The sequence below is a fragment of the Sarcophilus harrisii genome, chromosome 1, assembly GCF_902635505.1.
Source record: "Sarcophilus harrisii chromosome 1, mSarHar1.11, whole genome shotgun sequence".
In the NCBI taxonomy this organism is placed as follows: domain Eukaryota; kingdom Metazoa; phylum Chordata; class Mammalia; order Dasyuromorphia; family Dasyuridae; genus Sarcophilus; species Sarcophilus harrisii.
The window spans coordinates 601,395,319-601,539,497 of record NC_045426.1 but is presented as its reverse complement, the minus strand read 5'-3'; the positions used below and the strand labels follow the sequence as shown (position 1 = coordinate 601,539,497).

The window sequence follows — 144,179 nt, the reverse complement described above, 5'->3', positions numbered from 1 at the left end:
AAATTTCTTTATGCCCTTTAGCCCTAAATAATATGATGAAAGTTCTAAATTCTATGATAAAAATTACATGTGAAAATAGAATGTAAAGTTCAATATAAATGTCAGCTCCTACTATCATAATCATTCATCTCGATGATATAGCTCACATTTCTTTAATTTTTCCATAAAAATGTCCATAAAAATTTTTCCTTGATGCTAAATAGATATATAGATATGCTATATCTATAGATTTTTCCAAATCAACTAATCATATCAAAAGAAAAATAATTTGTCATAATAAATTCTTTAAAAAATCATATTAGTCCTCAGTGATCACAGCCTTTTTTTATTGAAGCACTTTATTTTCAAAACATATGCAAGGATAACTTTTCAGCATTGACCCTTGCAAAACCTTATGTTCTAATTTTTCTCCCCTTCTCCTCATTCCCTCCCCTATATGGCAAGTAATCAAATATATACTAAACATGGTAAAAATATATGTAAATCCAATATAGGTATACATATTTATACAATTATCTAGCTGCACAAGAAAAATCAGATCAAAAAAGTGGAAAAAAGAGAAAGGAAATGAAATTCAAGCAAACAACAAAAGAAGTGAAAATGCTATGTTATGATCCACACTCAGTTCTCACAGTCCTCTCTCTGGGTGTAGATGGTTCCCATCATCACAAGATAATTGGAACGGGCCTGAATCATCTCCATATCCATTAGAATTGACTATCATTTAATCTTGTTGCCATGTACAATGGTCACCTGGTTGTGCTCATTTCACTTACCATCCCCTCCCCCACTTCAGGCTTCTCTGAAATCACCTTGCTGATCATTTCTTATGGAACAATAATATTGCATAATATTCTTATACCATAACTTATTCAGTCATTCTCTGACTGAGGGTATCCACTCAGTTTCCAGTTTCTTCCTACTACAAAAAGGTCTACCACAAACATTTTTGCTCATATGGGTCCTTTTCCCTCCTTTAAGACCTCTTTAGGATATAAGCCCAGTAGAAACACTTCTGGATCAAAGAGTATACACAGTTTGATAACCCTTTGATCATAGTTCCAAATTGTTCTCTAGAATGATTGGATCAGTTCACAATACCACCAACAATGTATTAGTGTTCCAGTTTTCCCACATCCCCTCCAAATTTGTCATTATCTTTTCCTGTCATCTTAGCCAATGGGTGAGGTGTATAGTGGTACCTCAGAGTTGCCTTAATTTGCATTTTTCTGATCAATAGTGATTTAGAGCACATTTCATATGACTAGAAATAATTTCAATTTCTTCATCTGAAAATTATCTGTTTATATACTTTGACCATTTATCAATTGGAGAATGGCTTGAATTAAATTTGAGTCAATTCTCTATATATTTTAGAAATAAGGCCTTTATTAGAATCCTTGAATGTAAAAATTTTCCCCGATTTATTGCTTCTCTTCCAATCTTGCTTGCATTAGTTTTGTTTGTACAAAAACTTTTTGTTAATATAATCAAAATTATCTATTTTGTGTTCCATAATGAGCAAATTCCTTCCTTCTCTACAGATCTGAGAGGGAAACTATTCTATGTTCTTGTAATTTGGTTATGACATCACTCTTTGTGTCTAAATCATGAACCTGTTTTGACCTTATCTTGGTATATGGTGTTAGCTATGGGTTAATGCCCATACTAGTTTCCATTTTTCCCAACAGTTTTTGTCAAATAGTGATTTTTTATCCCAAAATCTAGGTTCTTTGGTTTGTCAAACACTAGATTATTATAGTCATTGACTATTTTGTCCTGTGAACCTAACCCGTTCCATTGATTGACTACTCTATTTCTTAGCCACTACCAAATGGTGTTGATGACTGCTGCTTTATAATAGTTTTAGAGCTAGTACAGCAAAGCCACCTTCATTGACATTTTTTTTTCATCAATTCCCTTGAAATCCTTGACCTTTTGTTTTTCCAGATGAACTTTGTTATTATTTTCTCTAGATTTATAAAATAATTTTCTTGGAGTTTTGTAGTTTTCTTGTTGTGTTTTCTGGAGGTCTTAGGATCAGCTTTTGTTTCAATAGATTAATCACCATGACAATATCCAGGGACTAAGAACAGCCTTGGTCTTAGTGGGGAAGTGCAGGAGGCCAGCCACCAAGGTAGTGTGAAATGAAGTGAATAAATTTACCGAGAGCTTGAGCTCCTGCCTTCAGTCCTCTTGTCTTCTCTGGCTCTAACTCTGGCTGAGTTGTCCCAGCTTTATATGCTCTATTTTAATTACATCATAGGTGTGAAGCTTGTAGAACTATATTAAGTACTAAGTACATGTACTGAACTAGAGAACTATTAATCACCATGCTAAACTAGATAACCATTGTCTTATCAATTCCACTGACTTAACATCTTGTAAGAATCCTTGTTTCAAATACAAGAGTTCTGGCTCATAACAGAGTTTGATTGATATGGCACTTGAATAAGTAGATTAATTTAGTTGGTATTGCCATTTTTATTATATTCGCTTGTCCTGCCCATGAGCACTTGATATTTTTCCTATTGATTAGATATTACTTAATTTGTGTGAAAAGTATTTTGTAGCTGTGTTCATAGAGTTGCTGACTTTGCCTTGGCAGGTAGATTCCCAAACATATTATTATTATCTACAATTATTTTAAATGAAATTTTTCTTTGTATCTCTTGCTGCTGGACTTTGTTGATAATATATACAAATGCAGATGATTTATGTGGATTTATTTTGTATCCTGAAACTTTACTAAAATTGTGACTTGTTTCTAGTAGTTTTTTAGTTGATTCTCTAGAGTTCTCTATGAATACCATCATATCTTCTGCAAAGAGTGATAATTTGGTTTCCTCATTACCTATTTTAATTCCTTTCATATTCTTTTCTTCTCTTATTGTCAAAGCCAACATTTCTAACACAATATTGAAAAGAAATGCTAATAGTGGCAACCTTGTTTCACTCCTGATCTTATTGGGAATGGTTCCAGTTTGTATCCATTACATATGATGCTTGCTGATGATTTTAAATAGATACTAATGATCATTTTAAGGAAAACTTCATTTATTCCCATACTCTCTAGTGTTTTTAATAGGAATGGATGTTGGATTTTATAAATTTTTTTTCTGCATCTATTGAGATAATCATATGATTTTTGTTAGTTTGGTTATTGATATAGTCAATTATGCTAATAGTTTTCCTAATATTGAATGAGTCCTGCATTCCTGATATAAATCCTACTTGGTCTTTTAGTATATTATCCTGGGGATGATGTTCTATAATCTTTTTGCTAATATTTTATTTAAGATTTTGCATCAATACTCATTAGGGAAATTGGTCTATAATTTTGTTTCTCTGTTTTCATCCTACCTGGTTTTGGGTATCAGCATCATATCTGTGTCATAAAATAAATTTGGTAGGACTCCTTTTCCCCCCATTTTTTCAAATAGTTTGCAAAACCTTGGAATTAATTGTTCTTTAAATAGTTGGTAGAATTCACATGTTAATCCAAGTAGTCCTGGAGATTTTTTTCTTAGGGAGTTGATTAATAGCTTATTTTATTTGTTTTTTTCTAAAATGGGACTATTTAAATAATTTATTTCCTTCTCGTTAATCTGGGCAACCCATATTTTTGTATGTATTCCTCTACCTCTACATTTCACTTAGGAAATCGTGAGTTCTGTATTTGAAGATCAATTTTTTTATTCAGCTCTGGTCTTTTCATCAGAAATAAATGAAATTCACGTGTTTCATTGAATATCCATCTTTTCCTCTGAAAGCTGATGCTCAATGTTGCTGCATAATTGATTCTTGACTGCAGTCTAAGTTCCTTTGCCTTTCAGAATATCAGATTTCATGCCCTTTGATCCTTTAAAGTAGAAGTGATTAGATTCTGGCTAATCCTTATTGTGGATCCTCAATATTTGAATTGTTTCTGCCTGCTTGTAATATTTTTTCCTTGATCTGATAAATCTAAAATTTAGCTACAGTATTCCTTGGGATTTTCATTGTGGTGTCTTTTTCAAGAAGTGTTTGGTGAATTATTTCAACAGCTACTTTACTTTCTGGTTGTAGAACATCAGGGCATTTTCCTTAATGATTTTCTGAAAGATTATGTCTAAGCTCTTTTTTTCATCATGTTTTCAGAAAGTCCAATAATTTAGATTGTCTCCCCCGATATATTTTTCTAGTCAATTGTTTTTCTAATGAGATATTTTACATGTTCTATTTTTTCATTTTTTTTGGTTTTGTTTGATTGATTCTTCATGTTTCATTGAATCATTCATTTCAATTTGTTCAGTTCTAATTTTTAGTGAATTATTTTCTTCAGTTATATTTTTAGCTCCTTTTGTATTTTGCTGATTTAATTTTTAAATGAGTGGTTTTGTTCAATGAATTTTCTTCCATTTCACAATTTCTTTATTTCTAGGAGTTGTTTTCTTTTCCCATTTTGTCAAATCTATTTTGTAAGTAGTTATTTACTTTGTCCATTTCATTAAATCTATTTTTAAGGAGTTTTCTTCAGATAATTTCTGTGTTTCATTTTCCAAATCTGTTGCAAAGTTCACATTTTCTTTCCCTATTTTTTCTTCTAACTCTCTTTAAGAGCCTTGAGATGGGGACCATTTCACATCACCCCTTGGATCTTCACCTGGAGATAATCTGCTTGTAGTGTTTTCAGGGTTTGATATCTGTTCTCTTTCTCCATAAAAACTTTCTATGATCAGAGTTGGGTTTGTTTGGTTTTTTTTAAGTTATTTGTTTTAAAAGGTTGAGGTCTGCTTTTAGGGCAAAAGGGAGATTGTCCCAGCTTCTTCTATAGGTAACAAAGGCTGCACTGTGTCAGTGCTGACTAACTTCTGTTACTGGGTGGGCATGGCCAGGTCCTGAGATGTTTGAGATTCAGAGGCTCACTATTTGAATTTTGTATTTGTGTTGGATGTCTTACTGCTAATATCCTGATCTACTGGCTTGCAACCAGGACCGAGTAGCCAGCACTGCTGTAGATTCCTTCCAGTAAATTCCCTGGTGTGCAGAACTCACACCACCTTGGGTCTCTGCATTCCTGTGGTGCCTGCACTCAGCTGCCTATGTTCAACCTGCCTCCCTCCATGCTCGATTGACAGACCTTTTCTGAAGATCTTTCAAATTATTTTCTGCTGGAAATTTATTACACTCCAAATATTTGTGGGTTCTGTCACAGCAAAACCAGTTCAGAGGCTTGATTTGCTGTTAATTTGAGGGATATTGGGGAGAATTCAGAAAAAAAAAAGATATGTCTCCTCATCACCATCATGTTTCTTCCCTCTATCTCTACCTGTGTTAAACAATATTATTTGTTGAATGATCTGTTCTAGAATTCCATTTAAGATGGATATTAGCTTTATTGTCCAAAGTTTGTGAAATTCAATTTTTTCCCTGTTTAAAGAGAAAAAGGAAACATTCTTTCCTTATCAGTCCCAGAGCAGTGTACCTATTAAAGCATATAGAGCTTTAAAATTATTTTCTCATTTTATATTCACATATATACATACATACACATACACAATCACCTGCATTTTTTCAAATGAATCAACTAAATCTGAAAAAGATTCAATTACTTACTCAGTATCTCACAGCTAGTAAATATCTAAGATAGTATTTGAACTCATGTCTACTCCTGTTTCTATCGTGTTATGTAAATGTCTCTATTCTTTGCTAAAGTATGCCAACCTTTCAAAATCATAAAACTCCATACAGATATGATTATTGCCAATAGGGTTTCCTTTTCTTTTTACTCCTGGTTTCTTTGTTCTCTTCCCTTTCCTCTGTCCACATAGGATATCATGTTCTTACCTTGGATTCTATACCCAAAGAAATGTAAATTTTGATCATCAAAATCCTTGAAAGATATCTTAGATAATGGCTACATTTCTTTCTGAAGGACCATTCCTTAAATGCAAATCTGTCTGGCTCTCATTGATTGGCCAACAGTAGGTCTCAGGCCAAGACCCACTTGGCCATTGTTTGGACCCTGATTATCTCAGAATGAAAGGAAATAGCAATTGATTCTGGCCAGAACCCTTAGAGTCTTCCCCTCTCCTATTGATGCTTTTTTTGACTAAGTAAAAGAAGCCATTCTCTCCCTTTTTTCTTACCTGGTCTTAATTATTGATCGGTGTTACCCTAATTTATTTCTGGCCACTGGACTCAGATGACTCCATAGAAGAAAGAGGAGGTGGTGGTTTTGCATAGCCCATCCTCACTTAACTCCAATTCACTTATATTTTATGGCATCACTTCCCTGATGTGAAAGTAGGCCTCTTCAAGAGTGAAGGACAAGCCACAAGGACAAAAATTTATAGGTCCTTTATTGGCTATGATACTGACCAGCTAGCTCATCCTTGGATATCTTTGAGTTTTTCTTGGAAATTTGTGATGATTTCCAATAAAACATTTGTAAGCAATTAGTACAAATGTAAACAAGTGTCACAAATTTTCCAACTGTGAGTTTGCCACTTAATTGGCATTGTAGATAGAAAATAGTCTTCCAGTCAGGAGGATTTGAATTTTTCACTTCTGCCTCAGGAACTTATTAGCTGTGTGACTATTATTGTTGTTTAGTTGTTTTCAGACATTTTCAACTTTTTGTGACCCCATTTTAGGGCTTTTCTTAGCAAAGATACAAAAGTGGTTTGCCATTTCCCTTTCCAGCTCATTTTATAGATGAGAAAACTGAGGCAAACAGGGTTAAGTAATTTGTCAGAGTCACATAGCAAGTAAATCTTTGAGGTTGGATTTGAACTAAGTCTTTTTCACCCTAAATTGCCTCAGTTTTCTTATTTGTCAAATACAGATAATAATAGTACCTGCATGCTATTATTATTATTAAGATTAAATGGGATTATATTTGTAAAATGTTTTGCATATCTTAAAGCAACATATAAATGCTAGATGATAGTGTTATTGTTTCCTTTTTCTTTCTTTTCTTTTTTTTTTTAATGAGACCTGTAATTTCATTAGTAGAGGGAACTGCTAGTAAATAGTCATCTTACAATATAGATCAATAACTACTTTGCAGTTTATAATCCTAGAGAATTGCTTAGGGGATTGATAAATTACAGATCTTGCTTACATCCACTACGTGTCAGAAGTCAAACTTGAATCCAAGTCTTTACCTACTATTCTAGCTCTCTATTCAAGTAATTCATAATATCTTTCAATTCTTTCTTCTATAAACTAAAAAATATGGTTGTGATTGTGGTTGTTATTTGTTTCTTTTTTGGAAATCACTTACCCAACTTTCTTATGTAAAACTCTAATTCCTGGAAAACAAAAAAATCAAATAGGAGCTGATCTAAACTCCATGGAGCTGCCCACAGGCAAATGAATAAGCAGACCAATTTTCCTTTCTCATTAGAGTTGCTTGGTGTATTTGAAAAGTGCCTTCCTCAAGATGAGCCAGTTATTATAAACTCATTGTTACCTTTTGGAGGGAGAGAAGACATAATACTTGCTTTGTTTCATCAATTTTATTTTATTTTTTCTGAGCAAGTGTCTTTTAAAAACATATACAGTAAGGCATCTTCCTTGTGGGCAAGTTGACCTCTCTAATTACAAAGTTCTATGATGGTAACTTAATGCTGGACCAACTGCCTAGCACCCTACATACAAATTAAACTATATAGATAATGAATTTCCCCTGAAGACACTTTGAACTAGGCAAAAGAGTGATTTTAAAGAAGGTTTTGCGCTGACTTGTTACCTTCAGGAGCTGCTTTTAACATCTTCTCCCAGCTGTTAAAAGCTTCTGATTTCTCCTCTCCCTCTTGTCCCCTTTAACTTGAATAAGCTCATTACCACACTTTTACATAAGAGATCAAAAGATGGTTCTTTCATCTTACACAAATTTTTTAAACAATCATAAGCATTTCAAAGGTTAATTTTCTAGTTACAGGAGTTGTTACTCTTATTAATGAAGATTAATGAATGTCCATAAAAGTGCTCAACACAATGAGATGACGAATTAGCCATCATCATGATGCCCTAAGTATATTTTGTCTATGGAAGACTTTCACCAATAATTCAACTCAATTGGACAAATATTTAACAAATACTTAAAACATGCAAGGCACTTACTACATGTTAAATGATTGCTGGAATAAATTACAGTTTTAGAAATTGCAAAGTTGTGTCTAGAATGGTCTCTGAGAACCAAAAGAAAAATGAAGCCCTGTTAAAAACTTCATTGTACATTTGAAAGGTTCTAGATTTTGGAATGGTAGATTTCCTCCCTATTTTCATCCAAATGCTTCCTATTTCACTGACCTAAATGCAATGCCAGCACAGTGATCAGGAGAGCCTATTTAAAAGCAGGCATGTACCACTTTCAGGGCAAGCCCAACAAACTGCATCCTTTTATTAGCATTTCCCTTTTCTTTATATCCCTTTCCCTCCTGTTGTATTTATAGAAGAACTTTAGAAAGTCTCATCTCTCCTTCCTTCACTTCTTTCTCAGAAAGGGATCCTAAGTGAGGCTATTGATTAACAGCCACAGGTTATTCTTTTCACACTTCCATGTTTATGGGAAGTAGAGTCTACTTAATAGTTAAAGGCCCTGAATCTAACTTATTTTCACCTGCTTAGAAGTAATGAATATATGGATGTATGAAAATATCTTCTTTATGAAAACATAACCCTTTTGGCTTGTACCTAATCATCTGATCAAAGGGAGTAAGTAACCTGGTAAACTAATGAGTAGTCAGAAATCCAACTGAATTTAATTCATTATATCTTTTTCTTTCAGACAGGGGACAAATTAGTGAGGCTGAAAAAAAGTCAGTATATGTTTCACTTTATTTTCAAGGATGCTAAAAATGTGACTAAATAGTAAAGTCTTAGGCTGGAAGAGCTTGTCTATGACACCAGTTAGCCTCTTTGAGGCTGTTTCCTTTTTTTTTTTTCTAAATTGAGGATAATAATACCTCATTCACAGGATTGTTATGAATCTCTGTTAAGAGATTCAAATGAGATAATATATAGAAAATGTTCTGTGTTCTATAAAGTGTTTTATGTGTGAATTATCATTATTGTTATTATATAACTTAGTAAATATAGTCTTTTCAAATTTGAGAGGTAGAATAGTTCAGGAGAAAAGCACTAGATCTGATGTCAGAGGAGCTAGATTCAAATGCCAGCTTTTCTGATTATTTCTTCTATGACACTGTATAAGTAACTTGAAATCTATGTGATTTGTTTCCCTCATTTATTAAAAAGAGGGGGTTAGGTTACATGACTTTTAAGGCCCAGTTTCCAATCTACAATTTCCAATCTACAATCTACAATTGACTCTACAATTAGAGTCAAGTAGATGGACCAGTGCTGATAATGTTGGATTTGGAGTCAATATTTCTGTTTGCATTCTGCCTCAGAAATTTTAGCTGTGTGACTTTGAGAAGTCACTTAAACTCAATTTCCTCAACTGTAAAATGGAATAATAGTTAACACCTACTTGTAATGAACAGTACATACTTATAGCTGATTTATTATTATATATATGCTAATTAAGTACTGTGGAAATACTAATTAGATTTACAATGCTCAATTGGAGGCAATTGAACTTTATAAATTAAATATGAAAATAGTGTAAACAACATTTTCTTTAAGTCAATATAAGTTTGTTTCTCTGCACAGGCAGAGGTCACATATCTTACCTCTAGATGATGGTCTGGCAAATCTGTCTCTAACTTTGCTCTCAAGTGAATTCAGGCTGCTTGAGTGTCAAGTATGGACAACCCAGGAGTAGTGGGACCTCCAGTGAATTTCTTATATTCTAATATCACTGTTCCTAAGTTTGCCATACAATTTGATAGGGAATTCATTACATAAATGACTGATAAAGTTCTTTAAAATATATTTTCATTGGCAGTCTGTCCTATGCAAAGTTCTTCATGTTTGTCAGTTGTTTAAGAACACACACATGTTATTTACTATATCTTAACACACAAGTGCTTAGCTTATTATTAGAAAACAACTTGTAGAAAAACAGCTCAAAATAGCTAAATTACAGAGAAGGGCTTAAAACAAAATTGAATCAGTTGTCAAACTGATTGAATTGTCAAACATTTCTATTATGATAGAAATAAAGCTTATTTTCAGTACATCATCTCATGGAGGTGCTGTGAGGATCAAATTAGATAAGAAATGATAAAAAACTTTGCAAACATTCAAAGCACTATATAAATGCTAGCTGTTATTATTATTGTGATCTTATGAACTTCCAAGTGCTGTATTGATTTACTATAGAATATTTACCAGATCATATACCTATGACCTCGGAATTCTAATCCTATTGATCAGATATTTAGTAGTCATCTCTTATAGTCAAAGGGCTACTAACGATACAAAAATAACTTACTTAATCTAGCATCCAGGATTTCAGATAGTTGTATTACTAGCCAGTAAGATAAGTCATAACCTAGTCATCATATCTGTCTGTTTTCTGCATGATCCTTTTTCAAATTTGCCATGGGGAGTCCAACATACTAAAAACATTTTTTAACTTTGACATTGCATGGACACCAGCAGAGCATATAGGTGCTATATTGGTTATCACTCACTCATTATGTGATAACATGCTCTTTTTTTGGTTATACATTTTGTGGTTAACATTTTTTCAGTCACTTCTATATATTTCCTGTTTTTAATGCCATATATTATATATTTCTTCATTGCCCCTTGGATGATACTTAACTTCAAGTCTCTGAAGACTGTCAAGGTCTTTGACATGCAGCTATATATCAGGGGAAGAATATTGATTAAAATGCTCACATTCATTTCAGAGCAAGCCTCTTTGAAAGAATTTTGATGGTGCCAATCTAACCTTTCAGACTTATTTCAAATTACTTCCTCTCATCTACTTTACATCAGGGGTTTTTAACTTGTGAATTTATTTGTGAAGTTCTTTTTTAAATTATACACACACACACACACACACACACACATATATATATATATGCAATATATTTAATATAAAATGTATAAATAAAATATTGGTATATGTATGTATTCATGATTCAATATCAATGTAATTGGTTTTCTTTGTAGTCATGTTTTTTTTAAATGTCTTTTAAAAAACATTATTCTGAAGAGTCTATAGGCTTTGCCAGACTGCCAAAGTATTCCTTGGCACATATAAAAAGATGATAATACTTGCTCTGTATTCTAGCCAAAATGATCTACTTGACAGTCTTTGTGTATATTCCATTTCTTCTCTTTGCATCTTTTTATGGACTATAAGCTTACTGTGGGGATTGAATGCTTTTCTTCTTTATCTCTGTCTTTTGAATTCCTTGAGTTCCCTGCAAGTCTCTATCCAAATGTTGCTTCCTACATGATATGCCTTTCCTAGTTTCCCCAGGTGTGAACATGTTTGTGTTAGAAATATGAAACTTTGCTATTCTGGGAAGCTTGAGGATGGAAGTTGGAGTCAGTAAAGACATATTACAATTTTCTCAAAGTGAGCTGGCCCTCTATCCTTTTCCCTTTCAACACTGAGGCTTCCATGTACCTTTTATATTTATAGATATATATATAGTTAATAAATACTTATTATATAGGATAAATTCATATCAATACCCTCTTCATGAGCATTTGTGGTCTAGCTTATTGTTCTTTTGTATCATCTGTTCAAGATGCAGATAAAGACACTGATGGTGATATAGATATAGATGTAGTACCAGAGACACACCCAAAAAATCTTATTGATTCTTTAAGTTTTAAATATTAAGGGTAAATAAGTCTTTTGGGAGGTCCCAACACAAACACACACATGTATACTAAGAAGAGTTTTATGGTTTCTTCCCATTATATAATCTAGTCTGGGCAGTAGTTTTTTAAGTAGATGGTAAATTCTCTTCATAAATATATTTTCAGTGTAATTGGTAAATCTATAATGTAGGGTGACCCTTCATTTGTGTTAATAAGGTCTTCCACCTTACTTTTAAGTTATCCTTTAATCTGCTGCTTGATCCTCTACTGGATTTTATCATCCCTAAATTTATAATAGGTAATCCAGTGAATGTAGAATATACATTCTAATTAATAAAATTTCAGCATCACCCATAATCATCTAAACTTAATCCTACTTTTCCCCAGATTATCCAATATTATTTATTTGATAAATTTGATAAAAATTTTATTTCAAAAAAATTGTCACAGTTTCTCTGTATTAAATTTCCTTAATCTCTTTATGTTAATTGCATCAAGGCACAAACTACTTTAGTGCCTTCTAGATGAGATCTGTAAACATTCAAAGGAATTTGGCCTCTTCAACCACAAAGAAAAAAAAAACTGTATGAATAATGTTAATTGCCCATATTTTAACTTGCATATGAATAGATATGCCATAAGAACTTTTCCAACAATATGAATATCTGGATTAGACAATACAGATGGCCAGTAAACTATGTCCAGTGTTGAAAAGGAGAGAAGGCTAACTTACTTTGAGAAAATAACAATTTCTGTTTACTGACCCTCTAAACTTCTCAGAATAGCAAAATCCCATGTTTTCAACATAAACATTTTAGTGCTTTCGCTATATTATAAAAAGCATTGGGGCACTAATTGCCTTAAAAGATATAAAGATACGTATCACACTATGTTTAAATAAAAAGATCCATTAAGGGTGAAAACAGGCTTCAACATATAGATAATTAGGAATTTTGAAGAATAGGAATAAAGGATGATAGTGAGGAATTGGATAAAAGAGAGAGAAAGTGGATTGATCACATAATGAGAGGAAGGATTTCAGGTGGAGATGGCCACAATGCCCCATTAATATGCTTACAACTTCAGGGGAAAATATATGAAGTCTCTCGACTATCGAGTGGATCCCCTGTTTCTTATGAAACACTTTTGGGAAAATATAGATGGAAGTTGCATGAGATGGGGAAATCAAAGATAGGTTGTGGTATCCATCATTGGGGTTACATGATAATTTAAATGGTTAAATACTTAAGTATTTGAACCTCTCTCTTAATCTTACTCTCTCTCTTAATCTCTCTCTGTCTCTGTCTGTCTCTCTCTCTCTCTTTTTCCACAATATATGCATGTAAAGTGCATACAATCATATATTTATACATACATACATAATCATACATATGTAAGTGCATATAGATACACATATACATATACAATATTCAACATAGGGGGTTAGAGTAATATTTCTGGAAAATTTTGATATTAAAAGAATCCTGTGATAAGAAAGGGAAAGAGGGAACCTGCCATTTCTATCCTCCCTTTTGGCTCTGTGATTGAATTGTTCCCTAATGAAAAGCATCTGCATCAGGGTGAATCCCAGGCCGTACTTGAAGCTTACAACTGCCACCAGCACCAGCAAGGCCTATTGACCTGGTGCAGCTTTCCCAGGGGAGGATGAGTCAAACTGCAACACAGATGCTCTACCCAGTACTAACTACAAGAAATGGGGAAGCAGGATCCTCTCTTGGACTGTGGAAAGCCAGCAAAAGTGTGGGCTTGGAGAATGGTAATCATCATCTCATTTACCCACAGACTTAACCATCTTCCCATTTTATCAATTTCCTTATCATGAACTTGAAAGGTTAATTTAACATTTTCTGAGGTGGATTCACAAATATGTTTTAGAAATGTTTTCCTGCTATTTGTGGATATAAATTTGCCACATTGTCCCTCTCATTTTTTTCTCTACTATGCATAGTCCAAAATGCTAACATGAAAGTGAAAATGAGGTTACAGGAATGCTTGAACTTATGGAAGTTAAATGCATGAATGTTAAGGATTGATTGTACACACACACACACACACACACACACACACACATACACACACACACATGCAAATTCAGATTATACAAATACTGAGTATGTAGTACTCAAATACTCAAATACTACTATATACTATATGTGTTAAGGACCATGCCTAAGTGAAGGGGCAGGTCAGTTCTCCAAAACTCTCCACAACTGTGAATCATAACATTTGAAGGCGTTGCAAAGCAGTCTTTGCAGATAGTCCTTGTGGATTAGGAATGAAATAAATTGGATGCAAGAGGGAAGAGGAGAGAGGTCAGAGACCACAACTGCCTCTCAGTGGAGAGGCCAGAGAATGCAACTACCTCTCAGTCTCTTTGTATCATCATCCACACACATGAAGAGATCCATTCTACAGGTCTGAGTTAGACCTCCAGCAGCCACTAGCTGGTGGCTCTCAAATCACAACATATATGTATATGTACACATATTAGAGTATATGTGTATATGTATGTGCACTTTATTCTGCTATTGGCTTTGAAGTTTCATTATGTGTATTTTGATTTTTTTATGTCTGTTTTCCTTTGTTTTACAAAAAGAATTTTGCTCATTCATCTCCAGCATCCTAATTTATACATTCTATACATTTTATTGGGTTGTGCCTTTCCTTTTTATTTGTCATCACATAGAAATATTTATCAACAATTCAGCTTCGTGGACTAATTTCAATTATTTGAGGTAGTGTCAGTGACCGGAAAAGTTTCAACACCAAGATTGTCACTTGTTTTCAAGACATGAAATATCTTAGTTTATTGTGACTAATCAAAAAATAAAAACAAAACCAAACCACTTAGGTATTTCCTTATACAATTGGCCCTCTTCCACTTTATGTTCTTGTCTCAGTTGAATTGCCTTCCCTATTGGGCTTACAAGGAGGCAAAAATAATGATTGGAAATATATAGAAAACACACTTTGAAATTACATCAAATCCAGATTCCATGGCCAAATAGAAGACTTAATTGGGAAAAGAAACACATTTTTATCTTTATTTCACAGTTTATGAAGGCAGAATATAGAACTACATTTTAAAAATCCCTTTATCCTAAAAAATTGTGTTGCTATATATAACTTATTTTGGGTGATTTGATTAAACTATTAATAGATTTCTGATCAGTTAATAACTAATCGTCAGTTAAATAATATGTTAATTAGGCAGAATTTTCAAATAGGTAAATATAGGCTTGATAAAAGGGGAAAAATGCTAATAATTATCATTATCCAAAAGTAGAATGGGTTATAAAAAGTCAGGGAGCTTGCCCTCATTACAAGTCTTTGAGTAGAGACTGAACAATAATTTTGAAGAAAGGTTTTAGAGGGAATGTGTTTTCAAGTAAATTAAAATAATTCTAGATGGCCTCTGAGGTCATTTCTAACTCCAAAATTATATGATTTTGGGATGTGGTAACCATTTTCTCAATCTGGTCAAAGTAATGTTGTTTAGTCATTTAGTTATATCTGACTTTTTATGTCCCCTGGCTCTTCTATCCTCCACTATTTCTCAATGTCTATGCAAGTTCATGTTTGTTTTTCTGTGATATTATATATCCATCTAACTCTCTGCAATCTTTTTTTTTATCTTTTTGTCTTCCATATTTGCCAACATCAGGATCTTTTCCAACAAGTGCCATCTTCTCATCCTGTGGCCAAAGTATTTAACTTCAGCTGCAATAGTTGACTTTTCAGCAAATAGCATGAATTGATTTAAATATCAAATAATTTGATCTCCTTGCTGTCCAAGGAACTTTCAAAAGTTTTCTCCAGCATCACAGATTTAAAGTGTCAATCTGTGGTACTCAACTTTCTTTATAGTCCAACTCTCACATACAGACCTTTATTAGCAAAGTGATAACTATGCTTTTTAGTATGTTGTCCAGATTTATCATAACTTTCCTTCAAAGGAGCATAATTTATTTTTAAAATTTCATGACAGTACTACTGTCTATTGTAAATTTTGAGTCCAAGAATATAAAATCTGTTATTGCTTCTATTTTGTCTTCCTCTGTTTGCCAAAAAGTGATAGGGCCATTTGTCAAGTTTTAGTTTTTTTATGCAAAGCTTTAAGTCATATCTCACACTCTTCTCTTTCATTCTCAAGAACCTTCTTAATTCCTCTTCATTTTCTGCCATCAGATTGTTATTATCTGCATGTTTGAAAGTATTAATATTTCTCCGGGAAACTTTCATTCCAGGTTTTGATTCATATATATATATATATATATATATATATATATATATATATTCTTCATATAATTGAAATAAATAATATGAAAATATGCAGCCTTTTTAAAACTTCTTTCAATATTAAAACAATCAGTTTTTCCATGTTTAGTTCTAGCTGTTGCTTTGTGCCCCTTATATAAATTTCTCAGGAGACAAATAAAATGATCTGGTACTTTGATGAATTGCCCCATTTTATTGTGATCCATATCATTAAAGACTTCAGTGTAGTCAATGAAGCAGAAGTGAATGCTTTTCTGCACTCCTTTATTTTCTCCATAATCCACAAGATGTTGGCAATTTGGTTTCTAGTTCCTTTGCCTTGTCAAAAATCAACCTGCATTCTGGTAATTCTCAGTTTATATATTACTGAAGCCCAGACCATTGTGATTATCAGTGATGTTATAAGATCTTTCTTGTCTAATTGTTTTGTGTATTCTTGTCTTCTCTTAATCTCTTCACTCCTGTTAATTTCCTAATTTTTTTTGTTTTATATCATACTTATTTTTGTATGAAAATTTTCCTTGATATATCTGATTTTATTGAAGCAATCTCTTTGTCTTTCCTATTTTAATATTATCTTCTATTTCTTTTCCTTACACATAAAAGAAGAGCTTATCTTTTTTTGCTATTCTTTAGAGTTCTACATTCAGTTGGGTATGTCTTTCCCTTTCTCCTTTTCTTTTGTTTTCCTTCTTTTCCCAGCTATTTGTAAAGCCTTATCAGAGAAACATTTTGCTTTCTTACTCTTCTTTTTCTTTAGAATTTTTCTTTTGACTGTCTCCTGTACAATACTGGGAATTGTATAGAATTTTATAGAATAACTGAAGAACTATGGACAGAGATTCCCAGTATTGTAAATCTGTGTCCATAGTTCTTCAGTTATTCTATACAATCTGTTCAATTTGTTTATGATCACATTTTATATTCATAAGAGATATTATTTAGGTCATACTTATATAGTTTTTCTATACCTTCTGATAATTTTCTCTTCTTTCTGATTGTTTCCCCTGCTTTCTTTATGTCTGAATTTTTCAACAATTAGCTTCGTCTTGTTTTAACTGACTCTAAAAATGTTCTTTATTTTTGCCTGCAAAGTATATAATCATTCTGATTTCTGTTTTGATCGCTGATGTTGTCCATATGTAGAGTCATCTTTTGAGTTATTGAAAAAGAGAAAATAATCGGAGAGTAGGGAAAACTGTATATATTTATGCGAAAACATATGTAAACAAGATCAAGTAAATGTGAAATACAAGGCATCAGTAATCCCTTGTTTTAGTTATAGTACTGATCATCTTTTCAAGTCATACTTTTTTTTGTTGACTTCCCCTAATGTTCTTCTCCAGAATTCTTGAGTACTTTGTTTTTAATGTGCTACAAAATGTTGGCTTGATATCATGGGTCTATCCATCATCCTTTTGATTATTTCCACTTTCACTTCTTCCTAGCTTGTAGTGTTTCATGACTTATAGATATGTAATATCATGAGAAGAATATTGGTATCAAAAAGATATGCTTATTTCAGGAAAAGTTTGAAATCATTAAAAATACTTAGAAATTTCTGAAAGGAAATATAGCTTATTCTCCTATTCATATTGAAATTTGAGTCTAGTTCACTGTTCATTTTCAGCATCTGATCAAGATGTAGAGACATGGTTATGTTTTTAGATAAATTTATATCTACATTTATATCTATAGTTATATTTATATCTCTGTTTTTGGTGAACTCCATCTTTTGTTTAATTGTGGATCATAGTTTGGTCTATAAACACTCTGAGGATTGCTTTTACTCTCTAATATGTCATTTCTTTCTTCCTTGCTTTTATTTCTCCTCCTCCTCCTCCTCCTCCTTCTTCTTCTTCTTCTTCTTTTCTCCCTCTTTCCCTCCCTACCCCTCTGTCCCTCTCTCCCTCTTCATCCCTCCCTTCCTCTCTCTCCTCTTCCTCTCTCTCTCTCTCTCTCTCTCTCTCTCTCTCTCTCTCTCTCTCTCTTTGTCTCTCTTATTGTTGCCTTTAAATAAAAAAAAACAATAATTAAGCATCTGTTATGCACCAAAAAGTATATGAAGTTCTGGGGACAGAAAGTCAACATTTTTTGAAACAATGTGTGTCTTCAAAAGAGTTTACATTTTATTGGGGAAGAAAAAATATGTATATGCATAATATATGAAAAAATTTGGTGGGAGAGAGAGGAAGGCACTAGTCTTGGAGGGTAACCTAATAATGCTTCCTAAATATAGAAACATTTGTATTAAGCTTTGAAAGAAATCAAGAATTATAAGAGTTGATACAGAGGAAGGAGTGCATTACAGGCATTCAGGATAACCAGTACAAAATGAAGATGGGTTATCATGTCCCTGTAGAACATAGAAAAAGTTCTTTTGCCTAGACCATAGAATAAGAAGTACAATGTATAATGTTGATAAAGGTAGGTGAGAACCATGATATTAAGAGGTTTAAATTCTTACAAGAAGCTTTTATACTTGATTCTAGACAAGATCTGGAACCATTAGAATTTGTTGAAGGACATATGATGGATTCTGGAGCTCTTGCCACTGATGAAAAGCTTTTCTATTCTTTAAGGAAAATATCATGTGCAATATCCCTAATCACTTGATTAGAAAATGTTCTCTCCCTCCTCCGAACATCTATGGGGCTTGTTTTCTACCCCACTTGTATCAAATTCAAAGAGAAATGGGGCCATTAATCCATATGTGAGAATCCCTCCAGGCTGTTCTCATTATAAACATCACATTTGATCCACACAATAATCCTCTAAGTTAGCTGCTATAGTTGATAAAATGGAGGCATACAGAGGTTAAATGTCTCATCCAGGATCACACAGGAAACTGAAGCCAAACTGAACCCAGGTATTTCTGACCCCAAACCTAGCCCATTATCAATTGTGCCACCTAGTTGCCTAATTCACCTATGAGTAATCTTGAATAAATCACTTCTTTGAATGCCTCATTTTCTACTTCTGTTATATGAGTGGTTTGGATGAGATGAGGTTTAACAGCTCTTCTAGCTCTAAAAATTATTGATTTATTTTATATTCATTACAATCTTGGGATATGAAAACATCATTCTTTAATCAATATTGTGTTTCTCCCATTAGTAAATCAGTAAAACCAGCTCCTTTTATTGGTCACATATGGTAAGCAATGAGAATCCTTTCTTTTACATTAGATCCTTTATATTAGAAATCTATTCCAACTGTCTAGTTTTAAATATCAATTCAAGTAATTCAAATTGTCTACACCAAAGATCTGATGTTACAATGAACTTTAAAGGATAAATATTCTTTTAGGAATATATTTTTCATGTACTTAGATCTTGTAGGCTACATTTTTATGACATCAGTTGAGTTTAATTTTCAGTGGCATTTTCAAAAGTAGAAAATCTTTTGCTATTCTAGCTATCAGTAAACAAATATGGCACCAGAAGGCCTTCATGAACATCTTTTTATTTCTACAAAGCTATTCCAGGCAAAATATCATCCTATAAATGAATACAGAATACAACTATCTGAGTTCATAAGAACCAAAACAAGAATAACAAAAATCCAAAAAAATAAAAAAATAAAAAGACTAACAATGAACCACAATACTCCTTCCTGTTTAACTGATAATGAGCTTTTAACTAGTAATAGGGTATCCACTTGTGAGACTGACCAGCAATGCCCAGCAGTCAGAGACCTATTGCATTCTTTACCTTTACACAATAAAGATATATTCTAAAATCACAGCTATGTTCTAATAATGAACATAGTAATTACTAGTATTTTGTTGGCGCTTTGTTCTATAATGCTCTTTACAAATATTTCATTTTATCCTCAAAACAATTCTAGAAGATATTTGCTTTGATTATTCCTATTTTCTAGGTGAGAAAATTGGACAGACAAAAGTTAAATGATTTAAAGGCTGTAGAGGGGATTCTTTTAATGATTCTGCCAACAAATTACACAAGGAAAAATAATTTTCAGTTTATGAATATGACAATAACATTTTAGATTTTTCTATTGTGACTATTTATAATAAGTAAATCCCACTTCAATCCATCTCCATAGGTCCTATTAATGACTGATGCTTTTGCAAATATGAAAGGATAAGTTCAATTGACAATAGAATTAACAACATATAGCTAAACATTTTATTTTTCTTGCCTGTCTAACTTAGGCCAGCTAGATACTACAGTAGATATAATTTCAGGCCTGGATTGATGAATTCAAACAGGGCCTCAGACACTTACTAACCATGTCATCCTGGGTAAGTCATTTAACCCTATTCATTTCTGTTTTTTCATCTGTAAAAATGAACTGGAGAAGCAAGAAAACCCCTAATGCAGTCATAATCAAATATGACTGAAAAGACTGAACAGAAAATCTAAATGGAGGTGATCAAGGTAAACTTTGAGATGGGATCCCTTAATAATTCAGCAGGATCATAGTGCTTGCTCATGGATTTGTTAAATGATAAATGAATGGATGAATGAAAAAAAATTTGTTAAATACTTAATATCTACCAAACCTTGTATTAAAATAGAGCAAAGATACAATAATAAGCAAGCAAAGTAGCCCTTGCTTTCAAGAAGCCTTCATACTAATGCAATAGAATAGCACATAAAGAACAATTAGAATGGAAGGTAGGATCATGGTACCCTAATAGTATACTTAGTAGATAGCAGAGAAAGGATATAGATTCCTGTTTCCTGGCAAGATAAGGCAAAATATGATATACAGAAGCCAGGTATAAGGGGAGAATCTATATTCTAGTGTAAGCAGGCCAAGACAGATGAACAGAGGTCAGGTGGCAAAGTTATCCTGAAAGTGGTAAAGAAGTCTCGTTTTAGGCTAGATGAAATGAAAATTCACCTATAACGATTCAGAGTTCCAAGAACAGTCTGGATATCTCTCATATCCAGTCCCTCTTCCCACTCCAATAGCAACTTTTCAAGTATAGGTCTGATCAAATCTCAACTATAATCATATAGTTTCCTAATTATTCTCTTTTCCTTTACTCTTTACCATCTCTCAATTCATTTTCCACATAGCTGTCAAATTGGCATTCCTAATGTACATGTCTGATAGTATTATTCACCAAATCTCCAGGTCTGTCTAAAATCTTTTACAATGTAGTTCCAACCTGGCTTTCTTGATTGATTTCACATTAGTCTCCTTCAAGTACTCTTTCAGCTTAATCATTATCCTCTTTTTTTTGTGATATCTACCTTTTGCCCTTGTGTCTTTGCATATTTTCTGTTTCCTTTACCTCTATTGTTCTCTTTCCTCACTCCACATAACTTTTCAAGATTCAAATTAAGTGACCCCTTCAATATGAGCTCTTTTTCCCTTTCCAAAAAGTTTTTTGGAATTTCCATCAATAAATTTGCTTTTTCTTTATATCCTGCATTTTGTTTTTAATTCATTCATGTTATATATCCCCATATAATGTCCTTGAGGGCATGGACAATTTCGGTTTGTCTTTATAATCTCCTTGCCTAATAAGGGATATGACTGTAAAGTAATGAGTCTTTATTGAATGAATGAATGAATAAATAAATTCATAAGTTTTTTTTATTAAAAGTCCCATCCTACAAAAGTAAAAAGTTCACAGGCTTTGCCAATCAACTGCTCGATTAGCAAAGCAATGATCAACCCCAAACTCCAAAAACAGATGTGGGGGGGAGGGATGTGGAGGAACCAGAGATAGTAATCCATGTACCTATAGTAAACGAAATGTTTTAGTAGAAAGAGCATAGCTCTAAGGTAAATGGATTTGGGTCTGAATATCAACTATGGCAACACATTTGTGACCTTGGGCAAGCCAATTAACTTTCCTAAATTTCAGATTCTTCCACCATAAAATAAGGAAATTAGAATAACTGATCTTTCAGATCCTCTTCAGCTCTTGAGCCATGATCTCTCTACCAATTAAAATTTAATTCAAAGACCAAAATGGAGAAACAGGGGCCAGAAAAAACAATACAGAATAAACATAAACAACAATTAAAATTAAATAAATTTGTAAGTTAAATAATTCAAAATAATAATCACTCATTAAATAATTGCTCTATTTTTGCAGATTAATTAATCAAAACTTTTGAATAAGAATGATATTTTTAATAATTCAAAAGTTTATTAACAAATCATCAAATTATTTTTTAAAATTGAGCAATCAACTTCTAATTAAACAAATAACTTGAAGGTAATTAAACTGTGTTTCAAGGATTAGTTAAATTAATTGAAAGTTAAATTTAATTAATTAAAGATATTATAACTACCCTTTTATCTCAATGAGTGTGATGCAATTTATTTATTTGTAGCTATAAATATGCACTCCTAGGGAAGTGGAGGAATATAGAAATGGGGAGAATAGAATTCTAAGACCATTTCTCCCTTACTAGAAGCAGTCAGCAGCTACTTGTTCTATTGGTAGTGTTTTTTTATTAAGTAGATGTTGAAAGCATAATCAATTCACTCATTTTGATAAAATTGACTTAGTGCTAATCTATTGCCTAGATGCTATGGGATCTGCTCTCTCCCAAACAGTTTCCAATTTGGCTATATTCAGTAAATTAGAAGATAGAAGTGTCAGGATTTAATCCACATCTTTTGAATTGTAGCCTAAGGCTCTTTGGGGGTTATATTCTTCTGCAATTGATATGTACCTACAAAACTGATATGGATTTTTGGACAAGATTTTTGGAGGAATAGGTATTTATGTGAATTACCCTATGCTATAGTCCTTTTTGTTCCTTAACATATTCTTTCTCCTGCTTCCATCAAAGCTTTCCTATGGATGATGAATAACCATTCATTGTGATATATTATGAAGAACACTGGTTGGAATAAGAGGACCTGAGTTTAAATTCAGTCTTTGCCACATATTACCTACAAAATCTTGGAGAAGTTTCTTAATCTCTCTTGTTCTTTATTTCCTTACCCACAAAATGAGGAGGCTCTACTAGATAGTTTCTGAAGTCCTTTCCAACTCTAGATCAATAATGTTGTGAACTCTTATTCTCCAGATTCTTGTTCTGATAACTTCAGTTTGATCTATGAGAACTAAGATTCTCTGCAAATGAGAGAAAGCCAACTTCCAAGAGACACAAAACAATATAAAATCAGCTACATCATCAAAAATATCAGTACTTGAGATTGTTTTTCCATTTTTGTAGATGAGTATTTTGTCATAAGCATGGCACCAATTGGAAAGGACTATTCATAGGCAGCATTTTAAATCATTTGGGTCCTGTACTATATCAAATGTTGTTGATATCTTTGGTAACTTGTGATTTGGTAAATAACATTAGTCTTGGATAGTAAGCAACTGGTGTCTTAGTACATTTGATAATTCATAGGATCACAGAATTTTAGATTGAGAGCTGGAAGTAACCTCAGAAGACTCCACTTTCACTCCTCAATTTTATAGAGAAGGTACTTGAAAATCAGAAATATTAAGTGAACAAATGTTCATGGTCACAGGTTGTAAGTGATACAGAGAGGATTTGAAGTAAGTCATCCAAATCTTCCACTCTTTTCTTCCACTATATCTCATGTTGTTTAGTAACATTACTATAAAGGAAAATATTGTTCATAATAGATAATGGTTGATGCAAAATTTATATTTTAATGGAAATACCTCTCTAGCAATTTTGCATCATCTGTTGTGGCCAAATAATTATATATTAATAACAACTTTAAAAAAATAATAACTCTTGACAGTGCAAAAAGCAACCTCAATCTGGCAATCCAATGTCATGGTATGATCTTTTGTGCTAAGATGTCTCAGCAATAGTTTCTTTTCATGAAAGAAAGAAAAAAATGGTAATAAAGCAGTGGCATCAGGGGCACTATGGATGACAAACATCTTACAGTATATAGGTAGAATATTAGAAATGTTAATAAAACAGACAACACAGAAAGAATGAGAATTTCAATTTAATTTCTTTCTTTCTTCAGTTGTTGTAATTATCTAACGAACTAAAAGGATATAATATCCTTTCGTGAATTTAAGCTACAAATTCATTCTTTGTTGATCCCATCATTCAGATAGTATCAAAGTAAGAGCTGACAGTGAGATCAAGATATACAGGTCTGAAGCATTAGGAAATTTTTGAGGCTACATAAATAAATGCATTGCCTGTAAATGTTGATTGTTTGTGCATCTACCCATGGATAATAAATTATGATGATCTATTTATTATATTAGAAAAGCTATTAATTTTTTGCATCAAAAGACTATAGACAATGGATATGAGTGCTTCTTAGATGTGTGTCATCCCCACAAAATGTTAACCCCATTAATAGGATTGACTATAAAGATAGTTGACATAGACAACTAAATAAATATAACGGATTTACTAGGTAAGTAAGCTCCCTGTTTTTTTCCTTTAGTTCAGAGTTTATTTGTTTTACTTTCAGTGAATTCATGTAATCATAATAGTCAGATGGAATAGTCAAGTTGTTCTTTAGAAGTACCAGACTTTTAATTAAACTAATAACTATATAAAGAAATTAGGTATTTTCATGATATTAAATGTCTTTGGCACTGATCCCCAATGATGTGAATCAGTTTTCTTCTAAAAGTTTTTTGTGTCATCTCTTTGTGACAATAGTTATAGCTCTTGCTCTCTCTCTCATAAACTTGTGTCAATAGACATTCATCACTCTCCCCTTGATTTTTTGAAAATTAAATTTTAAGAAAAAAACTCTTCTATGTGGTTATAGATATAGACAGCTTCTAGGAGATTCTGCATCATTCCATGGCTCGATGAAATTAGCATAATTCTATCCACAAAGAAGAGCATCTGGAGAATCTTACTATCCATGGTGAATTCCTCTTCAATTTGGATTCTGATTTGGATTTCCTCTATGGCAATGAGGAAAACATCTGGTGAGCATATGTCTTCTTGATTTATGCCTCACTTGATATTTATTATCAAACAAGGTTATCTCTGTTGTAATATCTTTTAAAGATTCATGAATAACTGCAGTATGCATAGAGGACATCTGCTTGGAAAAAGCCTTTAAGGTGGCATTGTGTTCTGTTATATAAAAGAAATAATCAATAAGTAACAAGCAGGGTCAATCTTGAATTTTCTATATCTTTTAGTAAATTTTGTGATATTAAATATGTAGTTGACTATGTAATATTACTTATGAAAGCCTGTCTTTGTCCTATTAAGGCCTTTATTGAGAATATACTTTAAGTGTGAGTAATTTCCATAAAACTGTTATGTAGATGTAAAAGAAGTAATATAGATTTATATTTTTTCTTCTCTTTGTAGAACTTCCATTTTTATCTTTAAATGTCATTGTTGATTTTGCTTAATTATGCCTCTTGCTAAATTTTCTTCATATTAGTTTTAGCTTCAACTACTTATCTTTATTTTATGAAGTGATATTGCTCATAATCATAAAAAAATTATCTATTATATAGCAGGTAATTAATGCAGCAAATGCTTCATTAATTTATTACTAGGGTTGTTCACGAGTAGGATTAAAGGCTAATATTCTAAACCAGAATAATCTTTATTTGATATTTCTCTCCATTTTTCAAGTAATCCAGGTGTAGCTGACCAAATTGCTTTTTTAGGATCATAATGTCAGTTTGTTTAAATAGATTAAATTTACAAATGAAAATATTATAATTGATTCCTATATTCCTTCTTCTATTACATATTTACATCAATAGCTTATTTGAAAAATTAAAAATTGTCTTTTTAATTGTGCATCATGTCTTTTTTTATTTTATTTCTGCTAGTATTATGCTAGTGTTGGTCTTTGTTTTAATAAGTCAGTGGTATGATTGTATGGACAGCTGATTTTTGAATGACTACCACATTAATAATGAGTCATTTCCTGTTTTTAAAAACATATCACATTCTGTATAATATATATCAGATTGCTTACTGTCTAAGGGAGGGATATGATGTGTAGAAAATAATTTGGTACTCAAAATTTATTTTAAAAAAAGAATGTTACGTATGAAATTGCCTGCTATCTAAGGGAGGGGATGGAGGGAAGGAAGGGAAAAGTTGGAACAGAAGTGTTGGCAAGGGTCAATGTTGAAAAATTACCCATGCATATGATCTGTCAATAAAAAGCTATAATGGAAAAAAAAACAATGTTAAACTTGTTTTTACATGTAATTGTGAAAAATAAATATTTTTTTAAAATATTACATTTCATTATTCATTCTCTCATTGTCCAGTGGCAACCAATTCATTTCTGAAAAGGAGTATTCTTGACATATAAGTTTAAAGTTTTTGTGTAGGTTAATTAGTTTTTTCAATTCAATTCAACAACTATTTATTATCTGCTTCTTGCAAAGTATTGTCTTAAGTCACTGAAGATACAAAGGCAAAATGAAAAGCAGTTCCTGCCCTCAAAGAGTTTACAATCTACTCAAAGATTATGGCATGTATATATGAACTATTACATGCAAGATAGTTTGAGGAAGGAGAGAACAGTAAAAAGTAAAGGGATCAGGAAACATTTCCAATGAAAAATGAGAGCTTAGTTTTGAAGGCAGCAAATTTTCTATGAAGCACAGGTTAAGAAAAAGCATACTGAAAGCATGGAAATATGCAAAACATGGCACAGAGATAGTAATATCATATCTGAGGAAAAGTAACTAGATCAGACTGATTTGATTGTAGAGGAATGATTTACAATATTCTGGAAAGTTAGCCTTTCCATTTAATGGAATGGCTTTAAATGCCAAGTTGAGTCATTTTAACAATCACTTTTTAAGCATTTACTATGTGCCAGACACTGTACTGAATGTTTTGGAAAAATAAATAAATAAAAAGAAAAGCAATCTTCCTCTCCAAAATAAAAATAAATTCAAGACCAAAACACAAAAGCCAAAACAAAATAAACATACACACATACACACACACACACACACACACACACACACACACAAACAGTTCCTGCTCTCAGGGATTTCATAATCTAATGGGAAGAAACAACATGCAAATAACTGTGTACTAACAAAATATATCAGGATAAGTTAAGAAATTTCTATTTTATCCTAGAGGCAATAGGAAACTTTTATATGTTTTTGAGCAAGTGGTATGGTACCCTGAAATAAAGAAAAATATATTCAGTTGTTCCATTATACTTCTATACTCAGGAAGATGTCTTTCTGACTTCAGGCCCAAAACTGTACTTACTGCTAATAATATTATCATACAGGAAATATTTTAATGAATAGATAAAATGATTTGTAATTTATTTATCATGGCACATGCTACTATGCTATTTATCCTGGTACATACATAATAATTCCAACCTTAAAAGTATAAAAGCTGTCCTAAAATTCTAGAAAAACAATTTGTTTTTCTATAAAGTTATAAATTCCCCTTGCAATTCTCTTATATTTATTTGTCATTTTTATATTGGAAAATGTAAACTTCATTCAGTCTTTCTAAAATTTATTACAAATCTAAATAGAATAATATCAAATGCTTAAGATTAATTAGAAATTTATCAAATGTTATCAAGAATTTATTTTTTTTTAAATGAAAGGTTCATATCAGATAAAATTTGGTAACCAAAAGTGAGTTTGTTAAATAAAATGTAATTGATATGTTCACTACTTTCTATGTTCTAAATGAAAATATGAGCTATTTTACATTCATAAAAATTCAGTATTATAGTCTTGTGTTGGAGAAATGGAAACATATCATGATTTTGCTTAATCTTTGACCATCAGACCACCAAGTATTTTCTGAATAATTTTATTCTCCTCTTATTATTATTTTAACTAATAGGCAAGTCAAATAATTTGCTTCTCAAAACTTTTGTTAATTAGTGCAAGTATTATTAACTACAGAAACTGAAACTTTGTTGAAAGTTAACAGATTATCAAAGTGTACTCAACCTAGAGGCACAGCTCAGATTCTAATACAGGTCTTCTTATTTTTAAAAGTTCAATGAATGGTTGTTCTATCTTCTGAACCTTTCTCTGCAAAGGAATACAACTACCCATTTACAGAATCTAGCTATATAAACACAAATAGTATTATATATTTATATTTTTACTTTAGTTTTTTCTCAATTGTGTATACAAAATTTTTTAAACATTTAAAAAAGTTGTGAATTCCAAATTCACTTTCCCTCTCTTTCTTCCCTATCCTTAAAAAGACAAACAATTTTATATTGATTATATATGTGAAATGTCAAATATTTCCATATTAGTTGTGTTGTAAAAGACAACAGATCAAAATAACAAGATATATATGTATATATATATATATATATATACATATATATATATATATATATATATATATATGCTTCAATCTTCAGACTCCTTAAGTTCTTTCTCTGGAGATGGATAGCATTTTTTATTCTAAATCATCAGAATAGTTTTATATCATTGTATTGTTGAGAATAGCAACTCATTTACAACTTGCTTATCAAAGAATATCACTATTACTATCTAAGATGTTCTCTTCATTTCAGTTTGCATCAGTTCATATAAGTCTTCCCAGGTTTTTCTGAAGTATCCTGTTCATCATTTGTTATAGGACAGTAGTATTCCATCATAATCATATACCACAACTTGTTCAGGCATTTTCCAATTAAAGAGCATCCCCTCAATTTCCAATTCTTTGCCACCACAAAAAAAGAGCTGTTGCTAATATTTTTATATTTATAGGAATTTCTCATTTTTCTTTGATTTCTTTGGCATAAAAGAGGTTCTAGTAGAGGTGTTGTTGAGTCAAAAAGTACACATAGTCCTTGGATATAATTCCACAACTCCAACAAGACCAGAAGCATTAAACATGCCCTACCCAACATGTGGACAGCAAATCCCAAGTACTTATTATTCATGGTCCCCATTTCTATTTCCATTTGAGATCACTAGACTTGGCCTCTGGGGTCCTTTTATAATATGAATAGCTATGATAATCCTTGGCATTTTGTATACGAGGAAGAAAGGAATAAGCATTTATTAATTGTCTATTATATGTCAGACATTGTGCTAAGTGATTTTTAAATATTTCATTTCATCTTCACAACAACTCTGAAAGGAATGTGCTTACTTTTATCCCCATTTTATAGTTGAGAAAACCAAGAAAAATAGAGGTTAAGTGACTTACTAAGTGACAGCTAGTGTCTTAGGTAGGATTTAAATTCAAGTTCTCTGGACACTGCACCTTGTGTTCTATCTTCTATAGTACCCAGTACCCTCTATAAAATGAAATAATGTTTATGAAGCACTTTAAAATCCTTAAATAGCTACATAATCATCAGGTAGGATTATCATTATCATTCTATGGTGTACTGATTCCGTTGGCCCACAGAGATTATGCAATATATGAATCAAGACCTCTCAAGCGACTTATTGTGAATAGCATTTATTAAGAACTGACATTTATATTGGGCTACAGTATTTGAAACATACTTTATATTTACTACCTAATTTTAGTCTTACAAAAATTTTCAGAAGCTTGTATGTCATGTATTTTCCAGATGGGAAAATTGAGGCTCAGAACTGATATTGTTGGAGGTAGAATTAACAAGGAACTGTTCTGAATTCAGGGTTAGAAAAAGATATAATGGGAAGGAAATGTTGTGTAAAGCCAAGAAGAATAAAAGGTTCAAATCCCTGGGTTCAAATCCCAATTCTGGGAGAGATTTAGATTCATACATACTATGTGATTTTTGAGCCAATAATATCCTTAATATCCCTCAGTCACTTAATATCCCTCAGTTTCCCTATATATAAAAATGAGAAGGTAGTATTGAATGGTTGCTAGGCCATTCCAAATCTCATTACTGAGGAAGAAAAGAGAATAAGCAGTTAAATATCATCTACGTGCCAGAGACAATGCTAAGGCTTTTATATATTATTTCATTTGATTTTTACAAAACTTTGTGAAGTATGTTTGCGATGTATTTTAGACAAAACCTCAATTATCACCATGGCCCAGGGAAAACATTGCTATTGGTAATATATTTTATAGAGGAAGACAAATGATTAAAAAATTTTCAACTTATATGAATAGAGATACCCTAATTTCAAATCTTGTCTTGATCCATTATAAATATCCTCTTGGGTGGAAATTTAGTCCATTTATGGAATTGACACTAGTCACAAAGTTCTATTAGAGGGTTTCTCTTGGCTTCCAAGGACAGTTTTTATTATGAAACTTTATCTAACCCACTGCCAAATAGCAGTATGTACAGTTATTATGCATAGTGCTGAGAAGTATGCTTTTAATAATTTTGCAAATTCATCACATCTCCTAATCTTAGGAGAAATGAGGTCTATAAGGGATCCTACTATGGCCTGTGGTTGGTTCGCATCTATTTTCAGAAATGTAGTATTCTTTTTCAGGGCTCCAGGTCCTCTTTGTTTTATGACAGAAAAAAAGTCATCCTCAGGGGGAAAAAAAGGTATTATCCCCATCATTAGGACTCAAAACAGTCATCTTAAGGACTGGTATATTAAAGTTCCAGGATAGAAACCAGACTCCATTGCTAGTATGATACAGCAAATTTACCTCATTAGTAATTTCTCAGTTTTACATCATAGGAATGTTACTATGGGCTGTAAGGAGCTTTTGAGCTCATCTCAGCAGTATGTAAGTTCCTGAGGGTAGAGATTATTTCATTCTTTCTGTTTCTGTTCCTGCATCTAGCCAAGTTAAAATACATAGCAATAATTTAATAACTATTTGTTGTTTGCTTGCTTCATTCTTTAATCAGGCTTTAATCTCACTTAAGCCCCCTCCCCTTTTTTCTTTTTAAATACAGACGTGGAAATTGATTTCTTGAAAAATTAAATGACTTGCCCAAAGTCACACAGCTAGTAAACAGATGAGACAGAATTGAAGTGTGTATCTTCTCACTTAGAGCATAGAATTCTTTCTTCATCAGAAACTTGGATGGCCATAAGATTCAAATGTGTTATCCCTGAGACATAAAAGCACTAACATCAAACTGCTATACCTACTGATAGTACACAGGATGATCTCTCACATACATGGTCTCTATTCACAAGGAGTATAAACTAGTCACTAATAAAACTTGAAAATTACATTTACTTCTGCAGGTTACCACAAGTCCTCCCCTGTCCTTTTTTTCATATTGGAAGTGGCTTTCTGGCTTATAAATCCAGTGTTTATTATAATGATCTTTTCTTGATTGGATTCTTGATTTTGTTGGTGCAGATGACTTCTGGTGAGGAATCCTCTCACCGGTGAAGATAAGAATTCTTTTTGCAACTCATGATCTTAAAGAGTTGTTTGATAATAAATACCAAGGGGTTAAATGATTTTCTTAGGATTTGTTCCCAGATTTCCCTGGCTTAAAAAGAGTTATATGGACTTTGTGTAATTTAATGTAGCTTCCCAAGTTAGATTCTAGAAACACATAGGATTTCTGTCCATGAAGTATCGACAACAGACTGTTCCCAAGTAGAGTGTAGAGTGTTTACTAAAATAAAAAGAGAGAGAGAGAGAGAGATGGCTAATTCATGATTAATTCCATACAAAGGCTTCTTTGATTATTTAACTAGAAACACTGTTCAAATTGTTTTCATCTGCTTCAGAGTAGCACTATAAACCAGAATCACCTTAGAAGATAAACAAGACAGCTTTGTTGTCTAGCTGAAGACTTTGTACTTTTATTTCAACCTTTTTACCCACTAATTGAAAAGGTTACTCTTAGAACTCTGTTATTTAATTTCTGTTGGTCACAGAAGAAAAAAAAATCTTATATTGCAATGTAATTAAGAACAGACACATTGAACAAAATCCTCAATCAACAGATATGTCTTAAAAGTTGCTTCTCTCTCATCATCCTCCCACCCCAAACCTATCACTTGAGTATAGGATTTGGAGTCAGATTTCCTTGTCTGCTGACCTTGGATAAGTCTCTCTAGATCTCATTGTACTTATTGATAAATCAAGTAAAGTATCCAGATTTTTATTTTCCCATAGAGCTTTAAAGGCTTATAATTCAACTGTAAGCACAAGAACAGTAGTATAGTGTGTCAAGATAGTGCAATGAGGTGAACAAGACTGATTGGTAAATTACCTTGAAGTCAGTAAAAATAGGTAAAATTCTATCTCTAATTCTACTTCTTAGACTCTATGTAAAAACACTTAAGCTCACTCTTATTTATAGCTAGGTAGCCATATCCTTTGGTGGAGAGAGTTCTCACATTGGGAGATGTGAGATATTTCCTTTAAATAATTTCATGATATAGTTTTAAGAACTTTGGAGTTGTCATAAGACCATCTGGGTTTGAATCCAGATTCTGTCTATAGCTGTCGTTTTACCTCTTTAGAGTTTTAATTTTTTATTTGTAAGATAAGGACAATAATATTTAGATGGGATACCTCATAGGATGATTCAAAGAAAATGATGTATAAACATTGAAGTGTTGATATAATTATGAAAGTATTGTGAAAGAATAAATAGGTTAAATAAAATTTGTGATATCTTTCTCTGGTTAGATAGAAAGATTACCTATTTGCCTCTGGGATGGAATTTCCTTTTCAACTTGCATCTTTTGAAATTGAATACCTGCTTGCCCCTTCAGTGCTAAGTAATAAGATTCCTCTTTTCCTTATTTGCACCTCATTTTAGGTAGGGGGTAGTGAGGAAGAAATGATTCAGAAAGATCAAACCAGATGCCTAAATATCTTGCAGAAGCAATTGCATTAAGCTGATTCTGTTTTGCCCCAAGGGGCAGAACTAAGAGCAATAGTTGCATATTGCAAAAGATCAAATTTAGGTGGGATGTAAGGGGGAAAAACCTTCTTAACAATTGAAACTATCCAAACTTGGATTAAAGAGCCTTGGGAAGTACAGTTCTTCACTACAGTTCTTTAAGCAGAGTCTGGGAATCTTGGTGTATCTTTTTCATATGTTAGTTTGGACTAAATGGATACTGAGATCCCTTCCAATTCTATTCTATTGTGATACTACATGAGTTAGGTTTCTTCAGAGGCCTTGTATTTCCCAAGCAAATCACAAACACTGGAGGAGTTCATTTTATTTGGATTCAGTTTCAGGTCTAAATTGCTTTAGTGTTTTCTTCCAAACCCATTGCCTCATGTAGAGGTCAGTGGGTATCCATGGTTTAATACTGTTGCAGAGTTCAGGCTTAAACTTCAGTTCATCAACCCCAGTATGATTTTATGGGCATCCCTACTGCCATGTGGTACACAAAGAACTGAAGTCCTGGTAATATGTTCTCAACAGTGTTGAAGAGGAAAAAATAAAACAAACCAACCAACAAATAGAAATTAAAACAACAACAACAAGAAGAGAAAGTAGCTGAAGCTAATTTGAGGATTTAATCATTTTGTAGTCAACCTCTGGGTAAATCATTTCAACTATATGACAGGTTTCTGAAGCACTGTAAAACTAAGTTGAGGATATCCTGATAGCAATAAATGCCATGGTTAGACCAGTTTGAGGTCCCTAGGACTGCTGCTTACAATTAAAAAATTAAACCCAAGCAACCTCTTTTCCAAAAGTAGCCATTTTGTGTGAACAAGTGTTCTAGAGTTCATTTTACAATTCCCTTAGAAGATGTAACATCCTTAATCCAACCTGTGACAACACTGGAAGATTTATTCTGACAAAGGGAAGAATAATATAATGGGTGGGAGTGCCAGTGAAAGCCAATTATCATCATCTTGGCTTGACAGGGCATGAACAAGTTACATAGGACTCACCCTCTTCTAAGATAGATATTTATGTGGTTCTGATTTGGAATGTTCTGAGTTGGATCTTTTAAAAAACAAATTCAGATGTGCTGACTGTTTTATAAGCCCTCCAAATGGGTCAACCTGAATCATCCTTCAATGATGGTTCCATTATGAAATGAATCAATTGCTTCCTGGAACCAGACCAATGTAAAGAACCACCCTAAAGTCTGATACACTCTGACCATGCATTTCTGTTTGAACCAGGGAAGCTCAGGAAGAGAATTAATAATGATAATGGGCTCTGTTAAAGCACCTTCAATTAAGGATATAGAAATGCATTAGAAACATTAATTAAACCACATACCACCCTATATAGCACATAAACATCATTTTTGTCTACTTCCAAGATATTATAGGGATGTCAACCAATTTTAAAGGAGTCTTTAAAAGAGTCAACAAAAGAGTCTTGTTTTATAAGATTCATTTCTGAACACATTTCTGGACTATTCTGTTAAAAATATGTGGCAGACCTTTTTGTAGTGGCTAGAAACTGGAAACTGAGTGGATGCCCATCAATTGGAGAATGGCTGAATAAATTGTGATATATGAATATTATGGAATATTATTGTTCTGTAAGAAATGACCAACAGGATGATTTCAGAAAGGACTGGAGAGACTTACACGAACTGATGCTGAGTGAAATGAGCAGGACCAGGAGATCATTATATACTTCAACAACAATACTATATGATGACCAGTTCTGATGGACCTGGCCATCCTCAGCAATGAGATCAACCAAATCATTTCCAATGGAGCAGTAATGAACTGAACCAGCTACGCCCAGAGAAAGAACTCTGGGTGATGACTAAAAACCATTACATTGAATTCCCAATCCCTATATTTATGCCCACCTGCATTTTTGATTTCCTTCACAAGCTAATTATACAATATTTCAGAGTCTGATTCTTTTTGTACAGCAAAATAACGGTTTGGTCATGTATACTTACTGTGTATCTAATTTATATTTTAATATATTTAATATCTACTGGTCATCCTGCCATCTGGGGGAGAGGTGGAGGCTAAGAGGTGAAAAATTGGAACAAGAGGTTTGGCAATTGTTAATGCTGTAAAGTTACCCATACATATAACCTGTAAATAAAAGGCTATTAAATAAATTTTATATATATATATATATAATATGTGGCAGAAAGAGTCATGGTTACATACTCTCCCCAAAGTGTCTCATCCTGAATTCTGGTTCCCTAGGGTAAAACTTTACGTAAAACTTATGTTGGTAAGGCATTCTTTCAAAGTTCACTTCATTAATACCACACTTTGTTACCCAACCCATGGTTCAATGAAGAAAATGCTATATGGAATTAACTTTTGATTCAAATGCTGGCCCTGACACTTCTACATTTGTAAACTTGGGAAAATTACTTTCTCTCTCTGGGCAACAGTTTTCTTATCAGAACAGGGAAAAGGTTTGACTAGCTGATCTTATTGTCACAAGAGAGAAAGTAATTTGCCCAAGTTTACAAATGTAGAAGTGTTAGGGCCAGCATTTGAACCAAAAGTTAATTCCATATAGCATTTTCTCTTCCTTTCCTAAAAACACAAGGCTTTCATAATATTTTCACTCTGTAGAGAAGGACCTATATTCATTTACTAATTATTTTGAATGAACTTCATGTTGTATTGCCATAGCATGACACTGCACATCTATAGAGATAGAAAGTTCCATTAATTGCTGGATGCAGTTTTTCTTGGTTATATCAAGGATACATGCTCCACTTTAGTAGAGTAGAAATGACATTGTATTTGGAGTCAGGTAAAAACTACATTAAAATCCACATATATCACTTAGTAGTTATGTGGCCATGAGCAAGACACTTGAATTTTTTTTTTCATTTCAGATTCCTTTCTTGCAAAATAGAAATAACAGTGTTTGTAGTCATTTCTATTGTGGTATTGTTGTCAGTATGAAAAAAAATGATGGATTAAAGCAATTTGTAAGACAAAAAGCACTATATAGATGTCAACCTTTGTTATTATTGTTGTTACTGATTAACTAGAATCTTGAGTATAATAATATTTCTCATATATTTTTTTAAAAATATGTACTTCCTTCTTAAAGGAAGCTATTATAAAATGTGTAGATTTGTATAATTCTATTTAAAAAGGAATGGACTAAACAGAAATGAAACTGGAGCTTTTTTCCTTGGGTGTTGAGAACAAAGTGGGTCTTTCTAATTGTAATGTAATTCTACTTGCAATGTATGTTTTTGCTCTCTCCCCTTATCTCACAATCTTCTATTAGTTTTATAGTATAGCACCTCATATTGATTTCTAATTTTCACTCAGCTTTAGGCTTGTTTTCTGAGATTTTATTCATCTCCTCAAACTTCCTTCCATTACAGCCACACTCCACTTTCACATGCAACTTCTGTTCTTACTCTCTGAAAAAAAAATGAATAGTCTAAGGTCATCAAAACTTTTTGAGGTCTCAGGATACACTTATATTCTTTATGGGAAAGGCTACCCTAGTGTGATGGTACCCAAAATAATAAACTGTCTATAGCAACCATTTTTTTCCAACTTAGACTAGCTATTTAATTCTGGAGTTAGATGATGTGGAAACACTTTTTAATGAATTCTTTGTTGAAGGAAGCTTTTCCTGGGTTTTTTTTTTTGTTTGTTTGTTTGTTTTATTTTTTGTTTTTGTTTTTGTTTGATTTTTTTTTTTTTACACCATTCCAGGCCTTATTGAAAAAAGGAGGATGGCTGCCATCTCAATGTACCAGTATGATTTTGAAAGGTATATAATTTCATCAGTTTAAGATGGAAAAAGTAGGAGTTGGATAATGTATATGTCACATCTGGTTTTCTTATTAAAATGTACTGCCCACTCTCAGAGCTCTTATGAGCCTATATAACTGAAATTATGTGTTTTGATTGCTTTTGGGTTTCATATATTAGTATGTTGGCTGGCTCTTTGGATTTCTTTTTGCTTTAATTTCATTCAATCAGCTTTGTGTTTTTGTCTTCCAAGGGATCTCAAATTTTCAATATTGGAAATTATTATTTTTCTGGAAATGAAGGAATATGGCAGGTTTCAAACTGCCAAATATATAGCTAGTTATGTTTTCTCCATACATGAAAATTTCCATCACCCACATGTGACCTGATTCATATATGGATTTACTTTCAAACAACAAAGACCCCCTTTTTCTTTCTCTTTCAGTAACACTTTTGAAAGTCTTGTAACTTCTCAAGTAAGAAATTAATTCTTAAGGAACACGGTATTTATTATGGGTTTCTGATTAAAGGGGAACCTAGGAATGGATTTTAAAACCAAAAATTCATTTTTTACTTAATATATAATTTACAATCAGCTTGTTTCTTACAACATGCTCTCTGGAGTCCTGAGAAGAAAGAATATCTATCCAGTGAATTTATAGACTCATTTGATAGAGATCAGTTATATTGGGATATATAAAAATCTTCAATTTATCCTTTAGGCTTCCCAAATTTCTCTACCTGTGTTTATTTATAAAATTTCTATAGAGAAAAGTTATTAAAAGAGATGAAAGTATATTAGATGAGAAAGGGGAGATAGAGATAGACTTTCCCTCCTCTCATAGAACTCGGTATTTCAAGGAATCTGTGATCTCATAAAAGTACAGACTGTAACTCATCCACATCAATTTCTGTACAATTCTTAACCATGCCTTCCCTATGTATTCTAAAATATTTATAGCAATTTTCTTTGTGGTGGCAAAGAACTGGAAGCTGCAGGAATTCTTGTCAACTGGGGAATGACTGAATAAGTTTTGATATATGATTGTTATGAAATATCACTGTGCTATAAGAAATGCTATAAGAAATATAAGAAATAAACTCAATGATGTCAGGGGAAAAAAATCATGGATAGACTTGCATAAAATAAAGAGGAGTGAAATGAGCAGAACCAAGAGAATAATGTATATAGTAGTAGCGATATTGTTTTAAGAGCAACTGTGAGCAACTAAATCATTTTGACTATTATAAATACCCAAATTAATTACAAAAGACCTATTAAGGCATTATCTACATCCAGAAAAAGAATTGATAAACAGAAGAACATACAGAATTATTTTATATACACAACCACACACACACACACACACACACACACACACAGATATTTATATCTAATGAAAGCCATCTGTAGGCTGGGACAAGAAATTAAAGGAGGAAAAAAAAAGATATTTATATGATAATAATAAATAATTAATTGGAAAGTGCTTAGAGGTAATTAGAATGGTGAAAAGAACTGTGGTCATAACAAGTGAAAATTTGGTGAAAGACCTAGGTGAAATAATCTTGGAGAAGATTAAGGGGCTAAATGATAACTATGTTCAAATATTTGAAAAGCTATTGTATTAAGCAAGCATTAAATTTGTTCTATTTGTCCTCTGAAGAAAGTTATAAATTGGTAAAAGTTTCAAAGAGGTCAATTTGGATTTAATATCAAGAAAAAAACACTTCCCAAAAGAGTTTTCCGTAAAGTACAATAGAATGCCTTCACAGTTTACATGTTCTTTCTTGGGTAGACAAACTTTTTTTCAATTACATTATAGTAATAAATAATTTGAAATATGGCCATTGAGCTCCCTTCCAACTCAATTTCTATAATTCTGAATATAATTTATGTTAGAAATGACATACTAATACAATTAATTCTTAAATTTAGAAATTTCTGCTTTCTTTGAGGATGAGAATTGTTTTGTTTTTGTCTTTGTATTCCCAATATCTCCACTGGGTCTGATACATAGTAGGTATTTGAAGTTTGCTGATTAATTGATGAATTGTTCATTTATCCATTTCCTTTACCACAGAACCCTTATTTAGGTCTTTAACTGATCATGCAATGTCATAATATATAATATGGCTATGTGTTTCTTAAGCTTCAGTTACCTTAAATATGATATAATTTTAAATGTTATATTAATTTTATTTATCATTTATAAATGTTTTCATAGATTTTTATAAGTGATAATGGTAATAATAATAATGACATTTTCATATTTTCTGTGAATATATGATTAAAATTTATTATTATTTCATATTAGAGTTTCTGTGGAAATATCCAATAAGAATGGATATTTTTCAATTTTCTTTATTAAATGATAATAATTACAAGATCTATAAGGGCATGGAGTCCCTCATATATATTTTATATCTTTCCCAACTCCTAACACAATGTTTTGAACATGATAGGCACTTAATTGGAACATGCCCAAAGAATGAATGAATGATTGGTTTTTAAAGAATCATTTCAACTAGAGAAATGAGGTAGCAGAATGACTTGCTTATTGGCCTCTGTTTAAAAGTAGATAGGAATGACTTTAGAACTTTTGGAAAAGAAGTGTTGAGAGAAAATGTTTTCATCCCACAAAACTCTGTTCTTAATTGTAGAAAAATTCCTTATTTCTGCTACTGGAAAGGAAAAATTAAATAAGAAGGAAATCATGCAATCATGGAGTTACTCATAGAAAGGACTTTAAAGATATTTGGTCTAATCTTCTCATTGTCCAGAAAAAGAAACAAACTCCTGGAGAGAGAAAATCACTTTATTTGGTCCCATAGGTAATAAATAATGTAATTAGGATGTGAAGAAAAGTCCTCTCATTTTAAATTCCTAGAATATTAGACAAAGCTTCATGTAAGAATATTCAACTTTCTCATTTTTATTAAACTTTTAATCCAATTTTCTTGAGAAAAAAAATGTAAAAAGGAAAAAAAAAAACAAAATCTTACCCTAATTTTACTTTATGCTAGGTAGGTGGATCATATTATGACAATCTCTTCCTGCTTGACCATAATAATATTTTCCATGTTAAAGATAAAAAAGTCACTGAGCTTTATCTGACTCTATAACCACACTGTCCATGAGGTTTTCTAGGTGAAGATACCAGAGTGGCTTATCACTTCCTTCTCCAATGGATTAAGGCAAACAGAAGTTAAATGCCTTGCCCAGCATCACACAGTTAGTAAGTGTCTAAAACAAAAAAAAAAATAATAATTTCTTTAGATAGAGTAGAAGAAGATAAAGGAAAAAGTATACTTAAAAATGGTCTAATTTTAGGAGCACTACTATGCATCTATTATCTATTGATCTACTGAAATATTATCTCTATCCATTTATCTATTTACATTTGTAGTATAAAAGGGAGCCCTCTATAAAGAATTTATGAGAGACTATCAGTAAGAGTCACACAGGTTAAGAAGGCAAAAATAAGCTCCTATATGCTCCACTGAAGAAGAAGAGCATACCTATATCAATACAAAAGGAAATCTATGAAAATATCTAAGTATATGTATGTATAAATATGTATGTGGCGGGTGTTTGTTCTTAGTTCACAAAAGGAAATTATTTCTTCTAGAAGTGAATATAATCACCATCTATATAAGCACTTGCAAATCTATCTATAGGTTACTCATTACAAAATAATAGCAGCAACAAAAATAACAACCCAACCTGGAATTTTCCCTTCAGTTATTAAATAACTTGCCTTTTATATTTTTCCAAAGGTTATTTATTTTTTGTTTGCTTGTTTTATCTTTTAATATAATAGTTTTTATTTTTTCAAAATATATACAAATATAACTTTCAACATTCAGCCTTGCAAAACCTTGTGTTCCAAATTTTCTCTCCCTTCCTTCCCACCATCCCTTCCCCTAGTAATAATCCAATATAGGTTAAACATGTGCGATTCTTCTACATATAGTTCCACAATTATCATGCTGCACAAGAAAAATCAGATCAAAAAGGGGAAAAATGAGAAAGAAAACAAAAACCAACAAACAAAAGCGAAAAAGTAAAAATATGATCCACATTCAGTTTCCACAGCCCTCTTTTTGGATGCAGATAACTCTCTCCTTCACAAGTCTGTTGAGATTGGCCTGAATCACCTTATTGAAAAGATCCATGTCCATCAGAATTGATAGTTGTTGCTGTGTATAGTGATCTCTTGGTTCTACTCACTTCACTTAGCATCAGTTCCTGCATCTCTCTCCAGGCCTCCCTGAAATCATCCTGCTAATTATTTCTTATAGAACAATAATATTCCATAACATTCATCTACCATAATTTTTTCAGCTATTCTCCAACTGATGGGCATCCATGCAGTTTCCAATTCCTTGCCACTACAAAAAAGGTATCTAACAAATATTTTTGCAAAATTTGGGTCCTTTTCCAGGTGTCATTTCTTGAAATATTTCATATTTATCCTGTCCTGAAATTTTAGTAAGTCATTTACTTGAGGTGGTCTATAGCAAATATTAACCATTCCTCAGGGGAATGAATTATAAGACTGGAAAAAAATATTGTAAAACTTGTTTATATTATGAGGATTTTTATAGACAATAATATCCAGAGCTTGGATAAATTAATCTGGTAAGGTATTTTTTTAAAAATACTTATTTATTTTATGCTATAAATATTAAAAATTTATCTTCTCTATTTCTATTTCTATCAATTCCTGAATTCAAGAAGTTTTTAATAAAAAAAAAAAGAAATTTAATGTATCCCAATCCTGCCTGTGTTTGAATAGCCCTCTCAGGGCCCATATATTTATATTGGAATGCTATTTTCCCATTTCCTTCATAGAACTTGTTTCAAAATTTTAGTTTGGAACATTCTAGATGAATCCATTTGCAATTTCTTATTTTTAATGTGGTTTCAATGAGTGACATTTGTTCAATGCAGGGTAGTATAAAATACATTTGTGTCACTCAGCCACAGGTGTCTAACACTGTATTTTCTCATTTCCTACGGTTGAGAAAGGTTTTCACTACTTTTACAATCACTTGGTATGTCAGTAACACCTTTGGCACAGATGACAACTTCCTTTAAGACTCAGAGATGGATTTTTTTCCTCATTCTGCACTGAATTATGATTCTGTTTGAGTGCCCTGTCATTCAGGAACTTAGCTCCACAGACCTACTCTGATGACTGACTCTCATAACAAAATAGTTATTATGATGGGGAACTGTGTAATATCAATATTGATAGGTTGGAAATTAAAGCAACCTTAAATCTCATTGACGTGGCAATTACATGTAACATAGAAAAGTCATAAGAAAAGATCTAGCACGATATGATTCATTAGTAAAGACCACAGATATTTTCTGTAAGTTAGCCCTATACATGGACAGACAACCTTAGTTGTCTGAAAAGAGAGGGTGAGCAAGTAATTCCTATCGACAAGTCAAAGTACTTATATCACAGTTTTCTTGGTGTTACTTATATATTCAATTATTTTTGAGTGAATATTTATTGAGCATACATAGTGTACTTCTAGAATTCCACTGAACTTTACTTCTATCTATTATTGATAGCCATTTAATTTCAGACTGATTTTTTTCAACTTTTATTCATTCTTTAAAAAAAAATCAGAATTCACTATCTACTGAATGTTTCCTTGAAACAAAAAAAAAAAATTAAGCAAAACCCACATAGCAAAATGATTCTTTCTAACAATATGTGGGACATTCTGCACTTGTAATTTCTTATGCTTTACAAAGCACATACTTTTAAGGTGATCAAAGATGAAAAAAAAGTGTGAGTATAATAAAATAATGAAAACACGGCTTTCTCTCTGGTAGCAAATAACTGGAAATACAATAGGTGCCCATAGATTAGGGAGTAGCTGATCATATTGTTCCATAGAAATGTAATAGGAAATTATTTTTATGTAAAAATAATGCATATGTGGCATTTGGAAAAACATGGAAAGACCTATGTGAATATGTCTCATTTTTACCAAACACTTATTTACTAGAAGAAAAAACCTCCAAAAATATAGGCTGTTGATAGTATGGTATTTATACTTCATTGTGGTATTTATAACTTTTTATCAGTTTCATATAATATGCCTTACAGAATACACAAATCTTCTTATTCATTTTGCATCCAGTAATTACATGATCATCATCTTATAGCATATCAAAGATCACTTGTGTTTGGGTGCCACAGTTTGAACGTTCATAGGAGGGCAGCCAGGAAGGTGAATGCTTTGAGTTCAAGTAATATTAGGGTTAGTTGAAAGAATTTGGGGTATTTGGCCTACAGAAAAGAATATTGCCTTTGGGAATAGAAAGAAAAAAAGGTATAATAGCTATCTTAAAGAATTTGAAAGACTGTCTTGTGGAAGAAAGATTGGAATGTTGGCCCACAAAATCAGAACTAAGAATAATAGCTAACCATTTTAAACATTTACATAGCACTTCCCATATATCAAGTACTATATTAAATGTTTTACAGTGATCTTATTTGAGCTTCATAACAACCCTGGGAGACAGATACTGTTATCCTCATTTTAGAGAGGAGGAAACTAAGAAACACAGAAGTTAAGTGATTGGCCCAGAGTCACATAGCTAGTAAGTGTTTGAAGCTGTATTTGAATTCGGATCTCCTTGATTCTAGAACAGTAGCAGATATATATTTACATATAATGTAAACCAAAATATCCTATTAATGAGAGCTGTGTCAGAATAGCATGGGCTTCCTCAAGAAGTTGTGAGTTAATGCTCATTGGAGTTCTTTTTTGTCATATTCAGTTTTATTGATAGGTTCTGTTTTTATATTGTATAAATATACAGATTACTCTCACTTCATGAGAGGTCTCTTGTAATAAAGCAAGATATTTAAGTAAAACTAATATTATAGTGACCTTTGTAATATTATATACAATAGTTCATATCTATAATACTCCTATACCTTTCTATTTAAAAATTAATAGAGAAATCTATTTCTATTAATTTATATGTAAATTAATTGATTACATTTGTATATACTTATTTTTCCATCCCACTTTTTACCTCATTAAAAAAGGGAAAAAAAAGAAATTCTTGTAAAAACATTTATGGTGAAGCAAAACAAATTTTGTCTGTGAACAAAAATGAAAATGTCTTATTCTATACCTCAAATCCGTCACCTCTCTGTAACAGGTAATATGCTTCATCATTGCTTATCTGGAATGATGAATCATCATTGTATTGATTGAAGTTTTTACAGCTTTTTAAGTTGTTTGAAAGTCTTCACACAACGGTTGGTTGTTCCATTTGAAGATAAGATATAATGGAGATTTCTTCTAGTTATGTGTTGGTATGAGCCAGCATAGCCTCTCATATTGCCATTTGGAATCCATATATATGAGCTAATAAGCACAATTTTTAGTAACACATATGCATTCATTTTTAAACATATTTCCTTCTGAATCATATTAGGAGAGAAAATCAGAACAAAAGGGAAAAAACACAAGATTGAAAAAAAACAGAAGAAAATGAAAAAAAGTGAATATAGCAAGTGTTGATTTACATTTGGTTTCTATAGTTTTTTTCTCTGGATGTGGATGGAGTTTTCCATCTAGAGTTTATTGGAATCACCTTGGATCTCTCAGCCACTAAGAAGAACTAACTCTGTCATAGTTGATCATCACACAATATTGTTGGTACTATATATAATGTTTTATAAGTTCTGCTTATTAATAAATGCAATTTTTAAAAATTCTTAATTTGTTTACACAATCCAACTTTTACTTCATATAGAATGGTCATTTTATTGTCACAAATAAAAATGGGAAGTACAGTCATGGACTGGGTGGATTGCATCAAATATTTTTAATACATTCTTCACTGTTTGAACATGTCCAGAGATTCTTATTCCCTTATTTTTCATAAATCTTAATAATAATCACCTGGAAAAGATTCTTAACTTTCATAGCTAAAAACAATCATACAACAAATCAGGAAGTATCTATTGTAAAACATTTGAGATAGCAGTATGTCTGGGAACCGGTGGTACCATCCAATCAAACTATTTCCAGTTATATTTGAATTCTATTGCCTGCAGTTGAATTGAGTGAGGGATAAACTATTATTCTATGTTGATGAGGCAGGCAGAGAGCAGATGAAAAATTTTCTACTCCTTCATGGTTCATCGAAGTGAAAAATAGGTCTTCTGAACCCATCTCTAATTTCAAATATAAAGTCAGAGAGGAAAAAAAAACAACCTTTAATTAAGATATTTAAAGCAAAATAAAATATTTAAGTATTTGTAGCGATTAGAATAATTCTCAACAAATAAGAAAATTCAAAAAATTTTGTAGTACAGTGACTTCATGAGCCTGTGAATATCAAGAAATCATCATTTGAAGTAAAACGTCAATCTCTGCTCCAGCTTGGCCAGTATTTGATGCTATCAATAAATATTGACATTCATCATGACTAAAATCTTTATCTGCTTATTAGGCAAAGTTTGGGTGATTATTGCAAATAATAAGATGATATTTTCTGACCCACATCTATGTTATTGTGAAATATATATTATTTGATATTTTTAAAATGCTCAAATAGTGTTCATATACATACATACATAATATACATATGTTTATATATACACAGAGTGTTCATTACAAAATTGTTTTAAACTATTATATCTATTAATTCTGAAAACTACCTTTGTATATGTATGTGTGTGTGTATATATATATATATATATATATATATATATATATAAGTTTATGTGAAGGCATAGGTATATTCATCCTATATGTGTATACACCCATATGTTTACATACACATATTTTCTCTGTATATATTTATATGCATTCATATGCTTGTGTACATGTATATACATATGTATATATGTACACACATCAATGCTCTTAATTATTGTACCATATCTCTTACCATCCTAGTTCCTTTCCTCCGAAAGTGAACAATTTATTCCTAAGTAATCCATTAATTACAAGGTTGAATTGGGCTATAGAGGCCATGACATAAAGCAAACTCAAAGCTGCTATTTCTACTTCTTGTCTACTACCTTTGATCTTTAGGGAATGATTCTAATTTTGTGAAACTCAAGACTAAGGAGCTTCTGCTTATCAGTGACAACAAAAAATCCCTTTATTGTTTGTGAAGCTGGAAGAGCTAATGACTTCAAGTATATTTAAAGGCAGTGAAAATCCCCTTAGCCTTTCTAGCTACAACTTATGAGCTTCATGAATCTGTGAGCATATGGCCTTTAATGCACAATGTCCTGCCTAGTAAACCTGAACTTAGATTGGGAGTGTGTGTGTGTGTGTGTGTGTGTGTGTGCATGTGCATGTATGTTCCTTCCTGATTTTAGGCAAAATATTAACTATTTTTCTATTACATGTAAGAGATTGATTGGGCTTTAACCTCATCAATCTTTCAAAAAAGGGAGGTTAATCTTTTTTTCTTTTTCATACATTAATTCCATTCTAGTACCCTGGGGGCAAGCTTAAAGATTAGGTTATGTCCTATGTCTGTGGTTTTCCCCAAAGGGGCCATAGACACTTACTTATGTACGAGAAAAATGGACTTTCCCTATTTTCCACCACAACTTACATGCATCTGTGAGCACATGGCATCTGCTATAAAATGTCCTGCCTAAGCAAGTCTGACTTTGTAAATTTAGAGGTTCGTGATGATATGGTGACAAAGGAGGAATTTCTAGCAACTATTCCAGTATTGTAGAAAAAAATGATCACTGACAGAACAATTAACCCAAGCTTGGACATTTGATCAGTAGACACATGGCAGAATTTGCTGGAGACTGAGGTGAAATATAAAATACTTTATTATTAGTCCTGCACATATTTCATTTTCTGAGTAAGTATGAAATTCCCAGCAGATTATAACAGTAATTATAAATGAAGTTGTTATTTTAAATCATGCTATAAGTCTTATGTTTAGGTGATATTAGGGTCATAGTACTAGTGTATGAGTTGCATTTGAATTCAGGTCTTTCTAATTCCAAGCCCAACACTCAGTCTATTGTATCACCAAATTTCTCTCAACATTTCTCAGTATCTTACAAATGACTCATATTGTATACTGAATATGTTTCTATGTCTCCTTTTGGAGAAATCTCAGACTTGGGACATAAACTAATCTGTAATTAAGTTTTTCCCCAGGGGATCAGAGTGATAGTTTAAGGAACTAATGTGTCGAGGAAAAAAAAAAAACTTGCCCCTCTAATTAGAGGCTCCTGCAGGACTAAACTCAATTCAAACTGCATGGCTGGAGTGAGAAGTGAAGGGCCCCTTAATGGAGAAAGAATTAATGCAGTGCTCCACCTTTGTGAACCCAAGCATGGTTCCTTGAGATTAGACTTAAAAGCTGTAAATTATTACAACAGCTAATGCCTTAGCACTAGTTGGTATATCCATCCTCCAACTAGAGAAGTGCTCTCTAAATTGGAGTGGCAAGTTAAGATTTGGTGGTCCAATTATTCAAATACTAAGTGGAGCCCTGAAAAGGTGTGTGTGTGTGTGTGTGTGTGTGTGTGTGTGCATACACATACATTTGTGCACATATATATGTGTAGAGTGGGGATAGAGGAATCGGCTGACAACATGAAATCAGTAGGTAAATAGGGAGAGTGAAGAATCTGTAGGAAGAGGTGGCTGAATGATGAAGAAAACTCCCTCTTTCATCATTTTGCTCAAGGCCATCCCTGACCTTGAACATTGATAACGGTGAAAAATAGTATTCACATAAAGTCTTTGGTTGTGGTTTGACAGGGTCTTTAGAAAAGTCCCTTCTGGCTCTGAAGTTTTTGATCCTATGATCCGCTAAGTCTTTGTGGTACCAAGGGGGTACTGAGAGTAATTCCAATTGCTTAGGTTTTTTGGTTTTGGGGTTTTTTTTCCCCTAAAGGAAGAACTTCCTCCTTTCAGAAATGAAGAAAATAAAGCCACTAGGAACATTCTATTTTCTAAAGCTACTAGGAACACCCTAGCTCCTTTTTAAACTTGGTGGCTCTTAAGAAGCTGAAAACTCCTTATATTGATGTATCATACTGACCCTTCAGAATAACTTTAATCTCACCTACATGATTGGAGAAAATTGTTTTAGTGATCATATTTAATAATAACCATCCTTTATAGACAGGAGTCTAAAATCTTAGAAGCAATAAAAATCTCTTGCCACATGTTTATCCTACCACAAAAGGCTACCAAAAGAGAAGAATATCTATATCTAGCTATATATATATATATATATATATATATATATATATACATATCTTCATATTCATGTTAATATCTATATCATCTATACCTATCTGTCTATATCTTTTTAACTACATTTCTATCTATAGCTACAGCTATATTCATACCTGTGTATGTAATATATACTTTATATAAATATTTTTACTATATATACTATCTATATAAATTGTAATTTAAATATATTTATCCATGTATGCCTATATGTGTATATGTATCTTAAAATATAAAATACAATGTTAATGTAGATGCTAATATAATATTAGTATATTATTAATACTAGTGTTATAAATATGTTCATATCATATGCTATTATAAGATTAGTATATTATAAATATTAAGATATGTAATGTATGAGCAACTAAATGATAATGCATAGAGTTTTGGGTCTAGAATAAGGAAGATTCCAGTTCAAATCCAGCTTCAGAAATTTACTAATAGTGTGACCCTAGGCAAGTCTTTTAATCCTGTTTGCCCGTTTCTTTTTCTGTAAAATGAATTAGAAAATGAAATGTAACCACTCCGATATCTTTATCAAGAAAATCCAAACTGGGGTCATGAAAAATTGGACACAACTAAAATGGCTGAACAATAACAAATACATAATATATAATTTTAGTATATTATTGTAATATTATCTATTGCTAGTGTAATTTATAATATAGTGTACAATATGTTATATATATATATTACCTTTCTATATAGTATTATAATAAATAGCATTATATGATATATATAATATACACACATATTACACATGCTACTCATGTCTGTATATGTATGTGATCCACACACACACATATATATATATATTTCTGTTCTTCTAGGAAACCCAGTCATGTAACCTATTCTAATGGGAAAAAAAAAAAAACAATTTCTTACCTGTATTTTAGTTACCAAATGAATCTGCATTCATGCATGAATTACTGGGAAACCCTGAGAAATGATGGACCATTGTTTGGATGCTTTTTGAGTAGTATCCATCAGAGATACTTCCTTGTGGTTAGGCCACAGAAACTTTGTGGTTTTATAAATGTTTTGATGAGACATCCCTGAATCATTACTTCAGTAGATATTTTTTCCTGACTAATTGCTCAGATGAATCACTAATCCCAGTGGAGATTTTAATTCTATTGGGATCAGAATAATATTATATAAAGATGTCTATCGTTATGATAAGAGGCAACCTGGTACTGTAAAAGGCTTTGGTTTTAGGGGCAGAGGAAATGGGTTCAAATCCCAGGTCCTATACTTATTGCCAATACAATCTGCTTTGATCTCTGAACACCTGTTTCCTTATCTTTAAATTGAGATGGAGGTGATCTTTAAAGTCCTTTTCAATTCTAAGCTCACTCCATACCACTTTGTCTGCATCCTAATCTCTTTGCTCTTTCACCAAAACTCTTGGGCTCTGTCCTGGGATATTAGTTTTGTTAGGTGGACTTCAGCTTTCCAGGCAAGAAATAAGCCTCTAAGCCAATTACATTCCATCTCCAGACCATACCACCAAACAACGTTCCTCTTTCCAACAAAACTCTAATTCTTTATGTTATCTTTTCCCTTTAGACTGTAAGTTTTTTGAGGGCATGGATAGCTTGAAGAATGAGGATTGCCTTTCTAATGGTAAAGCTAATAAATTCCCTTCAGTACTAATTAGTTAACATAAATAATCAGCTAGACTTAATTAGCTTTTAGAAAGAAATATCTTCTCAGATAGTTTGGTAAAAGTGGTAAGTACAATACATCACCCAAAACTCTGACACACTCTCCAAGCAATACATTCAGAATCCATGGGAAACTTCACTCAAACTTAGAAAACACATGTGACAAAGGATTAACTCATAGATCTTAGAAATTCTTTTGCTGGAGTTGAATGTCTTTCATTAGTTCAGCTTTTCTCCTGGAATCTTTGAAGAGCTTTGAATCTCTTCCCTCATATTCCTTCTTCCCTCAACCAGCCATCACAGACTTAGAACAACCAAGGGGTTCAATTATTTTTTTATGAATCCATATTATTGAGAAACACCATAGTCTCCAGAGAACTAGAACCATGCTCTACCTATTAGATGATGGAAAGTTTGCCAATGAATACTGGGAGGTCATTTTTTTTGGTTCATCATTTTGTTCATTCTTGAAGAAGACCAATAACATTAGGAGGATGGTATCTTAACTTGCAAGTAAATTATGTTTAAGTGATGCAGGTTGTCCAAAGTCATCTATATAGGGTCACAGATAGTGGGGAATGCTGAGCGAGGTATAAGACCCTTTATTCTACAAAAGGAAAGCTGCTGACATAATTGGTTTGGCTCCCCATTCCAACTAGGGATGTCTTGACTTCCTAAGAAGTCAGGGGATGTGACAACTTGTGTTGTAATTAAAGCAGGGTTATACTAAAGTGGCAAGGAGACATCTGCACATAATAGCAAGTTGTTTATGTGGTCCCACATGTGCAATATATAGTTAGCACATAAACAATGTGCTATAGTTATATATGTATATCAGGGTATATAAGACTGAGAAAATTTTGAATAAATGGATTCCTGTTTGACCATCTTCATAAGTTCTGCCCTTTCACTTCTTACCCATGATCAAGATTTGGGCTGGTACCAAAATCCTCCAGTGAACAGGTCTAGAAAGTCATCAGTCTCACTCTCTCCTCCATAGTCATCAGAGTCCAGTGATAACACATACATTAGGATGACTGGGGATGGCCTTTGATGCAGTTGAAGACCTTGGACTTTTTAAACTAAGGTTTTTCTCCAGTCTCAGTTTGTCTGAGGTAACACCCATTCAGTGATTTAGTAAGCAAAGAGGCAAAAGATGGGACAAAGAAGCTATATCGTATTACACAAGGAATGGCATAATTGACATCATTTAGGAAACCTATGTTGTGAGAACAATGGAAAATAGATGGCCACCCTTCGTGATACATCATTATCCACTAAAGGGAAAAATTTCTATATGGGAAAGCCTTCAAAACCTAGGAAAGAAAATATTAAAGAACTAGGGGAAAACATAGCTAAGTAACATAGAGAATGAGAAAATTTGAATACTTTGGGTTCTGCAAAAAAGGAGAGAATATGTATGTGATATTCCATCCTTTGTCTTGATGTCTTGGCACTATCTGTTAACCATAACTAAAATGACCTCCCTCACTATTTCACTTCTTAGTATGTTTCTCAAAACTCAAGTCTTATATTTTACACAGTCTCTTCCTAATTCTCCAAAGTGCTAATAACTTGTTCAAAATTGTTGTTCAGTTTTCAATCATCTCCAACTCTTCATAACCCCACGGACCAAATGTCTATGGCTTTCTCTTGGCAACGATTGGTTTCTTGGCAAAGAATTGTTTTCTATTTCTTTTCCAGTTTTATGCAGACAGAGGTTAAGTGATTTGCCCATAGTTACCCATCTAGTAAGTGTGTGAAGTTAGATTTAAACTCTGGTCTTTCTGACCTTCAGCCCTGTGTTCTATCCATTATACCACAAAGCTTCTTCAAAATTACCTTGTATTTGTTTGTAAACACATTCATATAGACATATATGTGCTTGTGTACTTGCATATATTTGTATATAAAATACACATACATAGTTTAATATATCTCCTTGAGGGCAGGGATTTTCACATTTTTATTTTTAAATATTATTTTTAAAAATATTATCATTGCCTAGAAATGCATTTGGCACACAACCAACATTTAAAAATTTTTATTGATTGTGTTAATCATACTAATTAGGTCAAAAACACCCCAAAGTATAAGATATGTCCAGGGTATTGTTCTAGATCTTATTATTCTAATAACATTAATTCATGAATCAGTAAAAAATGGTAGTTTGGACTGAGAACAAGGACAGAGAAGCAGGATAAATGAGAGAATGTCAAGAATGAAGAAAGGATTAAAATGAAAAAGGTAAGAAAGTGAGAAAAAGGAAGATATATAGGAAACATTTTTTTTCTATTCCTATCTACAATATAGAATGAAAAAGAGAAGTAATTAAATAGGGATAGAGGGCAAGGAGAAAAAAAATATTCACAATAGATTCTCCAGATGTGTTGGTTTACTTTAGGGAGGGAAAGAGATTTTTTGAAACCTAAAAATTCACATTATCATATATAGCTTTTTAAATGAATGTGTGTATGCATATGTATATTTTCCCCCTTCCTGGGACAAGTACTGGGCCTTTTTTTATCTCAGATTTCATCAGTCTAGCAAGAGAGGGAGCTTCAGTAGATCTTGGGATGAGCAATCATCAGATATCACTCACCAGAGAGGAAGTAGTGATACTAATGATTAGACAGAAAGCATTCTTTCCCCTGGGGAATTGGGGGGTGGGAGTGGAATGGGGTAGGTCTTGGGTTATTAGAAATGCTGTTTTTCATTGAGATGAAAAGTTGAGATCTTAATCTCTTAGAACTCTAAAAGTTCTCTGATTTCTTAGTTAGACACTATATATTAGCCTTTAACTGAAATTCTGATTGGGTAAATACCAGCCTAAGGACATTACCCTGTGCAAGTTGAGTAGAATCTCAAGTTCCTCTGAGTTCCATTATCTACTTTGATAGATCCAAGGGAAGACATAGTAGCAAAAAGTAAAAAAAAAATTTTTTTAAATGAGAGAAAAAGTTGTGTGTGTGTGTGTGTGTGTGTGTGTGTGTGTGTGTACTATCTCTAGCACATAGAACAGTGAGCACTTTGTAAATACTCATTGAAATATTTAGCAAAATAGTCTCTTTCCTATGTTTGTTGTTTTATACATGTTAAGGGAGATAATTCCCAAGGAGAAGGGGAAGGCTTTATCTCTATAAGAATGACTTCTTTTATACATTTCTAAAGCTGCATCCAGAGAAACATGCTATTCACTACCTCAGTTAAACTCCATCCATTCCTATTGAGATATAACAGAGTTCCATGTCTGCATTTTCAGGACTGATGAAGTGTGTATAGTTTGTGCATCATCTTTTGCTCCCAAGTACTTGATAAATTCTTTCCCAATTTTCTAATAACCTCCAATAGAGAAGAGGGAAGGGGAATACCCTCAATTTTTCCCTCTGACTAACTTACATAATGACAGAAGTAGATTTCCTGAACTCTCATCAAATGTTTGTACATATCTTTTTAAAAACTCAGGAGGGGAAATAAAGAGATAACATCTGTCCTTTATCAGCTCTTACATTCCCGAAATCCAAGCTCTAGGTCCCTGCACTGTTAGGTCTGGACATGTCATATTTGTTCTTGTTTGTGTAGGAAAGTTACAAAAGAGGACTAATAATCAGACATTTCACATTCTACCTTACTCAGGATTTTTTAATGTTTTCAGCTCGCATACTTGATGAATGAGGAATCTAGAGAGAGTGGGCAGCTGGTCAGGGATCTTGGAGGTTGACATGTCACAAAACAGACACTCTTCTCTTTCTACCTTGTTCTTTTTGCAATTAATTACCAAATCCTATGGATTCTACATTCTTCTTAGCCACCTAAACTATAATATAGTCTCTATTTGGTGCCCTTAGATTCCTTACTCAGACAATTCTTCAATGGTTGTCAAAATAATCTTCCTAATGTACTGCTCTAATTACATCACCTCTCTAATTTAAAAAAATACACATTGAGTCCCCCATTTATCGTCTCAATTGTTAGTCCTCTCCCTCCCAATTCAATACTTTGGATGTATTTGTAATTATTCCTTTAATCTTTGGTATACCTATTCTTATATGAACTTGTTTTGTATTAGAATGAAAGCTACATAATTAGATATTGTTTTTTGTGTTTATATCGTGAGTGTCTAATGCAGTGTTTGATGGATGGTAAGTACATAGTAAATACGTGATTGATACAGGATAAAAATATAAATTTCATATTTATGGTAAATCTCTTCACAAGTTGGCTTCAACCTCATTCTCTAACTTTAATTCATATTAGCATTTTGCAAACCTTAATGTGCCTTTATTCCCAACTCCATGTGTAATCTGGACTACTCCATATTCCTTCATAGCAGTTTTACTTATCTCAATATTATTTTACCTTGAGACTTGCTTTCTTGATTGTTGTGTGACTGATCAGGATTGCCATTTTATAAAGGGCCCCAGCCATTCTCATTTAACTCCCAGTCTACTCACTTTAGGACAGTTCCCCCTCCCTAATAATAGCTTTGATTTATCCACCTCCCTAGCAATGGCTCTGGTTATCCATCTCCCCCTCAGGCCTTTCCAAGTCTCTCTTCTATTAAGACATATACGCTTTGTGAATAGGGGCTATCTTCTTTCATTATATTTGTATCTCCAATGCTTAACACAGTGCTTGGTGCATTGTAAGTGCTTGATAAATGCTCTGTCTTTTTAAACATGAGCTGTCATCTTCAATAATATTACCTGATGAATGTAATTTATTTGACTGACCCCTCCTTATTGCTCTGTCCTTTTCTATTTTGAGGAGAGGACAAGCAGTCTTCCATATCTCAAGATCAAACAAAATAATATGTTAAGCTTTTTGCAAAACTTTACAAGTGCTGCAATTGTCATTATGCCTAGAATGCAGTTCTTCCATATCTATCAGTTAATCAGTAAACATTTATTAAGTGCCTACTATGTGCATACATGATATTAAGTACCAAGAATACAAATATAAAAAAAAAAATAAAGTCAATTCCTGCTCTCAATGATTTACAATATAAGGAGGGGAGCTCAAAAGGGAAAGGGGAAGGAGGGAAAGAGGTGAGAGAGGAAAATACTAGGAGCAGGGGTATGAAAGACCATTCTAAACGAATGCAGCTGACTGGGAAAAAGAAATGAGTTAAACATTGGCTAATTATTGTGTAGGTCAGGATTGGAATGGGGTGTCTTTGTTGTATGGTTGTGGGGGTTGGGCGATGGTATTATTAGGTTGGATTTTATTTATTACTATTTTAGTAGTTTTGGAAGTTATTTGTGGTCTTCAGTTATAAGATTAGGAGAATTAATGTTATGGAGATTATGAAGGAGAGGAAGTAAGATTTAATAAGTCCTTTTTGAATAGAAGTAGTGGCGGAAGATATGGAACTGTGTAAGTTGGCTTGGCCTTTTGGCCAGTCTTTTCATATCATCCTAGATCACTTAGTATGGTAGCAATGTGTTGACCTATTTGTAGACGTGCTAGGGGGTTTAGTCGGTGGAAGATGTGTGTGAAGTATCCTAGTATGTTTGAGAAGTTGTGTGTATGGATTAGCGTGTGACTGGTATTTTGTTTGTCAGTGTGTTAAGTTCTATTGCGATTAGGATGCCCGTGATGGTTACTATTAGGGCTGAGAGTTTTGTTAAGGTGGGTATTGTTATTGGAATTATTGTGGTAGGAGGGATGTTCGTTGTGAGGAGAAAGCCTGCGAAGATACTTCCGAGGGCTAGTCGTATAACAGGGTTAGTCATGTTTGGGTTATCTTTGGTTATTGGAGATAAAGGTAGGAATCGGGGGTTCTTTTAGAAGGGCAAAGTGGATTACTCGCATGCTATAGAAGGCTGTAAGTATAGTAGCAATAAGGGTTATGCATAGGGCTCAAGTGTTTGCGTGTGATGTATTTATGGCTTCAATGATTGCATCTTTTGAGTAGAATCCTGCTAGAAAAGGGGTTCCTATGAGAGCTAGGCTGCCTAGTATGATTGCAGAGGATGTGACTGGGAGAAGTATAAGTAGTCCCCCTATTTTACGAATATCTTGTTCGTCACTGAGGCTGTGGATGATGGAACCAGAGCATAGGAATAGTATTGCTTTAAAGAAGGCGTGTGTGCAGATATGTAAGAATGCCAGGTGTGGTTGATTTAGGCCTAGTGCTACCATTATTAGGCCTAGTTGGCTTGATGTGGAAAAAGCTACAATTTTTTTTATGTCATTTTGAGTGATAGCACAGATGGCAGTAAATAGAGTTGTAATTCTTCCTAGGCAAAGTATAATAGTTAAGGCTGTTTGGTTATTTTGCATAACAGGGTTAAATCGGATTAATAGGAAGATGCCTGCAACAACTATGGTGCTAGAATGGAGTAATGCTGATACAGGAGTAGGGCCTTCTACGGCTGAAGGTAGTCATGGATGTAGGCCAAATTGGGCTGATTTCCCAGTTGCAGCAAGGATTAGTCCAAGCAGGGCTAGGGTATCGATATTTGTTATGAAGATGTGTTGGATGTCTCAGGAATTCTTATTAATTATCAGGCATGCTATGGCTAGCATGAATTCAATGTCTCTGATTCGGTTGTATAGGATGGCTTGGAGGGCAGCGATGTTTGCATCCGTTAGTTCGAACCACCATCCAATTAGCATAAATGATATGATGCCTACACCCTCTCATCCAATGAATAGCTGAAATAGGTTATTTGTGGATACAAGGATGATTATGGTAAATAAGAAGATAATTAAGTATTTGAAAAAGCGGTGTTTTCTGGATTCCCTTCTTAAATGGAGGTTTGGGGAAAAGCTCCCCACCCTTTCGTTAGAGGAGCTTCAAGGCACGTGCATTTAAACTTTCTGAGTATTTATTTTTATCTGTAAAGTAGTACTAATTTTAACACATCTCACAGGATTTTTTGAGAAGACTAAATAAAATAATATATGCAAAATAATGTTTGCAAAACTTAAAGCACAATATGAATATCAGCTAATATCTCCCCTCTTAATATTTTACATTTTATCATTCATTACTTGTTGCATATTTTTATCCTCTTTTTAGAGTATAACTCCTAGAGGACAGAGATTATGTAACATCCTATCTACGATCTATCATCAGGGATTATACATGATGAGTATGTGTTGAATATTTGTTCATTTGAATGTAAGAGTCTAAAGAGCTTAAAGGTTAACTAGTCTAAGCTCCTTGTTTTGCAAAGACATTTTTTTTTTGTTTCCTTGTTTTCTCTCCCAATAGATCATGTACTCTTTGAGGGCACAGACTAGTATATACATACATATATATATCCAGCACATAGTACAGTGCCTAGTATGTAGTGGACACTTTAAAAGTGTTTATTTTCTACTAATTCAATTTCATCTTAACAATATATTAATAATAATAATCACTAGCATTTACAAAATACCTTAGAGTTTACAAAGCACTTTTTTGAAATAAATGTTACATAAATATTGTTTAATTTCATTTTCATGACAACTCTAGAGGAAAAAAAGCTATTATTATCCCCAACATATGGGGCATATGGAAGATAAATGAAGTTTTCATGGCCATTCAGCTATTAAGTATTTAAAACTAGATTTAAATTCAATTTTTCTTGATTTCTTGTGTACTACTCAGCTGAGAGAGCTATATACCAGACATATGTAGAAGAGGCAAGTGATTATAAAAGTAATTGGGCCAGTTACAGAATAAGAATGAGAGATAATTGATATGTATTATTTACATTAGATAGCAAGGCAACATCCAGAGATATATAAAAGAGTATCACCAGCAAGGAACAGTTGAAAAGACGTACTGGGTTGGAAATCAGATTTGAGATTGATTGAATGAATATATATATATACATATGACATATTTTTATGCCCAGTTTTGCAATGAAGTTATTATGTATTAAAATACATGTTAAGTTAAATTAGGAGAGTATTCTATCTCTTCATCCTCTGCCACAGATGTTGGCTCATTAACTACAATTGTTTGCTTGGTATTCTTTTTGCAGATTTCTAATCGTGAGCAATTCAAGGTGAAATTAGAAAATGTCTCACAGAAAGCCATTTTGTTTTGCTTTTGTACACAAAGTTAACCCAATTCTTCTGACTTCTCTATGTGCCTTCCCAAGGAAAACATTTAGTTATAACATTCTGTTGTCTTTTGGTTTCATTTTCAAACAATTGTCAAGATTGATATTAAAATCAATTTAGCAGTCATTACTATACACCTAATATGTATCAGACCCTATGCTAAGACTTGAGAATAAAATGACAAAACCAAATATGTTTTGCCCCTCAAGAGGGGAATAGGGCAACATGTAGATATAAAAGTAAATATAAGATACATATAGATGGATATATATGTGTGTATGTGTATATATGAATGTATGTGTATATATATGTATATGCATGTTTGTGTATATAAATAGATTTTTTCTGGGGTAAGATACAGGTAAATTATGAAATGAATTTGTGAACTGGAATTTTAGAGAGCACAATGAAAGGGAAGGGAAAAGTGGGATGGAGAAAACAGAAAATGAGCTGTCTTGAAGGGGTGGAAGAGCAGAGAGTGGTTGGCAGGGAATAGAGCTTTGACATAGATAACCTTTGTTACTAAGGATTTATTTATTGTGGTGTATTTCAAGTACCTGACAGCCATTGTCACTAAGGAATTGTTTATCATTATATATTTTAAGTATAAAGAAATTATTCTCTGAGGAGCTAAGCTTAGAAAGACTGATGTAATATAGAAGTAATCATGGAAAGAAGACTAGACGCAACCTTTCTTAATCCCAACTAGTAACTCTACTGGGAAACATGATTTTCTATCTTTTAGGAATCATTCTACTCCAGGTTATTATTATGACAAAGATAAGACTTTGGAATTTCAAATATTCTACTATCTATGTGCACAATCTAGAGGTAACCACTACCCTGGAAAGGTTTTAAATATGGTCTTGGCAACTGAATACCTGCTGTTTGAAAATCAGTCTGTCAGGACAGAGAGTAATGATAATGGCCAAAAGGTGGGAAAGCTTATTGTGAAAATAGAAGGAGTCATAAAAAATGAAAGTCTATTTTGTATTTATTTTGATTCATTGACAAATGATTCTTCACAAAGTATCTAGGCATCTAGCAATGAACACTTTATCCTTATGCAGGTTGATTTGAAGTCTTGTCAGTGTGGTGTACCTGCTAAACCAGGTACTCTGCTGGCATAGCCTTTGGAAACCAGGGTCCACCTCTATGTTCTGTTGAGACATGGAAGTTGGATGCTACCGGATGCTACTAGGTAGCTAAGTAGTACAGTATAGAGCTTCTTAAACTTTTTTCACTTGTAATCTCTTTCTACCTGAAAAATGTTTATGCCATCCTGGGTAAATAGGTATATAAATTATACAAATGAAATGTTTATTGATAATAAATCATAATTTCACTACCTTCACATTCATTAATGCAATCCCATATGAGATTGTGACCCATAGTTTAAGAAATTTTGCTACTAGATATGCTTGGGCTCACATCAGGAAGACCCTGCCCTCAGACATTTACTAGATGTATGATACTAGATACATAACCTCAGGCATTAAACTTTTGTTATGTTTTCCCAACTGTAAAATGAAGATAATAATATCACTGATATCCCAGGATTATTGGAAGGATCAAAGGAGATGATATTCACAGAATGATTAATACTGGAATATAGTAGACACTACTATATAAATGCAATTATTGTCATCATTACTACTATTATTGCTATTGTTGCTCCTACTTCTACTTCTATTTCTACTGTTACCATCATCACCACTACTACCACCACTACTACTTCTGCTACTACTACAGATACTTCCATAACTACTATCAAAACTACATTTCTATAGACAATCCCTTATAGGGAATAGAAAAGATTACTTTCACTCTGTAATGTCAAAGTCGATGTGAGTATGTGTGTGGTTATAAAAAAGATTTTGATTGTTTTTTAAATTAGGATGCCACAGGATAAAAAAAATATTAATAAAAGAGAGAAGAGATGGATTGAGGAGTGAGAATCATATAAACCTAAATTTTATTTGAACCAGGCAAAAGAAGGTTGAGATTGGGAAAAGAAAGATATAATACAGAGAATTATATTTAAGGCCTGAAGCTGAGACAGAAAGAAAGGAAGAAAGGGGATTTCAAGAAAGAGGATAGGATTGGAGTTGAAATTACTATCAAATCAAGAGAGCTAATTACAAAAAAAAAAAAAGAGAGGGAAAAAGAGAACTTTTTTTTGTTGTTGTTGTTTGCTTTATTTCTAAGGTAAGGAAGAAAAAAGAAGCTTAGTATAAGATTGTTATAACTATGGATTATTAGCCTTATTTTCATTCAGCTTTTACTTTTCTCATTTTCCTATTTTTTTTCTTTCAAAGAAAGGGGCAAATAAAGGAAACTTTACAATATTATATGCTGGGGGGGTAAATGAACATAATAGTTGTAGTGGTCAATAGGGAAATGAACAAAATTATTTATAGTAGAACTTTTTGAGATAGCAAAGAACTAGAAGGAAAGCAGGTTCCCTTTTGCAACAGAATAACTAAAATATTGTGGTCTAAAATATTATGGTGTCAAAATAATAAGATAATTGTTGTACCATAAGAAATTATTATTTTAGGAAAAGCTATCTGAATTTACACATACTGATAGAAGCAGAATGAAGAACAAATGTTATACATTGTCTGCAATAATGTTAAAGATAAGGGCATTCGGTTCTATAGACTTGTGATGGAAAGAGTCATCTGCATCCAGAAAGAGGATGGTGGGGATTGAATGTGGATCATAACATAGTAGTTTCACCTTTTTTGTTGTTTGCTTACATTTTGTTTCCTTTCTCATTTTTTCCCCTTTGAATCTGATTTTTCTTGTGCAGCATAATTGTGGAAATATTTTTTTAAAGAATTGCACATGTTTAACATATATTGGATTGCATGCTGTCTAGGGAAGGAGGTGGGGGGAAATTTTGGAACACAAGGTTTTTTAAGGGTGAATGCTGAAAATTATTTTTGCATATAGTTTGAAAATAAAAATCTATTATTTCAAAAAAAGATAAAGGCACTGAAAGAAAGCACAATTCTAATAAATACAGAGAGCAATCGACTTCAAAGTTATAATAACAAAAACATGCTTGTTTGCCTTTTATTATAAAGGCAGTGGATTATTCATGCTGAATCAAGCATATATTTTACATTAAAATGGCTAGTGTTTTGGTTTGTTTTGCTTAAGTGAAGTTCTATGTTAAAGAGGAGTAGTTATTATACTATTAGACTTATATGCCAAAAGAAAAAAAACAAAACAAGAAAACAACAGCAAATCTCTCTGTACAAAATCTGTAGTGTTTTTTGGGGGTGGTTTTGGTGGTAGAAAAGAAAACCTGTCAACTGGGGGATAGCTGAATTACGGCACATGAATGCAAGAGAATTCTACTGTACCATGAAAGATGATGCAAAATAGCAAAAGCTGGAAAAGCTTATTTAAACCAGGAGAATAATTTACAGAATAACAGCAACAGTGTGAGAACCCCCAAGTCCCCACAAATCTCCCAGTAAAACCCCAAACCAACAAACAAAACTTTAAAATGTAAGAAATCTCATCAATGAAACAGCCAACCACAATTCCAGGAGAATGATAAGAAAATGAACTATTCACTTATGGAAAGATGATGGATTGACATGTATAAAATAAATATGTCTATGACATACATTTTTGGACCTAGCCAATGCAGGGATTTATTTGGTTGACTATGTGCATTTGTTGCAAATGTTCAAGTATTTGATTTTTCTTCATTTGTTGGGAGAGATAAGAGACAGAGAAAGCAAAATCAAATTAATTGGAAAAATATAATTTTTTTTAAATGTAGGAGCTCAATAGGAACTTGCAACAATATTTAAACAGATTATTCCAGCATCTTTGCCAAAAAATCTCAAATGAGATCATGAAGAGTCAGATATAAATGAAACAAACAAATAACTACCAACAACAGCAATGTCTAAACAAACGTTAATGCAATGGTGGTTTAAAAGTTTTATGGTGGAAAAAAGAAAACACGTGGAAGAAACATTTAATTACATGTAAATGCATTTATAGGAAAGGTAAACTTTTGCCTTTTTAAAAAATCCAACATTCTCCAGGATACCATTACATTTTGAATAAGACATTAAATATAGTAATTCTGATTGCTTTTTTTCTTCAATGTCCACAAATAAAAGAGGTGAACCAAGGAAATGAGGTATGTTGAAAACAAAACAAACTTAAATGAGTAACAGGTTAGCAGCATGTCCATAGCTGAGGGCAACATACAACAGCCAGATAATGTAAGCATGATACTCACATCCTGACTCTTATTCTCAACTTGAATTCAGACTTCAGAGATAAATTGGCAATGGCAGTCATTCAATCCCATCTCCAGCTGAAATACACTATCATCCAACAAAGGGGTCAACTTAAAAGACAAAAGAGATTGTTGTGATTTGTACTTTGTATTTAATTTTTTAAAAATTTCTGCCCATGGGCCTATTTGTCTGCACCTGTAGGCACAGTTGTGACATTTAAAAATCTAGTTAAAGGACCTCCTGCCAATTAAAAAAAAAGACAGCACAGATGCATTCCTATTTTCCACATCAGGATCTCTTTTTCAAAGTTGCTTTTACTTAACCTTTTCAGTAACCAAAGCTACAGTCAATAGGGAAGCAAAGTCAAAAAAAACTTTTTTGTCTAGATGACTAATTATGATTTACCCAATAGCTACATTCAAGCATATGAAAAAGTTAAAAAGTAATAGTATGTTTATATTTTAATTTGCATGTGATTTGCATATCCTTTACAAAGCTTCCTTAGGCTTTATTTGTTCAATTTTCAGATACCCACAATGATAATACTTATCATTAAGGAATTTTTTGTTGTTATTGCTGTTCTTTATTCCTTCTCATTCAATGGCTATTCCATATACCAGACAGTTTCAAAAGAGATGGGGAAAATATAAATGTCATGAGAGGAGAGGAGAAAAAGAAAGATTACTGAAGAACTTGGCTAAAATATTAATAATTCTTCTCTGACCATGAGAAAGTTAATCTCCATTGGTGGTAGCAACATAGTGTGGCACCTGAAGAAGCATATGGAAGTAGAATCAACTCTAAACTCTTTGACTAAAAAGAGAGCAGATGTTTCAGTCACTTCAACAAGCAAATTGCCTTTTACTTATCTGATACTGCTCCAACCTTGCCTTTGATCTTGTTCATCTCCTAGTTACCTTCTTTTTGAACTAAGCTTAAAATAATCTCAAGGTTTGATAGAGTTTACTCACCTACATGACCTGTTTCTATCAAATTTCAAAACATACTTTGAGTTTCGTCTCTAGGCTTCAGATTTGCTGACTTGATGAAACTCCAGTACCACATGATTCTGAATTTATCACTGCAGAGTATAATGCACAATTATAGTATATAATTTGACTTGATTGCTTATCTTTCTTCACTTGAGAATTTCTAAAGTTACTAAACTCAGTTTGTGCTAGACCATCAAACCAGAGTAGGAAACATGCATGTAAAAAGTAAATCAATTAATTGAGAATAAAACAGTAAAAATGCAAACTCTAAGCATTAGGATGTCATCATTAAGTAAGTAGAAGAGCAAATAATCTCTAGAAGCAAATGCCTCTGCTAATCGTGAGCCACGGTTGGTAACTTTACCTATAATAACCACTTAGAGAATTCCTGGATTTATCCACATTCCAGAATCTGGACTTCTTTTCCTCCTATGAAGGGATTCAGGTACATGTCTTGGACTTGTAAAATCTTAAGTGCTACCATTACAGTCTTAAATATGCCTTAAATATTTTCACACAATTCAAAATCCCCGTCATAAAAGTACTTTAAACTTTCCCATTTTTTCTCAGTTTCCAATGCTCCTATTTTACAATTATCTTGCACTCAGTCACATAGTCACAGGAGAATGGGAGACCAAGTTATTTTAATCAGTTCTCCCATTAAGGTCCATACTTTATGGGAAACATAATTTTCTGCTGCTGTTGATAACTAACTAGGGTGCTATGATTTTGAGCTGGAAGGAGTACTAAAGATCACATCTAACTCTTTCTTTCTTTTTTTCTTTTTTCATAAATGCACCTCAGATAAGATAAGTGACTTAAGTATTAAACAAACCTCGAAGAAGCAAAAATTTAAATGAATGTTTTGCTCTACATTTAGTACCCCCATTTTTTAAAACCATAACATAGGTTTGTTAGTGTGCTTTTCAATAAACCAGCTCCTCCTGCCTCTTGACATGGGTATTTTGTATAGGAAAATCTCAGCCTTCTAGTTAAAGCCATTGTGTATGAATGTCTAAAATTCTATCACTCTACTTGTACTATGCTTAGCTTCCTTGGTGTTATTTGTCTCCTGTTCCATTCTCAAGTTCACTCTTGCTCTAATAAATCATTGCCCCATAGGTTAAGCCTCAGCATTAGTCCTTAGTCAAGAGTAGTCTAAATAGGGTAGGACAATCTTGTCTCACCTATTAGGATTTTTCTTTCCTGGGCAATAGGGGAAACAAATTTTGATTATTTTCTAATAATAGCTAAAAGAATAATAGCCCTACATGAATAAGAAGAATGTGGATATTTATAACTGCACATTTTGTGAGAGCAAAAAATTGATAACAAAGTAAACATCCATTGATTGGAGAATAGCTAAACAAATTGTGGTACTGAAATGTTACTGAGTTGTAAGAAATGATGAACATGATGAATAGGGAGAAGCATTAAAAGATTTACAGGAACTAATGCAAATACCCAAACAAAATCAAGAAAACAATATACATAATGACCAATAGATTGTATATAGCAATTATATGTACAAATAATCACAAGTGAATGTGGCAAAAATTACAAAGAACAAGCATGATTCTAAGTAAGAAAAATAAAAATATACTCAGGCTAGAAGTCCTTAAATATAACATTTTACACATATATTCAGAAACTTTTACAAATTCTTTATTTTATTTTTAATTTATGAAATAAAGCTCTTCTATTACACAGTAAACTTAAAAGAGATTATTGCACATGAAACTACTGAAGTATTATTTACAGCTTGTTATTCCTTTTAAATATATAATACAATTAATTTTTTCTGAATTCATTATTCAGACTTTATTAATGTATTAAAAAGTTTTGCTGATTTTTCTCTTCTTTTGGAATAATTCTTTAGGAGTGGGGAAAAGAAATACTGAGAAAAAATTGGGTGACAAAATATCAATAAACGTATTTTTAAAAGAATTACAGTCCTAAAAGTGATGCTAAAAGCAATTTTGTTAAAATATGACAATAATAACATTTATAATTATACCTAACATTTATATAGTGCCTACTTGCTAAGTATTTTTTGCAAATATGAAAAGCTAATGAAAACTTCCTAACACTGAATAGAACCTATACATCAGCCTATGTTGCTAGAGTTAACTGATCTCCTAAGACATTCAGTCTAGTCAAACCAAGCAGTCAACAAAAATCTTTTGTTTAGCACTTTACTATATACTCAAGCACCAGAGATACAAATTATAAGCAAAGTGACTATAATGCCCTCATGGAGCTTATATTCTAATAGGGAACAACAAAACATATAAAAGTGAATTTGTTCAGTATTATATAGGACCAGGAATAAGGTTTTAAACTAGATTTTCCTGACTCAAAAAAATTGTTTTCTATATGTTATGCCATGTTATGCCTCTCAGCTGAAGGGGAGAAGCATTTATATATCACCTATTTGCCAGGCATTATGGTAAATGCTTTTTTTTAACAAAAAAAAATATTCATTATAAATGTACAAAAGATCATTATTACTCTATTTTACAGTTAAGGAAATTGAGGCAAACAGAATATAAGTAATTTGCCCAGAGTCTCATAACTAATAAGTGTTTGAAGTCATATTTGAACTCTGTTCTTCATTTGCTATCACTTGTTATGCTTGATTTCAAATTCATCATCATCTTCATCATGTCCTTTGCCACTTTCATCAGATAAATTCATCACTGAGAAGTCCATTATTATGGAGATTGCTTCAGTTTTGCTACTCCCCCTCATCAGTACTTTCAGATGCTTTTTTTTTTCTCTGATGAGAGGGCTGCAGGGTAGAAAGAAAAAAAATCCTTTCCATAAACTTCCTGTATAGAGGCTTCTAAAAGCCAGCCTTATCTTCATTGCCACCTGCTATTCTGCTTGGTTTCAACTCCACCACCATCTTCATGAGGTAGCCCCCGACTACTTCTTGTTGTTACTCACTCATTTTAAGTAGTGTCTAATATTTGTGATCCAATTTGGAGTGGTTTGCTATTTCCTTCTCCAGAGCATTTTATAGATGTGGGTCATACAAGTGTCTGAATTCACATTTGAACTCAAGACTTCTTGAATCCACTTCATGTGTTCTATCCATTGCTTGACTTTGGTGTCTTAATTTCAGGGATTTCCTCCATTCCTTTCCACTTTTCTTTTGTGTTTTGTCTTGTAATCTCCTTGAGGTCAAGAGTTATCTTTCATATTTGTAATTCTACCACTTAGTACAGGTCCTGGAATGTAACAAACATTCATTTAATAAATGTTTATCAATTCAGTATTGGAAGTTTTCCTGATTCAACATCCAACACTCTGTTCACTGTATCACCTACCTCCATTTTAATAGCTATAGATGGCTGATTCTCTTGCAAATGAAATTATTCCTTGGCATCCCTTCAAAAGTCAACATTTGATGGCAACTTTCTTAGTAGCAGATTGAAACTCACACATGGCACCTAAGATATTAAGATCCTAGTACTTTCCAAGGCTTCTGTGGTTCCCATTTCCTGCTCTTAGAGTCCTCATCTTTAAAGGGATCAATCTTTCCTAAAAGTCTAGAGACTTAGGTTAATTGTTTAGATTTTCAGTGGCCTTGGGGAATTTGACTATTAACATAAGAATTTAAAATAAAGTCACTAAAGGGAATAGATTTTGGATCAATAACAGCTACACGGAGATAATTTTCTAGGGCTATTTGAAGATTCCCTTTCAACTTGCTGCCAGTATCATTTTTTCTTTCTCTTGTGCTCTAATAGAATAAAGACATTCAATCTTACATTTCTCTGAGCAAAACTAACTAATGATGGTGGGTTTGAACCTCTGACTATAATTCCAGTTTTTTCTCCCTGTTGACATTGAAGCCATAAAAAACTAACTGGAAGAGCCAGAGTCCTCTAAGATTCCTGTGGTGTTACTAGAAGTGTCTTATGGGCAATAAGAAAAGAAAATTTTCCTGTTTGAATTTATCTTCCATTTTTCTCTTCCTCCTGTTTTTTATAAATGTTTCAGAGGGTCTGAATGCCTCTTCTAACCTCAATCCACAAACTATCAGCAGTCAGGTATCCCAGAAGAGTAGTAATCCAATTTTTTGTTCTCAGTATATTTATACTATTAAAAATTATTGAAAATCTGTCCAAAGAATTTTTGTGGGTTATATTTATGGATATTTAGTATATTAGAAATAAAACTAATTTTGAATTTGTAGAACTTCAGAAAGGGTCTTAGAGATTTTCAAGATTCTCTGAACCACACTTTAAGAACCACTGTCCTAGAGCTTGTGGTCAATATATCTGTGCTCTGAAATGAAGGAAGGAACAAAGAGGTGATCCTCTGGTTATCAGTTATAAATGAGGAGATTTTCCTGCCTGGGACAGAAAAAAAAAACTTCATTTTTGTCCTAGGTCAAATAAACATGGCCCACAAATGCAAGTTCTAGGTTTGTAAAGACTGAATCAGTGAAGTAAATTTTAAAGAATAGCTTTTATAAATAAAAGCCAAGATTTGGCAAAGATATGCATTGCCAGGTACAACTTTCCATGTCCCCAATCAAAAACAAGAATCATCCATATGGGAATAAAGAGTCCATCAAGTTTAAAGGCCTATATTTCTTTCTTGACATTGATTTAGAAAGGATACACCAAAAAGGAAGTCTTGGTTGTTGAATCATAATTCTAATCTCATTCACTAATTACTACCTATGAGCTTTAAATCATTAATGTCATATGGGCCATTTCCCATGGACTAAACATATAATACTGAAGAAAGATTTCTTTGGCTCATATCTAGTATGTCTTTTGGATAAACCTGAAACAACATACTTATTTGGAAGATTGCGTAATTGTGTTTCCCAACAGAAGTCCAATCTGTCTTTCTTAACCTTTTAAATACTGTAGTTAGAGAAATCCTTCTGGACCTCAGGGAGTAAATGTACTATGTGTCAATTGAACTATAAAATCATTCTAAATGCTAGAACAAGCTGAATTTAGTTGATCTATTGAAATAAAATCAAGGGGAGTTACTATTGCCAGTAACTTGTAAGACTCTTCCACTCCTATTGTCTTTGAAGCAGAAGTAGTTTACTAGGAATGAGAGGATCAGATACAAGTAAACCTTCTGTGCTTGGGGTAGCATATGGTATTTCCATGTGGGGCTTCTGGTGAATTTCTCCTTGTGCAAATGTCTCTATGTGCTCCAGAGATGTCTTGATTCCCAACAAGGCTGCCAGGATGGGAGAAATTATCTAATTCTCCTCCCTTGGGCATCTTTGTGGTTATGCTTTATATTCTCTATGGAAGAGGTCAATCTGCCTCTAAAGCTAGTTTGGATTTAGCTAAAGCTAGGGCTGCTTATTATATAAATTCTAATTATAAAGTGTTTGTATTTTTTCCACTTTATACTATTAGCCTAAGGACATTCCAGCATATTTATACATTTCTATTTTGCTTGCCTTATGACCTATTCTGCTTGGTTTCTTAATCCATTCTGCACTTGGCATGAATTCTAAGGGCAAAAGTTTTTTGTTTCTTTTTTTTCCCTTTTTACCAACTATACTATTGCTTGTTTGGTTTACCTACATGTTTAGGTCTGAAACTCTCAGTCATGAGCCACCCCCCCCCTTTTTTTTTTCCACTTGATCCAGAGACATAAGTAGTGCTCAGTTAATAGTTTTCTCAAGGTTTTGACACTGATTGTGGGAAGATATCCTTTCTATTATCCCTTTATTCCTTCACCTCTCCATAGCCTCTGATAGCTAATGAAAACACTGTATCAATACTAGGATTTACTTGATGTTGTTCACCTTTCCTGGGAACTTACCTCTGCAACTTCTAGAGGCACATGCCAGACTCTGTGTGAAAGATCATTTTTCCTGTCTCAACTAAATTTGTCTCTGTTATAAGAAACCCTGTTTACAGCTCCTAAATGAGTATATACCATCTGATTCCTTTCAGACTAGAATACTTGAACTATGTTTCAATGGCTTATGTTCTAAGAATCATTGGGATCTTTCAGAGAACGTTCTAGTAATCTCAATTACTGACCAAGATCCATCAAAGATCAGGACTACTTGGCCCTCTTGGACACAAACAAAGAAGCTAATGATCTCTAAGAGTGAGGATGACTATCATATAGTCAGAAAGCAGCACTTGAAACTTGAAACTTATTTTAAAGATATAAGAAAAGAATGTCTGAGGAAGATTACACAATATAATTTGTCTTTGATGCCTTCTCATCTTTTTTCCAGCAATGCTTATCAATATCCTGTAATCTTTAATATTCTTTATCCATCCTCCCCTTCCTCCCAAATAAGTACCAATATTATTGCTAGTAAGCTAGTTCATATCGTAGTAGGAATTTAATAAATATTTATTGAATGAGTAGATGGATGAGGGTGGTTAAAACTACTAAGCTTTCTTCTACATCTGAATATTCTCTCTCACTTGACTACAAAATAATTCTTACTTGACTATAAAATAAAATAATAAAATGTTAAAGGTAAATGTAAGTTTCACTAGAATGAAAGTTCTTAGATGTCAAAAGTTGTTTCAGATATTTCCCTCCTTTTTGCTTTTCACAGTTCCAGTATACTCCAGGTGCTGATGTCTTACACATAGTTTGTTTTGTTTTTAGATCAGGCATGGTATATCTTTGGGGTAATTGCTCTGCAAGTTAACTGTTTTAGAGAGATGACTGGGGGTACCGAGATTTTAACAAACTTGTCCAGAGTCAAATAATATGTGTTAGAGGCAGGATTTGAACATAGTCTTCCTGGCTTTAAGACTGAATTTCTATCTGCTATGCCATAACTATGGTGCATAAAATTAATTTTAATAAATCTTTGTATAAAATGAATGTCATGAAAATGATTAATAGGAAAAATATTTTGAAACAGAACTACCCAAATATTACTATGAATCTGTGTATATTTTCTTTCCAATTATAAGGGCAACCTAGATTGGTAGATCCAGTACTCTAGCTATGTTATATTGTTCCTAAGGAATGTAGTAGCACTTGAGTTTTTGTGACTCAGAAATTCTCATACTAAGAATAGAAGACTCTTGAGCTTCTGAAAGTATTGATGGGATCTGTATGTTCTCCACAGAGCAGTGGCATATGTACAAGTAATTGGGAAACAAATGACAAGAGAGATTTGGTCCTGGAGAGAAGGAGGAAGACAGAAACAGAACTGGAGGGGCTGGGCCCTATTACCCTCAACTCTAGGGCAGGATACCTTCTTAACTTTCATTTTCTTTAATTTTGTTTGTCCATTCATTGCATGCTAATCAAAATAACTTAAGAGTGTCTCTGAAGGCTGGTTAGCTTAATCTGAAGGTCAACATTAGCTAACTGTGTTACTTTTTGGCTGTGAAATTATGGATAATAATTGCTTCCTAAAGTTCTCATAGAGCTGTTTTGAATATCAATTGATATAGTACTTATGAAATCTCTTTGGAAGTTGTGCGATGATATGTAAATATAAAACAATTGACAAAAAATTACTGAAGAGGAACCTGCTCTAAGCCAGGCAGTAAGCTAGGCCCTTAGAATATGAAACAATTTCTGCCCTAAAGGAACTTATATTATAATATGGGAGATAGATATAAATACAGAAATAGATAGATAGACACAAAATAGAAACGGGTTAATATTTTAGGAAGATGATCTTAGAAAATGGGAATGGAGGAGAGATCAGGAAAAGTCTCATGTAGAAGACAATACTTACGCTAAGTCTTGAGGGAAACTGGATTTTAAGAGGCAGACATGAAAAAGTACATTCCCAACATAGAAAATAGACATAGAGACAGAAGATTGTATGTCATCTCTGAGAAACCAGTTCAGAAAACCAGTTTCGTTGGATTATATTGTATGAGAAGGAGATTAAGGAATAATAAAAATAGAAGAGTATGTTGGATTCAGATTGTGAAGATCTTAGTATGCTAAAAAATTTCATATTTGATCCTAAAGGTGGTCAGAATCTACTGGACTGTGTTGAATAGGATAGTAACATGGGTTTATCTAAGTTTTAAGAAAAGCACTTTGTTAACTCTTTGAAGGATAGATTGGAAGGTTCTTATTATTTTTGGTATGATTATTTTGTTGAAGGACAGAGAGATAAAGCAGAGAGAGAACTGACCTTGGAATCACTAGATCTGGGTCCAAGATTTATATTTGTTACATGAGATCAGTGTAACAATGAAAAATTCACTTAATTATTTAAAGGCAAGGCAAGTTTCTAAGGATCTAAATTAAAGAAAATGAATTGCAAATCACCATCAGTAGAAGTTACTTTTCAAAATGGGCTTCTCTTGTGTTTATGAAATCACTGATCTACCTTCAAATTTTTCTCCCCATCACCAAAACTTTATTAAGCTATGTGCTTATTCACTTTATTTTTAAAGTTATCTTGTAGTTACTGACAGGGTAAAAATCATAAACTTATTATTAATATCATATCCAATTTCTAAACATGTATTATATTTAATATGAAATGCCAGCAAAAGTCTCCAGTGGTGAGTTATATTTATTATTGAGTCTATCATAAAAATTTCATAGACCATAAGCAATATTGATTGTATAGACAAGAAATATGGTGAGTTTTTCTTAGTTTTATGGCAAAAGAAATAAGAAAAGGGAAAAAATAGGACAAAGTAAAAGATAAATAAGGTAAAAAGGTTTTCCCCCCAATATGCTCTCAACTCAGTCTTCAGAATGAGCTTGATCTAATGTTCATCAGCTTTGTTTTTTGTTTTAACTGACTTAGCATTTTATTTGTTCAAGCTAAAAAGGGCACTCATTCTGGTACCTGTCCAAAATGTCCCAAGGCCAAGCTTGTCGTATGACTTTCAGGCTCTGAGAATCTGTCTGGTCTCATAGTATCTTTTTAAATTGAAAATGTTCATTCGTGTTCTCAATTCAATTTAAGTAGAGTTAATAGTTTCTTGGGATATCCTCCTTTATTAGTTCTAAATAGAGATGATAAAAAATAGTACTTTTGTTTAGAACTTGAAGAATTAAAAAAAAAACTTTTCTATAAAACTTGAAAAATTTCAATGGCATTTTGAATTTTTATTTATAGAAATAAGGTTTCTTCAAGCTTTATTACTAAAATCCTAGGAAGTCATTTTTATGTGATTCTTCTACAAACTGGTGAAATTATAGATCCTCTAATTAGGCACATACTACAGAAGATATGAAAATTGTTAAAGGATACATATCAATTTCATTTTATGATAGTAAGAATAGGACCTCAATTTCAAATATTACTAACTTCAACTGAAAATTCACTGTGAAAGTATACTGACTTTTAAGGAGAGAAGAAATATGGGAGCCAATTTTCCCAGACATAACAGAAAATAAAATCCTTCCTTTGTCCTCTCCATTTTTTCCATCCCCCATCCACTTTCCAAAAACTTCAATCTCTTCCGATTGTCAAGATGCTGCTGACTCAAACCAGATTCTATTTTTTTAAATGAATTATTTGTTTTTCTTCTTCCTTTTATTTTTCTTCCTTTTGTCTTTTTTATTATTAATAATAGTTTTTTTTTATTTTCAATACACATGCAAAGATAGTTTTCAATATTTACCCTTGCAAAACCTTGTGTTCCAATTTTTTCTCCTTCCCTTCCCCCCTCCTCTTCCCCTAGACAGCAAGTAATTCAATATAAGTTAAACATGTACAATTCTTCTATACAGATTTCCACATTTATCATGCTGCATAAGAAAAATAAGATCAAAAAGGAAAAACAATGAGAAAGAAAACAAAATTCAAGAAAACAACAACAAAAAGGTGAAAAATATATTATAATTCATATTTAGTCTCCAGAGTCCTATTTCTGGATGCAGATGGCTCTCTCCATTACAATTCTATTGGAATTGGCCTGAATCACCTCATTATTGAAAAGAGCTATGTCCATAAGAATTGATCACTGTATAATCTTGTTGTTGCTGCGTACAATGTTCTCTTGTTTCTATTCACTTCACTTAGTATTTAGTTCATATAAGTCTTTCCAAGTCTTTCTGAAATCATTCTGCTGATCGTTTCTTATAGAACAATAATATTCCATTTTCCAATTGATAGGCATCCACTCAGTTTCCAGTTCCTTGTTACTATGAAAAGGGATCTAACAAACATTTTTGCACATGTGGGTCCTTGTCCCTTTTTTATAATCTCTTTGGAATATAGACAGTAGAGACACAGTTGGATCAAAGGGTATGCACAGTTTGCTAGCCTTTTGGACATAGTTTCAAATTGTTCTCCAGAAAGATAGAATCAGTTCACAACTACACCAACAATTTATTGTGTCCCAGTTTTCCCATATCCCCTCCAACATTTATCACTATTTTTTCCTATCATTTTAGCCAATCTGAGAGGTTTGTAGAATACCTCAGAATTGTATTAATTTGCATTTTTCTAATCAATATGATTTAGGGCATTTTTATATGACATTTATATGTTTTTATATGTTTTTTAATATTTTTATATGACATTTCTATGTTTTTAATTTCTTCATCTGAAAATTGAACCAAACTCTATTTCTCAGTTAACTTATTAGGCATGGTATAAAGAATAACTCAAATAGTTAAATAACTGCCTATCTTTGGTCTTCACCAAAAAAAATGTTTTACTGTACCTGTATTTGTTATATGTATTGCATATGCCCAAATTAAAATGCCTTTCCTATAGTAGAAGAAAGGAATATATATTGAAGAAATCATTTTGCAAACTTTAAAACACTATATAAATGCATTATTATTATTGCTTTATCTTACCCTTAGATTTCAAGGATTTCATACGTTACCCTGCAAGAATAAACACTCTTTAAAGCGTTTCCAGCAAAATGGGCCACTCTCAGATCTCCTGTAGCAAAGACCTGGGAATAGATGCAAAATAAATGGTTCCTTGGGGGAATCACTACCTGAATGTTTTTTTTTTCTGGTTTATTCATGGTCTTTCTTGTCCAAAACTTCTATTTGTGATTATAAGACAACATTAACAGAGGAGTTATTATTATCAGTTCCTGATTTTCAGTAGTTCTCCACATAGATCTGATCAGGAAAAGCCAAAATAGAGCCATCATCATCTTGGGAAATCCCAAGTACATGAGACAAAAAAGTAGGAATCATCTTCAACTAATAGTGGCAATATACTACAAAAGAAGAATATGACAACATTTAAATTCAGAGCCCATCAATACAAATTCTGACATTTACTATTTGTGTGACTTGAGGCTAATAGTTCAAATTCTTTGAAACTTGGTTCTTTATCAGTAAAATGAGGAGATAGGACTAGATGACATTTCCAGTTCTAAATCCATTAACAGAGATTGAGGGAAATATAATAATCCCATTTGCCAATATTCTCTGAAACCATAATTTGCAGCTATTGTTGAAAGATCAGTAATGCAACTCTGAAAATATTTTAATTTACTTTGGTCTCTGATTGATTGATTTTCTAGTTCATTGCAATTTTAATAGCATACAATTTCTATGTAGAAATTTGTATGCATAGATATCTGTAACACAAAACCATAATAATAATAGTAATGGGTTTTGCATAGACATTTTTGAGTACAAACTGCTGCATCTTTGATGACACTGCTACTCATAATTGTTTTTCAACTATGGTTTTTTTCTTCTATAGATCTGATTTTCCTAGTATCTTCCTTATTAAGTAACTTAAAAAAATCCCTCCATTATATGTATATAGAGTCCAGCAAAAAAAAAAAAAATTCCAAAAATGATTTTCTTGGTTTACATTCTAAGTTCCTTACTTTTCTTTCTCAGGAAGTGAGTGGTATGTTTCATCCTCATTCTTTTGGACTCATGACATCACCTTGTTGAACAAAGTTCTAAAGTCTTTTATATTAATTTTCTTTATAATGTTGTAATTATATAGTTTATTCTTTCAGTTTTGTTCACTTTGTATAAATTCATAAACATCTCCTTAGATTCTTTTGAAATTGTCCATTTCATCATTTCTAATGTCATAATAATAGTCTATTACATTCCTATACCACTATTTGGCCTTTTCCAAATAGAGGGATACTGAATTATTTTCCAATTTTAATTACCTGTTATAAATTTTTTTGGTACAAAGGAAGATCCTTTTTCCTTTTTTTGATATATATATTTTTTAATATTCTAAGATTTGCTCCCAACACATGATTTGCTACATGGAATGGGATTTTTAGTGGAGTTTCCTTCCAGGAAAATCAAAGGAGATTAACCATCATTGATGAGCCAGGGCTTTTGGTTTCCTGTCTTTCCTTAAATGGTAATCTTTTAGTCACAATGCTATAAAGAAAGCATCTGTGATATTCTTTTTAACAGTTAAGAAAAGCTGCCTCAGAGGAGGTTTTGCAACATGAAGTTCTGTGTTTTCTGGAATTTGCTTGTAGCCTCTGAATTTTTCCTATTTACTTCAATTAATTTTAATTTTTTCCATTTTTATTATGGTATTAAAATCAGAACACACATCGAATAAAGTTTACTGTCTGCTCTGATAGAAAAAAATGAAAGCAAGCAAGCACAGACTGTACTGAATGATAGAGCTGTTCTTTAATGTCCAGCCATGTGGTTTCTTATGGAAATCTAATGAGTTAAAGATGAAATTCCTTCTCTAGTTTGCATACATCTTGCAAAGATTCTGCCTAGTAAAATGGTAATTGGAGGCTTTTTACAAGTAAATATTATAATTTTTAATCCTAATATCGTAAGCTATGAAATATCTTCCATTTCTTGAACATATGTTTTTTGTCCTGATTCTCAGCCCAAGACACAGAAAATAAAATAAACACCTTAATGAACACAATACTTGTTCCCCTGAGACTTCTCAACTATCTCATGGACATAACATGGGTTTGAGATTGAGAAGATTCTCTCTGGAGGAGAGAAAAAAATGACATGTTTCCAAATCTAATGTGGTCTGCAGAATAATTTTATCTGCTATATTGTTAAAAGCTATGTGCTCCTAGCAAGTTGCTATTTGCCATTAGTAGTACATTTGCAAAGTGTAAGTGAAGCAGTTTTCTTCTTTGGAACAGATAGGCACTACAAGATGCCACTGATGTTAAGGCTGGAACTTTTCAGACACGAGGAAGCTGATCATGAAAATATGACTTGCTATTAGTCTCTCTGGCTAATTGTAAAAACATGAAAGGAAATTCCTAAAAAAAAGAAAGGAAGAAAGAAAGAAAGACAAGATTCACATTAGGGGAAACTTTTAAGAATTTATCCTAGTTTTAGGAGGGAGATCTCCTTTCAAGAGAAATGGGAATTCCAGGAAAAAAGGCACTTTCAGTCACTCTGGAATCTAGTGCTTCCCAATTTATCTGATTATTATAAGCTGTTGTAGAATGAGTATTCATCATCATCATCTTTTTCTTTTTCTACTTCTTTTCTTCTTCTTCTTCTTCATCACCATCCTCTTCATCATCAGCAGCAGCAGCATCAAGACATACCCCCCACTTTCACGCATACCAGTGAGACTAGAAATTCTATAGAGATCTGGCTAAACTCATCACAGCTGTTTTACCATCTGACAACCTGATGGTCATGGGGGACTTTAATGCACATGTTGGCAGCAATGCCAAATTTGGAAGAAAATCATTGGACCACAAGGGATTAGTCTCTTCCTGCTTGTTGGTGAATGTGCCAAATGAAGACTCATAATCACAGACACTAGTTTCAGTCCTAAAGCTAGAGGAAAGTATTATATATTAAGAATGAAAGCAACAACAAGAACAACAAAAACAGTGGCTTCTTCTCTAATTTCCTCATTGTTTCACATTAGTTCTCAAAAAAGTTCAAATACTGTGTCTTTAAAATTAAGCAAGATTATATTTTGATAAGCATCAAAAACGCCATTGAAAAATATTTCAGGTATAAAAGCATCAGGAAGAATTATGAAAGTCAAGATAAAGCCTTAGGAACATGGAGAACGTCCAGGAAGGCTTTCATTAAATCCAGAACAGAAAATGGTAGCTCTTTCTCAAACCTTAATTTGATTTTCAATATACTGTTTTAAACATTTGTGAAAACAGCATCAGGACTTACTGCAATTATAATTACTTAGAGTCACAGAATCATAGAATACAGAAATCCCAGAATTTAAGAATTCAAAAGTTGGCATCTCAGCAATCCTTTAGCCTAACTTACATATGAAAGAAATTTCCCTTATAACTGACAAAGTGTCATAAAGCAGCTGCTTGAAGAACCTCTCAAAAGCAGGAATCTGTCACATATCAAGGTAATTTTGTACATGATAAACATGATAAAAAATTAAAATCCTGATATAGATTTAAATTTCCTCCATGCAATTTCTACTCATTGCTTCTGGGTCTACATCCCAGGCCAAAGAGAAGTAAAATCTCTTCCACATGACCTCCCTTTAAATACTTGAAGACATTTATCATGTCTCCTTTGAGTTTTCTTTTCTCTAGGCTAAACATGCCTAGGTCCCAAAACTAGAAGTCTTATCAGAGACAATGGATTATTTATTCCGAATATCTCATTTCTTTTTCCTTTTAAAAATGAAGAAACTAAGAGCCAGAGAAAATTTGCACAAGATTACAGGGGTAGATGAAGGACTTATGTAGAGAATAACAAAAGGAAATATATTCTTCTGAATGATTACCTTTTTCATGAAGGAAAAGAAAGAAGGCTGCTCTGAATCTTGGATATTATTTAAATATACAGCAGGATATATCCTACTTGAATTTACCAGATCTCTTTCCATTGTCTTTGGGATATATATCACCATTTTTTTCCAAATTCTATGATATAATTTTTAAGGTGTGCTATGGTATGGTAAGACATGATAAGATTTCAATATTTATACTTGCAGGTAACTGTTCTTTATTTGGACATCAGCTTTCCCAGTTCTTTTATAAAATATGGCAAAGAAAAACTAAAAACAGGTTTCTTAGTGCCATCTTAGCAGAGTAAAGGTATAAAGGGATTTGTATATCCCTTATGATGGATTTGATGCTTCTATCAATGTAGCCTAAAATTAAGTAAATTTTTTAGATTATCACTCCATGAGTAGTTTGGAACTATGCTCAAAATGTTATCAAACTGTGCATACCATTTGATCCAGCAGTGTTACTACTGGGATTATATCCCAAAGAGATTATAAAGAAGGGAAAGGGACCTGTATGTGCACGAATGTTTGTGGCAGCCCTTTTTGTAGTGGCTAAAAACTGGAAACTGAATGGATGTCCATCAGTTGGAGAATGGCTGAATAAATTGTGGTATATGAATATTATGGAATATTACTGTTCTGTAAGAAATGACCAACAGGATGATTTCAGAAAGGCCTGGAGAGACTTACACGAACTGATGCTGAGTGAAATGAGCAGGACCAGGAGATCATTATATACTTCAACAACAATACTACATGATGACCAGTTCTGATGGACCAGGCCATCCTCAGCAACGAGATCAACCAAATCATTTCTAATGGAGCAGTAATGAACTGAACTAGCTATGCCCAGAAAAGAACTCTGGGAGATGACTAAAACCATTACATTGAATTCTAATCCCTATATTTATGCACACCTGCATTTTGATTTCCTTCACAAGCTAATTGTACAATATTTCAGAGTCTGATTCTTTTGTACAGCAAAATAACGTTTTGGTCATGTATACTTATTGTGTATCTAATTTATATTTTAATATATTTAACATCTACTGGTCATCCTGCCATCTAGGGGAAGGGGTGGGGGGGTAAGAGGTGAAAAATTGGAACAAGAGGTTTGGCAATTGTTAATGCTGTAAAGTTACCCATGTATATATCCTGTAAATAAAAGGCTATTAAATAAAAAAAAATAGATTATCACTCCATGTTTTAGAATCACATTAAAATTCCAATCTGCCATAGATTCCATATGCTTTTCATGCAAACAATTGCCTAGGTATACCTTAGCTGGCCTGCAGTCATATAATTATTGTTTTGAACTCAAATGTGGATACCATTCTCTCTATTAAGCTGATTTTTGCTAGATTTAGCCCCAAAGTGTTTTTTGAGGTGCAAACAAAGCAAGAGAAATGTACAAAAAGATATACTTAATTTTTCAATGGAATGCCATTTCTTGACACCATTGGAAATATTGAGTCCAAGGTAAATTTGGGTAACAAAGGAGTTTACTAATATACAAAGGCTAATATTTGATTATATATATTCATATATTATATGATGATATATTCTTACATGAAGACAATTATGATATAGATGTCTGTGTAGATATATAAGATGCTATGCCTTCCAGACTAGTTGAATCAGTTCACAACTCCATTTTAGATATAATTCCATTACATTAAATTCATACCTATGTCTTTCTGTCTATATATACTCCTTCTAATTGCCTTAATAATAATAAAGTCCTTAAGAATTACATGTATCATTTCACTCTGTAGGAAAGTAAACAGTCTAATCTTATTCAATACCTTGATGAGCTCTTTTTTGTTTTCCTTTTTCAAGCTTCTCTTGAATCTTGTATTTGAAAATAAGATTTTCTATTCACTTCTGGTATTTTCATCAGGAATGCTTGAAACTCTCTATTTCTGATTTCCCTTTGAAAGAGTATACTTATCCTTGAATTTTAATTGTAATCCTAGTTTCTTAACCCTTGGAATTTCATATTCTAAGCCCTTTGATCCTTTAATGTAGAAGACGCTAAAACTTGCCCTACTATGGCTTCATTCTTTTGGAACTGTTGCTTTCTGGCTGATTGTAATACTTACTCTATGAGGTGAAAGCTCTGAAATTTGGCTATAATATTCCAGTTTTCACTTTGGGATATGTTTCAGTAAGTATTTGGCAGATTATTTCAATTTTTTTTACCCTCTGGTCCTAGAATTCAGAGCAATTTTTCTTGAAGATTTCTGTAAAGATAATACCCAGGATCTTTTTTTTTTTTTTTTTTTTTTTTTTATTTAATAGCCTTTAATTTACAGGATATATACATGGGTAACTTTACAGCATTAACAATTGCCAAACCTCTTGTTCCATTTTTTCACCTCTTACCCCCCCCCCCTCCCCTAAATGGCAGGATGACCAGTAGATGTTAAATATATTGAAATATAACTTAGATACACAATGAATATACATGACCAAAACATTATTTTGCTGTACAAAAAGAATCGACTCTGAATTATGTACAAATTACTTTGAAGGAAATCAAAGATCAGGTGTAAATATAGGGACTGGGAATTCAGTAATGGTTTTAGTCATTCCTCAGAGTTCTTTTTCTGGGTATAGTTAGTTCAGTTCATTACTGCTCCATTAGAAAATGATTTGTTGATCTTGTTGCTGAGGATGGCCTGATCCATCAGGACTAGTCATCATCTAGTATTGTTGTTGAAGTATAATGATCCTCCTGGTCCTGCTCTATTCCTTAGCATCGAGTTCGTGTAAGTCTCTCAGAGCCTTTCTGAAATCATCCTGATTGGTCATTTCTACAGAACAGTAATATTCCATAATTTCATATACTACAATTTATTCAGGCCATTCCCAACGATGGACATCCATTCAGTTTCCAGTTTCAGCACTACAAAGGGCTGCCACAACTATTCGTGCACATACAGGTCCCTTTCCTTCTTTATAATCTCTTTGGGATATAATCCTCAGTAGTAACACTGCTGGATCAAAGGGTATCACGATTTGATAACTTGAGCATAGTTCCAAACTACTCCAAATGGTTGGATTCGTTCACAACTCCACCAACAATGAATCAATGTCCCAGTTTTCCCACATCCCTCTCAACAATCATCATTATTTTTCCTGTCATCTTAGCCAATCTGACAGGTGTGTAGTGAGTATCTTAGAGTTGTCTTAATTTGCATTTCTCTGATTAATAATGACTTGGAGCATCTTTTCATATGACTAGAAATAGTTTCAATTTCTTCATCTGAGAATTAGTCTGTTCATATCCTTGGACCATTTTCAATTGAGAATGGCTGATTTTTATAAATTAGAGTTAATTCTATATATTTTGGAAATGAGGCCTTTATCAGAACCTTTGACTGTAAAAATATTTTCCCAGTTTATTGCTTCCCTTCTAATCTTGTCTGCATTAGTTTTGTTTGTACAAAAACTTTTCAGTTTGGTATAATCGAAATTTTCTATTTTGTGATCAGTAATGTCTCTAGTTCTGCTTTGGTCATAAAACCTTCCCCTTCCACAGGTCTGAGAGGTAAACTATCCTATGTTCCTCTAATTTATTAATAATTTCATTCTTTATGCCTAGGTCTATGACCCATTTTGACCTTATCTTGGTGTACTGCTTAAGTATGGATCAATGCCTAGTTTCTGCCATATTAGTTTCCAATTTTCCCAGCAATTTTATCAAACAGTAAGTTCTTATCCCAAAAGCTGGGATCTTTGGGTTTGTCAAAGACTAGGTTGCTATATTTGTTGACTGTTTTATCCCTTGAACCCTAATCTATTCCACTGATCAACTAATCTATTCCATTACCCAATACCAAATAGTTTTGGCTATCTGCTGCTCTATAGTATAGTTTTAGATCTGGTACAAGCTAAGCCACCATCATTTGATTTTTTTTCATTAATTCCTTGAAATTCTTGACCTTTTGTTTTTCCATATGAAATTTGTTGTTATTTTTCTAGGTCATTAAAATAGTTTTTGGGAGTCTGATTGGTATAGCGCTAAATAAATAGATTAGTTTAGGTAATATTGTCATCTTTATTATATTTGCTCAGCTATCCAAGAGCATTTAATATTTTCCAATTGGTTAGATCAGACTTAATTTGTGTGAAAAGTGGTCTGTAATTTTGCTCATAAAGTTTCTGATTTTCCTTGCAGATAGATTCCTAAATATTTTATATTATCAGTAGTTACTTTAAATGGAATTCTCTTTGTAACTCTGACTGTTGGATTTTGTTAGTGATATATAAGAATGCTGATACTTATGTGGGTTTATTTTATAACCAGCAACTTTTAAAAGTTGTGGATTATTTCTAATAACTTTTTAGCAGAATCTCTGGGGTTCTCTAGTATACCATCATGTCATCAGCAAAGAGTGATAATTTGGCTTCCTCATTTGCCTATTCTTATTCCTTTAATCTCTTTCTCAGCTCTTATTGCTATAGCTAGCGTTTCTAATACAATATTAAATAGTACGGTGATAGTGGGCAAACCTTGTTTCACTCCAGATCTTATTGGGAATGGTTGCAGTTTGTCTCCATTACATATGATGCTTTACTGATGGTTTTAAATAGATGCTGCTGATTATTTTAAGGAAAAGTCCATTTATTCCTATACTCTAAAGTGTTTTTAATAGGAATGGATGTTAGATTTTGTCAAATGCTTTTTCTGCATCTATTGAGATGATTATATGGTTTTTGTTAATTTTGGTTATTATGGCCAATTATATTGATAGTTTTCCTAATATTGAACCAGCCCTGCATTCCTGGTATAAATCTACTTGATCATAGTGTATTATCTTGGAGATGATTTTCTAGTAGTCTTTGCTAATATCTTATTTAAGATTTTAGCATCAATATTCATTAGGGAGATTGGTCTATAATTTTCTTTCTGTTTTCAGCCTACCTGGTTTAGGTATCAGATACCATGTCTGTGTCATGGAAGGAATTTGTAGGACTCCCTTCATTCCCTATTTTATCAAATAATTTATATAGCATTGGGGCCAATTGTTCTTTAAATGTTTGGTAAAATTCACATGTAAATCCATCTGGTCCTGGGGATTTTTCTTAGGGAGTTGTTTAATTGCCTGTTCTATTTCTTTTCTGAAATGGGACTATTCAAGCAATTTACTTCTTCCTCTGTTAGTCTGGGAAGTCTGTATTTTTGGAGGTAGTCATCCATTTCACTTAGGTTATCAAATTTATTGGCATAAAGTTGAGCAAAATAACTCCTTATTATTTCTCTAATTTCCTCTTCATTGGTGGAAAGTTCCCTTTTCATTTTAAGACTACTAATTTCATTTTCCTCCCTCCTTTTCTAATCAGATTTACCAAAGGCTTATCTATTTTATTGGCTTTTCTATAGAACCAACTCTTAGTTTTATTAATTAGTTCAATAGTTTTTTACTTTCAATATTTTTAATTTCTCCTTTTAATTTTAGAATTTCCAATTTAGTATTTGATTGGGGTTTTTAATTTGGTCTTTTTAGTTTTTTTTAGTTGCAAGCCCAATTCATTAATCTTTTCTTTCTCTGTTTTATTCAAGTAAGCCTCTAAGGATATAAATTCCCTCTTATTACCGCTTTGGCTGCATCCCACAAATTTTGGTATGTCTCATCATTGTCATAATCTTGAGTGAAATTATTAATTGTATCTATAATTTGCTGCTTCACCCAATCATTCTTTAAGATGAGATTGTTTAGTTTCCAATTACTTTTTGGTCTATTTCCCCTAACTTTTTTGTTGAATGTAGTTTTATTGCATCATGATCTGAAAAGAAAGCATTTACTATTTCAGCTTTCTTGCATTTAATTTTAGGTCTTTATGTCCTAATATATGGTCAATTTTGAATAGGTTCCATGAACTGCTGAGAAGAAAGTATATTCCTTTTATCTCCATTCAATTTTCTCAAAGATCCAACATACCTAATTTTTCTAATATTCTATTTACTTCTTTAATTTCTTTCTTATTTGTTTTGTGGTTTGATTTGTCTAATTCTGAGAGTGCAGGTTGAGATCTCCTACTATTACAGTTTTGTTGTCTATTTCTTCTTCAACTCTCTTAACTTCTCCTTTAGGAAGTTGAGTGCCATACCACTTGGTGCATATATGTTTAATATTGATATTGCTTCGTTGTTTATGCTACCCTTTAGCAGGATGTGATTACCTTCCTTATCTCTTTAATTAGATCAATTTTTACTTTTGCTTGATCTGAGATAAGGATGGCTACCCCTCTTTTTGACTTCACCTGAAGCATAATAGATTTTGCTCCAGCCTTTTACTTTTACTCTATATGCATCCCTGCTTTAAATGTGTTTCTTGTAAACAACATATTGTAGGGTTCTGACTTTTGATCCAGTCTATATCTGCCTCCTCTTTATGGGGAGTTCATCCCATTTACATTTACGGTTAGAATTACTAAATCTGTATTTCCTGCCATCCTAATAACCCCAGATTGTGCTTTTACTTATTCTTGCCTCCCCAACCTCTTTCCCCTTTTTAAACTTATGTACCCCTCTTGTATCACGATACTTATCCTCTTTATAATCCCTCCCTCCCCCTTTGAGTCTTTCCCCTTCCTTCCCTTATTACTCTTTTTCTTTTCCCTTTTCCTCTCCCCGTTTTTAATGAGGAGAGAGAATTTTCTCTAAAACAAATGTCAATTATTTTTCTTTGAGCCTAACTCTGATGAGAGTAAGATTCACACAATGTTCCTCCCCTCTCTAAATTCCCTCAGATATGATAAGTTTCCTTAGCCTCTTTGTGGGATGTGGTTTCCCTCTTTTATCCCTCCTTCCCACCTTATTCTGCCATCATCCCTTTTCCATATCTACTTCCCTTTTTATGTTATATCAGTACAATCAAATTATACATGTATTCTTTTGTATATCCACAACATAAATACAATTCTCAAGAGTTATTTTTACCTTTTTCTGCATCTCTTGAGTTCTATTCTTGGAGATCAAATTTTTGTTTAGTTCTGGTTTTCTTCAGAAACAAATGGAATTCATTTGTTTCATTAAATGTCCATCTTCTTCCCTGGAAGAAAATGCTCAGCTTAGCTGGGTAGTTTATTCTTGGCTGCATCTCAAGTTCTTGTGCCTTTGAATATCATATTCAGGCCCTTCTTTCCTTTAATGTAGAGGCAGCCAGATCTTGGGTGATCCTTATTGTGGCACCTCGGTATTTAAATGGTTTTTTTGGCTGCTTGTAAAATTTTTTCCTTAATCTTATAGTTCTGAAATTTTGCCACAATATTCCTGGGGTTTTTATTTTAGGGTTTCTTTCAGAAGGTGTTCGATGAATTCTTTCAATGCCTATTTTACCTTCTGATTCTATTACATCTGGGCAGTTCTCTTTGATGATTTCTTGTAAAATAGCATCTAGGCTCTTTTTTTCATCATAATTTTCAGAAAGTCCAATAATCCTCAGATTATCTCTCCTAGATCTATTTTCCAAGTCTGTCGTTTTTGCAAGTAGATAATTGTGGTTTTTTCCAGTTTGTCATTTTTTTGTTTTTGCTTGACTGATTCTTGCTGTCTCAATGAATCATTAGTTTCAATTTGTTCAGTTCTAATTTTTAAAGAATTATTTTCTTCAATAGCTTTTTTTACTTCTTTCTGTATATGTCCAATTGAGTTTTTGAATGTATTGTTTTGGTCTGTGGAATTTTTTCCATTTCACTAATTTTTTTTTAGTGAATTATTTTCTTTTCAATTCACAGATCCTACTTTCTTCGTGTTCTTTGTCTTTTCCAATTCATGGATCCTACTTTCTTGCAGTTCTTTGTCTTTTCCAAATCACAAGGCCTACTTTGTAGTGAATTCTTTATTTTTTCAATTCATATTTCAGGAAGTTGTTGTCTCTTTGTAAGGCTTCTTTCCTTTCCCATTTATCTTCTAACTCTCTTTTGAGACTTTTAATGGCCTCTTCTATGAAGAGCATTATGTAAAGGAGGACAGTCTGATGCATTTTGCTGTTTGAGGTCTCTTCAGGTTTGCTGACCTGCTCTTTTTCTGCATAGAAGCTTCGATTGTTCTTTTCATCTTTTTATTCATGTTTTAAAGCCTTTAGGGTAGGTCTCCTAGGCAAGGGGTTCCACTTCCTCTGCAGAATAGGGAGAATGTAAACCGATTTCCAGCTCCAAGGTATGGAGTGCTCTGTGTGAGAGTTTTCCTTCCCCAACAGGAGGTGGATTCAGCACTGCAGCTATCAAACTGCTTAGTAGGGCTGAGTGGATTATCGATTGCCCTCGGCAGAGACTAAGTGGTGAAAGTGTCACGCCCAGGCCGAGCCTCTTGTGGGACTGTGAGTATTAGCAGCTGAGCGCAGACCGCAGAATGCAGACAGCCACAAACTCTGCCCAGCGTCTCTGCCTGATGCAAATCGGCCCTGGAAAAAAGCTCTATGGCCCCAAGCCGAGCTCCCCCCTGCGCAGATTGGAGGCTAACCCGGGCTGCGTCCTCCTGCCGTGCAGGATCACAACTGCCCCAAGGAAAAGCCCCTTACTGCGGGTTGGGGCTGCGCGCTTGTGCTGAGATCTGTGCCTTCACCCTCGGTTTGAGACTCTCCTCGGAACCTAATTTCTCCCAGTCTCGCCCGATCTCCCCTGGCCCCGGAACCAGCCTTTTTGGAGACTGCAGATTTTTTTTCGGCTGGTGAGTTGTTCTACTTCTTATCTTTACGAATTGTAGCAGTCAAGACTATTTTTGAGGCTTGATATATTATTGATAAAGAGGGTAAGAGAAGAGCTTAGAAAGACGCGTGTGTCTTCTCCGCCATCTTGGCTCCGCCCCACCAGGATCTTTTTTAATCATGATTTCAGGTAGTCCAATGTAATGGGCTGAGGCTTGAGTTGATGCACTGAGGTCCCAAGCACATGAGGCTAAATAGTAATTGGACTATATTCTATTAGTATACATGCTTGCATAAAGAATGGCCCCCGCCCACTCTCTGTGCAAGTCCTGATGTGTTGTATGGGAAATGACGATTTTGGTGGGTGGGCAGAGAGACAGGAAGAGAGGCTGGGAGAGACTGGACCTGGGTTCTATGCTCCTAGCTGCTGGTCGTGTGGCTGCTGGTCTAGCTAGCTTCTTGACTCAGCTGCACACATTGCTATTGCCCATTCTCTTCCACCTCCGATCTTTCTTCACTGAGAATAAAGATTGATGATTTTCCTCTAACCTGAATTCCTGACTCCAGCTGATTTTAAAATATGCGGTCTTCACAGTCCAATACTTCTTAAATGGTCTCCATTATATCTATTTTCCATATCAGTTATTTTTATGTTAGATATTTCACATTTTCTTTTATTTTTTTTCATTTTGTTGCTTTTAAAAAATTCTTAATATTTCATGGAGTCATTAGATTTCATTTGCCCAATAATAATTTTTAAGAAATTTGTTTTCTTCAGTGTGCAAAATCCTACTTTTTAAGCATTTTTTTTAATTTTTAAGCATTTTTAAGCATTTCTTTTATTCATTGAATTTTTGTAAATCTTTTTTTCCATTTGACCTATTCTTTGTATTTATTTGTTTGTTTGTTTATTTTAATACATATTGCTTTGTAAATTTTATTGGGAGAGAAAAATCAGAGCAAAAGGAAAAGACCATGGGAGAGAGAAAAAAATACCAGAAAAAAAGAAGTAAATATAGCATTTGTTCATTTACATTCAGTCCCTTCAGTTCTTTTTTCTGGATGCAGATGGAATTTTCTGTCCAAAGTTTATTGGGATTGCTTTGAATCACTGAACCACTGAGAAAAACCAAGTTTTTCATACCTGATCATCACACATTCTTGCTGTTATTGTGTATAATATATTCCTGGTTCTGCTTCAGCATCAATTCATATAAATATTTGCAGGTCTTTCTAAAAATCATCTTGTTCATCATTTTTATAGAAAAATAATATTCATATACCACAACTTATTCAGCCATTCCCCAATTTATGGGCATCTATTCATTTTTCAATTGTTTGCTATCACAAAAAAAGAGTTGTTACAAACATTTTGGGGCACATGAGTCTTTTTTCCCTCTTTTAGATTTTCTTGGAATACAGACCCAGTGATAGCACTTCTGGGTCAAAGAATATGCACAGTTTTATAGCCCTTTGGACATAGTTCCAGATTGCTCTTCAGAATGGTTGGATCATTTCACAACTCCCCCAACAACGCATTAGTGTCCCAGTTTTCCCACATTCTCTCCAACATTTAGCATTATCTTTTCTTGCGATTTTATCCAATCCAAGAGGTATGAGGTGATATTTCAGAGTTATTTTAATTTGCATTTCTCCAATCAATAGTGATTCAGAGCATTTTTTCATATAACTATAAATAGCTTTAATTTCATCATCTAAAAATTGTCTCTCATATCCTTTGACCATTTATGAATTGGGGAATGACTTAAATTCTTATAAATTTGACACAGTTTTTATATATTTTAGAAATGAGACCTTTATCAGAAATACTGGTTGATCTGTTCTTTTTAAGGAGTTTTTTTTTTCTTTTCAGTGGATTTTATGCCACTTTTACCTTTTGCCTTATTTTGGTTTTGTAAGTTATTATTTTCATTTGTATGTTTTGTGCTTCCTTTAGTCTTTGACTCTTTTCATTTTTTAAAATCACTATCATCCCCTCCAATTTTTTCTCTATCTTTGGATGAATCTGAACAAGAGATTGAGGCTGATAACTTTGTGCATCTTTACATCACTTAATTCCACTTATTTGTAGATCAAGACATCACTTTCATGATGATCCTCTTCTAAAATGAAGAGTGAACTTTAATAGTTTCTGTCTTTCTGATTTTTAAAATCCTTTTTGAGTTCTTCCAGGAATTCTTTTTAAGCATAGGAACAATTCACATTTTTCTTTTTTTGGCTATTATTGTAACTGTTTTGACTTTGTTGTCTTCTGAGTACATGTTTTGATTTCTCCTTTCATCAAAGTAACTTGTAATGATCAGGTTCTTTTGTTGTTGTTGTTTGTTTCTTTGTTTCAATCTATTTCTTGATTTTTTAAACTTTATGATAAATGTGGGCTTTGCTCCCTAATATGGAGAGGGATAAAACTTTCTTTTTTGTTCTGTTAATTTCAGAACTAATTTTGAGAGGTCTGTAAATTTTCAGTTCTTCCAAGATGGTATGACCTAAGAAGAAGTATGATCACTGCTCTCCTACACTGAATTCTAGTCTTTAAGTAACTGCAAGCACATGTTCTATCCTGGAAATATGACTAGATTTCTGAGTCCCCTGCAGTGTCAAGCCCTTATGTACTAGTGATTTTTCTGAGACTGTGATGTAGACTTGTGTATGGATAATGAAAAAAGTCTCAATGCCAACAAAGAAACTCCTGTAATCTCCTGAAAAAGTTCTTTGAAATTTTTCCTTATTCTTCATCTTCTTGCTTTTCCCTTTATTTTATCCCTTCCTCCTCTTCTCTAATTCTTCTTTTTTCTTTTTCTTCTTCTTCTTTTGATTTTAAAAATTATATTCAATCTTTATTGAACTTCAATTATAGTATATGTAAATCATTATGAAACATAGTTCTAGACATCAGAAGACATAAAACAGAAAAATAACCATAAATAACAATAGACACATATTTTGTCTTTCTATCTGTTCATGTGATCCTTTAGGCATCTGGTGACATAATGTATAGAGCACTGGCTCTGAAGTCAGGATAACCTGATTTCAAATCTGAACTCAGACACTTGATATCCATGGGCCCTTGACCAAATCACAAAATTTGTTTGCCTCAATTTCCTCTGGTAGAAATTAGGTATAAAATAGCACTTACCTTGCCAGATCTTTGTGAAAATTAAATGAAATAATAGTTATAAAAAGTGCTTAGCGTAGTACCTGGCACAAATTAGATTCTATGTAAATACTTATATTCCCCTTAACCCTCTTCAAACAAGAGACACAACATGGTGGATTGCATAGGAAACAGATTCCAAAACTAAAACAACCTAGTTTGAATTCTTACCTTTCACACCTACTGACTTAGTGATACCAAACAAGGTCCCTTTTATGTATTATCTTCAAGCCAATAAGTGTATATGCTCTATTGAGGACATAGACTTTGTTTTTGCTTGTGTTTGTATTTCCAGTGCTTAGCACAATGCCTGGACCATAGTGAGGCTACTAAATATATGCTTGTTGATAACTTTAACTTTATTTGACTTGATTTGACTTAACCTTTTTTACTGGACTAGTTGGCTCTGAAGAGCTCAAGTAGGTACATTGATTTATATATTGTGTGTGTGTGTATATATATATATATATGTACATATATATATATATATAAAATCATAAGCCTTATTAAATAAAATAAAAAAATCATTTATATATCATTTAGCGTTTAAGAAGTTGATGAGTTAAGGAGGGTATATCCTTCCCATTTTGTAGGTTAGCAAATTAAGGCTCAGAGAATGAAATAACTTGGCTAACTTTATACATCTAGTGAGATTGTCTTGATTTTAGTCTTGGAACTCTTCCACTACATAATATAATAAGTCCTAGAGGGGAGTAAAAGCACAAAATTCTATCACAGCACAGAAGAGGGAAAAATTATTTTTGGGTGTGAACATAGAGACTTAAGTCATCAAAAAGAATTCATTAAGTGCATATTTAATGTACCAGGATGGTTCACAAATACAAAGACTGAACCAATAATTCCTATGTGGGCAAAATCATATGGAATTTATGTTTTGAGTCATGAGTAGTTTTTAATAATTAGCTATTGAAGAAGGGGATAGCAGAGATAAGAGCCTAATCCAAGGATGAGTGACAGTGTGCCACAATTGGGAAACAGCTATGCTGCTCCATTTAAGGAAGAGGTTGCCTCATACCTGCAGTGCAGGAAGAGAAGCAAATGAAGAGAAAGCTCAGTGCTCGTATAATGTATGCCAAATTGCTTGCTGTTTTGGAAGTAGGGGGAGGTATGGAAGGAAGGGGAACATTTTTGAAAAAAAATGTTTATAAATTGAAAGCTGACAACTATCTTTACATGTAATTGGAAAAAAATAAAAAGTAAAATTAAGGAAATGAAAAATTAAAGTAAGCCAAGTGCAAAATAAGATTCTAATCAGAAGACCTGGGTTCAAGTCTCCTTTGATACTTACTGTCTGTGATCTTAGAAAGTTGTCCAAATTTCCTGAACTTGATTCCTCATCTATGAAATGAGAGAATTGGACTAGATAGTCTCTGAGGTTTCCCCCAAGTTTTTCTCCTAGGCCTTATCATCTTTCTATCTAATAAAAAAATTTGAGTTTGACAGCATCTCAGAATTACCTGTCCTTGAACCCTCTCTCCTTCTGATTGGAGAGGGGTGTGTGTGTGTGTTTGTGTGTGTCTGTGTCTGTGTCTGTGTGGTAGGAGAACTGTAGATATTATGAAAATCTTCCAACATCTTCCAGTTGAAGAGGGGACCTAAGGGATCAAATTTCATATCTTCCCACCTAGCTACTCTATTGTACTTCATAGTCTAGAGAAACTTCATTCTGCAATTCATATTTCCTCATATATTTCCCCACAGGCTTCAGGAATGCATCATACTCCAAGGCCAGGTAGTGAGCCCAACTCCCTTTTGGATTATCAGCTTAATTTATTTATTTTTTTCAATTTAACTAATATTTATCCAATGCCTGCTTTATTCAAGACTTCTTATTTTTGTTTTTAGTTTATTTATTTTAATGCACATTCCTTTATGAATCATGTTGGGAAAGAAAAATCAGAACAAGAGAGAAAAACTATGAGAAAGAAAAAAAAAAACAGAAAGAAAGAAGTAAACATAGTATGTGTTGTCAATCTCCATAGTTCTTTTTCTGGATGCAGATGGCATTTCCTGTCCAAAGTCTACTGAAATTGCTTTGGATAACTGAACCACTGAAAAGAACCAAATATTTCATAGTTGATCATCACACATTCTTGCTGTTACTGCGTACAATGTATTTCTGGTTCTGTTTGTTTTGCTTAGCATCAGTTCATGTAAATCCAGGCCTTTTTAAAATGAGCTTATTATCATTTTTAATAGAACAATAACATTCCATTACCTCCATATACAACAGATTATTCAGCCATTTCCCAAATGATGTGCTCTACTCATCTTCCAATTCTTTGCTACCACAAAAAGAGCTGCTGCAAACATTTTTGTACATGAGTTCTTTTCCCCTCTTTATGATTTCCTCAGGATACAAACCTAGTAGTGCCACGACTGAGTCAAAGGGTATGCACAATTTCATTTTATAGCCCTTTGGGCATAATTCACATTGTTCACCAGAATGGTTGGATAATTTCACAATTCCACTAACAATGTATTAGTGTCCCAGTTTTCCTACATCCCCTCCAGCATTTATCATTATCCTTTCCTGTCATTTTATCCAATCTGAGAGGTGTGATGTGGTACATTAGAGTTGTTTTAATTTGTATTTCTCTAATCAATAGTGATTTAGAGCTTTTTATTTGACTACAATTGGCTTTAATTTCATCATTTGAAAATTGTCTATTCATGTCCTTTGACCTTTTATCAATTGGGGAATGACTTGTATTCATAAATTTGACACCATTCTTTATATATTTTAGAAATGAGAACTTTATCAGAAAAGTTGACTGTAAAAAATTTTTCCCAGATGTACTTTCCTTTTAATCTTGTTTCTATGGGGTTTTTTTTTTTTTTTACACAAACCCTTTTTAATTTAATGTAATCAAAGTTGTCCATTTTGCTTTTCATGATGTTGTCTAGTTCTTTATCTTCTTCAAAGATCCCTTGCTCTCTTAATTTGTTTATGGCATCATCTTTTATGCTCAAACCATGTATCCATTTTGACCTTATTTTGGTATGGGGTGTGAGATGTAGGTCTATGCTGAGTTTCTGACATTATTTTCCAGATTTTGTAAAAAATTTTTGTCAAATAGTGAGTTCTTATTGTAGAAATTGAGGGTATATCAAATATTAGATTACTATAGACCTTCATTATTGTATCATGTGTACTTAATCTATTCCACTGCTCCACCACTTGATTTCTTAGCCAGTACCGAGTGGTTTTGGATTTGGTACTGCCAAGCCACCATTTTTTTTTGCATTTTTTCATTATTTCCCTTGATATTCTTGCTCATTTGTTTTTCCAGATGAATTTTGTTATTGTTTTTTTTCTAGTTCGATAAAATAATTTTGGGGAGCTTGATTGCTATGGCACTGAACTAGTAGACCAATTTAGGCAGAATTGTCATTTTTATTACATTATTTCAGCCAACCCATGAACAAGTGATATTTTCCCAATTATTTAGTTGACTTTATTTGTGTGAGAAGTGTTTTCTAATTCTGTTCATAAAGTTCTTGCATTTTTCTTAACAGGAGATATCCAAATATATTATTTTGTTTACAGTTATTTTAAAGGGTTAGGGTTTCTCTTTCCATCTCTTGTTGATGAGCTCTATCAGTAATATGTAAAAATGCTGATGATTTGCTTGGATTTATTTTATATCTTGCAACTTTGCTAAAGCTGTGGATTGTTTCCAGTAGGTTTTTGGATGAGTTTCCAGGATTTTCTAAGTATATCATCATATCATCTGCAAAGAGTAATGGTTTTATTTCCTCATTACCTATTCTAATTCTTTTAATTTCTTTTTTCTTTTCTTTTTGTTAAGCTAACATTTCTAGTACAATGGTGAAAAATAGTGGTGATACTGGGCATCCTTGGTTCATCCCTGATCTTATTGGGATTGCATGCATCTTTCCTCCATTTCAAATGAAACTTGCTGTTGGTTTTAAATAGATAATACTTATTATTTTAATGAAAGTTTCTTTATCCCTATGCTCTCTAGTGTTTTTTTTTTTTTTTAAGAAAAATGGATGCTGTATTTTGTCAAAAATTTTTTTTGTATCTACTGAGATTAGCATGTGATTTCTATTGGTTTTATTACTGACATGACTGATTATAGGTAATAGTTTTCCTGATAATGAATTAGTGCTACATTCCTGATAAAAATCCCACTTGGTCATAGCGTATTATCCTGTCAATAAGTTGTTGTAATCTTCTTGTTAATATTTCACTCAAATTTTTGGCCATCAACATTCATTAGGGAGATTGATAATTTTCTTTCTCTCTTTTGGCTCTAGCTGGTTTAGGTATCAGTACCATATTTCTGCCATAGAAAGCATTTGGTAGGACTCCTTTTTTTACCTATTTTTCCAAATAGTTTACATAGTATTGGAATTGTTCTTTAAATGTTTGGGAGAATTCACTTGTAAATCCATCTGACCCTGGACATTTCTTCTTAAGGATTTCATTAATGGCTTGTTCAATTTCTTTTTTTCTAAAATGAGACTATTTAAAATTTTATTTCCTCTTTTGTTAATCTAGATAATTTGTATTTGTGTAAATATCCATTCATTTCAGTTAGATTATTGGATTTGCTGCCATAGAGTTGGGCAAAATGTCTTCTAATTATTGTTTTAACATCTTTTTCATTGATAAAACCTTTTAATTTTTGATGTTGATGATATTTTTTTAATTCAAATTAGCCAAAGGTTTATCTTTTTTCCCATAAAAATGAATTTCCCTCATAAAACCAACTCTTAGTTTTATTAATTAATTCAATAGTTTTCTTAGTTTCAATTTTATCAATCTCTCCTCTGGGCTTCAAAATTTCTAATTTGTTATCTAATTGGGGTTTTTTTAATTTGTTCTTTTTCTAGCTTTTTTAGTTTCATATCCAATTCACTGGTCTCCTCTTTATTTTATTCATGTGATTATTTAAAGATATAACATTTCCCTAAAAACTGCATTGGCTGCAACCCTTAGGTTTGTCTCATTGTCTTTTATGAGCACTTCCAAGAAACCTGTTTGGGCTTGCAACCAATTCATGTCATTCTTTGAGATTTGCTCTGTGATAATTTTGTCCTTGTCTGAGTTGGTGTTTTGGTCTTCCCTGTCACCATAATAGGCTTCTGTGGTCAAGAGAAAGGTCATATTGTATATCCTAAGGATTCTAAATCCCTAAATTTATCATTTAAGAACTTGGGCTTAAATCTTGTCTTAGATGCGTACTCATTTCATCTTAGTCTCCTGACTTTTCTAGGTCCATTTCCTAATATGTAAAATGAGGATATTGAACTAAATGGTCTCTAAGTTGCTCTCCTGGTATTCTGTGATAAAATGATGTAATGATCATACACACATATATACATATATAATTTCTTTATATATAATGTCCAAATGGAAAGAAATTTAGAGACATGGGAAATATTTCATTAGTAGCCTCAGTATGGCCTTTAATTCAATTAAGTTATCATTCATTGAAGTTTGTTATCATATATTCTATTTTTCTGGGTTAAGAATACAAAGAGAAAATCAGTAAATGTCCTTCTCTGAAGGAGCTTATTATCACCTACTGGGTATAACAAGTTCTCTTCTAACACTTAGCCAATAATCCTGTAAATCTATGCATATGTCCAAATAAAAATAATATACAATAAGATATGATGGAGCAAAGGAGTGTTCTAGACAAAATCTTCTGTGAAAATTTGAGAAGGAAGAGATTACTTTGAAAAAAATTCAGAACAATTCATGCTGATTAAAAGGTGGGGGGAGGAATGGAACATTAGAAATAACTGTGACTGTCATGGCTCTCATCTAATTGACCAGAAAACTATTAATTTTAAAAACATAAATAGGAAAACTGAAAGGAAGAACTGGCTTAAGACTGGGTGAAGGGTGAAGATGATAGGTTCAGGTTTAAATACTGGAGTTTTATGTTTTGGCGGGACATCTAGGCAGAGATGTCCAGCAGACTGTTAGAAGTGTGGGTCTGGAGTCTGGGAGATCAGTGACAGATTTCAGCTCTAAATTGCCAATACAAATCTTTGGCTGTGTGCAGGGTTTCCATGGCACAAGCTGGTATACCTCATAACTCTGTACAAAATGAATGATCACAAAAAAATGTCATGGGCAAACTCCTCTCCCTTCTTCCACCCTTCCCCCCCCCCATTCCAGCTTGGACATAACCTGCAAGATTTGGGTTGGGGTAGAAGGGGAAGAGAAAGAGAGAGGGAGAGGGAAGGGGAGGAGAGAGAGTTTGGAACATAGGAAAGAGGAAAAGGATTATCTAATAATATCTATGTCTGAATTTTCCAGTTTCCATCATTGCTTTTAAGATCAAGTTAGCTTTGGCAATTAAAATCCAGGAACTTAATAGATTGACAAGCTGGGCTAAGCCTTGAAGGAAATTATTTTTAAAGTAGCAACAACATTACAAAAAAAGATAAAATTAACTTTAAAGGAATGCAAATTTTAGTTTTAAAAAATAGTTAATAGCCTACAAGTATAAAAATGACCAAATGATCATCTATGAAACTTAAAAGGGAATGAATTTTGCCAATAATTTTTAAGTTAGAGGTTATGGATTTTAGCCTGGACTTAAAGTGTAACCTAACACAGAGAAAGTGTTGTTTTTGTTTGTCTTTCATTTTTGAAAAGGATAAATTACATCAATGGGTGATATCTTGATTCTTGTGTGAATAGTATTTAAGTGAGACAGAGTTGCACAAAGTCCTTTCTCTTGCTCTGTCTCTCTGTCTCTCTGTCTCTCTCTCTCTCTCTCTCTCTCTCTCTCTCTCTCTGACTCTTTCTTCCCTGCTTCTCTCTGTCTATCTGTCTCTCTCTTTGAAATGTTATTATTAAGAAATAAAACAAACATTTCAATAACATGCCAGAGACATCAGTGGCAAGACATAAATGACCTTGTGTCTTCTATGTCCAATCAAGATCTAAGTGTTCCACAGTGCCGGCTTCAGCCATCTTCAAGACCTTTGGACAAAATTGTTCTCATCCCTCCACTCTTTTAGGGGATGTCTTCATGTCCCACAATGATTTCAAGGCCTGCCATTTTTTTAGCCTAGTTTACCCCATTTTCCAAGGTGGCTTACTGGGTTATGACTTTTGTGAACACTATAACTTCTTGTATGTGAGAGTTGAATACTAAGTAGATATGAAAGGTAATTTAGCATCCCTGAAAAAGGCTCAGCAAGCTTTAACACAAGAGGACCTCCCTGAGCACATCATACACTTCTACATGGAAGGTACTGTTGGGTTTTATGAGCTTTGATTTGATAAGAAAATATTTTATGTAAAACTGAAGTATTAATATTACAAATATAATTTTTCACAAGAGGGAATTTCATTTAAGAAAAACAAAAACAATCCTTGAGACCAAAGATACAGCGTATTTAAGAGATCATATCTAATTCAAATGGTGAGCATCAAACCATCAAAATATTGCCCTCCTATTCACATTTTCTACTCTACCTATTAGGTTGAGGAAAGGATAAGGAAAGCATTACTTACTTTTTTTTAATGTGGTATACAAGATTTGAAGAACCAAGCTTCCTCATCCCCACAGGTAGACATGGTTTGGATACTAGCTAAGGTAAATAGTACAAAATGATAGGTGGCCTAATTGTGGTATACTCACCAACTAGGTGCCAAGATTTTAAAAGGCAACTCTTATTTTCACTTGAGATCTTGATTTCATTAAAACTCTGAAGGCTGTAATGGTTTTCCCTTGGGCCAGAATTATTAATGTTCAAATGATGAGAAAGAAATGGACTGTCAGTTCTGGAAAATTTCCAAATGGCAAGACAATGTATTTTTCATTCTTAAGATTGTCTCTTCTTAAGTGAAAGAGGGTAGTCTAGAGGGTGGAGCTGATCCTTTGGAGAGAAAGGAGTTATCCCTTTTAGTGAGGACCCCACCTTGAAGAACTCTGGTATCCTCATCCCACATCTTGCTCCTATTAGGCTGCTCCTTTCAACTCATGCTGACAGCTCAAGTTCAGAGGTTGTCCTGCTTCCCTTGTAGTTGATGTTAGTTCAACGTCAGACTCCAAAGGTGGAGCAAGCAAAGAAATTAGTGTACAGGGATAGAAGTGCCTTGGCAGCCAAGAATAACACATGTTTCACACTTAGGGGCAAGTATATAAATTTAAAAAATGGAAAAATTGTAAAAAAAAAAAAAAAAAGTGAGATAATTGGCTAGTGTACATACCTATCAAACTTGAATTTTTCACTATGATTTTGGGTTGATATGTCCAACTAAGGGTTACTTTCCTTCTTTTTCTATTTAAAAAGAAACTATGTCTTTGAGAAATAGTGGTGCAAGGAATTTGGCCATAAAAAAGAAAGAATAAGGTGAGAGAACCACAGATAAAATTGATTCTCTCATGTGGAAAATTTGTGTCAAATAACTGAGAAAAAATGACCTAGCTTTAAAATGTTTATATAAGATATTTTTCATAATATTGTATCACTAACATTTATATTTTATTTAATATTCACAATAAATAATAACAATAATATTCACATCATTATTAACAACAATATGGACATGTTATGACAGATTATAGTTTTAAAATTGCTTTCCAAATATTTTATCCTCACAACAAATTTTAGGGAAGTAGTATTATTATGTCTATTTTACAGTGGAGAAAATTAGGAAAGATGTAGGCTGAATAATTTATAGAGTTACAAAGCTAGTAAGAGTCTGAGATGAGATTTGAACTCATCTTCACAACTTCAGATCCAGTGCTCCATCCACTACACAACATAGCCACTTCCAAAAATAATGACCATAACAATCCATTTTTATCATACTCAAAGCTTTGCAAAGTTCTTTACCTACATTAACTCACATTTAATCCTCACAATAACCCTGTGAGGAAGAAGTTATTATTTTATTCATTTTACAGATGAAGAAACTTTGATTTGGTGAATTTAAATGACTTGCCTAGGTCTCATAGCCAATAAAGTATCTGAGGTAGCATCATAGGATCATACATTTAGAATTAGTGGGAAGTTAATCCAATCCCTTCAATTTATAGTGAAGGAAAATGAGGCCCAAAAAGGTTAAGTAATTTGATCAAAAACACACATAGTAAGAACAGAATTACAAAATCATGTTTTTGCTTCCAATTCCTGTGTCTAACCCTAGTGCTTTATCCAGCACATCATAGTTCAATTGCCTCAAGATGATGAAGCTTGAGTTTACAATGAGAATTTCTTGGGGAAGGATCCATGGTTGGTAGGAGAGAATAAGCATATTGAATGAATGGTATTTTAATCCATTATGATGAGACTCAGTGGTCAGAAGTAAAGTCAGACTTCTACATTTATGCATTTAGTTTTCACATTCAGTTTCCTTATCTCTTCCAATATGATCTTAGTTCTTTTGTGACTGATCTATCTTACATACTCTTGGGAAGTTGATATGTGTTATAAATTGTTTAGCCAGTTTCTATACACAGTATAAAAAGACATCAAGCTTTTAAAATCAATAAAATGACATCTAAAGAAAAATTTATCAGTGTCTTAGGGACCTCTGTATTTCCCCTATAGCTTTCATTCTTAATGAATAAAGTGCTATTAAAATGCAAATCATTAATCCTTACATAGCAGAAATTATATCTACATATGTATATACATGCATACAAATATATACATACATTATACATTCATATATATATATACTTTTGTGAAAGATGTTATTATTTAAAATATGTGTTAAAATATTAGAGAAAATTCCCTGAACATGAAGTGTTGAAAACATAGTAATTAATATTACAACCCTACTACACATTAAGAAAAAAATAAACTAACCTGTAAATATCATTCTTTATAAGATTATTTTCCTCAAAGATGTTCCTCTCTAAATCTGGACATGACTTCAATGTTTTAAAATGCTCTAAGCCTCTATGTTGTTAGATATATAAAGAACTAATCAACATGAATCCTGAACAGGTTGTCACCAAACCCTCCTGAGTCCTAAAACTTCACTATACAAAATATCATATGTCACAGAGCCACAAACATCACAGACTTGTTTCCAAGATGACAGTACCTGGAAACCCCTGGATTTCTTCATGTTCTCTCTTCAGGAAGAATTTAAAAGGAGTTCTAGGAAACTTCTGAGGATGACGATGACTTTGTTGGGAGCCTAAGAGTCCATAATAAACTTCCCTTCTGAGAAACTTGGCAAAACAATTCCCTCTGATGTAAATGAGCCAAAGGAGCACTGTGAAAAATGTCCCAAGAGTCCACCATTTCTAGAAAATGTTAAGTGTGGTAGAGATGCCTTATGAGAAAACCTTTAATCAAACTAAAGTTTTTTTAATGTCTGTGGTAGAGAGGCACAAAACAAATCTATATTGCTCTTGTAAATTTCACCTTTTTTATAACTTTTAACCAATTTTTATTTTCATACTATGTACTGTACCTGAACTATTAGAGAAATAATATCTAGTGATTAGGGAAATGTAGATTTATTAAATGGATTGTGTCAATTTGCTTTGGAATACTATAGAAATATAAAGAATTTAATATTAATGCATATGATTTTTTTCATATATGAAATTTTTAAGTCAAATATGCCTGACAATATTTCAAGGAAAAGCAGCAATTGGAAGCAGTGATATACATTTTCTTAAAGGCTTTGGATTCAAAGGATATAACTTCAAATGCCAACCTTAATACATTACCTATTTAATCTCAACCACTTTTACTTCTCCTCTCAGCTTTTGTTTCCTCATTTGTAAATGAGGAGGGTAGGATTAGATGACCTATAATAAAGTCCCTCTCGATTCTAAATTCTAAACCTGTGAACTTATTATTGATTTATTTAAGTTAACCATGTGAAAAAAATTAAAAGGAGGAACTTGGGTTACTCCATATGAAGAATTACTTTCTTGCAATGGGCGTGACCATTTAATTTGGCCCTGAACAAGAGCAGTGATTCTGGTGTTTAGTAAATTCCAGGAATAGTGTTTCTTTGGGAAATCATAATTACCTCATGTGAAGAGCAAATTCCTTTCTAAGGACAGAATTTCTCAAAAGAAGTCCCTCATTAAGGAAAAAATAAACTCAGGGTGATTTTTTGGTATGTCTGTGTTTCAAAATTTTTACATCCTTACCAATAGGCATAAATCCTTTTTTGTAAGAAAGCATAATGAGAAAAAGAAACATTTTGAGATAATTATAAAGGCCCTTTCCAGCTTTTACATCCTATGAATAATCAGACATTTTGAAGTATGTTGATTTTGTGAATTATATTCATTGAACATAATGAAACAAGTTAGAAGGAGAAATATGTCTAAAATCTAAGAAAGGAATAATAGTTGAAAAATATTGGAGACAGAGATCTGAGTGAAGATCTTGGTTCAATTACTTACTATTTTTTCAACCTTGGGCAAATTATTTAGTACAACTCTTTCTTTCTGTTCTGCTTCTGCTGTGTATATGAAAATCCCCCAGATTTTTTTTTTTTAATGGAGGAGCAATCAAATAAAATGAAAGATTTGGAATAGATAATCTGAGAAGTCTCTTCATGTTCTAAATTTGTTCATCAATCATTTGTTGCAGGTATTCTAAAATGAGATTTATGAAAAATTATTGAATTGTAATCAGTTTGGGGGCATCAAGACAGCAATGAAAGTAGGTCATTGAATGTCATTGTTTTCCTGCCAGCACTTTCCCACTAGAAAGGAATTCCAGTCTGTAGAGGACCACAGATATTGCGGAACTCTGAGAAAAGTATACTTGAAGCAAAGATACTTATAACAAGGTGTTTACTCAGTGTGATTGATAAGATAATGGTTCTCTAGTTCACATATACTTAGTACTTAGTATGGTGATGTAATGAATAGTGGCACATTCATTGTGCACATGCTCAGTGTGCTGTAGTGATGTACTAAGGTATTTAAGGGCTAAGAGGATTTGAGATAACAGACTGGAGTGTATGGAGCTCAGACTCCAGATCAAGACTCCAGATTCCAGAATCCAGACTCCAGATGCTAATCCTAACTATCCTTGTGGTGACTCTCCTGCTAAGACCAAGGCCAATCCAGAGATCTTCAAGAAAGCTAGCCCAGACATTACACCAGTCCACTTAATCTTCTTTCCCTTGGACTTATGCTCATACTCTTTTTTTTTCTTTCTTCCTTGGCTTCTGAGCTTATCACTCAATTAAAAACCCCTTTTCCAAATCCAATCATCTATCAGTTTTTCTAACCATTGTCTTTTTCCTCAATCCTTATCTTTCATAACCTCTCTACAACTTTTGATATTGTAGATCACCCTCTTTTCCTTTATGTTATATTCTGTGTTTTCATGATGCTTCTCTATCCTGGTTCTCCTACCTGGCCTATTACTTCTTTTATTAGATAGGCATCCAGATCACTTTGGCTTATCACGGATATCACCTAAGACTCTATTCTATATTCTCTTCTTTTCACATTTTATGCTATTTCATTTGGTGATTCAATTATCATCTCTGGACAGGTAAATTTCAAAGGTATTTGTCCAGAACTAAACGCATTTCCCATAGACTGCACTGATTTGGACTTCTTTGAATATTTCCATCATCTCCCCCTTAACCATATCTTTGGGAAATCTTATAACCTTGTGAGATGGAATCAGTTTTGGCACTTACTTCCCTTCAGTGTCCTCACCTCAATTTAAGGATGGATCCCAGAACAATCAATTCTTTATTTCTGAGTGGCTATAATCATTTGGATTTCTTTCAAAATCTCCATCAGGCTCCCAATGTGTATACTCTATCCTTTTTCCTCCCCTTGGTTTTCATCTTCCTTTTGTGTGCTGTCTTCCTCCACTAGATTATAAGCTTCTTGAGAGCAGGGAATGTCTTTCTTTTTCATATTGTATATGCAGTGATTAACATAGAATCTGGAATTTAGTGGATATTTAATAAATATTTATTGAGTGACTTAATGTGTTTTTGCTTCCCCTCAATCTTGCATCTCCAACTATTCTTTAAACATCTACCAAATGTTCTATACATGTTCTAAAAATCAATGTCCACAACTGAATTCATGATCTCTCTCCTAAATCCTTCCACTTTTCTAAACTTTCCTCAAGCTATGGAGGGCATCACCATCTTCCCAATTATTCAGCTTCTCAAACTAGGTATTTTCTAATCCTCATTCTCTCTACTCCCATATCTAATCAGTTTCCAGGTTCTGTTATTTTTGCTTTCACAACTCATTTACTTGTTTTTTCTTTTCTGTGGCACTACAGCTATTGTGTACAGGCCCTCATCATCTCACACTTAAACTATTTTGATAGTTTTTTAGTGGTCTCCAAGTCTTAACTATCTCTACAATCCATCCTCCACTCTATCAAATTGATGTTCCAAAAATGCAAGCTTGACAATGTCACCTCTCACTTATTCAATCAATTTCATTGACTCTTTATTGCCATCAAAGTAAAATATAAAATCCTTTGCCTTTAAAAGCTTTTTCCTACTTTTTAATTCTCTTCCACATTCCTCTGGTATATGATTAAAAAAAATTCTGTATGAAACTCCATTGCCTGATTCCTCCCATCTTATGATTGCTGGATATGTGACTTTTGAATGAATTATTCTGACCCTAGACTTAGTTTTCTTCTTGAATAAAATGAAAGTGTTTGGTTCATTGACCTCTGAAGTCCTTCCAATGTCTAATTACAATCCCATGAAATTGAATTAAAAGAAAATTTAACCTCTGACAATTACAAAAACTGAGAAAGTCTGAATTTTTGGTTAGTCGCTATGTTTGAAAGACTTGAGAAGGTTTTATTGTTGTTTTTATGTTTTACTTGTTTTGTTTTCATAAAACTGGAGAAATATTTATTATAATATGGTTATTTGGCTGATTGAATTACCCTGAATAATTACCAATCTAGCACTATGTTAAAGGTCTCCCTTGGATTTGCAGAATAATCTAAAAGAATGCTTGAAATGATCCTCAGTACCTATTAAATTACTTAAATTATTTATTCAAGGACAACAAAAAAGTCATTTAGTATATATATTAAAAAGCACTTTCCTTCCTAATGAAACATTTATTTAGAATTTAATTCCTAGACATTATTATCAATTACAAAGTCATTTCTTTGCACAATATTTGTTTTACTAAATAAATAATTACCTAGTATTTAATTACTAGAAGTCACTATCAATTACTAAGCATTTCCACAAATTACTTTTAGAATGTATACAATTTTCTTGTAGAAAATATTATTTATAATTCCAAATGAGTTTAAGTAATGTTATTTCCTTAGGCATATGAATTAGATAACAACACTTAGGTTGTAAAATAATTCACTACTTTATAAATTTAAAAATACTTAAATATTATTTATAAAAACTCCTTACTATATGGCTTTCTGATTCCCCTTGGAACTTGAGAAGCTTATAATGGCTGGATCTACATTCACAAAATTAAGTCTAGATTTTACAAAACAATGAGAAAAAGATTCATTCTTTATTAGTTTGATAAATCTTGTAGAAAATTGATCATTGATATTCTTGTAAATATCATACTTCATTTTTTCAATTTCAGAATAGACAATACAAAACTTTTTAATATGAGTACTTTTTCTGAAACTCATGTTGTAAAAAATGGAAATAATCTGATATAAAACCATAGCCCCAGAGTGTGTTAAATTATAGGAGTATATAATTATAGATTTTGGAACTAAACTGGTACATGGAGGCCATCATATCCAACCTTCTCATTTTATAGATGAGAAAAGTAAGATTGAAGAGATGTTAAATGACTTACTAGGTTTACTCTGCTAGTAAATGTCAAAGGCAAGAGTTGAGCCCGGGCCTTCTTAATTACAAGCACAGTGTCCTCTCCATTACATCATATAACTCTTCTTTCATATACAGAACTGGATGGAGTTTGAAATACATAATATAATCAAGTTCTCTCATTTTACAGATTAGGAAGTAGAATCTCAACTCCATGGCACTAGAGACTATTTAGGATTTTTAGTATCCTCAATATCTAGCATGATGCCTATATAGTTATATAGTTACTTAATGAATGCTAACTGAATAGATGAACTAAACCCAGATTGTTGAGTTAACTTTACCAAGTGACTTTGGACTAGTTATTGTTAGGAATGAAACTAGAATTTAGGTTTCTTGACTCCCAGTTCAGCACTTCGACTTTATTATGATTCATTGTCTTTCTATTACTTCATGTCTTTTCTAATACATGATGATGTGTTACATAAAAGATATGGCTATCAATTCAAGAAAATAAAAAAGCAACTAAAATGCATGTTTTATGAATTCCATTCTTTTACTTTAGCTCAATCCTCCCCTAAATATTTGATTTAAGCACAAAATAGGTATAACTTATTTACTAGAAATCAATACTAATTAATAGGAATGTTTGCTGGAAAAAAATAATTTTATTTTTGGAAAAATATTTGTAAAAAAATGAATTTTAAGAAGCATTTAAGTGTTTATTATGTTCCAAGCATTTTTTCTGATTACTAAAGATACATACTGAAACAAAGAAATATTTTTTAAAAAAACAGCCAATAACATTGATAGAACTATTACATTTTAATGAAGAAATGGTATACAGGAAGGGATAGGCATCTGAAGCACAGAGGACAAAACACTGGACCAGAAGTAAATAAAACAATATGGCCCCTAACACTTACAGATATGTGATTCTGTATAAGTCACTTGATCTTTGCTTTAGTTTTCTTAAATGTAAAATGGAAATAATAACAATACTATCTCCCAGGGCTATTTAAGTATTAATTAAGATAATATTTTAAAGCCCTTACCATAGTGTCTGGCACATAATATATATTTATTGAGTTTTATTCCTTCCTTCCAGAAAGCTATAAGGATGGTCAGCAAGGATTATAGGGGCTGATATATCTAGGAACAATGGCTTTTGGTTTGATAATAGTTTATTGTTCCACTTTGGGTGGGGAGGGAAATGAGTGGGAGCAGGAAACAGGATCAGAATCTGAATGGAATACAAAGTTTTGAAAGACTTGGGCCAAGAAACAGTAGCAAAGTTAAGCATGACTGAGGCTTTTCTTAAAATGTCAAATTTTCTAATTCTGACCTTGAATGATTTTCTTTTGTTTTATTTCCCTATAGACAAATCACTTTGTGATCCCCTGTCCTAGAACTAGCTCTATGGCTTCTTAGTGGAGAAGCACTCAAAATTTCTTACCATAAAATATTATCTTTCACTGTATGTTGTAGAGTTGAGATTCCCCTCCAAGAGTTCAGTTGAAGACAAATAAAAAAGAAGACATTCAAAAGCACCTAAATTGTGGCCTTACCAAATAGTCTGTCAAGATTCCTTCTCTTTAATTTATGGTTAGCAGACTAGAACTCATTTCCTCTAAGCACAATTAATTTCCCCTCCCACCAAAACCTTCCTAATTGCCCTGGTACAAAGCCAATTTTAGAGGTTACAAATTGACCTTAACAGTCCTCCACAGGTGTTTTAACACTGGTGTTCTCAGACTTCAGACTGCAGTCTCAGTCACTTGTAATGTCTGGTAAAGTCCTTCCCACTCTCCTTCTAAGACTCAGTGAGTAAGCACTCATTCTCCTAGAATTGTAAACTCCAAAGGTGTTTGAGCCTGCAATCTTTACTTCCTAAGGGCTGAAAGCAATGAGGACACTGACAGTATATTATTCCTAAAAACTTATCCTTTGACAGCCCTTTTTGTAGTGACAAGAAACTGGAAACTGAGTGTTTGCTCATTAGTAGAATAATGACTGAATAAGTTATGGTATATGAATGTTATGGAATATTACTGTTTTGTAACAAATGATCAGCAGAATGATTTCATAGATCTGGAGAGACTTATATGAACTGATGCTAAGTGAAATGAGCAGAACCAGAAGATCTCTATACACAGCAACAACAAGATTAAGCAATGATCAATTCTGATGGACATGGCTGTCTTCAACAATGAGATGATTCAGGGAACTTCTAATTGTCTTATGATGATGAGAGCCATCTACACCCCAGAGAGGACTATAGGGATTAAATGTGGATCACAACATAGTATTTTCACCTTTTTTGTTGTTGCCTTCTTTCATTTTGTTTTCTTTCTCATTTTTTTCCTCTATGATCTGATTTTTCTTGTACAGCATGATAACTGTCAAAATATGTATAGAAGAATTACACATGTTTAGCGTATATTGGATTATTTGCTGTCTAAGGGAGAGGGCTGAGGGAAGAGAGGGAAAAATTTGGAACACAAGGTTTTGCAAGGGTGAGTATTGAAAATTATTTATGCACATATTTTGAAAATAAAAAACTTTAATAATAAAATAAACAATTAAATGAATAAAGACTTGTCCTTTGTTTAAAAACAGGATATTTCCCTTTCTTCTTCCAAATAAAAGTAAAGTAAAAAAAAAAAAGTAAAGCCCCAGATCACTCTGGGGACGGTTCTAATACTTTAACAAAACAATAGGCAAACATTTGGTCCAAGGCACTTTAGTCTTCTTCAATATACTAATCTGTTTTTAAAAATCTGATTTGTTCTTTCCAATTTCCTTGATGAGGGCAGATGCCCAAATATATGAAAATGACTGAATTTGCAATCCCTCCCCAATTTTTCTTATAAAACTTTAGAAACAAAATATGTTCCTTTATCAGTCAATAGTTTCTACCAATCCATACTTAGGTACAATTTGTTTCAATGTTATTCCACTAACCCCTTTTAAGCAGCAGAACTCAGGGGAAAGCTTCCATACATCTTATTAAGTGATTTACTATATCTCATTTTCCCCATTGGTGTGATCTTTAAAGCTTAATTTGAATATTTTGGAGCCAGGCTCCTTTCCCCCAGAGGAATACCTCCTCAATAGCTTCTTATTTATTTTTAGACACATTATATACTTTTTAGATACAGTTTTTCAATTACACATATCTCTATATGCCAAATTTCCTTGCTTTTGTTTCTTTGTTAAAGGGAGAAAGCAAGGCAAACCTTAAGATTCAGAATATAGATAATATTAAAATAACTTTGGACCAAAATTCACAAAATTTATACCATATATCCAGTAGCACTGACACAATGTTAAATCACAAGCTCACACATTTTTTTTTCTGACTTAAAAATCAAATAAAAAACAGATTTAAACTTCAAGTAGCAATACTTCAATATTATTGCACACATAATTCTAAAACTCTTATACCAGAATATAAACAATTTTAGCACACACTGGTTAATAGTAATTATCTCAAACAATTTCAGAATAAAAATTCTAATTCAAACACACATAGCTCCAAAATTCAAGGTGGCAGAAAACTGCCCTTTCAAGTCTATCTACTAGGGAAAGGAACATGCTAGAAGGGCTTTAAGGTATACTTTAGAAGCCTGAGGGAGAAGGTGGGAGAAATTTGGACTAGGTGTCCAGGCTGTAGGTTTGTTGTCCAGTGACTCGCCCACCTCCAGGCCAGAAATGCTGGGGAACCATATTGAAGAGATTGGAGCACCAGCATGAACCCCAAAAGAATGCAGACCAGTCAGGAACACCAGACTATCCAGGATAGATTCTACAATCCTCTCCATGGAAAGAAGCATGGAAAATTCCAGAGTTTTTTTTTTTTTTTTTTTCACTTTTGCAGTTTTTCTGTAAACCTCAGGTTCAGGTCCTCAGGAGGCTTTTAGTCATGTAAATTAGGCCAACTTAAAAATACAATTCAACTAATTCAAGTTTGCTCAGTGAGAGACAATACCAAGCAACTTAAAACTTAGTCTCAAAAATTCTAGAATCTTCTAAAAATGTTTTAGCAGTTCTATAATTTTAACTATTTCTACAGCCCCAAATTGGCCAGTTCTAGAACCACAGAAATATGACAATTTTTTTTCCTTTTTTGATGGGGCAGTTAACAACTTTCCCTGCCTCAGAACTAGTCCTTCCTCTCTCTAGCTAAAAGCTATTTGCATAAATCCAATAATATACAAAATAAGTGTTTTTAAATCCCATATAGCCAGATCTTTTCCTTTGTAATTCAACTGACTGAGAGAAACACAGAAGACAAAACATTGGCTCAAATACAAACACAAACTGCTTTTCTAAATCAATTAAACTGCAATTCTCAACCCCATGTTGGGAGGAAGCAGAAGGGGACTTCTGGAGCTCAAGTTTTAGGAGCTGGACTGCTAGGTATTAAAAACTCCTTTGAATTTACATCTAGCCCTTGGACGATCAACAGTTCTTTTGAGTGGGATGCCTGCCTGAATGAAGAAATAGTATTTAGTCCCCCCATACATTTTGGTACTCTATACCAATTCTTCCTGCAGGGCCCTCATTCCAGGACACTATATGGGTTTTTTAGAAACAGATATCTTAAATTGTTCCTTTTTCAAGGTTCACAGAATCTTGTCCTCTTTGATGAGAAGACTTAATCTTACCAAAGGAAAATTGGAGAACCCTTATGAACTCTGACCACTTAAATTTTCCCAATACATATCATAGTCACTCAGGTGGCTCACCAGTTCTTGGCAAAGGCAAAGTCCTTTTAACCACTTAGAGTGTTTCTCCCCATACACCAGTTGTTTGTCCTACTTGGGTTGTGCACAACTTGAGTGACTTATTTAAACTTTTCTCAACTGGCTTATCTGCTGAGCTGAATTAATCCTCTAGCTAGCCCACTTACCTTTTTGCTTTTTCTGAGTGTTTCTCTTCCAGAATTTACCTAATCAGAGTTCCTGAGCTGAGTCCAAGATCCACCAGAGAACTCTCTGAAGTGCACCTGCTCAAGGATTCAGAACAAGGGAGACCCCTCAGAAACAGGAAATATCCCAGAGGAGCCCCCAAAACTATGTGGGACATTGACTCTTATCCAAATTAAAATCAGAGACTCTCAAGATAAAAAGCAAAAGGTATCAGTAGAGGAGTGTAAATTGCAAACGGCAAAACAAAAGATTATATAGAGCCTAACTAGAAGCTCCCATCCCCCTTCTGACCTTTTTTGGTCAGGACTGAAGTGAGGTATCTTTGTTGTATCGCTGTGGGGTTTGGATTATAGTATTATTATGTATTTATTTATTACTATTCTGATCGTTTTGGAAGTTGTTTGAGGTTTATAGTTATATGATTAACAGGATTAGTGTTATAGAGATCATAAAGGATTTTAACCAATAATTTAACCAAAGATTGAATACTGACCCCAGCACACACTTTACCTATTATGTATTTAAATGCTAATGAAAAAGAGATGGTAGTGGTGGGGTGCTGGTAGGAGACAGGAGGAAAATGTTTGTTTATCTAAAATAATAGAACACCTGAAGCTTTTAGCTAAAGCTCAACTTGTTAGTGCAAAATATCACATCATAATTAGGGCATAGGTCAAAGTTACATTCTTACGTGAGATCTTCACTGAGTTTATCCCATTCATGTGTGTATATATTATTATTTTCCCTTATGATAACCCTGTAAAGTAGTTATTACATACATAGTAACATACATACATACATACTAACAAATATCTGACCTAAAATTAAAATCCAGGTCTTTAATAACTTCTACCTTTCTTGCCCTACACTGTGTTCTCTCTAAGATAATGAGAAATAAAATATCAAAGAGGAATAAAACACAGTGCTCTACCTCTGAAGAAATGCTATATAATGTAGTGATTAACCAATTAGAACATAGTAGCTCATTTCTTTGATATTCAGTCTCATTGTTTCCATTGTTGTATATGAAGCAACTTTCTATTATGAGAGGCCCCAGGAGGGTGAGAGATTTCTCTCATAATCTAGTTCAGAAAAAATCCTACCTTTCTTCTGAAAGCTAGAATGACATCTTTACTAACAAGAGCAGAATATTGTCCAAGGTTAAAAAGGTTTTTCTGGGGTAGAGAATATCTTAGTTTGGTAAATATTCTCTTTTAATTTAACATAGGAATTATACCTATTTTTGTTACATTAATATGCCATGTCTTTAATGTATAAGGAGATGGTAAAATTCATCATCTCCTGAGAAAATTGTAGAATATGAGGAAATGTGCAACTTTTCTTGAATGATGATAGAGGTCTTATATTTATAAGCTTTAGTAAAGGAAATCTAATGAAACAATGTATTATTTAAAATACACTATTGTCTATTTTCTAAATTCAGCACTATATGAAAATTTAAGATCTTCTTAAATTAAAGGAAACACTTCATGGGTTATAAGTGGGATTAAGAATTTAAAATTATAGACAAAGTTGACAAAAGTTATGTCTATAAAGTTCAACATATCAATTGGTAGATCTGTGCAGAAATATTTAGCAAGTATTTGCTACATCTGATGGGATGGAAATGAGCAAAAACAAAAGAGTAGATCAGATAATTAAATGATTTGGCTGATATGTCTGAAAGTTGCCTAGACAGAGTGAATATTAGTGCTCCCATGTTAAGGGGGATTTTAATGACCAAATCATGCTAATTTTTCAATGAGCTGATCAATTTATACACTATTTGATAGGCACAAATAATTTAGCTAATCTCATAAGGCCTAATATCAGGAAAAACTTCCCAATGAGGAGAACTCTTTAAAAATGGAATGGTCTGCTTTGACAAATAGATGGATCAATGGGTACAGCTCCAGGATTGGAGTCAGGAACACCTGAGTTCAAATCCAGTCTCAGACACTTAATAGTTGTGTCATCCTGGACAAGTCATTTAATTGTCTTTATCCATAGAAGAAAGAAATGGCAAACTACTCCACCATCTTTGCCAAGAAAATCTTATGGACAGAAAGGTTCAGAAGGTCTTGAAAAATTAGACACAACTAAACAACTGCTTTGGCAGATAATATGTTGTTCTTTATTGCAAATATAACCACTTGTCAGGTTTACTGTAGAGAAGATTTTTTTTTCATCTGCTGTTTGAACTAGAAAGGCTCTGAGGTATCTTCCAATTCTAGTCCTGTGATTCTGATCAACAATTTAGACATAGCAAAACACAGGTTCTTTACTGGGCTGGTTTATAGCATTCACAAAAATGACACCCTAGAATCAACATACATATCACATCTCCTACAGTATATGTAAAAACTTAACAAAATTTTGTACCTATGGGTTTAATTTTTTTTTTTAGAAAAAAGAAGTCACTAAGTACTTCTTCAGAATTTATGCATTACAAATTTGCAAACTCAAGAAGGAAAGTTATAATGAACAATTTAACATAAATTTTGAAAATGAATGTGCAATATTAGAAAGAAAGCATTAACAAGGAAAAAAAATCTTCAGTGCTATTGTTCAGAGTTCCAACATATAGAAAGAAAGAAAAAAGCTGAATGTGACTAGAAAAGATGGGGACATCTTTTAGAAAGATGATCACATTTATTAGGCAAACTAAAATTTATCCAATATAATTACAATGGAATCATTAAACAGAGTGAGAAACAAATTTGGAAAAAACAAAGTTTCTGATCAGCCTTATGTTGAATAATATGCATGGCTCAGTGTCATTTTCCTTTCAATTAATTGGTTCAATTGATTGGGATTTAATTGACGAGATGGTGGAAACTTTTGGATCTGCCAAGCTGAAGTCCATTTGAAAACCAAATGACAGGCACAATGGGCAAGTCATACCAGAATTAGCAAATAATGGTTGCACAATAAACCAGTCTATATGTTCATAGCACAAAAAGGGTCATTGATTAAACCCAAGTTCTTTTGAACCATATACTCAATTCATCATCATCCCTTATTTTTCCATATGGAGGTCAATATTCCGCAAGAAATATTGAAATTATAGAACTAAATAACCTTCAGTGCTCTAGTCCTCAATCTACATGTCTTTCATTAAATGATTATTTAATAAGCACCTATTATATACTATACATTTTTGTAGACTAGAAACAAAGAAAAGATGTAAGCAATTTTGTTCTCCAAGGAACTTTACATTCCAAAGTGATACATAAATGCATATAAATAAGTGTAAGCAGGTAAGTTGCACAGTAGATAGAGCACTAGGATGGCTGTCAGGAAAATGTGAGTTCAAATATAGCCATAACTATTTAATAGGTATGGGATCATAGGTAAGTCACAACCTCTGGTGTTTCAGCTTCAAGAATTGTAAAATGAAGATAATAATAGTACCTATATTCCAGGGCTGCTATGAGAATCAAATGTGATGATTGCACAAGTGCTTGGCAAATTGCCTTTCATGTGGCAGATAATATGAAAAATCTAGCTATTATTAAAAATAAATAAGCATAAACAAGATAAATGCAAGACATTGTAGGATGAAATTCAAAATATAGAAAGTAGAATTTAAGCTGAGCTTGGAAAAAACCTAAGGATGCTTAGAGGAAGGGGATGAGAAGGCATTATGTTCTAAACATGGAGAGCAGATTATTTAAAGACCCAGAGAAATGAGATTGATAGGAGTGTGTGAGGAATAATAAAATGGTCAGTTTGACAAGACTAAAGAGAGCATTAAAGGGAATGATGTATAATCAATGTGAAAAGATAGGTTGTAACCAGGTTACAGAAGGCCTTAATTGACAAACAGAATTCTGAGGTAATAAGGACTTACTAGAAATTATTGAGCAAAGCAGAGATCCAGCTACAACTGTACTTTAAGAATATCGCTTTGGCAGCTGAAAGGAGATGGATTAGAGAGAGAAGAGATAAGTCAAGGAGATCAATGAAGAGGCTATTGAAATAATCAATAGGTGATGAGCCTAAATTAGAATGTTTACCTTGTGAATAGAGAGAAGGTGACAAATACGAATGACAGATATAGGGTTAATATTGACAAAATTCTTATAACTGATGAGATATTTGACATGAGGAAATGGGAATAGTGAAGGATAAGTACAAAAGTAAAAAAAAAAGTCTTAGAGTTTGATAATATTTTGGACAGAAAAGAAATTTCAATAATAAGGATGCTGTGGGAATGAGAATGAAGTTTTTGTATATCCAGAGGTTAAAAGGACTGTGAAACATACAATTCAGGCAGTTAGTGACCACAGGTCTAAAGTGTAGGGGCGATATTAGATCTTATTAGCTATGTCTTGATGTCATCTATTCAGATTCAATAACTGAAACCATGTGAATCTGAGATAGTCTCCAAAACAGAGTGATGACCTATGGTAGAACTAGCATTGTTTGGGTAGAGTGACAATATAATTGATGATCTGGCAAACTGCCTAAGGAGAAGAAAGATTAAACAGGAAAAAGAACATAAAGTAGCATCTTAAAAAAAAAGAAAATAATATCTGATTCTAAAAGTATTAGTATCTAAAAGGAGATGATGGACAATGTTGTCAAATCTTTTTGAGAGGTCAAGAAGTATGAAGTTTGAGAAAAGGCCATCAGATTTAGCAAATAAAGTCACAGGATCTCAGAATTTGATAGTTGGAAGGGGATTCAGCATGCTGTCCTATCCATATATAAAAGGAATTTCCTCTTAACATATTTACCAAGTAGTCATTAAGAAGACCCCCCAAGGAATATGGCCTGTACACACATGCATGCACACCATACATACATACATGCACACACACATACCTATCAAGGCAGTTAGTGACATTCTTGGCCATCTCTAATTGTTAGAAAGTTATATGTGATATATGGTTTAAACTTGCTTCTTCTACTCACTGCTCCTGGTTCTGTTCTCTTGAGTTCACCATAATAAGTCTAGTCCTTCTTCCACATGATAGTCTCTTAAATCTTGGAAGACAGATGCCAGATTCACACTGCACACTCTATAAGCTAAACTCAAAAGCCTGGCTGCCCTTCACAATCCTAGTTACTTTTCTCTGCATACTTTACAATTTACTAATGCCCTTTTGAAGCAATGGCACCTAAAATTAGCACAACATCCCTAAATATGTTCTGAGAATTTTAGAGTATGGAAGGACTAAGATCTTTCTTATTCATAAAAGCTTAATGCAGCAGGGTTTTTTTTGTTTGCTTGCTTATTTTTAACCTGTCAAGAAATTGGGGGATGGGGAGCCTAAGGAAGGGTAAAGAGGAAAGAAGAAGAAAAATGGAAAAAATAAAGAAATTACATAACTTTATTATATGTCTTAACAAAGTAGCAACTTGTACATAATAAATACATAATTTCATATGTAATAATATTTTTATAAAATTATACTTGTTATGGAAACACTTGTTTTATTCCATAAATTAAAAATTAGATAAACACATTTTTAGAAATGATACACTATTGAGGCATCAAGGTTTATAAGGAAAAAAGAGAGGTAAGCTATTTAGTTAATACAAAAATAAAAAGAGAAACTTTGAAGAGAGTTTTTCTAAGGCATTAATGACTGATATTTAAAGCATTTTAAATTTAAATAAAAAGTAGGGTTTTTTTAATTAATTGGCTTATATGATCTCCAGAACTACTCTGTAAAGTAACTACTACAACTCTTGTTTTTAGTGTAGGGAAACTGAGACTCCACACTTCAGGAGGGTATGTGATCTGTGCATGTATACACAGCAAATATCGAAGGCAGGTTATGAATTTATTTTGTCATGTCTTGGATGCTTTTTACATCTTCATGATTGCCAGTTATTAAAAAAACTGAAGCTACTGAGATTCCATGATATTCTAGATTACTTAAATTTTTAATCACTTTTTTGGCTTAGTATTCATCCATATATGAAAAAAGTCAAACAATCTTGCTAATATTTAAAACAAATGAAATTCTATGGCACCTATAGAAGACTAATGTTTTCATGGCAGTAAAGCCTCTCCCTCTATGTAAGATCTTTGGTTCTAAAATACAGTCTATAATTCTCAATGTCACCTTTATTGATCTGAAGTTTTGATCTTAACATGATTTGAAGGAAAACTCCATGGATTTAGGTGTGCATCATGTCCTTTCCCTCTTTCAGGCCTTTCAAATCAACTGCCATCTCTCTATATCATATTACAACTATCCCTAATTATTATTATTTTTTTGTTGTTTTCTTATATATGATTGTGTTGTGTCTCCCAATTAGAATATAAGTGTAACACTGGAGATGAGGAATGATCTAATTTCTCCTGCTGCGAATTTGATTCTTCATCCTTTTCACCTAGTTTAGTTGGCACCCCCCTTCCTGCTCTTTCTTCTTTTCCCTCATTTTAAAACTTATATAATTTCTTATAGCCAGTTGTATTAAATTATATGTATTAAGTATGTCTTTGGAAATTGAGTCAGGTCCATTTTTATTGTAGAATTGACAAAGATCCTCTCCTACTAATTTCCACTGCTCTAAATCCAATTCTTTTTCCATAGAGAAACAAGGACATATGTGCTTTACAATTTCTAAAAGTTCAGTGATCTGCTGCAAAATTATAATCAAACCTTGGCTTTTCATAACCTTGACAATGCTCTCTAAACATTTTCCTTGAACAGAAACAAAAGGCCGTTTTCTAAACACCTGTCCCATCTTAGCTGAAATTCTACTTTAACTCTTTTAACCAAATTTCTTTATTGTACTCACCCTAATTTCTGGGTTGAGGAGACTTTTCCACTGGATCAGGATCAGAGGCTTTTCCACTAAGATAAGGATCGTGTTATCCCCACATTGGGCGCCAAAATGTGGTGTTCTCTTCTTTTTCTAAAATATGATCGTTCTCTGGGAGCAGGTTTCTTGGGGAGGTTTTCTGGAGGCAGCCTTAGTGTCAGTTCCAAGTAACAATCACTTCAAATACAGCCAGGAGTTAAAATCCAGTCTTTTATTGTCTCTTCCAAAATAGTTTGCTTAGTTTTCTTAGAGGCCTATCTCCCTCCTTGATTCCAAGAGCTCTTGCAGCTTGTCCTTGGTCACCTCCAGCTCCCTCTGAATCTTGGGTCTATTCCTCTGAATTCTTCATTCTGCTTGACTGCAGTCTCTAGCTTGTCAATCTCCGGAACTGACTGACTGACTGAAGCTCTAAGAACTTCTTATATATGCTCTCTTAAAGGTGTTAACCCTAAGGTTGACTCTTCTTCTGAGAGAGTGGGATTGTGGGTTTCTGATTTGTGAAGTTCCCAAACTTGTGAACTCCAATGTGTGAGCTAATGTGTGAACTCTCAAAGGTATGAGCTCTAATATGTGAATTCTCCCAAAGCTGTAAATCCTAAGCACACAAGCATTGTTTCCATCAACTCTTAATGAGTTAACACTTTGTAAGGATTCTAACACATTACCTGACATTTAAAATATGTGTGATTTTGAGGGAGTTACTTAAATGTTCCTCCCTTCCAATCTCACCTTCTTGATCTGAAAAATGAGGGCTCTGAGCAAAGATTTTATGCCCCTTTCTTCTTCTAGATTTATGACCCATTGATCCTTAAAGATATACACATCTCTTCCTTAGCTTCCTCAAATGTAAAGAAAAATATTTGAGCAAGATAACCTTAAAAGTCCCTTCCAGCTTTAAAAATGTGATATTGTAAGATGGCAGGAAATCCAGAATTAGTAATTTTAATTGCAACTGTGAATGGGATGAACGCTCCCATAAAGCAGAAGTGGATAGCAGACTGCATCAAAAGTCAGACCCCTACAATATGTTGTTTACAAGAAACACATTTAAAGCAGGGAGATACAAAGAGGGTAAAGGTAAAAGGCTGGAATAGAATCTATTATGCTTCAGGGGAAATCAAAAAAGCAGAGGTAGCCATTCTTATCTCAGATCAAGCCAAAGCAAAAATTGATCTAATCAAAGATAAGGAAGGAAACTATATTTTGCTAAAGGGTAACATAGACAATGAAGCAATATGAATACTAAACACATATGCACCACATGGTATAGTATCTAACTTCCTAAAGGAGAAGTTAAGAGAGTTGCAAGAAGAAATAGACAGTGAAAATATAATAGTGGGGATCTCAACCTTGCACTCTCAGAATTAGATAAATCAAACCACAAAACAAAAAAGAAAGAAATTAAAGAGGTGAATAGAATATTAGAAAAATTAGGTATGACTGAATGGTGACAGAAGGAGTGTACTTTCTTCTCAGCAGTTCATGGAACCTATACAAAAACTGACCATATATTAGGACATAAAGACTTCAAAATTAAATGCAGAAAGACAGAAATAGTAAATGCTTTCTTTTCAGATCATGATACAATAAAAACTACATTCACCAAAAAGTTAGGGGTAAAGAGACCAAAAAGTAATTGAAAACTAAATAATCTCTATTAAAGAATGGTTGGGTGAAACAGCAAAATATAGACACAATTAATAATGTCACTCAAGATAATGACAATGATGAGACACCATACCAAAATTTGTGGGATGCAGCCAAAGCAGTAATAAGGGGAAATTTTATATCTTTAGAGGTTTACTTGAATAAAATAAAGAAAGTGAAGATCAATGAATTGGGCTTGCAACTTAAAAAGCTAGAAAAAGACCAAATTAAAAACCTCCTATCAAATATTAAACTTGAAATGCTAAAATTAAAAGGAAAAATTAATATTGAAAATAAAAAACTATTGAATTAATAAATAAAACTAAGAGTTGGTTTTATTAAAAAAAAAACAATAAAATAGATAAACCTTTGGTTTTATTATCTGATTAGAGAAAGGAAAGAGGAAAATCAAATTGTTAGTCTTAAAAATGAAAAGAGAGAACTTTCCACCAATGAAGAGGAAATTAGAGCCATAATAAGGAGTTACTTTGCCCAATTTTATGCCAATAAATTTGATAACCTAAGTGAAATGGATGACTACCTCCAAAAATATAGGCTTCCCAGATTAACAGAGGAGGAATTAAATTGCTTAAATAGTCCCATTTCAGAAAAAGAAATAGAACAAGCTATTAATCAACTCCCTAAGAAAAAATCACCAGGACCAGATGGATTTACATGTGAATTTTCCCAAACACTAAAAGAACAATTAGTCCCGGTGCTATATAAACTATTTGAAAAAATAGGGAATGAAGGAGTCTTACCAAATTCTTTCTATGACACAGACATGGTACTGATACCTAAACCAGGTAGGTTGAAAACAGAGAAAGAAAATTATAGACCAATATCCATAATGAATATTGATGCTAAAATCCTAAATAAGATATTAGCAAAAAGACTACAGAAAATCATCCCCAGGATATTACTCCATGACCAAGTAGGATTTAAACCAGGAATTTAGGGCTGGTTCAATATTAGGAAAACTATGAGTATAATTGACCATATCAATAACCAAATTAACAAAAACCATATGATCATCTCAATAGATTCAGAAAAAGCATTTGAAAAAATCCAACGTCCGTTCCTATTAAAAAACACTTGAGAGGATAGGAATAAATGGACTTTTCCTTAAAATAATCAGTAGCATCTATTTAAAACCATACTGGGGATAAACTAGAACTATTCCCAATAAGATCAAGAGTGAAACGAGGTTGCTCACTATCACCATTACTATTCAATATTGTATTAGAAATGGTAGCTTTGGCAATAAGAGTTGAGAAAGAGATTAAAGGAATTAGAGTAGGTAATGAGGAAACCAAATTATCACTCTTTGCTGATATGATGGTACACTTAGAGAACTCCAGAGATTCAACTAAAAAGCTATTAGAAATAACCCACACCTTTAGCAAAGTTGCATGATTCAAAATAAACCCAAATAAGTCATCAGCATTCTTATATATCACTAACAAAATCCAATAGAGTTACAAAGAAAAATTCCATTTAAAGTAACTACCAATAGTATAAAATATTTAGGAATCTATCTGCCAAGGGAGAATCAGGAACTATAAGAGCAAAACTACAAAACACTTTCCACACAAATAAAGTCAGATCTAAACAATTGGAAAAATATTAAATATTCTTGGATAGGGTGAACAAATATAATAAAGATGACAATACTATCTAAACTAACCTATTTATTTAGCGCTATACCAATTAAACTCCCAAAAAACTATTACTAACCTAGAAAAAATAACAAAGTTCATATGGAAAAACAAAAGGTCAACAATTTCAAGGGAACTAATGGAAAAAAAAAATAAAATGAAGGTAGCCTAGTTGTACCAGATCTAAAATTATATTATAAAGTGGCAGTTACCAAAACCATTTGATATTGGCTAAAAATAGACTAATTGATGAGTGGAATAGGTTAGGTTCAAAGGACAAAACAGTCAATAACTTTAAAATTATATTATAAAGTGGCAGTTACCAAAACCATTTGATATTGGCTAAAAATAGACTAATTGATGAGTGGAATAGGTTAGGTTCAAAGGACTAAACAGTCAATAACTTTAATAATCTAGTGTTTGACAAACCCAAATATGCCAGATTTTGGAATAAGAACTCGCTGTTTGACAAAAAGTGCTGGGAAAATTGGAAACTAGTATGGCAGAAAGTAGGCATTGACCCACACTTAACACCATACACCAAGATAAGGCCAAAATGGGTTCATGACCTAGGCATAAAGAATGACATTATAAATAAATTAGAAGAACATAGGATAGTTTACCTCTAAGATCTGTGGAAGAAGAAGGAATTTATGACCAAAGAAGAACTAGAGATCATTATTGAGCACAAAATAGAAAATTTTGATTATATCAAATTGAAAAGTTTTGTTCACATAAAACTAATGCAGAAAAGATTAGAAGGGAAGGAATAAACTGGGAAAACATTTTTACAGTCAAAGATTCTAATAAAGGCCTCATTTTCAAAATATATAGAGAACTGATTCTAATTTATAAGAAATCAAACTATTCTGCAATTGATAAACGGTCATAGATATGAAAAGACAATTCTCAGATGAAGAAATTGAAACTATTTATAACCATATGAAAAGATGCTCTAAGTATTATTAATCAGAGAAATGCAAATTAAGACAACTCTGAGATACCATTACATACCGTCAGATTGGCTACAATGACAGGGAAAGATAATGCGGAGTGTTGGAGGGGATGTGGGAAAATAGGGATACTAATACATTGTTGGTGGAATTGTGAATACATCCAGCCATTCTGGAGAGCAATTTGGAACTATGCTCAAAAAGTTACCAAACTGTGCATACCCTTTGAGCCAGCAGTGTTACTACTGGGCTTATATCCCCAAGAGATCTTAAAAAAGGGAAAGGGACCTGTATGTGCAAGAATGTTTGTGGCAGCCCTTTTTGTAGTGGCCAGAAACTGGAGACTGAGTGGATGCCCATCAATTGGAGAATGGCTGAATAAATTGTGATATATTAATATTGTGGAATACTATTGTTTGGTAAGAAATGACCAGCAGGATGATTTCACAAAGGCTTGGAGAGACTTACATGAACTGATGCTGAGTAAAATGAGCAGGACCAGGAGATCATTATATACTTCAACAACAATACTATATTATGATCAATTCTGATGGACGTGGACATCTCTAGCAATGAGATGAACCAAATCAGTTCCAATAAAGCAGTGATGAACTGAACCAGCTACACCCAGTGAAAGAACTCTGGGAGATGACTATGAACCACTACATAGAATTCCCAATCCCTCTACTTTTGATGGTCTGCCTTTTTGATTTCCTTCACAGGCTAATAGTACACTATTTCAAAGTCCAGTTCTTTTTGTACAGCAAAATAATTGCAAGGACATGTATAAATATATTGTATTTAATTTATACTTTAACATATTTGACATGAATTGGTCAACCTGCCATCTGGAAGAGGGAAGGAGGGGTAGGAGGGGAAGAATTGGAACAAAAGGTTTTGCAGTTGTTAATGCTGAAAAATTACCCTTGCGTATTCTTGTACATAAAAAGCTATAATAAAAAAATAAATTAAAACAAACAAAAAGTGATATTGTAATCCTGAGCCAATAATGATCTATTTAACTCAATTGAACAAAAGCTTATTAATTTGTCTACTGTGAATAAGCTTTGCTAAGATATATGTAAACACTGAGAGAGGCATAAGTAAAAATGTCACCCCCTCGTGTGGAGTTTCCAATCTTATAGGGGGAAAAATAATTCATGGCATATAATTGAAGTGTTGAAGGGGATTAGGGAACTAAAGCATTTCATGTGTAAAATCAAAGATTTTTTTTATCTTTGCTTTGTTTTGTTTTCCTTTTTGAAAAGTAATCAAATCAGAGGCTCAGGAAAAGCTATGTTTAAAAAGATTGGTTAGTGATTCAATAGCTAAAGAATAAGAGAGGTGATTCCAGGCATAGAGAAAAGCTCAGTCAAGGGCACAACTACCGTAAGTAAATGGGGGTTGGTGGAGAAGGGGACATTGTTCATTCTACTGTAAGAATAGAATCAAAGGCAGAGAGCATCATGGGGTAATGCTGAAAAATTTAAGATTTTCCATTCAAGAACATCTAGTGTGAAAGGTATAGAAAATTGAACTTAATAATCAATAAGGAGTCACTATAAACTTTTGACAGAAGAGCACAAGTAGAATATGTATCTCTGTCCTCTCAGACCTTATAGAGTTTTGCATTACATCTATGCATTTAACACGTATTATTTTGTACATTATGTATATATGCATGCATGTAGATATATAATTTCATATTATCATATATTATTTTGCATTTAATGGTGTGGGTGGGTGTAAAATCTCTAAGCTAGACCACAAACTTTGCAGTCTTGGCATACTCTTTGTGCCTCTATTTTGGGGTTTTCTTGGCAAAGATGCAGTAGTGGATTTCCATTTATTTCTCTAGTTCATTTTATGGCAAGGAAACGAAGGCAGACAGAATTGTGTCACACAACTTCTAAGAATCTGAGGCCAGATTTGAAATCACGTTTTCTTGAATTCCTGACTCCAAGTTCATTGTTCTATTTTCCATCTAACTGCCCTCTAGGGACTCATATATTATATCTAAATTGGGCACCTCTCTCAGGACAAAGCACAATGGTTTTTATACAGTAGGTGTTTAACAAATATTTGCTGAATTGAGTCTAGCATTGGAAGGATTATTCCTTGGATCTGTCAAAATGACTAGGAGTTTTGTTTTAGTATTCTACAGGACTTTCAATATTGCCTAAATTTTGCCTGCAAATTCCCTAAAATTTTCATATACATCAACTCATATTTGATATTTTCAGTTTTAACATACACTACATCCACATATCCATATTGGTATTTGCCTCAATTCTCTTTTCTAATATGAGAAAATGACCAATGGAGAATAATCAAGATTATATCATTTTTTAAGCTAGTTAAACTTCTTAATGGTGAAGCTGTGATGTAGTTAGATGTGTGAGCTAAAAATTTATGAACTGAAGAAAAGACTAAAAAATGTTCCCAGAGGACAAGAAAAGGAAAAAGAAATAGTAAAAAACATAAGAAACAAAGAGGACTTTTTGTCAGTATAGAACCCCTTCTGGGCTCTCTCCCCCAAACTTCCACTTGATTCAGTCAAGAAATCTAGGCCTTCTGTGTTTATATTAATTGGGGTGGGGGTTTTTAGTCCTACCCTTATACCAATGAAAGAAGGCAGTCAGACTGGTCAATTGTTATGGATGAGGATCTTTACAACAATTCAACTGAAATTGGGTTTTGTAAAACTGAACTAAGAAAGCTCTTCAGACATCAATCCTGAATCAGCAACCCCGAAAGATTAATAATTGATTGTACTTGGCTTCTGTTCTCCTTTTCCTGCCATACAAATCCTATTAATGGAAATTGCTCATAAGTTTTCTTGTCTCTTATCCTACAGATTTATCCCTATAAGTCAAAGTCTAATAATCACAACTGTTTTTGAATCAAAGATAGCAAGAAGAAAACATAAGTATGTTCCAAAACTTCTACCAGAAACATAAGGTGATATGAAAAAAATAAATGAATGAATGATCCACTGTTAGAAATAATAACCTGTGTCTAGGGAAAATAATCTCAAGTTTTGGGAGACTGTGGACTTTAGGAGATAGACTACTTGGGGAAATATAAATCATCTCATCTCCTTCTTGTAGTTCTGCTATATTAATTGTAGTTGGTAGAGAGGGAATAATTTGAGCAAATCAATCCAACAATTCAATGCAACTCATGTTTTTATTAAGTATCCCTACATAGCAAAATTAAAACTAGAACATATGACTGATAACTTCAAATCCAGTAGTAGAAGCCTTTTACTACATCGTACTAAACAAGTTTCCAAAAACAGTACCTTACAAACTGACTAAAATGTTTGACAAACAAGAGTGGCAAAATCACTTCAATTTGGTTACTTTTCTACATTTCCCCCTCCCTAATGATTAAATAGTTAATAAAAAGGCAAGAAAAATGAGTCAAAAAGTGAACATGTTGTTAAGAAAAATGAGAAACCAAGGATATAGCCACTAAGTCATTTGACATTTGTTTATATTCACTTATCTGAGGCTCAATTTTGTCACCTATAAAATGGGATGGCATATTTCCTCCTATGAAAGGTTTAATTAAAAGATGAATAATAACTTGTAAAGAATGTTATAGAAAGGATTCTTGTTGAAGTAAGGGTTGGATTAGAAGGCTTCTTCAGATCTCTGCTAAGCCAAAAATTTTGACACTCTGAGAGTGTCTTGGAGATATGTAATACTATTTTAAAATTGAACATTGAAAATATAATGAATAAAAACAAATAATATATTCCATCTTAGAATTTTCAGCTTATACCTTAGAGATCATAGGGCTTAATCCTTTTGTGATATAAATGAAACTGAGGCCAAAAAGTATTCAGGAAGTAGCCCACCTCACACAGAAAGGAAGTGATAATGCCAGACTTAGAACACATTCTTTTGATTCCAAATCCAGCATGTTTACTACTATATCTCTATGATTTTATGTACTACCACGGGGAAAAAAAATATCAAATCACTCTACACAATAAATGTTTAGTACCATACTCTACTAATGCTGAAGAAATAATATTACTCAAAGATAAAGTGAATTAATATTTTGAATAAGTGCAGTATAATAATATTGCTTTCTCTTTTCCTGCAATTCAGAACTGAGGTCTAATATTTTAGATGCAAACTATGGAGATAGCTGATAAATTTCACATTCATACTTCTTTCCCAGCAAGGTAAGAATTTAAGCCTAAAAAGCAGAAATGATCACAAATATTCATTAGTTTTTTTGGCAAAATATTCAAACAAATTGGGAGTTAGTTGATTCAGATTCTACTCAATTAATGAACCAATCAACAAATATATTTTTTAATTTATTTATTTTTTTTATTTTTTTTTTATTTAATAGCCTTTTATTCACAGGTTATATGTATGGGTAACTTTACAATATTAACAATTGCCAAACCTCTTGTTCCAATTTTTCACCTCTTACTCCCCACCCTCTCCCCCAGATGGCAGGATGACCAGTAGATGTTAAATATATTAAAATATAAATTAGATACACGATAAGTATACATGACCAAACCGTTATTTTGCTGTACAAAAAGAATCAGACTCTGAAATATTGTACAATTAGCTTGTGAAGGAAATCAAAAATGCAGGTGGGCATAAATATAGGGAATGTGAATTCAATGTAATGGTTTTTAGTCATCTCCCAGAGTTCTTTCTCTGAGCGTAGCTCGTTCAGTTCATTACTGCTCATTGGAAATGATTTGGTTGATCTCATTGCTGAGGATGGCCAGGTCCATCAGAACTGGTCATCATATAGTATTGTTGTTGAAGTATATAATGATCTCCTGGTCCTGTTCATTTCACTCAGCATCAGTTCATGTAAGTCTCTCCAGGCCTTTCTGAAATCATCCTGTTGGTCATTTCTTACAGAAAAATAATATTCCATAATATTCATATACCACAATTTATTCAGCCATTCTCCAACTGATGAGCATCCACTCAGTTTCCAGTTTCTAGCCACTACAAAGAGGGCTGCCACAAACATTTATGCACATACAGGTCCCTTTCCCTTCTTTATGATCTCTTTGGGATATAAGCCTAGTAGTAACATGCTGGATCAAAGGGATATGCACAGTTTGATAACTTTTTGACATAGTTCCAATACTCTCTCCAGAATGGCTGGATTCGTTCACAACTCCACCAACAATGCATCAATGTCCCAGTTTTCCCACATCCCCTCCAACAATCATCATTATTTTTTCCTGTCATCTTAGCCAATCTGACAGGTGTGTAGTGGAATCTTAGAGTTGTCTTAATTTGCATTTCTCTGATTAATAATGACTTGGAGCATCTTTTCATATGACTAGAAATAGTTTCAATTTCTTCATCTGAGAATTGTCTATTCATATCCTTTGACCGTTTTTCAATTGGAGAATGGCTTGATTTTTTATAAATTAGAGTTAATTCTCTATATATTTTGGAAATGAGGCCTTTATCAGAACCTTTGACTGTAAAATATTTCCCCAGTTTATTCCTTCCCTTCTAATCTTGTCTGAATTAGTTTTGTTTGTACAAAAACTTTTCAGTTTGGTATAGTTGAAATTTTTTATTTTGTGATCAGTAATGATCTTTAGTTCTTCTTGGCTCATAAATTCCTTCCCCTTCCACAGGTCTGAGAGGTAAATTATCCCGTGTTCCTCTAATTTATTAATAATTTCATTCTTTATGCCTAGGTCATGAACCCATTTTGACCTTATCTTGGTGTATGGTGTTAAGTGTGGATCAATGCCTAGTTTCTGCCATATTAGTTTCCAATTTTCCCAGCAATTTTTGTCAAACAGTAAGTTCATATCCCAAAAGCTGGGGTCTTTGGGTTGTCAAAATAGGTTGCTATAGTTGTTGACTGTTTTATCCCTTGAACCTAAGCTATTCCACTGATCAACTAATCTATTCCTTAACCAATACCAAATGGTTTTGGTAACTGCTGCTCTATAATATAATTTTAGATCTGGTACAGCTAAGCCACCTTCATTTGATTTTTTTTTTCATTAATTCCCTTGAAATTCTTGACCTTTTGTTTTTCCACATGAATTTTGTTGTTATTTTTTCTAGGTCATTAAAATAGTTTTTTGGGAGTCTGATTGGTATAGTGCTAAATAAATAGATTAGTTTAGGTACTATTGTCATCTTTATTATATTTGCTCGCCCTATCCAAGAGCATTTAATATTTTTCCAATTGGTTAGATCAGACTTGATTTGTGTGAAAAGTAGTCTGTATTTTTGCTCATAAAGTTTCTGATTTTCCCTTGGCAGATAGATTCCTAAATATTTTATATTATCAGTAGTTAGTTTAAATGGAATTTCTCTTTGTAACTCTGACTGTTGGATTTTGTTAGTGATATATAAGAATGCTAATGACTTATGTGGGTTTATTTTATAAACAGCAACTTTGCTAAAGTTGTGGATTATTTCTAATAACTTTTTAGTAGAATCTCTGGGGTTCTCTAAGTATACCATCATGTCGTAGGCAAAGAGTGATAATTTGGTTTCCTCATTGCCTATTCTTATTCCTTTAATCTCTTTCTCAGCTCTCACTGCCAAAGCTAGTGTTTCTAATACAATATTAAATAGTAACGGTGATAGTGGGCAACCTTGTTTCACTCCAGATCTTATTGGGAATGGTTGCAGTTTGTTTCCATTACATATGATGCTTACTGATGGTTTTAAATAGATGCTGCTGATTGTTTTAAGGAAAAGTCCATTTATTCCTACACTCTCAAGTGTTTTTAATAGGAATGGATGTTGGATTTTGTCAAATGCTTTTTCTGCATCTATTGAGATGATCATATGGTTTTTGTTAATTTGGTTGTTAATATGGCCAATTATATTGATAGTTTTCCTAATATTGAACTAGCCCTGCATTCCTGGTATAAATCCTACTTGATCATAGTATATTATCCTGGGGATGATTTTCTGTAGTCTTTTTGCTAATATCTTATTTAAGATTTTAGCATCAATATTCATTAGGGAGATTGGTCTATAATTTTCTTTCTCTGTTTTCAACCTACCTGGTTTAGATATCAGTACCATGTCTGTGTCATAGAAGGAATTTGATAGGACTCCTTCATTCCCTATTTTATCAAATAATTTATATAGCATTGGGTCCAATTGTTCTTTAAATGTTTGATAGAATTCACATGTAAATCCATCTGGTCCTGGGAATTTTTTCTTAGGGAGTTGTTTAATTGCCTGTTCTATTTCTTTTTCTGAAATGGGACTATTGAAGCAATTTACTTCCTCCTCTGTTAGTCTGGGAAGTCTATATTTTTGGAGGTAATCATCCATTTCACTTAGGTTATCAAATTTATTGGCATAAAGTTGAGCAAAATGACTCATTATTTCTCTAATTTCTTCTTCATTGGTGGAAAGTTCTCCCTTTTCATTTTTAAGACTACTAATTTCATTTTCTTCCCTCCTTTTTCTAATCAGATTTACCAAAGGCTTATCTATTTTATTGGCTTTTTCATAGAACCAACTCTTAGTTTTATTAATTAGTTCAATAGTTTTTTTTACTTTCAATATTTTAAATTTCTCCTTTTAATTTTAGAACTTCAAATTTAGTATTTGATAGGGGGTTTTTAAATTGGTCTTTTTAAAATTTTTTTTAGTTGCAAGCCCAATTCATTAATCTTTTCTTTCTCTGTTTTATTCAAGTAAACCTCTAAGGATATAAAATTTCCTCTTATTACTGCTTTGACTGCATCCCACAAATTTTGGTATGACGTCTCATCATTGTCATTATCTTCAGTGAAATTATTAATTGTATCTATAATTTGCTGCTTCACCCAATCATTCTTCAAGATGAGATTGTTTAGTTTCCAATTACTTTTTGGTCTATTTACCCTTAACTTTTTGTTGAATGTAGTTTTTATTGCATCATGATCTGAAAAAAAAGCATTTACTATTTCTGCTTTCTTGCATTTAATTTTGAGGTCTTTATGTCCTAATATATGGTCAATTTTTGAATAGGTTCCATGAACTGCTGAGAAGAAAGTATATTCTTTCTATCTCCATTAAATTTTCTCCAGAGATCTAACATACCTAATTTTTCTAATATACTATTTACTTCTTTAATTTCTTTCTTATTTGTTTTGTGGTTTGATTTGTCTAATTCTGAGAGTGCAAGGTTGAGATCTCCCACTATTACAGTTTTGTTGTCTATTTCTTCTTGCAACTCTCTTAACTTCTCCTTTAGGAAGTTGGATGCCATACCACTTAGTGCATATATGTTTAATATTGATATTGCTTCGTTGTTTATGCTACCCTTTAGCAGAATGTAGTTTCCTTCCTTATCTCTTTTAATTAGATCAATTTTTGCTTTTGCTTGATGTGAGATAAGGATGGCTACCCCTGCTTTTTTGATTTAATGAAGCATAATAGATTTTGCTCCAGCCTTTTACTTTTACTCTATATGTATCTCCCTGCTTTAAATGTGTTTCTTGTAAACAACATATTGTAGGGTTTTGACTTTTGATCCAATGTGCTATCTGCCTCCTCTTTATGGGGGAGTTCATCCCATTCATATTTACAGTTAGAATTACTAATTCTGTATTTCCTGCCATCCTAATAACCCCAGATTATGCTTTACTTTTTCTTGCCTCCCCAACCTTCTTTCCCCTTTTGAACTTATGTACCCCACTTGTATCATGATGCTTACCCTCTTTATAATCCTTCCCTCCCCCCTTTGAATCTTTTTCCCTTCCTTCCCTTATTACTCTTTTTATTTTCCCTTTTCCTCTCCCCCTTTTTTAATGAGGCGAGAGAGAATTTTCTCTCAAACAAATGTCAATTATTTTTCTTTTGAGACAACTCTGATGAGAGTAAGATTCACATAATGTTCCTCCTCCTCTCTAAATTCCCTCAGATATGATAAGTTTCCTTTGCCTCTTTGTGGGATGTGGTTTCCCTCTTTTTATCCCTCCTTCCCACCTTATTCTGCCATCATCCCTTTTCCATATCTACTTCCCTTTTTATGTTATATCAGTAAAATGAAATTATACATGTATTCTTTTTGTATATCCACAACAGAAATACAATTCTCAAGAGTTCTTTTACCTTTTCTGCATCTCTTAAGTCCTATGGTTGGAGATCAAATTTTTTTGTTTAGTTCTGGTTTTTTCCTTAGAAACAAATGGAATTCATTTGTTTCATTAAATGTCCATCTTCTTCCCTGGAAGAAAATGCTCAGCTTAGCTGGGTAGTTTATTCTTGGCTGCATTCAAGTTCTTTGCCTTTCGGAATATCAGATTCCAGGCCCTTCAATCCTTTAATGGAGGCAGCCGATCTTGGGTGATCCTTATTGTGGCACCTCGGTATTTAAATTGTATTTTTTTTTTTTTTTGGCTGCTTGTAAAATTTTTTCCTTAATCTGATAGTTCTGAAATTTGGCCACAATATTCTTTGGGGTTTTGTTTTAGGCTCTCTTTCAGAAGGTGCTCAATGAATTCTTTCAATGCCTATTTTACCTTCTGATTCTATTATATCTGGGCAGTTCTCTTTGATGATTTCTTGTAAAATAGTATCTAGGCTCTTTTTTTCATCATAATTTTCGGAAAGTCCAATAATCCTCAGATTATCTCTCCTAGATCTGTTTTCCAAGTCTGTCGTTTTTGCAAGTAGATAATTATGGTTTTCCAGTTGTCATTTTTTGGTTTGCTTGACTGATTCTGCTGTCTCAATGAATCATGGTTTCTATTTGTTCAGTTCTAATTTTAAAGAATTATTTTCTTCATTAGCTTTTTAATTTCTTTCTGTATATGTCCAATTGAGTTTTAAATGAATTGTTTTGATCTATGAATTTTTTTCCATTTCACTAATTTTTTTAGTGAATTATTTTCTTTCAATTCACAGATCCTGCTTTCTTGCAAGTTCTTTGTCTTTTCAATTCACAAATCCTACTTTCTAGTGAATTCTTCATTTTTTCCAATTCACAATTCTTACTTTCCTGAGATTTTTTACTTTTTCCAATTCGTATTTCAGGAAGTTGTTGCTCTCCTGTAAGGCTTCTCTTTCCTTTCCCCATTTATCTTCTCTCTTTTGAGAATTTTAATGGTCTCTTCTATGAGAGCATCATGTAAAAGAGGACAGTCTGCTGCATGTTTGCTATTAGTCTCTTCAGGTTTGCTGACCTGCTCTTTTCTGCATAGAAGCTGTCCATCATTCTTTTCATCTTTTTATTCATGTTTTAAAGCCTTTAGGGTATGCCTCCTAGGCAAGGGGGTTACCAGCTTCCTCTGCAGAACAGGAGAGATGTAAACTGGTTTCCGGCTCCAAGGTATGAGAGTGCTCTGAGTGAGAGTTTTCCCTTCCCCCAACAGGAGGTAGATTTAGCACTGGCCAAGCTATCAATTGAAGTGCCCAGTAGGGCTGTGTGGGTTAGCGATTGCCCTAGGCTAGAGACTAAAGGGTGAAAGTGTCACTGCCCCAGGCCAGAGCCTCTTGTGGGGCTGTGGGTATTAGCAGCTGACCCGCAGACCGCTGATTCTATCAAAAGTCTGCCCGGAACTCTGCCCCAACGTCTCTGCCCAATGCAAATCGGCCCTGGGAAAGCTCTATGGCCCCAAGCCGAGCCCCCCACTGCGCAGATTAGAGGCTAACCTGGGCTGTGCCCTCCTGCCATGCAGGTTCGCAACTGCCCCAATGAAAACCCCGTACTGAGGGCTGGGGCTGCAAGCTTGTGCTGACATCTGTGCTTTCACTTTCGGTTTGAGGCTTTCCTCAGAACCTAATTTCTCTCCCAGTCTACACTGATCTCCCCCCTAGCCCTGGAACAAACCTTTTTTTTTTTTGGCAAGACTGTAGATTTTCTTTGGCTGGTGAGTTGTTATACTTTTTATCTTTATGAATTTTAGCAATCAAGACTATTTTTGAGACTCGATATAATATTGATAAAGAGGGTAAGAGAAGAGCTTAGAAAGTCGCGTGTGCCTTCTCTGCCATCTTGGCTCCGCCCTCAACAAATATTTAAATGCCTGATATGTGCCTTTTGCTCTGTTCTGTATACTGTGAGTCTAAACACAATGAATGAAACAATCTCCATTTGCAAGGATCTTACATTCTAATGGAGATGATAAAGATGCAATTACACACATATGGATATGGGGAGCCAAGATGGCGGAGAAGACACACGCGTCTTTCTAAGCTCTTCTCTTACCCTCTTTATCAATAATATATCAAGCCTCAAAAATAGTCTTGACTTCTTATTCGTAAAGATAAAATAGAACAACTCACCAGCAGAAAAATCTGCAGTCTCGTAAAGTTGGTTCCGGGGCCAGGGGAGATCGGCAGACTGGGAGGAAATAGTTCGAGGAAGTCTCAAACCGAGGGTGAAGCATGATCTCACTTAGCGCTGAGCCAACCGCATGAAGGGGCTTTCCTGGGGCAGTTATGATCCCTACTGACAGGGAAGGGCGCTTCGGTTAGCTCCAATCTGCGAGAAGAGCTTCGACTTAGGACCATGAAACTTTCAGGGCCGATTGCATCAGAGACTCTGGGCAGTTGTGGCTGTCTGCATTCTGCGTCAGCTGCTAATACTCACAGTCCCACAAGAGGCTCCGGCGTGGGCGGTGCACTTTCACCACTTAGTCTCTAGCCGAGGGCAATGGTAATCCACTCAGCCCTACTAAGCGGTTTGATAGCTCGCAGTGCTGAATCCACTCCTGTTGGAGAGGAAAACTCTCACAGAGCACTCCAGTACCTTGGGCGAATGTTACATCTCTCCTGTTCTGCAAAGGAAGCTGTACTGCCAGAGACCCTAAAGGCTTTATGAATAAAAGATGAAAAAGACAATCGCATTCTTGAGAAAAACAGAATCAGCAACTGAAAGAGACCTCAAACACAAAAATGCATCAGACTGTCCTCCTTCTGAATGCTCTCATAGAAGAAGACCATTAAAAGTCTCAAAGAGAGTTGAAAGATAAATGGGGAAAGAAAGAAAGACAAAGCAACAACTCCTGAATCGAATAAAAAAAAGAATTCACTACAAAGTAGGATTTGGATTTGGAAAAAGACAAAGAACTCATGAAGAAAGTAGAGATCCATGAGATGGAAAGAGACAAAGAACACGCAAGAAAGTAGGATCTGTGAATTGGAAAGAAAATAATTCACTAAAAAAATTAGTGAAATGGAAAAATTCCACAGACCAAAACAATACATTCAAAAACTCAATTGGACATATACAGAAAGAAGTAAAAAAGCTATTGAGAAAATAATTCTTTAAAATTAGAACTGAACAAATTGAAACTAATGATTCATTGAGACAGCAAAATCATCAAGCAAAAAAAAAATGACAAACTGGAAAAAACCACAATTATCTACTTAAAGCATGAACTTGGAAAATAGATCTGGGAGATAATCTGAGATTATTGACTTTCTGAAAACTATGATGAAAAAAGCCTGAGCTATTTTACAAAAATCATCAAAGAACTGCTAGATGTACAAGATCAGAAGGCAAAATAGGCATTGAAAGAATTCATCAACACCTCTGAAAGAAACCCTAAAATAAAACCCAAGAATATTGTGGCAAATTTCAGAACTATAAGATTAAGGAAAAATTTACAAGCAGCCAAAAAAAACCATTTAAATACCGAGGTGCCAAATAGAGATCACCAAGATCTGGCTGCCTCTACATTAAAGAAAGAAGGCCTGAGATATGATATTCCAAGGCACAAACTTGAGATGCAGCCAGAAATCAAACTCCAGCTAACTGAGCATTCTTCCAGGAGAAATGGACATTTAATGAAACAATAATTCCATTTTTCTGAAGAAAACCAGAACTAACAGAAAATGATCTCCAAGAATAGAACTCAAGAATGCAGAAAGTAAAAATAACTCTTGAGAATGATTTTCTTGGATATACAAAAAAGATACATGTAAATATTGCATAACATAAAAAAGTAGAAGGAAAAGGATGCAGCAAGAGTGGAAGGAGGATAAAGAGGAACCACATCCCACAAAGAACTAAGAAAACATACTAGATTAGAAGGGAGACATTGTGAATTGCACTCATCAGAGTTGCTCAAGAAAAAAATGACATGTTTAGAGAAAATTCTCTACTGCATTTAAAAGCGGGAGAGAAAGGAAAAAAAATATAAGGAAGGAAGGAGAAAAACTCAAAGGGAGAGATTATAAAGAGGATAATACTGCCTACAAAATCATAAAGAAAAGTGAGCACCAGAAAACAAAACAAACTACTATAGATGGCAGCAACATTAGCAATAGCTGCAAGATGAAAACTCAAAAAGCAGAGCAAGAACAAACAATGCAAAAGCACAGAACCCCAACAAATTTGTACAGAAACACTTAAAAGGCTAGAACACAACACTCACGTCACAGTCAAAAAGCACTCACCACAGGCAGAAAAGCAACATCACTAAAAGCCCCACTGCACATGCAAAGCCCATGCCACGCAGCTGCAGCACTCAACAAGAGAGTTAAGCTTGCAAGAAAAGCAACAAAACTGCAGAGAGATCCAGCTTGCACTTCAGCAAACACTGCTAAACCCACAAAACAAAAAAAGAAGAAAAAGCCCAAACAAGAGAGCAAAAGAAAACAGCCAGCATGCAGTACTTGAGAAAGTAGAGGCAAAAGAACCAGCAGCTTTGCTTCCAGCATCAGAAACCCAGCAAGGCAAAAACCTCAAAAAGCCGCACACTCAAGCTAGCATCTTTGCCAGAGCTGGCAAGCTGCAGCAACACGCTCAGCAAAAAGTTAAGCAAACGCCACTGCAAATGCCACTCATGATGCCAGGCAAAGCAGAGAGCAAAACGCGTAACCCAGCTGCCAAGAACAGACAGAGCAAAACATCACCAATTGCAATGGCAGCTCACGCTCCAGCAAATAACTCTAAAACCAGAAAAAAATGCATGGCAAACTAAAAACCAATAAAACATCAGCCTACGTGCATCAATAAAAAACTCAAACACAGCCATCTAAGCAAGGACTTCTTAAAAAACCAGCACAATAACACACTTGCCTCAGTAACCATAGAAAAAGTAAGTGACTTCCTGTAAAACACTTCCACAGCAAAATGAGGCATAGCGCCATTAACAAGCTTCTACCTAAGAAAAGCAACTTACCCCAGGCACTGAAAAACAAGAAAACATGCAATACACATTTCAAAAAGAAAAACATAACACACTTGCACTCCAGAAAAAACCCAGACAATGATGTCACGAATTTTCAGCATTCAAGAACATGCCAAATACAACCACTGCACCAAGCCACAAGAACCAAATATCTCCAACTTCTGCACAGCAACGGCAAACTGCCACCACCCGCGTAGGTGGCACATGAAAGTGCAAACCCACTTCCTAGCAACACAGCACAGCTACAACCCAGCAAAACATCCAAAACTTAACTTGCAAAAACACACAGCAATGGTAACAATTACGCAGAAAACAACAATAACCATGCAAAAACATCCAATGCCCGCAAGACATTGTAACATCACAAGGTGAAACCGCTCACCAGCTCGCCAGCCAATTTGAACCCAAACGCCAAAGAGCAAAAACTATTCTCAAAAACCACTCACGATTGCACAGCAACGCACGCCATACTCAGCCATACTCTGCAGCAAAAAACAACCGCACCACATGGCAAAATCAGCGAAAGAAATAACCCATCAAAATTATAACCTGCCACGAAGCTTGTATAGCCAAAACAGCACAAAACATACAACACAAGCAAAAACAAATAAAAGCAGAAACCACGCAAGAAATGTAATACACGAACAATCTAGGAACCAAAACCCCAGGAAACTTGCTACAGCAAAATACAACCATCCACAACAAGACCATCTACGGCTATAAAAAAACAATCACCAGCACATTGCCACAAACAAGAAATACAGCAATCCAGTGAAAACCGCTTGAAAATCCAATACTTATGCAAAAATGAAACTATCAAAACAACCCACGATCCAAAACAACAAACTCAAAAGGCATACCAATGACTGAACAAATCAACCATATTATACATGAAACTGAATGCACAGTGATAGGTCATAATCCAACAAAAAAACATTTTAAACCGTAATGAAACAACCTCCAAAAATCATAAAATGACAAAACTATTATCCAACAGTATCACCAATAATCATCAAAATTAAAAAAAAAGCCAATGACAGATATTGCTTCAACTTTTGTATCCAAAAACTAACTGATAACTGCAATATCCATCATTGGTAGCCATAAAAACATGAGGCATCAGAAAAGCAATATTAAGTTCATAAATACCAACAATATTTCGAACCTAATGCGTAAACAACAAAAAATAACGGAACCAAGAACACTTATTATTGCAAAAAACAGTACATAGATAAGCACATAGTCACTCAGATCAGACCATCAAACAAAAGATCAATAAACATTTCTAACACTGAAGACAAAAAATGCAAAAACTAAACATTTACACTCATCAGAACACCAAAGAATTCTGAATGCAAAAACAAATACATCTCAAGCAAAATCCAGTAAAAACAAATACAACAAAAATACCACAAAGAAAAAAACGCTTAACAAAATCACAAAACTGAGAAAACACTCATTTCAAAACCATACACTAACAAAAACCCATTGTAAAAAAAAGCAAACAGATACCATAATCCGAAAAGTCATGCTAAAAAAATACTCCCATTTTCAAAAAACCAAAAACAAAATACCACCAACCGCATTTTAACAGAAAAAAACAATGACAAAATATAGAAAACTTAGAAACATTGATTTGCTAGCTACTCCCCATAATTTAAACATCCAAAAATATTGCTAACTATACCCTATTAACTATCTACAAAATTATATCCCAAAAATATAAAAAAACCAGCTTACACAAATATTTATGGCAACCCCGCACATGAGACAAAACCGCTAGAATACCATCATTTAATGCAAACATTACGAATGATACTTTGCACAAACACCAGAAAAATCTGAAAACAAACATAGAAGTGCAAACGACCGAAATCTACCTCACAACATACAATATCACCTCACAATGAATCACCTGCAACAAATCAACCATCGCTTTAACAAGCAAAACAACTAACACTGAAAAAAAACAAGAAATACCTAACTAGAGCCCCATCTGTATACACACCATCTGGTTCCCTCAATAAAACAAAAACCGTCAAGTCTTTATAGCAAAAATAATATTTATAATATTGCTGCTGCATACTAACCCCAAAAGTATAACAATAAATAAAATATGAAACAAAAGTTTTACAATGCAAAAATTAATAGACCACAATAAAGAAATTAAACAGAGCCACAATAAAATGCTTAAATACTTTGAATTTATAATTATCATTAATAGATGCATACATGGAAAAAAGCTAAATGAAACCATAATTATAAATTCAAAACACTAGAAAAAAAAATGAAAATCTCCTAGAAAGATAACCTGATTGCATCTTTAAGAAAAAGATGGATTCTGTGAAGCAGATAGAAGAAATAAGTGCAATCTAGGCAAGATGAGGACAAGAGAAAATCAAAAGATAAATGAAGTTTATTAGAAAAAAATAAGAGGACTTAATAAAAGATGTCTAGATCATATTGATAGTAGGGAACTCACAATTTCAGATGGGATGCAAAAGAATAACCACAATTGTAATTGCTTTAAAAGATAAAAAAATTATATTTAATCAAAGATGCCTTGGTAATTTAAGAGATTCATTTGGTAGGAGAATGGCATGTTCTGAGCTTTGTTTAAAGAAAGTCTCTTTAGGAAAGGGACCTGCATGTGCAAGAATGTTTGTGTCAGGTCTTTTTGTAGTGGACAGAAACAGGAAACTGAGTGGATGCCCATCAACTGGAGAATGGCTGAATAAATTGTGGTATATGAATATTATGGAATATTATTGTTCGGTAAAAAAAGACCAGCAGGATGATTTCAGAAAGGTCTGGAGAGACTTACATGAACTGACACTGAGTGAAATGAGCAGGACCAGGAGATCATTATATACTTCAACAACAATACTATATTATGATCAATTTTGATGGACATGGACATCTCCAGCAATGAGATGAACCAAATCATTTCCAATAGAGCAGTAATGAACTGAACCAGCTACACCCAGAGAAAGAACTCTGGGAGATGACTATGAATCATTACATAGAATTCCCAATCCCTCTATTTTTATCCACCTGCACTTTTTATTTCCTTCACAGGCTAATAGTACACTATTTCAAAGTCCAATTCTTTTTGTACAGCAAAATAACTGTTTGGACACGTATACTTATATTGTACTAAATTTATACTTTAACATATTTAACATGTATTGGTAAACTTGCCATCTGGGGAGGGGATGAGGGGAAGGAGGGGAAAAATTGGAGCAAAAGGTTTGGCAATTGTTAATGCTGTAAAATTATCCATGCATATAACTTCTGAATAAAAAGCTATAATAATAATAATAATAATAATAATAATAATAATAAAAAGAAAGTCCCTTTAATAGTGCTATCTATGGAAGATGTGATGAAGTAGGAAGAAAATTGAGGCAGGAAAACTAATTAGGAAGCTCTTGCAATAATCTAAGTGAGGGCTGATGAAGTCTTTAGCTAATTTAATTAATTAATGTTTAAATAAAATCTATTTGGGTAGAAAGAAGAAATTGGATGTGAGAGATGATGTATGCTTGATAATAGATTGTATGTGTGGGGCAAAGTTGAATAAGAAGGTGACAATAATGCCAAAGTTTCAAACACAAAATAATAGTGCATCTTCAACCCAAATAAAGAAATTTAGAAGACAGTAGAGTTTAGGGAAAATATAACAAATTCTGTTTTTGAATATTTTGAGTTTGAGACTTTTCTGGGACATCCAGTTTGAAATTCCAAGAGGCAGTTAGCAATGGAGTGGAAGCTCAGGGAAGAGACTGAAATTGGATTTATAAATCTCCCATATAGACATATAGATACTTCCAGGTCTGTCAGTACCTACTTGTATAACCTTGGGGCAGGCTGCCCTGGGCCACAACTACAAAAGATGGACCCTGAATTACATGAATTCTTAGACATTTTTATACTCTCTAAGTTTTAGATTCTCAGATTCACAGAGATGTCAAAAACACATAAGAATACAAAAGAGTTGTTAATATATAATTACATTTTCCTTCTCTAACAGTGGAGACTGACTTTGGTAAATGAGTTACACATTTCTTCAGACCTAGACTATTTTAATATTATATTTCTGTTTCCTTTCTTCTTTCCCTGCTCACTTTCCCTCCTTCACTTTATGCTCCTGTGGCTGCTAAGGACTGAAACTCAATCTCAATGTAAAGTTTGCCCTTTAATCAAAGAATTGCTTTTCCTCAAAGTTCAGTTTTTCCCTTTCAAAATCAGAAAGGATTGGAGTCCTTTTTGCCTTTTAAGATAGCAACTGAGTATGCTGAAAAAGACATTCTTAAACACATATACACATGCACACACACACATTTACATTTTAAAAAATTCTAAGATACTATTTTCAAAAGCTAAAACTGCCAAAGCCCCAGGCCAATTCAGACATAGTGTGTAGGCCAGTCAGGCTGGCCAACGGGTATTCCTGTGGATGTTAAAAAAGAAATCACCTCAAGCCATGGTAGCTCTTAGAAGGGGTCCTGCCCTTCAAAATGTAAAGTCTTTGAAGGGAAATTTCCCTCAAGCAATGTGAAGTCTTTGTGGTGATGGAAAACATACATTTATAATTACAGAAGAACTTAGTGTACATCAGAAATGGGAAAAAAAAAAAAAAACTTAAGGCTTTCATTTGAAAGAAAGTCCTGATATGTGTTTATTTATATATATATGTACATATAGAGATATCTGTGTAGGCATATGATTACATGGATACATATGTGTATGTATATGTATAACAACATACATGTGTATTATATATCTACACAAATATTTCTGTGTGTACACCACATTAAATACATACATGTGTACATATGTATGTGTATGTGTCTATCCCTCTTTCACCTAGAATCTTTGAAATTTCACCTGCATCTTAGAAATTAAGCCTGTTCTGTCTGAAGTGGTAGGGAAGTAATACAAATCCATATTTTCTTTTTTCATGTCTCTCATCTCTTCCCAGCCTGTCCACAGTTAATATTTCCTACAACTATAGTGATGTTCTAGATCAGGTGTTTTTAACTGAGCTCCTTTGGCAGGCTGATGGAATAAGACAACTTCTCAGTGTAATGTTTTCAAACAAATAAAATAAGATTTCTATTATTACAAAGGGAAATCAATTATGTTGAAATTTACTCCATGGGATACTTATTTAAAAAGAATCAAGTTCATGAACCACAGGTTAAAAGTCCCAGTTCCATTAAGCAATGGAATCTACAAAGTCTGCTATTTGAATTACCTGAGATTACCCAGAAAGCATATGTGAATAATCAAGCCATCAAAAATCAAAGTATAAACTGTGGAAGAAATAGTTACTTTCATGCTTTTTACCTGATAGGTGTCTCACAAGAGAACTTAAAAATTCTCACTTATAGTAGAGGGAAAGGGAAGGAAAAAAAAAGGAAGAGAAAAGAAGGCAAGATAAGGCCAGGCAAGGGAAAGGCTTCCATATTCTCTAGACTCTTATTCCCCTATACCCAGCATTAGAATTATACTCTTTATTTGAGGCAAATAGACAAGCTATATAAGGATTCTGATATGACAGCCAGCCCTCTAGTGCATAATTTTAAATCTGATGGCTCAGTGTGGCAGGGAGGTAAGCCTAAGGAATCGAAAGATATGGCAGCAGAACACAAGTTTTGCCAATTCTGACTGAGCTGGGTTTGATGACTGTTGTCTTGTCTAACCCCATGGGGAATAACTAAGTGTGATATGGTTTGCTGACATGAATAAATGATTCAGATTCCTAGTTGAAAGTTGACATCTAATTTCTGTTGGTCTTTAGATGTGTCAGATTAGCTGAGCAAATCCTGGAAATCCATAGAAGACTTGTGGAATCTTAATAACAAGATAAAACCATTTCTAGTTTATAGAAAATAAATAAAAAAACAACCCCCCAAACTTCAAGGATACAGATCAATGAAAGGACAAGAAGGAATGCTATTTCTCTTTTAAAATATCTATTGAAATACCAAATGTATTATTTTAGTCACTTTATCTCTCTGAAATGATAATGAGCTAAGTACAGAGTTGAGTAGGAAGAAGAGATCATATTGAATGAAATTGGAAAACTATTCAGTTCTTATGATAATCCCAAACTGTTCACTATTAAACAAACCCATTTCTTTAAGCCAATATTTTTGGTTTTGCTATATAGAAACCAAACATAGAATGCCCACGAAACTGGAAAAGCAAAACTTCAGGTAAACCAAAGGAAAATAGAAATATTCATGGTGGACATAATTAGACTTCAGTATGGGAGCAATGATGATTTGTACATCAGGAATGTTGCAAAAGTATTTTGAGTTTATATAGGACCATCTTAGAAAGTGTGCTGGTCACGTAGCAAGATAAACAAACATCATATGAATAGTCCATATGTAACATATTTGGTGCCAATGAAATATTAAAAAGAGATGAAAGCCCTTAGAAAAATGGAAGATCATTTCTGGAAGATTTGTGGAAATATGTGGATAAAATTTTCACAGAGAGAGAAGGTAGTAAAATGTTGTTATCAGTAGAAGGAGCATCCACATGGATTGAATTATAGATCTTTATTAAGTAGAAGTGAGAAAAATGGATTACAAAGGCATTTGACTAAAAGTTATGATTGAATTTCTTTTTTGTATATTCCATTGCTTGTGTACTTTTTTCAACTATTAGTTTCTTCATTTATAACATAGGAATCATAATAGATCTATTATTTATAATATGCATAATCTTAGACATATCATAGCTCTTTTCTAGATTTCAATTTGCTTATCTATAAAATGGAGCATCATATTACATCATCTCTAAATTTCCTTCCAATTCTACATTAGAGATCCTGTGAATATCTTGTGAGGATTTTTATTACTTATAGATTATTTATAATAATGTTTTAAATTCAGTGAAAGAAATAATGGATTTGCTATCATAAAACATCAATTCAAATCTTAATGACTCTTGCAATCTGAGTGATTTTATAGAAGTCTTATAACTTGGGTGACCCTCCCCCACCATGTCTCAATTTCTTCCTGGATAAAATAAAAAGGTTAGCACTGACCTAGATGAACTCTAAGTTTCCTTCCATTCTAGTTTCTATGAATCCTTCAAGAACTCTTTCACTAATTCAAAGTGGTCTTTAAAATTTCATAATAACCATCTCATTTATTGATAACATGATTTTCTGTGTGGCCCTCATATGAATCTTAAATCCCTTTCCTGAGGGATCAATGACTGTTTCTATATTGGCACAAGAAAATGTATTCTTTTAGAAATATGCTGAATATGCCATCTCTGGAAAAATGTAGAAATACAGCCATAAGCCCAGGAAGTAAGAGTGAGAAAACAGATTTTCTTTGATATATTTTGATTAAATCAGCACTGGATTGTGTTGCCAGGAGCCACTGTTAATTGCTGGTGCTGCCACATGGCATTTGGAAGAGGTGACAGAAAACCATCAATTTCAATATAATGGAAAAGGCTTGGTCATATTCTCTAGTGAAGTAAAGTCTACTTGGGGTCACAGCAGTGTTCAAATGACCCAAATTAGCTACATCTCACTGTTTAGTTGTGTTCTAGCTGGGGTAATTCAAATATCAGCACTCTCAATTATCTGTGTATACTTTATCCACTTTGTAAATTCTCTTGGGCAACATTTTTAGCCTGAAAGCCTTTTTATCCCTTTGATACTCAACAAACATTTGGACCACTTAATGCTGGCACCAGAGGATGTGCTTAATCTTTGAGCATCTGCTGCTTTAGGGGAGGAGTGGGAATGAAAAGGTTCAGAGAGGCAAGGACAGGTAGTCTATGGTCAATTATTTTTCTCTGTTTTTGATTATATTTTCTTCCTCTGATTCAAAGAGGTAAGACTAATAATATAGTTGGTAAATATGACTTGAAAAAAAGAACATTATCTTCATTCCATTTCCTAAGCAGCTAGTACCACCCATACCCCTATCCAAAATACATCAAATAGAATCCTCCACTTTTACCAATTCATAAATTCGAACAGGTAAATGGAGGAAAGGAAAGAAGGCGGGAAGACAAAGAGTAAGGCAAGGAGATAAGTAGGAAAAAATAGAAAGAGAAAGAGGGGAGAGAAAGAAGAACAGAATGAAGGAAGGAAAGAGAAGGAATGGAAGAGAAAGAAATGAAATAAATATATTTTATAATAGTTAATTTAAACTATCTTAAAAAGAGACACATATGAAAAGAATTTTCATTTATATTTGTCAGTATAAACATCTTCAATTTCTATAGGTCACATTTCTTTAACATTCTTTTTTTAAAAGATTATATTTATAGGGAATGTTCATCTTTTTAGCTCCAAGTAATCCTGCGGTAAGTTCTAAAACAGAATCTTCCAGGTCTAAGCAGTGTATTCCCTTTTTGTTCTGCCCCATCAAATAGCAAGTTTTTGCAAAAGCACAGCCAGAACCTCAGGCTGTAATAAGGAGGAGCTGTCCTCATACTCTACACTTATCCTGCTCCTTTCTGAAAGCTCAAAGCTGGCAGCATAAGCCTGGAGGATGTCCTTGTTTTCTTTAAGTCCAAACTTATCTGAACCTATCTGAACCTAAAAAAAGGCTGGGGTTGGGTTTTTGGTTTGAGGTTTGACTTAAAGCTGAGGTTATTCTTATTTTATCTGAACCAGTTTTCCATCACTAATTATACTGTTTCTCTATCTCTGTCTTTCAAAGGAGGGCATTATATGGGTTTAGACAAAATCAAGAATAAACTGCCCAAGCTTTTGGCCCATGTGTCAAAGTGAACCTGGACCAAAGACTTCTGCCTCCAGGTTTAGTTTGGGTGTGTTCATGATATTTTCCTTTATTTTTAATTCTGAGTTTCAGTAGGGATATGTTTAGATACTAGGAATAAAGGCTGGTGTGATTCACAAATAGAGGAGAAAATATTGATTTTATCATTTTAGCAGCTTTTCAAGAATACATCATTCCAAAATCTACTAACACCTCATTGTGTGGTCCAAGTGACCTTGGTTCCTCCAGACAATACTAGCAGAGCACAGACTTTAAACATGTCCTACCAATATGGAAATGCTCATACCTCTTTTGAGACTCAATATAGTTAAATGAATTAATGAAAAAATATTAATCCTTTCAGTGTATGATTAACCATGCTAAGTATGACAATATAATTTTTAAAAAGAGGAGACATTTCCTCAAGAAATTAGCATTCTAATGGGGGACACAATAACTATAGGGGATTTCAACCATAAGTCAAAGAAATAGGTTCCATATTCTTTAGGTTGTGGTAAGACATTGCTTTTCTGGGTCTTCAGAAGTTATAGTTGTTGAGGTTGAGGCACTAACACCTGCAGAAGTAGTTGTCAGATCATGTCTCCATGGAGGCTGCACTAAAAGAAATATTAATGCTGGGGGAGAGATGCAGCTTTATTTAGAGTTTTGGGACTTATTTTCTTGCCTACCAGTAGCATGTCAATTAGGGATTGGTGATGGTATTATAAGGTGAGTGGACCACTTCTCAAAGATTTCTCCCTTCATTGGTTCTTGGCAAGGATGGAAATAGGAGATATAGATAGAACACTGCTATTTCTGAAGCTGTTTTGATGAGACTCCTGGGCCACTTCCATCAGGATTTTAGAAGTGATATTTGTTATCAGATTTGTTACCACATGATTATTCTTATTTTATTTTTATTTTTCCTCCATAGCATTTCATGATATTTGAGGCAGCTAAATGGCCCAGTGGATAGAGCCCTGGACCAGAAGTTAGGAAAACCTAAGTTCAAATCTGGTCTCAGATACTATTTGCTATGTAAATCTGGGAGGTCATTTAACCTCTATTTTTTAAAAAATTTCTATACAGTGAGATGACAAAATACTTTGGTATATTTGCCAAGAAATCCCATGGAAAGTATAGTCCATGAGGTCACAAAAGTCAAACATGTCTGAACAACCCATACATGATAATTGTATACAATGTGTGGAGGGGTTCCAATCTGCCTCAGTGAGAAGAGAACCCCAAAAGATGAAATCTTTAATTT

The 144,179-nt window shown here is 33.3% G+C and overlaps 1 pseudogene; it reads right to left on the bottom strand.

The window, feature by feature from the left end:
• Positions 1 to 54,749: 54,749 nt before the first annotated feature.
• LOC116420697 lies at positions 54,750 to 134,623 on the bottom strand (annotated as a pseudogene).
• Positions 134,624 to 144,179: the final 9,556 nt, after the last annotated feature.